Source organism: Petromyzon marinus, chromosome 5, assembly GCF_048934315.1.
Source record: "Petromyzon marinus isolate PM22_M1 ecotype Great Lakes invasive population chromosome 5, UKy_Petmar_22M1.pri1.0, whole genome shotgun sequence".
Lineage (NCBI taxonomy): Eukaryota > Metazoa > Chordata > Hyperoartia > Petromyzontiformes > Petromyzontidae > Petromyzon > Petromyzon marinus.
This window is the reverse complement of record NC_133671.1, coordinates 6727051-6853571: the sequence shown is the minus strand read 5'-3', so window position 1 is coordinate 6853571 and position 126521 is coordinate 6727051. Positions and strand designations below refer to the sequence as shown.

The 126521-nt window shown below is 50.6% G+C and overlaps 2 protein-coding genes across 5 annotated transcripts; both read right to left on the bottom strand.

Annotated features, from left to right (window-relative positions):
• Window positions 1-14454: 14454 nt before the first annotated feature.
• On the bottom strand, window positions 14455-67797 carry LOC116938964 (DENN domain-containing protein 1A-like). 2 transcript variants are annotated; one of them, XM_032946746.2, is made up of 22 exons: window positions 67167-67797; window positions 58092-58156; window positions 55187-55230; window positions 52255-52304; window positions 48839-48958; window positions 43859-43928; window positions 42681-42761; window positions 42116-42169; window positions 40289-40399; window positions 37464-37564; window positions 36133-36178; window positions 33661-33762; window positions 31903-32025; window positions 31604-31705; window positions 28063-28153; window positions 27846-27886; window positions 26150-26221; window positions 25778-25855; window positions 23566-23747; window positions 22329-22430; window positions 19139-19274; window positions 14455-17415 (listed from the first exon to the last, which is right to left on the bottom strand). In XM_032946746.2, exons 1-22 carry the CDS (start codon window positions 67196-67198, stop codon window positions 16474-16476), a joined length of 2745 nt encoding a protein of 914 aa, XP_032802637.2. In that variant the 5' UTR covers window positions 67199-67797; the 3' UTR covers window positions 14455-16473. The 2 variants fall into 2 exon arrangements, with proteins under 2 accessions (XP_032802637.2, XP_032802639.2); XM_032946748.2 differs by having other exon boundaries at window positions 67182-67797.
• A 6635-nt stretch (window positions 67798-74432) lies between these two features.
• Window positions 74433-84298, bottom strand: LOC142914021 (protein Dr1-like). Of its 3 annotated transcripts, none has more exons than XM_076061123.1 (5): window positions 84193-84298; window positions 82933-83072; window positions 80600-80855; window positions 78763-78929; window positions 74433-75961 (listed from the first exon to the last, which is right to left on the bottom strand). In XM_076061123.1, the coding sequence occupies exons 3-5, from the start codon at window positions 80835-80837 to the stop codon at window positions 75800-75802; spliced, it is 567 nt and encodes a 188-aa protein (XP_075917238.1). In that variant the 5' UTR covers window positions 80838-80855; window positions 82933-83072; window positions 84193-84298; the 3' UTR covers window positions 74433-75799. The 3 variants fall into 3 exon arrangements, with proteins under 3 accessions (XP_075917238.1, XP_075917239.1, XP_075917240.1); XM_076061124.1 differs by having other exon boundaries at window positions 82933-83087; window positions 84193-84290; XM_076061125.1 differs by lacking the exon at window positions 84193-84298 and adding an exon at window positions 83801-84186 and having other exon boundaries at window positions 82933-83087.
• Between the last annotated feature and the right edge of the window lie 42223 nt (window positions 84299-126521).

Sequence of the window (126521 nt, the reverse complement as noted above, 5' to 3'; positions counted from 1 at the left end):
ATCGCTACACTGCTGATGGTGAGACACGCAGACGATTACAACCCCGTTTAAGGATAGCCGCGTCTTCGTTTTCACGGGGCGACACGGGGTCGAGGGTGGGGGGTTGGGGAAGCGACACGGGGTCGAGGGTGGGGGGTTGGGGGGGGGTGTAATATCTCAGCCCCTCGTGCTGTGGCCCATAATACCCAGACCGCAGAAATTACCTCGATTGTCGCTCGCGGATTCCGGCCGCTCGTCGCGACACTGCGAGTGGCCCAACATAGCCCCCCCCCCCCCCCACGTGCCGCTGCAGCTGTTGCTGGATTGGGGCAAGGGGTGGTGGGGGGGTAAGTGGGAGGGGGGGCAGAGGGTGGGGGGGAGGGGGTGGGGGGGTAAGTGGGAGGGGGGGTGCGCTACACAGCACGTGGCGCGCCAGACACTTCACAGGCAGATCCGCTTCCTCCTTTTTACACGCCCCAAAGACAAAGGTTCCCCTCCTCGTGTGTAGCTCACGCCGGCTGTCGGGGCAAGTGCTGTTAACGTACCGGGTACTCCTTTAAGGCTGAGTCGACCTAGGGGTTGCCCAGGACCGGTTGGAATATTCCCCGCCACTGTTGTTGGTCGAAAGCGGGAATTAAGCTCGGGTGGCAGGGTTCGTAGCGCGGTGCAGTGCTAACCACTGCGCCACCGCTCCCCACACACAACAGCAACCGCCATTCGCCACTAAGTGGCGGTGACGTCACCACGACGCTTGTGCCAGGCTATGTGCACCCTGAGGCCACGTGAAGTGTCGAACGCCCGCTGGCAGGAGGTCACGAGGCAGACCCAAGTGCCACGGGTCGACTGACTGAGATGACTGGCTGATGCACCACCTGTGCCCCCTACTGTGCCAACCTGCTGTGCTTTAGCTACCCGGCGCTCCGCTCGTTGTTGTGAGCGTCGCTCCTCCGCCCTCCGTTGTTGTTGGAGGGCGACTGCCTCCAACTGCCCAGTAGCATCCTTCACGAGCCTCCTCCACAGAGGCCGATCTTGACACCGCTGGTACCGGTCATCGGCAAGTCCACTCAGCTCCACGTCCTCCTGTACCACATCACTCCATCTCTTCTCTAGCCCGTGCCGCGCCCGTTTAGCCCCCTCGATCCGGCCGAACAAAAGCTGTTTCGGCATGCGGTGGCTGGGCGTGTGGGCTACATGACCGACACGTACACTCAGACTCACGTAAATATACAAAGTCATATTGACACACATACAAATTACTCATTGGTTTTTTTCGTTAATGTCACGTATGTAGAAATACAATAAAATAAAATTAAAATAAATCACGACGTTTCGACATACAAATACTTACCCATAGAAGCAAAGGAACACTTACAGACGCACACATAGTGTACACTCACGCACATTCGCATACATGAGAATACGACAAAGACCACCCGTCTAGCCTTAATAGGATGTTGGGGCAAGTGCTGTTAGCGAGCACCTATGAAGGCCGGCACGGCGCACGAGGGGGTGGGTGGCCAGCACCACGCCCGGCCGCCTTTGTCTCCCCGATGTTTACACACCGCACCAGGTACTCATTTGAGGCTGAGTCGACCTAGGGGAGGCCCATGACTATTGCAGATAATTATTACACGCGAGCTCTGTCCGTTTACTGTGGCCTCGACGTGCACCTAGCGTGGCACAAGCGCCGTGATGACGTCACCGCTACTTAGTGGCGAACGGCGGTTGTTGTATCTTTGTACGCGTGAGTACACACACACGTGTGAGTACACACACACACACACGCGTGTGTGTACTCACGTGTACAAAGACACTGTTTTTTTAGTTTATTTATTTTTGGTATAGCCCTGTGAGCCATTCGGCTCTTGAATCGGGTGCAACCGCAACAAACAAAAAAAACAAAAACACGAACAAGAAAAACATCTTAAGGTGACTATGTGGCTGTGTGTGTGTCTGTGTGTCCGCATGAGTGGGGAGCGGTGGTGTAGCGGTTAGCGCGCTACGCTACGAACCCGGCGACCCGAGTTCAATTCACGCTCGCGGCCAACACCGGTGACGATTATATAATCAATGGGGCCATTGATTGTCTGGCAACGCCGCCGCTGCTGCTGTCACACGGATGTTGCGGGTTGCCCGCTGCGTTTGGCTGCGTGCCGATTCCAGCCTGCGGAATTTCGCTTGAACCCTCACTCGAAAGTACCGTGGCCGTGGTGAACGTGCAACCAACGTTGGGGCCCAGAACGTCGTGGGCAGCAGAACGTTGTCGGGGCCCAACTTGTTCCACGTCTCCTGGGGGGTGGGGGGGGGGTCTCAACTCGTGCTCGTCTCGCAGCGAGAGGCGAGCGCTGTGACCGCCAGAGCCACGGCGAAGCACGACCAGTTGGGACCCAACCCGGTGTCAGCCAGGCAACCTCGTGCACGCGAGGTTGTTGCAACGCCCGATCTGCGCAAGCTACAATCAGTACACTTTGTAAGACGACTTGTTGTTCCTGGGTAGTAAGTGCTTTTTTGTTTAATTGCTTATGCCTAGAAAGTAGAGAAATGGGTATTATTATTATTCCCCACGAACTTTGCTTTCGTGAAGGAATGACACAAATGCACACCACGTGTTCTCATTGAAAATAGGTACATTTCAAAATATCACTGGTCCTGGTCACAAAAGCAAAGTTTGTGGGAAACAACAACCATTTTCTGTACTTTTGAGGCATAACCAATTAATAAATAACACTACAATGTTTATTATTATTACGATATATTTTACGAATGATTCCGTTTAACCCGAGTTTCTCGCAAGTTCTTCGCAGTCAGGGGAACGACGTCGCCGCGTCCCATCGCAACTCGAGCAACCCCTTGGGTGTTGCCGCGAGCTACACATTCTGTTGTGTTGTTGCCTGTGGGAGGCAACTGGGAGATCTCGTTGACGAGGCCGTGCAAGCACAGGGGGCAGGAGAAAGCCAATGCAGGTGCTAGAGCCAGGAAATCGAAGTCCGGGCCCTTCTTGCTGCGACGCACGCGTGTTACCACTGCACCATGGCGTGCTCTTACGTTGTGAATTGGCCGTTCGTTTGTATTTCTCTAAACTAGAACTAAACTATGGTTATTTTACCAGGTAAAGCCCATTGAGCTATGCGGCTCTTTTTTCAGAAGCGAACTGCCTATCACAAATGATAGCTCAACGAAGTGGCTCATCGCCATGTGGAACTATGTAGCAGCCAGATACTCTAAACGCGCCATGTTGACTCTGAATGTGGAGGGGAAAACCGGAGGACCCGGTGAAAAATCCACGCGACCGTAGAGAGAGGGAGAGTGACACGCAAACTCCAAATATACAGCAGCAGGCGTCAGGGTCTGGATCGAACCCACGACTTCCTGCACACCAGGCGAGGTAGTTAACATCTCCTAGCCACCGTGATGATAAGAGAGAGACACGCAAACTCCAAATATACAGCAGCAGGCATTGTTAGGGTCTGGATCGAACCCACGACCCCTGCATACCAGGCGAGAGAGTTAACATCTCCTAGCCACCGTGATGATGACGAGAGACACGCAAACTCCAAATATACAGCAAGTGTTTAGGGTCGGGATCGAACCCACGACCTCCTGTATACCGAGCGAGGTAGTTAACATCTAGCCACCGTGATGATGATGATGAGAGAGAGACACGCAAACTCCAAATATACAGCAGAGGCGTCAGAGTCTGGATCGAACCCACGACTTCCTGCATACCAGGCGAGAGAATTAACATCTCATAGCCACCGTGATGATGATGAGAGACACGCAAACTCCAAATATACAGCAGCAGAGGCGTCAGTGTCTGGATCGAACCCACGACCTCCTGCACACCAGGCGAGAGAGTTAACATCTCCTAGCCACCGTGGCGATGATGAGTGGTGGACATGAGCCGGCGTCGTTTGACGGTGCGTCTCGCCGCCACTGCTTGCCGAGCGGAGGACACCAGCGGCTGTCTTCTCAGCACGGCTCCCGTCCGACAGGCCACGAGGAGGTCTCCTCCCGCACGGGGGGCAGCGGCAGGGTCCGCCCGTGTGTCCGCACGTGTGTCCGCCCGTGTGTCCGCCCCAGTGCTCGCTGAGCTGCATTGGCTTCCGGTGTGCCGAACGAATACATCGATTGCTGCGAGGCCGCACTCGTCGCTCAACGAAAGTGCTTGCCACACGAATGAACCACCACCCAAATAAAAATAAAATAATACCTCGCTGACCTCGTCAAGGAGCAGAAACCATCATCACGCAAACTCCGGTCATCCTCGCAGCAGCGGATTTTGGCTGTCCGTCGAACAAAAACGGAGCTTTCGGATGCGCTTCTGCGGCCGTCTGGAACGCTCTTCCTTCCGATATTAGGGGAGCCACTTGAGCCGTGGACTTTTAAATCTCGAGTGAGAACTCATTTCTTTAGAGCTGCCTTTTTGTGTTTAGTTTGTTGTCCCTTACGTACGGCGCGAAAGAAGTTCAACATACAACGTACGTGCGGCAGTGAGTGCGTTCGGGATGCCACAGGACAAATAGCTGGTGTCACTCCGTCACTTCCACATTGGCATTTCGACCGCTGTTTCACTGCTGGTGAAAATTTCCCAATTTAAATTATTCGGAGAGGTTTTTAGAGTGTACATTTGAATTTAAGCGGGTTGCATTTACATCCTGCGGAAATGCATTATGGGTCAGCCCGCAGCGTTCATGGATGCAGTTTTTGCCCTTACGGGGGCCTCATCAGTGAGCCCTGGCCGGCCACAAGCCGGGATTGAATGCCTGCAGCGCTCCGGAAGGTATCACTTGTGCCTCATCTCTCTCTGCCGAAATCAGCTCCAGCCTCCCGTAAACCATGTGGCTACTTCTGTGAGTGCCCTCCTCCCGCCACCACTCGCTGTGAAAACAGACGACGCCGCTGTTCCTCCGTGCAGCAGCAGCAGCAGCATCGAGACCCTGACGCAGCCTCTATCTCCGTCATCTCTCCTGACCCTCCTGCTGCCGTTCTCTGTTGCGTTTCCATCACTGTCTTCTCAATTCCCACTCTTTCCCTTCTCCCATTCACGTTTCTTGTTCCCCATTCACTGCATCCTTGACCTCCCCTCTCATAGGTCAGTGTGCCGACCCTCTGTGCAGGCCGGGTCATAAGTCAGTGTGCTGACCTCTGTGTAGGCAGGCTAATAGGTCAGTGTGCTGACCTCTGTGTGGGCAGGCTAATAGGTCAGTGTGCTGACCTCTGTGTAGGCAGGCTAATAGGTCAGTGTGCTGACCTCTGTGTAGGCAGGCTAATAGGTCAGTGTGCCGACCCTCTGTGCAGGCCGGGTCATAGGTCAGTGTGCCGACCTCTGTGCGGGCCGGGTCATAGGTCAGTGTGGCCCTCCGCGTCCCGAGGAATCCATTCGAAAACCCCGCAGAGCGGTCCTTCTCCCCCATCCCCCTCCCCGTGTGTCAGACAACAGCTGCAGGAGAGGAGGAGAAGGGGGGGGGATTCCCCTCCCCTCCCCCAGGATTTCTCACGAACAAAAAAAATGGTTCCAAGTGCCCTCTTTGATGGCTCAGAGCATGGCGCCGCGTAGCCGGAGCTGCGCTGCTCACGAGGCGGCGGAGACCGCTCCACCCCCGACGCACACAAAGGGACTCGCGAGAGCTTTTGTCACAAAGGCGATGTGAGGAGGGATTTTGACGTCGCCGGCAGATGGCCGTCTGCAGGATGCAGGCCGGGGACAGCTGTCTCGCGGCCGTCAGTGTCACTCAGCCCACCACCCGCCCCACTTCTGTCGTACTAACAAGAGCGTGGGCACTCAAAAGTCTGGTGCGTGGCGTGGCGTGTGGTGGGGGGGCTTATAGAGGGCAGAGTTGGCACAGCTGATGGCTCAATTCTCACAGCCGCCCATGCGCGTTCTCCTGTGCCAAGTACCGGGGCGTCCACCGCTCCTCTGCTTGTGAACGTTCGAGAGAGACGCACCCACTGCGCGCCACCGCCGTCCTCGTGTGAAGATTTACGCGGTGTGGATCAACTTCGGTCCGGGGCTCAACCCGGCTCATCACCCTTCCGGGAAGGATAAAGCAAGTGCCCACCAAGTGGGAAAGTCCGCGGGGTACAATCTCGCCCCCTTGCCATAGCAATGTGGAATTCCCACAACTGGCTCAAGAGCGCTAGCAAGGCACTTGAGCGCCGCCGAACAAGCGGTTGGTGCGCGCATCATGTCAGAAACCGCGTTTTTATTGACTTCGGACCGCCTTGGAATCCGTGCTATTCAAAGTGGCACAGAAACGCGGTCAGCACCGAGTTGGCGGTCGAGAGGCGAGGGCGGCGGTTGTCGCGATGGGCGGCCGGTCACAGCCGCTCCACCGCGTGGCTCAAAAGCTGAGCCGAGCCATCACCGAGATGACTGCGCACAGTGCGTCTGCTGTGCTCCCAGCTTTGAGTGAGATGGCGAGATGTTAGCAACCTCGCCTGCTCTACAGGAGGTTCATGAGTTCGATCCCAACCCTGACGCCTGCTGCTGTACATTTGGAGTCTGCGTGTCTCTCAATCTCCCCGTGGTCGTGTGGATTTTCCTCCGGGTCCTCCTGGTTTGCCCTCCACATTCAGAAACATGCGTTTAGAGTACTGCAGTCTGTCCTCCTCGAACGCGGTAGTTGCGTTCCTGGAGAACACCACGTTCCGGAAATATCACATAATACATAATATATAACAGGGTAAAGCGCAGTGAAGTGCGTACAGCGGTGCGTGGGTAGCATCCAGCAGCATCCCGCCTTGCGTAATGATGCTACGCCGAGGCAGCCGTACGACCGCTTATTCCGACTCGCGCTCGATGTAGTTCCGTTCACTCGATCGCGTCATATCCAATTCGCGTTGTGAAAACTACACGCAGCGTTATAAAAGAACAGACTCTGTCTGGCTGCCCTAAATGTCCACGTGCAATGAACCGCTCCTTGACAATAACGTTGCGACGACAACTGCCAGCCAGAACTGCATTAAGGACTGTAATGTATTTGCACGGGCTCGCGTTAAACACGTGTTTATTTGAAAGATAATACAGTTAGACGAACTGCATTGTTGAATTACGCTCGATCGATCGGCCCGCAAGAAGGCAGTACACCACGTGGGCAAGTCGCCGTCTGTTTCCATCTGCACGGCGTTGTGGTGTTTCTCCGGGTTGCTCACCATTGTTCATTGGCTGCAAACATCGACACCGTGAACACCAAAGTGTAGCGAGGACCCTCCTGTGAACAAGTCCGACTCGTGGCACTTCTGGAAAAATTCAGTAAATTATTCAATTATTAGAAGTTGACCTGATTGCAGTCGACCCCGCGCGTGAACCGTGGCTGCCACCGCCACTCCCCTTGGGCGAGAGCGGTCCGAGCCGCCGCCGCCGCCGCCACGCTGACGGGACAGGGCGTCAAACGGGGGCGGCAATGGCTGCGAGCACGAGGGGGTAGATGTTGGGGTGGGTAGGGGGCACCTGCCTCCCAGTGTTGGACATTGGGGGTAAGGCACGTGCTGTCCCACCCCCCGCTGGTGGCGAGATGTTAACTACATCGCCTGGTGTACTGGGAGGCCATGGGTTTGATCCATGACCCTGACGCCTGCTGTATATTTGGAGTTTGCGTGTCTCTCTCCCAGTGGTCGCGTGGATCTTGACTCCGGGTCCTTCAGTTTCGTTCGTTCCACATTTAGAACCATGCGTTTCGACTATTTGAGCTACTATACATTTCCACACGAGCCAGGTCGCTTCTGCAACAAGGAGCTCTGTAGCTCAGTGGGCCTTGCCTGGTAAAATAAATACAAAGTTTGTGTCAATTCTAGATTTGAAGCTTTCGTGACTGCAAGGATCCATACTCTTTGGTTCTATTCGGTAAAGTCACGTAGGTAAAAAAATAAAACAAAAATCACGTTTCGGCCGCTTGTGTTGTGGCTGAAACGTCGTGATTTTTGTTTTATTTTTTAAGTGTATTGCTTACTTGGGCCTACCTGGGCTCTGACACGGCCCCTCGTGACTACTTGCTCACAATCGCACTCCAAATCGTTCCCATGCCCCCCCCCCCCCCCCCCCCGTCAGAGGTCGGCAGGTCCATCCCCTCGCCCGGGTATCGCCGAAATGTTTCACGGACGTGCGGCTCGGGGACTGGTCTTTACGTCTTGGAGAGTGGAACTTGTCTGGTTTTGCTTACGACTGTAACTTATAGCGAATTAAACTAGAAATTAAATCGCGCGCGCGTGTGTGTGTGTGCGTTCTGTGTTGCTTCTGCGGTGTGGGTTGTATTTGTTCTTTGGGGTTTCCGGCAAGGTCCTAGGGAAACATTTCAAAGCGGGGCTCTTGAACTCGCGTCTTCAGGCTGGGTAAGGATTTCCTGAGCAAACAAACGGCGACATTACAATTTAAATTAAGTCTTTCCCCAATGTTTTTTTTAATCGCGATTGCATCATCAGCTAGATTCGGAACTCTCACAAAGCAGTGGAATGCACCATACTCGAGAACGGCACAGGGAAGTGGCTATCTCAGACCTACCTCCGAGATCCCTCCAGTTGACAACTGGCCGACACACAGGTTCCCCCATCCGCTCCACCACGGAGAGTAATGGATTTGAACCCAGGATTTCAGCGATGCCGGCTCGGTGCACTGAGCCACCCTGGGCCACTTCCAAAGCTGCAATAATGCGATCGACAAACACGTGTGCACGGTACATTCCTTTTTGTAATCACAAGCCCTTGTAGTTCTGGCCAGGTGCTGCTGTGGACACAGCGCCTGATTTAACAATTATTGCAAAAGTTGCAAGTTGAAATCGATCTCTCATCAATTCCATCGAACCCCATCAGAGGACTGTAGAACTTCCACAACTCGCTCAAGGAGGCCGACGAGACGAGAACTGCCTTCCCGCTCGTTGGAGACGGAAGGCCCGTTTGGGCCACTGTGTGGCCATCATTGTAGACGCGGTGGCTGGGAGATGTTAACTCCCTCGCCTTGTATGCCGGAGGGCGTGGGTTCGTTCCCGATCCTGACGCCTGCTGCTGCTGCTGTATATTTGGAGTTTGCTTCTCTCTCCCCGTGGTCGCGTGGATTTTTCTCCGGGTTCTCCCCTCCACATTGAGAATCAACATCACACGTTAAGAGTATTTGGTTGCTGTACATTTCCACACGATAAGCCACTTCGTTGTGCCATAATTTGTAACCATATCGCTTCTGAAAGAGCTGTATAGCTCAGTGGGCCTTACCTGGTAAAATTAAAAAAAAGTTTTTTTTTATCATTGATGAGACGTTCTGACCTGGCCCTTACTGGACATGTGAAAACTAGCTGAATAGCGCAGCGGATTCCTCCAGTATAAATAAATATTCTGATTCTGAATCTTGTTCGGGGCTAAACAAGGCCAGGGCCAAGGCGAATTGTTGCGGGCATTGCACGTGACATCGGCACTGCATGTGATAGTGCGAGCGTTAGTGTCACGCTACAAACCCGGCGGCCCGAGTTCCCGGCCACCCAACACCGGTGACGATTATCTGAACCGGTCCTTGGCCCTCCTACAGGTCGACTCGGCCTGAAAATGAGCACCTGGTGCGGTGCGTGAACATTCCCACGGGGGAGCCAAAGGAGGCCGGGCGTGGTTGCTGGCTTCACATCGCCTCCTCGTGTGCCGTGCCGGCCTTCATAGGTGCCATTCGCCAACAGCACTCGCCCCTACAGTCTGTTGAGGCGACTCGGGGAGGAGGAGGAGGGGGAAGCTGGTCTCTGTCTTGCACGCGATGTCAGTTTTTACACAACTCCACCACCGCGTCAGTGCCGTCGTCACCTACGCGCACCTCGACCCGTGCGTCGCGCGCGACATCAGCGGCTCGCCTTGCGTGGCGGTGGAAGGAGGGAGGGGAAAAAATAAGCGTACACGAAGGCCGAGGCTGGTGGCACCGTCACGACCCCGGCCGCGACTGGCTCTCGGCCTCGTTGGCCGCGACGCGGGTGGAGGGTGGGCGCGATGCCCCCCCCCTCCCCCCCCCTCCCCCCCCCACCCCCCCAGTGTGCACGGCGAGCCACAGAGCACCGCGGCCGCTTCCACGTTCAGGCATATATTTCGCACGGATCGGTTATTACAGCGACAAAATCATCACAGTTTTCGTCCATTTCTTTCTTTTCACCGGCGCGCAAATACAGTACACGACTACATGCACCGTGAGACGAACACGAGCCCCCGCTGCCAACAGCCCCACGGAAAGACGCGAACACCACATGCACGTACGGATACTCGGATAACACAGGCAGCAGCAGCAGCAGCAGCACAGGCGACACAAGCGCCAGCAGCAGCAGCAACCCCCCCCCACTCCGCCACCGGCCCCAAGAACCCAACGCAGTCCAACGTCCCCGGGCAGCCAGCACGTGAGCGGCACGCCCCGTGGCGAAGGGCCTTGGGGGTGAGAGAGGAGTCCTCGGGAGTCGATCCTCAGCAGCGCGAGGCAGCCGGGACCAGAGGCAGCGGGGGGGGGGGGGGGGGGGGGGCTCCGTCAGATACAAGGGACTCGCGGCCATGCGCAGACGGAAGGCCGAGTTCAAATCCTGGTCGGGGGGGTCGACTCGCCACCCCACCCGCCTCCACATCGTCCTGAAGGCGTCGGTCAAACGAGCGAGCAAACGGTGCGAGTTGGAAACACGCGCCCTCTTCTCTCGGGAAAGACCGGCTCCCGCCACGGGAATGTGGAATTTGCACGACTGGCTCGGCGTCTGCCAACGGCGCTGCGCGCGTCACCCCACGGCGGTGGCGGCGGTGGCAGCGGCGGCGGGGGCAGTGGCGGCAGCGGCGGCAGCGGCGGCGGCCGCGGCGGTAGCGGCAGCGGCGGCCGCAGCGGCGGCAGCGGTGGTAGCAGCAGCGGCAGCGGCGGCAGCAGCTCGTGCGAGCAGAGGGATTATGGAAGTCCGACTTTGGGGACCGACTCGTCTTCTTCTTCCCGCAGCCCACGGGAGACTGGGCAGAGACCACACTCTCGAGAGAGAGACACCCTCAGACGCTGCTCAGAATGGACTCCACGCGAGCGACATCTCAAACAGCCGGTGGCCGCGCTTCTGACACCGCCGTTGGCGAGTGAGGAGCCTGCCGTGACGGCAGGCTCCTCACTCACTTGCCACAACAAGGTTTGGGTACAGAAACGAAATCGGGCGCGCGAGACGGCAAGCTGGAACCTCCGGACAATGATTCGAACGCCAACTTACTCAAAGCGCCCCCTCTCACTCAACCCAGCAGCAGCAGCAGCATGGGGGGCGGGCCCCTTTCTCCATTGGTGGTGCCGAGTCGACGATGGAAGGGGCCAATTTATCCACGAGAACGAACATTGAAAGTTATACTTGAGGTATTGACCCTGGACGGAGGGCCAGGGAGAGGTGGTCCTGGGCCAGGATTTGGACTCAAGCGGACGCAGACAGCGCCTAGCGCACGGAGCACCACTGCAACGATTCACTTCACCCCGCAAAGCACGAAATATTCCCGGGTCAAGGTCACGGTCCAAGCATCGATCCTCTCCGTCCCGTTGCCACCGTCCCATTGGTATTTATTGCCCGTCTCGTATTTTCAGACTTCTCCGCGCTGTCTGGTTTTCTCCATCACAGCCCAAGCGTAACATTGCTTAACCGTCACACGCCCGCGTTATTTGGCTTTCCCCCGCACACTGTAAAGCTGTGTGTGTGTACACACATATATATATACATACAGAGAAAGAGACCACGGGGCTAACGTTACTGCAAACTGAGGAAGTTCTAAACCCCTCGAGAGGGCAGTGAAAAGCCCACAAAGCATCCGAAGCGCCGACACTCTCCTGACAACTCTCTCTTTGGAAGCCGGTGGGGGGGGGAGCCCCCCACCGATGGGGACCCCCCCCCCACCGATACGGAACCGTAACGAGCGTTTCCCCCGCACGAACCCCACGCCAGCGAAGGACTCCCCCCCCCCCACCCGCCAGCGCCCCCCCCCCCCCGCAGTGCGTTGCCGATTACAGCGGAGAGGCATCCGGGCAACCCCGAGGCACTCTCTCCCGCCAGCCTCCTCCTCCTCCTCCGCGGGTTCCAAGCGCCTCCGGTGAGCACGGTTGGCTACGTGCGGTGCGAAAGCGATCAAACGTTGGTGCGTGCGTGCAAGCAACGCGCTGGACTCGCCAACGAGCGCGCAGCCAGCGGCGGAGGCCCAAAAGTGCACAGCCAGGAACACCGAGTAAGAAGTCAAGTTACTCGCAACCCAGCACTGGTGGGGAAAGGGGCGTTGTTTAGAAAGCTCGGGTTCAGGGGTTAACGAGCCGAGGTTTAAGGACGGGGCCGGGGTTAGAATGAAGGGCAGGGGAGCTCAGGGTAGGATGAGGGTGCAGCCTCGAACCACGGTTAGGGATAAGCTATGCACGAGTCTTAGCATGAGGGATTCTAAAGTGGATTCAGGCTGTGTCATGGTTCAGGACAGGGTTAATATCAAGGTGAAAGCAAATATGACATGGTGAAGAACCACGTTAGGGTTTGGACTTTAGATACCCACTACAGGCTGAGCCAAGGTTATGATTAAGTCTTAGCATCAGCGTTAAGGAGCGAGATATAATCGAGTCCGGTAGGAAGAGCGTTCGGGTTGTGGTCATGCATACGGCAAGTGAAGCGTCGAGTCGGGGCTCAAGTTGGAGGCTTTCAGCAGGAGGAATGGCAGTGCCCCCACCCCTCCTCCTCCTGCGCCCGTCTCACGACGTAACATCAGCACAGCCAGACGTGGGCAGACAGCAGCCAGACGTGGGCAGATAGCGACAGACAGCGACAGACGCAGGCAGACAGCAGCCAGACAGCAGTCAGACAGCGACAGACAGCAGTCAGACAGCGACAGACAGCAGGCAGACAGCGACAGACAGCAGTCAGACAGCGACAGACAGCAGGCAGACAGCGACAGACAGCAGGCAGACAGCGCTGGACACGGGCAGACAGCAGACACAGGCAGACAGCAACAGACAGCAGGCAGACAGCAGTCAGACGCGGGCAGACAGCAGTCAGACGCGGGCAGACAGCAGCCAGACATGGACAGACAGCGCCAGACGCGGGAGCGAGGGGGAGCAAGGGGGGGGTTGGGGGAGTTGGGGGAGGGAGGGGGAGCAGGGGGGAGGGAGCTGAGGGGAGGGAGTTGGAGGGAGGGGCAGCTGGGAGGAGGCTGGGGAGGGGGGCGAAGGGGACCAGCGACGATTCCTCCTCTCCAGCGGAAGCGTCTCCATGCTCAATGGAGCGGTGCTGCACTGCTCACCACGCTCGAGTTGCCGTGGAAGTTCTGATTTGGGATATTGGGCCGTTATTATTGATACTCGTTACAGGTAATAACCACTCGTACACAAGTAAATTCATTACTTGTGACGATACTCGAAAAGTCTGTGGTCTCGTCACAGTGGCATTGTGAAAAAGAGCTTCACAGCTCATCAGATTCCTTCAGTCTGAATAAAGATTTGGCCTCAACCACCCCCAGCAAGTACCTCTACTCCTGTAGAGGTGCTTGCTGGGTTGGTTCACGACTCAGGGCTAAATGAGTCACATGGGTGCCTTCATCGGGTGGGTGAGTGAGTGGGAGCGTGAGGGGGTGAGTGGGAGCGTGAGTGGCTGAGTGGGTGAGTGGGTGAATGGGTGAGAAAGCGGGTGGGCGGGTGAGTGAGTAGGAGCGTGAGGGGGTGAGTGAGAGCGTGAGCGGCTGAGTGGGTGGGTGAATGAGTGAGAAAGCGGGTGGGTGAGTGAGTTAGTGGGAGCATGAGCGGCTGAGTGGGTGGGTGGGTGAGTGAATGGGTGAGAAAGCGGCTGGGTGGGTGTGTGGGTGGTCGAGTGAGTGGGTTGGGCGAGCGGGTGAGTAATTGACCAACCTCTCAGACAAAGCAACAAAACGGCCAAATCGCTCACAAACCGAATCTCGCGTAGTGGCTCCTCTCTGAACGGCCACGGGGCAGAAGCGGCAGGGGAAATAACAATTTAAAAAAAAAAACTGGGCCGGTAGAAAGAGGGAAGGCCCGTGAGGTTGAGCACGGTCCTGTATGACGCTAGGTCTAACGGAGGTGGGCTCTGCGTGGCGTTCTGGTTCACTGGGCAGCAGGGAGCCCTTGTGAGGCACGGCACGACGCTTGCAGGAGGCACTGCGGTGGCGAGCCGCGGGCGTCCCCGCGCCGGTAGAAGCAGCCCCCCACTGCTGAATAACTCAACGAGGGCCGTGGCGCAACGCGCTCCCCGCGCGGGCACGGCGGCAGCGGTCACCGGCGAGCGCCCAAAAAGCATCGCAAGTTCGAACCCCGGCGAGGTGGGGGTGGTCAACTCAGCATTTCGTCTCTCTGGGGGGGGGGGGGGGGGCGATTTGCAACGAGGACGACTCACTCCTGTGCCCTCTGTGGGGAAGTCAACAAATATCCTTTTGTGGAGACACCGATCCCCCTGCTATGGGAATGTGGAATCGGGGAGGCCGATAGGGCAGGGATGCGCACTGCTCGGACTCCGCTTGGAGAGACAGTTTGAAAAAAAAAAATTAGATCACTTTGGGTGGCAGATTTGTGCTGGAGAGGCGCCACATGTCAGTGAAGCAAAAGCACCAAGGTGGCGAGATGTTATCTCCCTCGCCTGGTATGTAGGAGGTGCTGTGTTCGATCCCAACCCTGACACGTGCTGTATATTTGGAATTTGAATTTGGATTTTTCCCTGGGTCCCCCGGTTTTTCCCTTCACGTGTAGAATCAACGCCACGCGTTTAGAGTATTTGGCTGCAACACATTTCCACGCGATGAGCCAACTAAGCTGAGCAATAATTTGTGGTGGCCAGGTCGCTTCAGGCAAAAGAGCCACAGGGCTCAGTGGGCCTTACCTGGTAAACTGAAACATTTTCAGTTTCGGAAAGCTGACTTAATGCAGCGGACACGGCCGCCAGTCCACGGGGCACAATGGCAGTGACCGGCCAACGGTGCCGTCCACGTCGCCTCGAGTCGCCGGACGCGAATTAATTTTCTCACGGCCGCCCACCGTCTCTCCGCGCAAGGACAGGCTGGCTCCCTCGCTAAGAACGGGGAATTTCCACCAACAGGCTCAGGGATGGGGTGCCGCTCTCACTGCTCCGTCGACCATGGCCGTCTTTGCCTTTCGCTGAAATCCGGGCAACTAAAACGTCGTGGCTTCCAGTCCGGTCAGTCCATGGTAGTTCTTGGTAAAGGTCTCGTGGTGCAGGACTTAACGGAGATGGAAGTAGAACGAATAGAGCAATTGGGTTTATTTGTTGACTTGTTTACACTGTGCATTAATTTTCATCGGAGAGCGAGCGTTTTCCCCGGTTGTCCACCGTTATGCCCACAACACCTCCTCGTCACTCGAGGGAGGGCTCAGCTGCGGCAACTCGCTCGAGCGCTCGCGTAAAACGAACCAATCGCAACGGGGAATCGGCTCTCTGAAATGCCTAACCGGGATATTTCGATCTCGGCGGTTCCCCCAAATGCCGAGTCTCCTACCGGCTTGTGATTCACGAGAGGTGACCGGAAGGCCGATGACCCGACACGGGAAGCGGCGAGTAACCGTGATGAAGCCACGGAACTTCTCTATGGGGGTTTTCTGGAAGTGCAAGTGAGCTTTTTTCATTATAATCATCATTTAACACATAGTAGGCTTTCATGGCCGATATTATCCATAATCGATTTTTTTTGGGTTAGATCACGTAAATATAAATGTGTCATTTAAACCCGCCGCCACCCGACACAGCCAATTAGTATGGCTTGCCACGGAAACAAAACAAAATTATGGCTGTCACCTGGTGAGGATGGTTGTTATCACCGGCTAAATGTGACGGTACTCGAATTGTAAATGTTGTGGTGGGTTTATCCTCCAACACACAACCGGTTAAGTGTTGAACTCGTAAGGAATGTCACATTCACCATTTGTTTCAAGCAATACGATTGCAAACGCCTTGTCAACAAAGATCAGAGTTAACTATCAATTCGTAATCTGGTGATCCTTCCTTGATAACAAGCGATGTTCACCTGAATAGCCCATCCAATCTTGCAGCTCCACTTCTATTTTCAGGCCATGGATTTTGCGTTCATCCCCCCCCCCCCACCCTTTCAAGCCCAACTCAAAAAATAAAAATCACAATAATACAAATAATAAAACAGCAGTGGCATTAGTCCATAATTCAGGCAAATTAACACTGGAAGGCACTCACGTCTACTAGCGTCGTCCCCGACACGCGGACGCTCCCGACATGCTCACCCCGCCTCCGCCGCTTTCTCCTTTCTTCCGGGCAGAGCGGGTAGAAGCCGCGCGGGGGGCTGTGGGGGGAAGCGGCTTCTGGGAGGAGCGCCACCACTTTCCCAATCGTTTGCGCCGAGCCGGTCGGGGCGGGCGAGTTGCTCCGCTGCGACCGCGCGTCTCGCCCGTCCTCGTCGAGCGGTTGAACCTTGGCGGCAAACTCGAGCGTTCGATCGTGGCCGTGTTTGCACCCCCCGCGCTCCCCCCCCCCCCTTTCTCTCTCTCTCTCTCTCTGCAGACACGTGTCCGTTCCGCGATCATCAATCGAACGTTTCCCACTGCTGCCTGCGCTGCGTGACGTCACCGTCGCGTAACCCGGGATCCGGGAGCGGGAGAGACGTGGGAGGATTCGGCCTCCTCGCCCGCACAGCCATCTGGTTGGCCGGCGTGGTCACGTGATGGTTTGCCGCTGCTGCCACGCTATTTGCCGGTGGGAAGGTTTGATTAAACGGAGACGTCTGATTGGCCACGAGTAGAGGCAACCGGTTGGCTGGCTGCATGGGCAGCGTCCTGTTGGCTGCGCACGGGTGCAGCGGCGCCGGAGCTTGCATCCGATTGGCCACTTGATAGTTGAAGGGGAACGTCCGATTGGCCGGCGGGACGGCCGGACCGCCCATCCCGAACACAATGGGCGTGGCCTGAAGACAATTGGCCAGCGCGGGCGGCGGCTGCGGAGGCGGCACGACCGCATACCGATTTGCTGGCAAGGAAGCGATCCGATTGGCCGGCGGGAACGGGGCGAAGCGATTCGCCGACACCATCGCGGGACGGGGAGCGTCGAAGAGGCTCACGGCGGGCGAGGGGTGGAAGCGCCGCGGGGCGGGGGGAGACGCCTCCAGCAGGTCGCGGGCGCTCGGCCGCTGCTTCAGGGGGTCGAGCAGATCCAGGAGGTCCGGCTCCCCGACCCCCCCGGCGCTCCCCGCGTCGCCGCCGTCACCACTTTCCCGGTCTCCCGGCTCGTCGAGGATGACGAGGTCGTCGGAGCCGCCGGGGTGGCGCGCCGCGGGCCTCTCGGCGCGCCGGCGCGGCTTGGCGCCGTGGTTGTTGTTGGAGTCCCCCAGGTCCACCCTGAGGGGGTGGGCGGTCGGGGGCGGGGCCAGCAGCCGGGGAGCGCTCTGGTTGGTCGGGAAGCGGGGCAGGGGTGGAGTCAGCGATGGCAGGGAAGCGCCAACGTCGGCCAATGAGAGGCCTGGAGCAGGCGGCTGAGGACACGCACGCCCAGACACACGCACGTCACATGTGGCGTACGTCCTTTACGTAGCCTGAATCCACCAAGAGGTATCTTGTTAATTAATCACCAATTGTGATTTTCAGCCAAAGCCTTCCAATTGTGGGTGAGCATTATGCACCCTAGCGTGGCACCCGAGAACCTGGCTGAAGCTTGAATATCGATCGATTCCCAGGGAAGTGTGATTTGAAGTCAAGGTCTGACGCGAGCCAAACCAGCAGCCCTTGTCCACCCTTTTCATGAACGTTTCCATGAACGTGTGTGTGAAAGTGTGAAAGTGTCAAAGTGTGAAAGTGTCAAAGTGTGAAAGTGTGTGCGAGTCTGACAAAAACAACCCCCTACCTCCTCGTGGTGCCGGATCGCAACGCTGTGGTGGAGCTTGCCACTAAGAGGTGGGGCCTTACCATCAGCCCCACCAAAACTAAGCACCTGCCTGGGTATTTTGTACCATCGGACACTCCACCCACACAACTCCCAATTGGTGATAGGGCAGTTGTGGAGAGAGTGGAGAGTTTCCCATACCTGGGCAGTGTGCTTATGACCGGCTCCGGTTTAACAGCAGAGGTCTCACTCCGAATCAGTCCAGCAGGATTATCTTTTCATCGGTGGCGTAACGCTGTGTGGAAGCTACCTGGTCTGTCGCTCCGCACGAAGCTTCAGGTCTTCTCGGCCACAGTCATTCCCTCCCTTCTCTACGCTTGCGAAACATGGACCCCCTCTTAGTGGAACATCTTTGCTGGTTAGAAACATTTAGGCTGGCCTGCCGACGATCCATCCTGGGTTTAACCAGGCTGGATTGTTTGAGGAGCTCACAAATCATTGAAAGATCTGGACAAAATCCCACCGGTGAGCTCCTCCAGCAGGCAAGGCTGCGTTGGCTGGGTCATGTAGCCCGCATGCCCAGCCACCGCATGCCGAAACAGCTTTTGTTCGGCCGGATCGAGGGGGCTAGAGAAGAGATGGAGTGACGTGGTACAGGAGGATGTGGAGCTGAGTGGACTTGCCGATGACTGGTACCAGCGGTGTCAAGATCGGCCTCTGTGGAGGAGGCTCGTGAAGGACGCTACTGGGCAGTTGGAGGCAGTCGCCCTCCTACAACAACGCAGGGGGGAGGAGCGACGCTTAAAACAACGAGCGGAGCGCCGGGTGGCTAAAGCACAGCAGGTTGGCACAGTAGGGGGCACAGGTGGTGCATCAGCCACTCATCTCAGTCAGTCGACCCGTGGCACCTGGGTCTGCCCCGTGACCTCCTGCCAGCGGGCATTCGACACTTCACGTGGCCTCAATGTGCACATGGCCTGGCACAAGCGTCGTGGTGACGTCACCGCCACTTAGTGGCGAATGGCGGCTGCTGTTGTTGTTGTGTGGGGAGTGGCGGGGTTGCGGTTAGCGTGCTGCCGCTACGAACCCGGCAACCCGGGTTTGATTCCCATTCACAGTCGACACCAGTGACGAATATCTGAACCGGTACTGGGATGCCCTTAGGTCGACTCAGCCTCAAATGAGTACCAAATGCAGTGTGTAAACATTTCCATTGGAGAGTAAAAGGCGGCTGGGCGCGGTGCAGGCCACCGACCCCCTCGTGTGCCTTCTCGGCCAACATGGGTGGTACTCGCAAACAGCACTTGCTCCAACAGCCTGTTAAGGCTATACGGAGGATCTTTGTCTTTGTGTGTGTGTGTGTGTGCGTGAGTCACCCTGCTCATGAGTCGGTCTCCTCGCAGGTCGTCCAATGACTTCGCCGCGAGCTGATGCCGCACGGCCTCCGCCGGCCAATCGGATCGCTCCGCACGGTTGGGATGACGATTATCCAGCGAACGGTAGGGCTGCGACCTGGGAACAGCCACGCAGCAATCCCCGGTCACTCTCGACATCCGCCACAGCATTGACATCAACCCACGTGAACACTGGCCCCAAGTGAACACTGGCCCCAAGGTGAACACTGCCCAAGGTGAACACTGTCCACGGTGGACACTCCCCAAGTGAACACTGCCCCAAGTGAACACTGCCCCAGGTGAACACTGTCCCAGGTAAACACTGCCCCAGGTGAACACTGTCCCAAGTGAACACTGCCCCAAGTGAACACTGCCCCAGGTAAACACTGCCCCAGGTGAACACTGTCCCAGGTGAACACTGTCCCAAGTGAACACTGCCTCAGGTGGACACTGCCCCAGGTGAACACTGTTCCAGGTGATCACTGCCTCAAGTGAACACTGCCCACGGTGAACACTGTCCCAGGTGAACACTGCCCAGGGTGAACACTGTCCCAGGTGAACACTGCCCAGGGTGAACACTGCCCACGGTGGACAATGCCCCAGGTGAACACTGTCCCAGGTGAACACTGCCCCAAGTGAACACTGCCCACGGTGAACACTGTCCCAGGTGAACACTGCCCAGGGTGAACACTGTTCCAGGTGAACACTGCCCCAGGTGAACACTGTCCCAGGTGAACACTGTCCCAAGTGAATACTGCCCCAGGTGAACACTGCCCACAGTGAACACTGCCCACGGTGAACACTGCCCCAGGTCAATATTGCCCACAGTGAACATTACCCCAGGTGAACATGACCCAAGGTGAACACCGCCCCACGCCTCCATCTCATACGGCAATGTCACGGAGTCGACTATGCGGGCACACGGCAAGACCCCCGACGGCCGACTCTCTCCCTGCCATGACACGCTCGGCACGCCCCGTCACCGATTGGCTGCGGTGGACTCGAGTGTCCGCGCCGATGCGCCTGAGCCGTGACCTAGCCCCTCGGGGAGGGCCACTCGGAGCAGATCCAGCACGGAGCAGATCCAGCACGGAGCAGATCCAGTACGGAGCAGATCCAGTACGGAGCAGATCCAGCACGGAGCGGATCCAGTACGGAGCGGATCCAGTACGGAGCGGATCCAGTACGGAGCGGATCCAGCACGGAGCGGATCCAGTACGGAGCAGATCCAGTACGGAGCGGATCCAGCACGGAGCGGATCCAGTACGGAGCAGATCCAGTACGGAGCGGATCCAGCACGGAGCGGATCCAGCACGGAGCGGATCCAGCACGGAGCGGATCCAGTACGGAGCGGATCCAGTACGGAGCGGATCCAGTACGGAGCAGATCCAGTACGGAGCGGATCCAGTACGGAGCGGATCCAGTACGGAGCGGATCCAGCACGGAGCGGATCCAGTACGGAGCGGATCCAGTACGGAGCGGATCCAGTACGGAGCGGATCCAGCACGGAGCAGATCCAGCACGGAGCAGATCCAGCACGGAGCGGATCCAGCACGGAGCGGATCCAGTACGGAGCGGATCCAGCATGGAGCGGATCCAGCACGGAGCGGATCCAGCACGGAGCGGATCCAGCACGGAGCGGCTCCGAGCCCTCGTAGGCTTGCAGCAGCGGCAGACACGGCCCCAAAATGAATTTCACACGGCCCACGGGCGGCATGGGAATCCGGAGCAGGCCGCAAACATCCCTCATTGCAAGCGTTTCAGCAGCACTGATCGGGTACTAAAGGGAATATTTTCCACCCGGGCACCACGGTGCCGAGATGTTAACTACCCCGCCTGGTATACAGGAGGTCGTGGTTTCGATCCCGACCATGATGCCTGCTGTATATTTGGAGTTTGCATGTTCTCCCCGTGGTCGTGTGGATTTTTTATCCAGGCCCTCAGGTTTTTCCTTCCACTTTGAGTGCATTTGGATGCTGCTATAAATCTCCACGTGATGTAAGCCACTTCGTTGTGCTATCATTTGTGGCCAGGTCGCTTCTGAAAAAGAGCTACGTAGCTCAGTGGGCCTTACCTGGTAAAAAAAAAAAAAATTGGTTTAGTTTCACAATTGTTTATAGTTTCACTGTTTCAAATCACAGAAGCGACCTCCTGTATACAAGGCGAGGCAGTTAACATCTCCTCGCCACCGTGGCTCCCCAGCGCGACCGGACGGCCCACCACTGCGCCCTTCGTGGAATTTCCAAGCCCGGCGCATTTCTCACAACCGCCGGCATCTCCAGCCGGTCGCGCACAACGCGGGGTACGAGTCCAGCCGCTGGTGACGAGGACGCGGTGTCAAGTGACGCGAGCAGCGGTCTCAGCCCGGGCCACCGACCACTTGCATCGGCCCACAGACTTACACCGAGAGCCATACCCTCACAGGGACCTACACACCGACTGACAATAGCCCGAGCTGTTATTAAACTGGCTTTGCAGGTCTTGCTCCGGTCACTAATATTAGCTCTTACTGTAATTATATTTGGGTTGCCACTCGACGTATGCCAGCTCTTGAGGACTAAACGTGTCCGTTCAGAATGCAAACAGCTGGATAGCATCAGCAGGGCATGTGTGCCGCCCAGTGGCGGTGAAGAGGGTGGTGAAGAGACGTCACGGGTTGCTCCGTGTTGCCGTGCCCTGGGTTTGCTCCGGCGCTAAAACCGAGTGATGGATGAACACGGCCCACAACAATCCACAAAGGGCCTTTTTCTTCTACCCTTCTCTCGATTCTGTATTTTTATTTTGCCAGGTGAAACCCACATAGGGCTCTTTATCAGAAGCGACCTGGCCACAAACCAAGCGGCTTGTCATCGCGTGGAAATGTACCGCAGCCAACACGTGCTTCTAAATCTGGAGGGAAAAAGCCGAGGGCCCGGAGAAAAATCCACATGACCACGTGGAGGACATGCAAAGTCGAAATATGCAGGTGTCAGGGTAGGGATCAAACCCACAACCTCCTGCATTCCAGGCGAGGGAGATAATATCTCCCCCACAGTGGCACTCTTCTACGCCCTGCCCACACGAATCACTACCGCCCACAAATTTTCTGTGTTCCGTCAATCGTGCCCGTACACGCGACACGCTGTCTCTCTCTCTCGATCACTCCCTCTCTCCGTACGCGCGCATCACGTACATGCAGACACACCAGCGTAGGTGACAGCCCAGTAGCCGAGTGTCCGGAAAACCAGGAGCGGAATCCTCGGGGTCAGAGCCGGAATCCTCCAGAAAATAAGGGCTAGAGAGACAGGGCAGGAGGGATGGGAGAGAGAGAGAGAGAAAGGGAGGGAGCCAGACGATAGGAAGCAGCAAAAGAGCCCAGAAGGAACGGAACATTTAGAGGCAGCGTTTGGAAATGCATGCGTTTACATTTGCGCGAGTGCTGAGCGAAGGGATTCCAGTTTTTTTTAGGACATCAGGACAGAGGAAAGATAGCAACAGATTTGAATGTGGCGGCAGCGATATTTATAACCTTCAACCTTACTCACAAAAGTAAAAGCGCTCACTCACGTGCCATATTCTCCATAATGAATACGGGAGCGTTGGGGATGCAGGAAAAGTCAAGTAATGCGTTCCAGGAACGAGCCCCGGTAAAAAAAAAAAAAATGGGCAGGTACTGGGTAAACCCCCCCCCCCCCGCCCCCCAACATTACGCAAATTGCCCCGTGCGCAATCACCGCTGTTAATTTAGCAGCACGTGCCGACCGCTTTGCTTTTCAGGACGGCGCCTCAAACGCGGCGGACGCGCCGACATCCCTGGCGAGCGGGGCCCCAGGTCAAGGTTCACGGCGGCCGTGGGGCCACACGCAGCTGCTGCTGCTGCCCAGATCAATTCGACACGACGAGCGGTGCTCCACTTAGAGAAAGTCGAGGGGCATCACATCGCCCCCTTTCCGTGGTCTTGTCGGATTTCTTTGCGAGCCGGGCAGAAGACGAGCCTGGATTTTCCTCGGTGGCGGCCGACAACCGCTATGCATTATCGGTGCTACAGGCTGCGAGGTGGACACAGGGGCGGGGGCAGGAAGAGGGCTCTGCGGCGCAACCCACCGGGGTCCTTCACACCCTGGGCTCGCCAGGAGTTGGCGGCGGCGGCAGTGCGGCAAGCGGACGAGTCCCCATCTGCGCGCGGATGCGGAGCGTTTCCTGCCCACGGGCGCCCCGGTTTCCTCCCACAGATAACGATCGCTCGTCGACGGGACCGCAGAGTTCGGGGCTAGATCGTTTGGTAGCGCCGCCTCACGGTCCCCCCCCCTTCCTGCCTCTCGTCTGCGCGACTTCTATCCCCATCCTCGCCCCCCCCCCCTTCACCGGCGCCCCCCGAGCGCGAGGGGAACCGTCGCTGGGCGCGACTCCCGACGACCGAGCGTGCGTACACGTCCGGGCTGGGCAGCGACGTGCGCTTCGGGTCAGCGACGTCCCCGTTGGAGCCCGGCGGCGCCCCGGCGGCGGCCCCGGTGGGCGAGGGGTCGTGGTCCGGCGAGGCCCACGGCTCTCCCAGGCGGCTGAACGTCGCGGGGCCCTCTTGCGGGGAGAAGTCGTCCACGGAGGATCCCTCCTGTGGGCACCCCCACCCCGCAGGGGCAGGGTGAACGACCGACCAGGGGGAGTGCGGTGGCGGGGGGGGGGGCAGCCGTGGCAGCGGATTGGCCTTCGGGCCAGCGGTGTCGCTGCACGTGGTTGTGTTTAGGTGTTGTTATTTGTGAGTAGTTGTTGTGCGTGTGGTTGTTTAGCTGTTGTTATTTGTGAGTAGTTGTTGTGCGTGTGGTTGTTTAGCTGTTGTTATTTGTGAGTAGTTGTTGTGCGTGTGGTTGTTTAGCTGTTGTTATTTGTGAGTAGTTGTTGTGCGTGTGGTTGTTTAGGTGTTGTTATTTGTGAGTAGTTGTTGTGCGTGTGGTTGTTTAGCTGTTGTTATTTGTGAGTAGTTGTTGTGCGTGTGGTTGTTTAGGTGTTGTTATTTGTGAGTAGTTGTTGTGCGTGTGGTTGTTTAGCTGTTGTTATTTGTGAGTAGTTGTTGTGTGTGTGGTTGTTTAGGTGTTGTTATTTGTGAGTAGTTGTTGTGCGTGTGGTTGTTTAGGTGTTGTTATTTGTGAGTAGTTGTTGTGCGTGTGGTTGTTTAGGTGTTGTTATTTGTGAGTAGTTGTTGTGCGTGTGGTTGTTTAGGTGTTGTTATTTGTGAGTAGTTGTTGTGCGTGTGGTTGTTTAGGTGTTGTTATTTGTGAGTAGTTGTTGTGCGTGTGGTTGTTTAGGTGTTGTTATTTGTGAGTAGTTGTTGTGCGTGTGGTTGTTTAGCTGTTGTTATTTGTGAGTAGTTGTTGTGCGTGTGGTTGTTTAGGTGTTGTTATTTGTGAGTAGTTGTTGTGCGTGTGGTTGTTTAGGTGTTGTTATTTGTGAGTAGTTGTTGTGCGTGTGGTTGTTTAGGTGTTGTTATTTGTGAGTAGTTGTTGTGCGTGTGGTTGTTTAGGTGTTGTTATTTGTGAGTAGTTGTTGTGCGTGTGGTTGTTTAGGTGTTGTTATTTGTGAGTAGTTGTTGTGCCTGTGGTTGTTTAGCTGTTGTTATTTGTGAGTAGTTGTTGTGCGTGTGGTTGTTTAGGTGTTGTTATTTGTGAGTAGGTGTTGTGCGTGTGGTTGTTTAGGTGTTGTTATTTGTGAGTAGTTGTTGTGCGTGTGGTTGTTTAGGTGTTGTTATTTGTGAGTAGTTGTTGTGCGTGTGGTTGTTTAGCTGTTGTTATTTGTGAGTAGTTGTTGTGCGTGTGGTTGTTTAGGTGTTGTTATTTGTGAGTAGTTGTTGTGCATGTGGTTGTTTAGGTGTTGTTATTTGTGAGTAGTTGTTGTGCGTGTGGTTGTTTAGGTGTTGTTATTTGTGAGTAGTTGTTGTGCGTGTGGTTGTTTAGGTGTTGTTATTTGTGAGTAGTTGTTGTGCGTGTGGTTGTTTAGGTGTTGTTATTTGTGAGTAGTTGTTGTGCGTGTGGTTGTTTAGCTGTTGTTATTTGTGAGTAGTTGTTGTGCGTGTGGTTGTTTAGGTGTTGTTATTTGTGAGTAGGTGTTGTGCGTGTGGTTGTTTAGGTGTTGTTATTTGTGAGTAGTTGTTGTGCGTGTGGTTGTTTAGGTGTTGTTATTTGTGAGTAGTTGTTGTGCGTGTGGTTGTTTAGGTGTTGTTATTTGTGAGTAGCTGTTGTGCGTGTGGTTGTTTAGGTGTTGTTATTTGTGAGTAGTTGTTGTGCGTGTGGTTGTTTAGGTGTTGTTATTTGTGAGTAGTTGTTGTGCGTGTGGTTGTTTAGCTGTTGTTATTTGTGAGTAGTTGTTGTGCGTGTGGTTGTGTTTAGCTGTTGTTATTTGTGAGTAGTTGTTGTGCGTGTGGTTGTTTAGCTGTTGTTAGTTGTGAGTAGTTGTTGTGCGTGTGGTTGTTGGTACGCGTGTGTAGTTGTGCGTGTGTAATTCTTGTTGTGCGTGTGGTTGTTTAGGTGTTGTTATTTGTGAGTAGTTGTTGTGCGTGTGGTTGTTGGTACGCGTGTGTAGGTGTGCGTGTGTAGGTGTGCGTGTGTAGTTGTGCGTGTGTAATTCTTGTTGTGCGTGTCGGGGCCGTACCTTCTGCTTGAGGCGGCTCTTCACCTCCTGGATCCCCATGCGTGCCTGGTCTTTCGCGAGTTTCGCTTGCTCCCTCGCCTGCTCACGCACGCGCACATCAACGCACATCAACGCGCGCACGCGTACACACGAGTCGGCAACGATCCCCCCCCGCCCCCGGCCCCCCGCCCCCCGCCTCGTGTAATCTTTAACAGAGAGTCAAGGCCGATCGCTTGCCGAGTCCTCGCAGGAAAACAGCAGCGGCTGCGGTGAACGGGGCAAGCGGTGCCGCGGAGACGCGGGGGGGGGGGGTGCTCGCGAATGGTTGTGTGCGTGTGTCTGGTTGTCTGCGTGCGTCTGGTTGTCTGCATGCGTCCGAGTGCGTCCGCTCACAAACTTGTACACGGACTTCACGGCGGGATTGGCCTTGGACTTCACCGTCTGGAAGATGGCCCCGCCTCCTTTCTGCAACAGACAATCGGGGCGCGTGCGGCAGGCACGTGATTATTTACTCATCCGCCGAGTTTGCGAGCCAGGCACGGCTGCCCACCCAGGCCTGTGCCAGACGGCCTCCTTTACGGCCTTGTCTCGCCGATCTTAGACCAATCAGACAACGCATACGTTGTCAAAGCAGGTTTGCCAGCGTGTTTCTACCACAGAGCACGCGTTGTTAATGCAGACTTGATGCCTTACAAATAGGTGTCTTGTTCGGTGTTTGAGCATCTCGACACACGTGTGCTATTTCCAAAGAGGGTAAAGCCTATTATTTTTTTCTTCAACACTTTGGTACCGGAAAAAGAATGGTGCCGTAGATGCAACTGCTGAAGCCGGGGCTGTTAATGCTGTGACGGTTGCACTGCCTTTGTGCCGTTCGCCTTTTTCTGTTCTCTGGCCTAATACTGGTGAGGCTAGGCCACAAAGAAGGCTGTCTCTGGTGTAGGCCAATCAATGTCAAAGACAATGCCCATATATTTATGGGAGCATGCTTGTTTGCATGTTTTACAACGCGTGGTTAATGCAGACTTAATGCCTTGCAATATCGGCGTCACAAAAAGTCAGACCCCCACCCTTAAAAATATGACGTCACAAAGCTCTGCCCCCTCCCCCCCCCCAAAAAAAAATAAAACATGCTTCAAATCTCTTTAAACTATTGCCATTGTAGTGCGTATTTAATGTGGCGCTGCACTCTGATGTAGTAAGAGAAAACATTTGTTAAAACGTATATTTAATAAAGTAGAACGTGTTATCTATATTTATTTAAAGTTGAGCATTTTGATGTGACGTCACATTTCTCAACCCCCCCCCTTCCCCACCTCGTCACGCATCGTCACAAATGTCTGACCCCGCCCCCCCTAGGTGTGTGATGTCATTCATGGACGGCCCCTAGCGCAACCGAGTTTAAATTTATAGCAACCAAAGACTCTGAACGCGTCGTGATGCTAAATGTGGAGGGAAAAACTAGAAGACCCGGATAGAAATCCACGCGACCACGGGGAGAGGGACGCAGATTCCAAATATACAGCAGCAGGCGTCAACCACCTCCTGCATACCAGGCGAGGTAGTTAACATCTCCTAGCCACCCCAGCGCCCACACGCCACGGATCTTCCTACGTAAAATAGTCGGGAGACAGGCGAAACGGGACCATCCGTGTAACAATTTAAATAGAAACTTCAACTATAATTGAACGAGACAGACAAAGACTGCACGTACACCACCGACGTTACGCCGTTTCTAAAAAACCGGAGGACCCGGGGAAAAATCCACATGACCACGGACAGAGAGACAAACGCAAACTCCAAATATACAGCAGCAGGCGTCAAAGGGTTGGGATCAAACCCACAACCTTCTGCATACCAGGCGAGGTAGTTAACATCTCCCAGCCACCACGGCGTCCCTGATGATCAACTGCCTGAGATGCCCAGATAACACAAGAGGATGAGGATGTTTACAATTCACAGGCAGCAGTGAGGAACGCTCTCTCCTTTAATCGTTAATCCAATCGATATCAACGTGTCTGTCCCATGCGCCCACTGGCAGCCACGATGCACTCGGCATGAATGCTCTCGTGATGTGAACCAAAGCGCTCACCTTCACTGTTGTGAGCCACTGATTGTAGGACTTTGTTGCTCCTGTAAAACAGAATATCGAATTCTAGAAAGTGAACACACGTGCGTGGACATCGCGTGCACGCGCACGCACGCACGCACGCACGCGAGCGCAGGGACGTGTGCACGCAACCCAAGTGGACTTGTTTTTGGTTGTGTTTGCGGCGAACGGCGCTTGTGGTTGCGTGCGTGTTGCTGACCTCCTTCGGTTTCACTGCGGTTGATCTCCTCCTCAAACACGTCGTTAAACCCCGAGCCCGCATTCAGCCGCTCCAGACGCTCCTCTATGAACTGCGCTCATCGCACAGCGCCGCACAGCATCACGGCATCGCGTAGGATCACACGGGATCACACGGCATCACGCAGGATCACACGGCATCACACAGCATCACACAGGATCATATGGCATCACACGGCATCGCACAGGATCACACTGCATCACACGGCATCACACAGGATCACATGGCATCACACGGCATCGCACAGGATCACACGGCATCGCGCAGGATCACACGGCATCACACAGGATCACACGGCATCACACAGGATCACACGGCATCACACGGCATCGCACAGGATCACACGGCATCACACGGCATCACACGGCATCACACGGCATCACGCAGCATCACACAGGATCACACGGCATCACACAGCATCACACAGGATCACACGGCATCACACGGCATCGCACAGGATCACATGGCATCACGCAGGATCACGGTATCACACAGGATCATACGGCATCACACAGGATCACATGGCATCGTGCAGGATCACGGTATCACACAGGATCACACGGCATCACACAGGATCACACGGCATCGCGCAGGATCACACGGCATCACACAGGATCACACGGCATCACACAGGATCACACGGCATCACGCAGGATCACACGGCATCACACAGGATCACACGGCATCAAACAGGATCACACGGCATCACACAGGATCACACGGCATCACACAGGATCACACGGCATCACACAGGATCACACGGCATCACACAGGATCACACGGCATCACACAGGATCACACAGCATCACGCAGGATCACACGGCATCACACAGGATCACACGGCATCACACGGCATCACACAGGATCACACAGGATCACACGGCATCACACAGCATCACGGCATCACGCAGGATCACACGGCATCACACAGGATCACACGGCATCACACAGCATCACGGCATCGTGCAGGATCACGGTATCACACAGGATCACACGGCATCACACAGCATCACGACATCACACAGGATCACACGGCATCACACAGGATCACACGGCATCGCACAGGATCACACGGCATCACACAGGATCACACGGCATCGCACAGGATCACACGGCATGGCACTGCAATATAGCCCCGCCGCCGCCGCCGCGCGCACAACAAGCACATTGTGCGTTGCGCGCGTGCATCACCTGCTTGAATGTCGTGATGTAATTGGTGCCGAGCGTTTAAGAAAGAAATTGCGTATATATCTCTGTGCATGCGGTTGTAGGCTAGTTCATGTACCTGCGTGTGTATGTGCATGAACGCATGTGGCTGCGTTGTTTCATACCTATATTTGTACATCTGCTTGTATTCGTGTGTCGGGGCAGCAGTATGCACCTCCGATTAGCACGGTTGGCTACGAACTTCAACATACATAGGAAATGCAGTGGCTAGCGCGCTGCGCTATGAACCCGGCGACCTGGTTTGGATTACCGTTCACGGTCGACACCAGTGACCTTTATCTGAACCGGTCCTCGGCCTCCCCTGGGTCGAATCCGCTTAAAACGAGTACCTGGTGCGGTGTGTAAACATCGCCACTGGGGAGACAAAGGCGGCCGGACGTAGTGCTGGCCAACCACCTCTTCTTGTGCCGTTCTGGCCTTCATAAGTTCGCTAACAGCACTTTCCCTACCTGTCTGTAATGGCTATACGAGGATCATTGTCTTTTTAGTGTGTGGTTACACTCCACTTTAACTACATTATGAAATAACCAAGGACAAAACGGCAAACGAAGTTTGTGCCGGAGCCCCTGGGGGTACGGGATCCTCTGACGTCTTCCTGGCCAAACCCCATTTGGAGGAGCCAGAAACAGCATTATAAAAAACCCCACTGCGGTTGGCCCGGTGTAATGTTCGAACCGCTCGCTGCAGAGGAGCGAATGTCGGGAGATCGACCGATACCGCCTGGGCCTCTGTGGAATCCTCGAGATTCCGGTGGACTGGTTCTAGCTCCAGTCACCATGAGGCGAGGACAATACTCCACTCGGGGCAGGAAATTACCAAGAAACAGGGAGTGTGCATCACCTGTTTGAAGATCTGTATGTGTGTGCGTGTCGGGTGTGTGTGTGAGGTCACCTGTTTGAAGATCTTCATGTGTGTGCGTGTCGTGTGTGTGTGTGTCACCTGTTTGAAGATCTGTATGTGTGTGCGTGTCGTGTGTGTGTGTGTGCGTCACCTGTTTGAAGATCTGTATGTGTGTGCGTGTCCTGTGTGTGTGTCTGTGTGTCACCTGTTTGAAGATCTGTATGTGTGTGCGTGTCGTGTGTGTTTGTGAGGTCATCTGTTTGAAGATCTGTATGTGTGTGTGCGTGTCCTGTGTGTGTGTGTGTGCGCGCGTCACCTGTTTGAAGATCTGTATGTGTGTGCGTGTCGTGTGTGTGTGTGTGTCACCTGTTTGAACATCTGTATGTGTGTGTGTGCGTGTCGTGTGTGTGTGCATCACCTGTTTGAAGATCTGTATGTGTATGCGTGTCGTGTGTGTTTGTGAGGTCACCTGTTTGAAGATATGTATGTGTGTGTGCGTGTCCTGTGTGTGTGTGTGTGTGCGTCATCTGTTTGAAGATCTGTATGTGTGTGCGTGTCGTGTGTGTGTGTGTGCATCACCTGTTTGAACATCTGTATGTGTATGTGTGTGTGCGTGTCGTGCGTGTGTCACCTGTTTGAAAATCTGTATGTATGTATGTGTGTGCGTGTCGTGTGTGTGTGTGTGTCACCTGTTTGAAGATCTGTATGTGTGTGCGTGTCGTGTGCGTGTGTGTGTGTGTCACCTGTTTGAAGATATGTATGTGTGTGCGTGTCGTGTGTGTGTGGGTCACCTGTTTGAAGATCTGCATGTGTGTGCGTGTCGTGTGTGTGTGCGTCACCTGTTTGAAGATCTGTATGTGTGTGCGTGTGTGTGTGTCTGTGCGTCACCAGTTTGAAGATCTGTATGTGTGTGCGTGTGTGTGTGTGTGTCACCTGTTTGAAGATCTGTATGTGTGTATGTGTGTGCGTGTCGTGTGTGTGTGTCACCTGTTTGAAGATCTGCATGTGTGTGTGTGCGTCACCTGTTTGAAGATCTGTATGTGTGTATGTGTGTGTGCGTGTCGTGTGTGTGTGGGTCACCTGTTTGAAGATCTGCATGTGTGTGCGTGTCGTGTGTGTGTGCGTCACCTGTTTGAAGATCTGTATGTGTGTGCGTGTGTGTGTGTGTGTCTGTGCGTCACCAGTTTGAAGATCTGTATGTGTGTGCGTGTGTGTGTGTGTCACCTGTTTGAAGATCTGTATGTGTGTATGTGTGTGCGTGTCGTGTGTGTGTGTGTGTCACCTGTTTGAAGATCTGCATGTGTGTGTGTGCGTCACCTGTTTGAAGATCTGTATGTGTGTATGTGTGTGTGCGTGTCGTGTGTGCGTGTGGGTCACCTGTTTGAAGATCTGTATGTGTGTATGTGTGTGTGCGCGTGTCGTGTGTGTGTGTCACCTGTTTGAAGATCTGCATGTGTGTGGCGTTGGTGAGGAACGATCGCATGCTCGTCGAGCGGTGGCACGCGAACGCGTCCTCGCTGAAGGTGATCGGCTCCCCCTGCAGGCGGACACAACAAAGGCAAAGGTTCCCCGCGTGGTGGACTCTTCGCGGACCGTTGCGTCAAGGGCCACCCTGCGAGCAACTCTTTTCAGGCCGACGAGCGGAGACACGCGGGGACACGCGCGGAGACACGCGGGGACACGCGCGGAGACCCAGAGGCACGCAAAGGCACGCGAAGACGCGGCGCAACGCACGGGCTGGAAGCGCAGCGCCTCGCGGTAGCTCCCGTACAGCGCCGCCTGCGACTTGAGGAAGGCGCGTGCCACGCCGTCTCCCACGGTCGCCGGGCGCTTCAGGCGGGAGCGAAGCGCGGCCACCTGCAGCCGGACACAAGCGGCGAAAAACACCAAATGCCTTTTTTTTTTTCCCCCCACCGCGCAACCATCGAGCCGCACCGGGGCCGTGCGGAGCCGGCACGGCGCAGCTTTGGAGGGAACCGTGCTGTTTTTCCACTGCGTAAGCCGAGCCGTGCTGCTGTGACGTATAAGGTGCCACGGTGGCGAGATGTCGTGGGTTCGATCCCGACCCTGACGCCTATATATTTGAAGTTCGCGGTGTCTCTCTGCCAAGTGGTTGCATGGATTTTTATAGTTCTTCCCTCCACATTTAGAATCATACATGCGTTTGGAGTATTTGGCTGCTATAAATGTCCACGTGATGGTGAGCCCACTTTCGTTGAGCTCTCATTTGTGATAGCCAGGTCGCATCTGAAAAAAAAACGACATAGCTCAGTGGGAAAAATGAAAATAATTTAGTTTTATGTATGTTAAACTTCTGTCGCACTATACGTAGCAGCCAATCGTGCTAATCAGAGGTACAAGGGGGGGGGGGGGGGGGGGGAAGGACGTCGCTGGCGACAAACGTTTCAAAGCGCGTTTAGATAATTCGGCGCCGGAGTGCGCATCTCTCAAAAGACCTGACACGTTTGCTTTAGGAAGCAGTCTTCCTCCGATTCCAGAGCGTATGTATGATTATAATAATACATTTTTATAGTGTCATTTATATGCAAAACTGCATCTCACGACGCTGTACAACGCAACAGCAAAAACTAAAAAAAATGCCACTTGCAAGACGTACAGCATAACCAAACCAAGGTCAAGTCGGTTAAAGGCCACGGTAAACTAAAGGGTTTTTAAATGGGACTTGAATAGTGAAAAGGAACCTAAGTTGACAAAGTACGTTTCACACCATGGGACATGCAGATCTCAACTTGTCTTATATAGTTATAAAATTGTATATTAGATTGTATATTAGATGACAGTGGTTTTCACACCTGATGATGATTGCTTGTGTTGCAGTCGAAACGTCGTGATAATTTTATTGTTTTATATTTTTTATTATTTTGTTGTTTCCCTTCTACGTGATGACTTTACCGAAAGAACCAAGAATATGAATCCCTGCAGTCACGAAAGCTTTAAATCAAAAGTGTTGCTGTAGTTATGGTGACAGTAAGGAGGACAGCTGGGGGTGGTGGTTAAGGAGGGGTTGCGGTCGTGAAATGCCCACCCCAATAATCGTGCGTTTAATTGTACGCTGAATGAGCAGCTCCATACAGGACAAGATGATTGAATAAGTATGACGAGCACACCTGTCAGCGTCTCCGTGGCATTGTGCACGTTCCATTGGCGAGGGACCTCACTCGTTTGAAGGAGTAAGAGCGGCCGTCTGGAACGCTCTCCCTTCCAATATTTGGAAGCCACTGGAGCTATAAACTAATTTCCTTAAAACTGCTTTTTGTGTTTAGCTTGTTGTCCTTCCCCTGCACCTATGATTAGCACGGTTGGCTACGTACGTGCATACATTGATGAGCTTATGGACACACGTCAGGCATTACCTACGCATAAATCTCTGCTAACTGGGCTCGGTCGATCAAGTCGATTTACTTAGCATTTGGTGACTGTGCGAGCATGCGCGTATGGTGCGCGCATTGTGCGTGCGCGTGTTGGACCCACCACGTCGCTGGGCAGGCCCTGCAAGTCGTTGAACGGCGTCTCCATGGTGTTGGTGTCGATGGTGAACACGATGGCATCGTCCAGCGGCATGGTCCGCACACGCTACGCAACAAAGACAACATGGAGATAAAGACAAAGATCCCCACGCGCAGCCTTTCAGCATGCGTGGCTCGTTTCAGAATGTTGGGTTAACCGTTGTTAGCGAGCACACGGGGGTGGTTTGGCTCGCACCATGCCCTTCTGCCTGTGTCTCCCCAGTGATGATATTGCACACCGCACTGGGTACTAATTTAAGGCTGAGTCGACCTAGGGGAGGCCCAGGACTAGTTTAGATATTCTCCACTGATATCGGCTCAAACACGGGTCACCGGGTTCATTGCGCAGTGAGCTAACCACTACACTGCCACTCTCCCACATGCACATCCTGCACACACGATGTGAAGTACACATCCCTGTAAAGCCCCTAGCCGCTCCCTTGATGTAGTAATTCGCTTTATTTACCAGGTAAAGCCCATTTAGCTATTGCCTCTTTTTCAGAGGTGACCTGGCTACACACGCAAGCTCATCGCAGTGGCTTATATCAGCCAAATGATCTGAATGTACCTTTCGAAAAATTTGGTGGATAAACTGGGGAAAAATCCACACGACCGTCGAGAGAAAGAACTCGCAAACTCCAAATACGCAGGTCAAGGGTCTGTGGTTGAACCCATTAACCTCCTGCGTACGAGGCGAGGGAGATAACATCGACGTTATGCATTGTTGGAACGCGAGTGTCCCTGACTTTTTTTAATTAATTCATATTTGGTTGTCTGCTTCCGTTGCACCAAACATTGCAAAACGTCTTAACATATTCTAAAAGTAAGTAAGTATCTGTGTAGAGACTCGATAGCACAATGCAAAACAATTTGAGCGATACGATTTCTTACGATTCAATAGCTACTCCCCAATAACCACGTGGCATCTATTGAAGAAGGCCAGGTCAGGTGACAGAGTGACTCTGCCTTTGCTGGGTTGTTCATCCGACTTGATTGATCCTGCCCCTCATTATTTTTTGACGTAGTTTCAAATGAAACGTCGTCGCATTTGATTGGTGGCGAGGATTGTTCCTAAAGTCACCGTGCGAGCTGAAACATTCACATTTGCCGCGTCCGTTGCGCAAACGCGGAGGCTATTGAATCACACCGGCCAGATTGCATCATTGCGCGGCCGAACCGGAAAAAAACCCAACGCAAGTCCCGACATCGGTTACAGAAACCCAATTGATCAATACGCACGAGGTTGGATGCAGGAATCTGAGGCTTCGCCGGAAAGAGTTCAAGACAGTGAGCCGGCAAGGTGACGAACTGGGGACAGCCCGAGTACGGCAAGAGAAACGTCGGCGTGTCCCAATCGCAAGCGCACCTGCGTCTGTCGCCGACACTACGAGCACAAGCGAGGCGTGGGCGCGCAGATTTTCAACTTTCCTTCTACACATTCCTTGGTGGCGGCACAGATTGTCTCTCCCCCCCCCCCCGTGCCACCTCCTCGCCCCGTCCGTTTCTCGCTGCCACCGCGGCTGCTTGTCGCTGTGCTTGTAGCGCGGTCAGCTGTGTGCCGGGCGTGCAAAATGAGTCGAGGTGGGTGCCGTTCGTTACCCCCGATTAAAAACCATAGTGAGTTGTAAGTAAGGCTCAGCTGGACAAGAGATGCGCTTTCGTTCTCAATCAGCCTCGAGTGCGGCGCGACACCGGCGGCATCACGCGGCCGTTGCTCCATTGCGACGTGTGCACGCTCAACTTCTTTCGCACCGTACGTAGCCAACCGTGCAAACCGGAGGTGCTAATCGTGCGAAAACAAGCAGTCTGGTTAAGCGAATGCTTGTACACACGATCGCGAATCGATATTTAAAATAATACTTCACGTGTCCAAGGAGCACACATTGAATAAGCAGTCATTCTTTCTACGAAGGTTTACTTAATGAACAGGGGAATACAAGCGCACCGTATGTAGCTTGAACAGACTGTTTGGGGTAATTGCTGTTAGCGAGCACCTATGAAGACCGGCACGAGACTCGAAGGGGTGGTATGGCCAGTGCTGATGTTTACACACCACACCAGGTACACATTTAAGGCCTAGTCGACCTAGGGTAGGTCCAAATCCGGTTCAGATATTCATCACTAATTTTGGCTGTGAGCGTGCATCGAACCAGGGGCACTGGGTACGTAGCAGTGTGCTAACTACTACACACTACTGCTCCCCACATCCACTAACACAACAACAACAACCGCCGCAATTCGCCACCAAGTGGCGATGACATCACCACGGCAGCTTGTGCCAGGCTAGGTGCGCTTTAAGGACAGCAGGTGAAGTGTCGAACGCCCGCTGGCAGGTCGGTACGGGACAGACTCGGGTGCCACAGGTTGACTGACCGACTGACACACACAAACACACACACACAGACCGTGGGTAGACGTTGATGTAAAGTATACGTACGTCCATCAGAGAGGAGTGCACTCCGATGAGAAAGGGCATCGGAGCACTGCACACAGGGAAAAGACAACAACGCTCCGTGTGACTCGCCCGCTCTTGAGGCGGCATGACGCACACTCCCGACGCTGCACTCCTCCACTCCTCCACTCCGCCTTGGCTCTGAGCTCAGCCTGAGCTCAGCCTGAGCTCAGCCTGAGCTCAGCCTGAGCTCAGCCTGAGCTCAGCCTGAGCTCAGCCTGAGCTGAGCCACGGCTGAGCCACGGCTGAGCCACCAATGCGTCTTTGAGAGCAACGGAGTGGCTCGAGTTTGAGCCGGGGCGTGACCAGGAGCACGGCGCTGGGACGCAAGCACCCCCTCCCACCCCCCCCCCCCCCCCTCTGCACGTGAGCGTCACTCAACCCACTGCCATTTCAAGAAGAAACTGAAGCTATGCACTTTCAAATCAACTAGATTGAAAGCTCACCTCTTTAGAACGGATTTTTGTGTTTAGTTTTGTTGTCCTTCCCCCGCAACGCGGTTGGCTACGTACGGCGCGAAAGAGGTTCAACACACATACGATCAGCATTTAACAGCTGCCCTAGGTTCGCACATTCGGCAGTTTTCCAGGTGTAACCCTCCAATGGGCATCTGTGATCGTTGAGTGAACCCGTGCGACCTTTGTTGAGCCCATATTTATCACGAGTCCATCACTGCAGCCTTCTTCAGCAAGCCCGTGCCAAATTTTCCGTAGTTCATTCCCCATTGACGCTCCAGCGGCTAAGCTTTCGCCAAAGTTAAGGCGCGCTCTCGCCAAGCGTCATTTGGAGCGACACTCAAAAGATGTTTAACCAACGAGAGGCTGCCCCCCCCCCCCCCTCCATGGGTCAAGTTGGAACTTTCCAACGGCTCCTTCGCCCGTCGCTCGACTCGCTACGTCGCCACCAATCGGCGGCGACAGCGCCGTGGTTTTTGGCCTCCTGCGGCAGAGGATGGCGGCCACGAGCGCCGGGCGGGCGGCGACGGTGGTGGGGACGGCGACGGTGGCAATGGCGGTGGCGGTGGTGGGGGCGGTGACGGTGGTGGGGGCGGTGACGGTGGTGGGGACGGCGACGGTGGTGGGGACGGCGACGGTGGTGGGGACGGCGACGGTGGCAATGGCGGGGACGGTGGTGGGGACGGCGACGGTGGTGGGGACGGTGACGGTGGTGGGGACGGTGACGGTGGTGGGGACGGCGACGGTGGTGGGGGCGGCGACGGTGGTGGGGGCGGTGACGGTGGTGGGGGCGGCGACGGTGGTGGGGACGGCGACGGTGGTGGGGACGGCGACGGTGGCAATGGCGGCGGCGGTGCTTGCCTGCAGTACTCGAGCAGGTGCGGAGGCAGCAGGGGGATGTACACGTGCTGCCAGCTCATGGGGTAGAGCAGCAACGCCAGCGCGTGGATGCATGACGACAGCTGCACGCCTCGCACACAGACACAAAGGTTCATCACCCCCACCCACGTGTAGTCTACACAGACTGTTGGGGCAAGTGCTGTTTGGTGAGCTTATATTTTTTGTCATTTTATTATTGATCAATAGCCACGATGAAGCACAAGCGATCGGGGATAGGAGGGCACAGTTATTCCGCGGGCGAAAAGCCCAAGGCCAGGTGCCCGCGAGGTAGGGGGAGGGGGAAAGGCAGATTGAGCTCAATGGCTCCCTACTCACATCGGGGGTAACATTGAGGAACGTTGTCGCTTCTTGTCGTATGGCTGCCGATGTTCGATGCAGAGCAACAACTACAACTTGAAAATTCAGCTGGTCAAGCCAGCAGACAACCGCGTCAGGAGCAGCGGAGTGTACCATCGCTGTGACGTCTCCTTGGTGTTTGTGGATCGGGGCACTGCGTCGTTATACGTTGTACGGTCTGCTCTGGATGACCACAGTCGCACACTGCTGGAGAGTTTTTAAGTTTACATTCGTGCGTCAGGCATCCGCATCTGCTGCCATGGTGCAGATGCGTGGCGATTTTAGAGGAGGGTAAGGGCAGGAAAGGGAAGGGGGGGGGGCAGGGGGGTGGGGGGGTGAGAATCTGATCAAGGCGGGCACGGCCCAAGAGGGGTTGGTGTGGCCTTCACCGTGTCCGGCCGCCGTTTGTCTACACAGTCCTGAACGCTTAAACGGTGCACCAGGCCGGGCCGACCTACAGGAGGCCCAGAACTGCTTCAGGTATTTTTGCCACTGATGTCGGCCTTGGCCAGGAACCCAGGTCAAGTCCCTGAGTTCCTTGGCAATCGACGCCAGGTCGCCGTTAGACTCCCTAGTCTCACAAAGAGGAGGGCCACGTTTGCGAAATTTGGCCCAACTCCTGAGAGCGGTGGTGATCAACTTTCATGGACCAGCCGAGCAATATTAAAATCATCATTAGACCTCCTTTGCCAGTACCAAAATGCAATAATAGGGTTTTTCCCCTTTTTTCGGGCAACAAAACTAAAACCTTTTCACAAGGGTTCATGTCTGCATTAACCACAATACCTGCAGTCAAAATGCAAACAAAAACCATACTATGATTATGTATACATTGTCCTTGAAACTGATTGGTCCACACCAAGGGACGGCTTTCTTTTGAGCCTGGACCCAATTGGTGCTTGACCAGATGCCTTTTGCTCATGAGCCCTAATTAGAGAGCAATGTGCTGTGTGGCCATGCTGTGAACTTGCCCGTAAGGTTTCGAATCATATGCAGTGGTACCTCGGTATACGTCGTTAATTCGTTCCAGAAGGTAGGAGGACTTATACCGAAAGTGACGTCTACCAAACGAATTTTTCCCATAAGAAATAACGGGAAAGGAAATAATCCGTTCCAGAGTATAATAAATGATATTTTATATGGCATATTATACATTAATGTGGTTGTATAACATAATGTAGACACTACTTATTACTAAAATGCATACATACATTAAAATAAATGCATAAATAAATTGAAATAAAAAGGAAATTTAACATCACTTTACCTTGCTGAGAGGAGTTGACAGCCTACGAGGATGGTGGTGAGGAAGGGGAGGAGTCGTGAACGGGGTCCACGCGGGTACGCGGCGACTCATCCCGACCCATACAAGTTCTAGCAAGCGAGGCGTCGTACCCCAAGCAAGACGTCGTACCCCAAGACATTTTTTTTCTCGTCAAAACACGACGTGCACCAAATTGGACGTATTCCAAAGCGGTCGTACACCGAGGTGTGACTGTACTTCATTTGTACGCCTTTCCCGCGAAGCAGCGTTAACGTAAATATCCACCTGCATGAGCAGCGGCGCACAGGCACGAGCCACAGGGAACGACGACACCGTCGCCATTGACGTGAGAATTAAATAATAAGCTAATAAAGCCAGGTGAACGTTTCGGGCGATGGGCCTATTTCAGCGTTTCAGGCAAGGGCCATCTCCAGTAGCGTACGCCAAGCCCAGCGGTCGGCAACCTGCGGGTCTTTTAGGACCGCTGCTTCGTGACGTCATTTAATCAGGACTCACCGTCTCGCATTCACCACACAGCGCATCGCTGTTTAACCAAATTCGAAAACAAATGGCTCTTCTGGCCTAGCCCATGCCGCATTCCTCTGTCGCAGAACGAGAACGGTAGAGGCGCAGCCCCATACAATCGCTCGCTCATGCCACTGCTGGCGGACAGGCTTCCGCTACGGCAAACTCTTAGGGGGTACTGTGCTCGGCTCTTCTGCACTGCCCAGAAGCGTCGGAAGATGTTGAACTTCTTTTGCGCCGTACGTCGCCAGCCGTGCCAATCAGAGGTGCGGGGGAAGGACGACCAACTAAACACAAAGGTCAATGAGTGGGCGTACCCACGCTTTACCCCACCACACACAGCCTGCCGATCGACTGCTGCGGTGGGTGAATGGAGGCGGTGGCAGGGGGAGCGAGCGGGGGGGGGAAGAGGGGAGGATGTGAGACACTTGCACCGCTGTTTCAATTGCCACGCCGTGGGATGCGGTTGCACCGGCGACCTCTGGATTTCGCTTCCGAAGCGCTGGCCACCACACCGCTGCGGCAATGGGCCTCTCATTCCGCTCCGTACGTATGTTGAACTTCTTTCGCAACGTACGTAGCCAACCGTGCAGATCGGAGGTGCTCCAGGGCAGCGTTAAGACCGCGCTCGTGCGTACCGCGGGGCGGCAGTGCGCGTTACCGTGCTGATCTTGGAGGAGGTGACGATGATCCGCCGCTCGTTGAGGAGGCTGGCGTACAGCTGCAGCGTGCTGGGCACGTCCACGGCCACCGTGAACTCCGTCAAGTTGCGCTGCCGGGCGATGCCGCACGCGGACACCGCACGCGGACACCGCACGCGGACACCGCACAAAGACACATTCTGCTCAGTCCCGACACCTCGGCGGTAGGTGCACACATTCATAAGCATGAGCGCAAATTAATGGCGCCCGTTAGTTGTGCCTGGGGCACAGGCACGGAGCTGCACGCGCGTTACGGCAAGCCAGATGCCCGAAGGATGTCAGGTGACGACCACGATGACACTGAGTGGAATCAACTGAGCCGCAGACGTACTCTTTGGAGGCAACACATTCATTGATACCAACACAATGGGGTAACTGCCCCTTCACCAGATAACAACCTACGGTGGTGGACCACCAGGCTAACTACACTAATTACACCGTAACTAGCCACGTAACCACCAGGCTAACTACACTAATTACACCGTAACTAGCTACGTAACCACCAGGCTAACTGCACTAATTACACCGTAACTAGCTAAGTAACCACCAGGCTAACTACACTAATTACACCGTAACTAGCTAAGTAACCACTAGGCTAACTACACTAATTACACCGTAACTAGCTAAGTAACCACCAGGCTAACTACACTAATTACACCATAACTAGCTACGTAACCACCAGGCTAACTACACTAATTACACTGGGAGTAACCACAATGGACAGGACCCCGGCTTGGGTCCAGGTCCACGTGTTGGTGACTTCTTCTCGGACGTAGAACGTCGAACTTCAGGATAACAACAGCAACGCTGAACCCAGGTCCCTTCTGAGGACCCGGCTTATATCCTCACTGGCCGTGGCTGGCTCCGCCCTTGGCCACGACCACCTTCTCGAACCCTCTAGCAGGATCTCGCCCGACACGTGACCACCCCTAGCCCCCCAACTTGGGGGCCCCCCCCTGTGTCGATCTTACTCGTCACGTGCCTTCCAGGGTCAACCAGAGTGCCATGGGGCCTGTAGCAACCCAATTCCATGGCTGACACTCTCACACGCCATCCTGTAGGGGTCGGCATTGCACGCCACACGTGGTGCCACTCAGCGCCATAACTCAGCGCTCACCGAGCCCCTCTAGGGCTGGTACTACACCTCCATCCATCGCACGCCGTGCCTCGCTAGGGCCGGCATTACCCAGTGACATCCGCGATGCCGCCACACATTTAAAGGACCGCGTTGGCATGGGTGTAGAAGTCCGAGCCAAAACTACTTGCCAACTACGCTTTGTACACCGTCTTCACAACAAACAAACCTGGAGTAGGCCGAGGCTGCACAATAAAGGCAAGTGCCCGCAACGTTGCGTCTGCCCCATTTCTCTCTATCTGAATCAGCTCAAGCCTCCCGTAAACCAGATGGCTTCTGCGTGGCCACCAGCACTCTGAACCCCTCCCCGCCACCACCTCCGAAAACAGACGCCACTGCTGCTCTGTACAACTCACTACTGCTCTCTCCTTCCTTCTCTCTTCTCACTCTCTTCCCTGCCCTCCCCTCTCATCGTCATCACCGCCACCCTCCCATCCCCGACGTCTTGGAATGATTGTTCCTTCTCCCCCGCCCCCCTCTCCCCTTTCCTACACAGCGCTCCTTCTCTCTACCTGCTGCTTAATAGAGAATGCGCTGCTGTCCATTGGAGTGACATCATCCCCAGTATCACGAAAGTAATCTTTGTTACGTTAACAAACTCGTGAAACCATTACACTCCGTTCATCCCACGCCATACTTGCCCACTTCTCACATTTTCTGGAATCGTTGGCAGCTCTCTGAGATCCGGAGAGATGAAGTAAGTGAGCTGCAAAACACGACACCGTTTGCAACATTAATCATGGTCATCATCACCACCACCATCACCAACACAGGCACGCTTGGCTTCATCACCAAAGACAAAGATAGCCTTAAGACTGTTGGACAAGTGCTGTCAGCGAGCAGCACCTATTAAGGCCACCACAGCACACGAGGGCATGGGTGGCCAGCACCACGTCAATTGATCCGATTTGAGTAATTTGCTGGTAATGTTTCCGCAATGGCGACGTTTGCCCAATAGCGCTTACATTGTGTGTTTTCTTTAGGCGTGGGAGGCAACCGGAGAATCCGGGGTAGACCCACGCTTAGCAACAGGGAGGGAAACAACACCAAACTGCACCGCGGGAAGGCGCCCGAGTTGGGATCGAGCATTCCCCCCCACGCCACCACCCTGCACGCCCCGGCACGACTTGCAGAGAGCACGGACGTGGGGAGAACGCCGGAGCGGCGGGGGGGCCGGGGGCGGGGGGGGGGGGGCGGGGGTGGTGCACGGAGCTCACCTGGGTGAGCTGCAGGGGCATGCCGGGCTCCGGGACCTCGCGCTCGTGCAGCGAGAGAAGCAGCTGCTGCACACAGCCCTCCTGCACACAAGCCAAAGATTACCCCTGTAGCCAAACAGACTATTGGGGCAAGTGCTGCTAGCAAGCACCTACGAAGGCCAGGATGGCGCATGAGGGGGTGGGTGGGTGGCCGGCACCACGCCCGGCCGCCTTTGTCTCCCCAGCAGTGAATGATTACACATCGCACCAGGTACTTATTTGAGGCCGACTCGACCTAGGAGAGGTCCAGGACCGCTTCAGATAACCGTCACTGGTGTTGGCCGTGAGCGGGAATCGAACTCACGTCACAGGGTTCGTAGCGTAGCGCGCTAACCGCTACACTACCGCTCCCCACACCTCCTACACAGGGACACGCGCTCAGTAATCAACGCCCACGATAGCGGCGTGACAACGGCTCGCGATGAGTCCACGTTATGTCACGTAGAAAGCGGCACCCTACAGAGGTGCGGCACTCTAAACTAAAACTATTTATAATTTTTTTACCAGGTAAGGCCCACCGATCTATGTGGCTCTTTTTCATAAGCAACCTGGCTATCACAAATTATAGCTCAGCAAAGTGTCTTATCACATTGACATTAATAGCAGCGGAATACTCGAAATGCATATTTCTAAATGTGGAGGGAAAAACTGGAGGACCCGGAGACAAATCCGCACTATCACAGGGAGAATATGCAAACTCCCAAACATACAGGCATCAGGGTCTGGATAAAACCAACGACCTTCCGTATAGCAGGCGAGGTAGTTAACATCTCGCCACTGTGCCGCCCCTGTCGAGCAGCTGATAGAACGTAGCTGACGACGATGATAATGGTGGCCAGCCTTTCCAGCGAAGCACCAATGCGGACTTCCCAGAAAGCGGTACTCATTTGAACGAGTCCAGAGAGATGATAGAGTGATCCACGACCGGGATTTTAACTGCCATTTCCAAGACTTCCCGGGGGCAGCAGAGGGGGGATGAGCTACCTCCCACAGCGCAAGGGTTGACCCGGGGCTTCGTAAGAAGGCCGTGGTCGCTGGAGCAGCAGCCGGCGCAAGTGAGAGGAAATTTTGCGTAGGTGGAGGTAAGGACTTCGACCGAGGACGCGTGCGTGGGTACGTGCGAGCGTGCGTGGGCGTGCCTCTGCCTTGTTGATGTGCTCAGCCAGGGTGTTTAGAAGACGGTGGAAAACGTCGAACCATGGCAGATAACTAGAGAAGAAAGCGCAACACACACACACACACAGACACACACATATTTACAACATGCACTTAGGAGACCCGGACTCTGCAGCCTCACACTGCACTGATGTCCCACTTGTGGCATTAAAGCGAGTCTACTGAGTGAGAATCTCAATTCACGTAATTCCCGGTGATCGCCAATTAAAGGTAAACGCAACTGCCACTAGTTTTTTTTTCTGAAGGAATGCATTGCTGGGTGGCTGATACCTTTATTCTTGCAAGAATACATCTTCCCACAATGCAGCGTGCCAGGAACATATAATCATTTACTGAACAGAAGAAGAGTTTTGCTGGCTGACTGGCACACGGGCGGCCAAGTGCCCGGTGGTGACGTCACCGCGCGCATCTGGGTGATGACGTCAACCGCATCCCACTGCGTCGTGCTGACGTCGCGTCTCCCCTACACCAACTCTCCACCACGGGCGTGTATCCCACGCAAATGAATGGGCGGGCAGTGATGGATGATTATGAATGGGTTGACTGTTACATAATGGATACTATTACTGTATTTTCCCGCATATAACCCGCGGGGTATACCACTTTTTACAAACAAAACAAGACCCTGCGGGGTATATGGAGGTGCGGGCTATCCCAAAAATATTTTACACGTGTGACATGTCATAACTCGTTTAACGTTTTCATGGTAGGAATATCCACTATGCAACACTTACATTTGACTAAAGCACTGCTGAATAAACCACTCACACTAAAATTGCACGTGTTATCACGTTTTTAATTATTCGAATTGTTTGTACAAAGAAACGACAATGTTTGAAGTGGGCGCACTTTGTTTTCCGTAATACTTTCAGTGTCTGTAGGGGGGTGCGAAAGTTTCAGCTGAGGCTACGGATTGCACAATGGGAAGGGCCTTAACGCAGAATCATAATTGCTGAGTCCCTTAGGCCACTGCTATTAACTGAGCACTATACAGTCGCGACCGTGAGCTTTGTTTCAAACTTCCAATGCCTTTGTTGCCAGGAGGCAATGAAGCAACCTTGCCACAAATGATAGCTCAACGAAGTGGCGTATCACCTGGAAATGTATAGCAGTCAAATGCTCGAAGCACATGTTAATAATAAATATGGAGGGAAAAAAACGGAGGACCCGAAGAAAAAATCCACGGCAACCACGGGGAAAGACACGCAAACTCTAAATATACAGCAGCAGCAGGCGTGAGGGTCGTGATCGAACCCACGACCTCCTGTATATCAGGCGAGGTAGTAAACATCTCCTAGCCACCGTGATGATGATGAGAGAGAGAGACACGCAAACTCCAAATATACAGCAGCAGGCGTGAGGGTCGTGATCGAACCCACGACCTCCTGCGTACCAGGCGAGGTAGTTAACATCTCCTAGCCACCTTGATGATGATGAGAGAGAGAGACACGCAAACTCCAAATATACAGCAGCAGCAGGCGTGAGGGTCGTGATCGAACCCACGACCTCCTGCGTACCAGGCGAGGCAGTTAACATCTCCTAGCCACCGTGATGATGATGATGAGAGACATGCAAACTCCAAATATACAGCAGCAGCAGCAGGCGTGAGGGTCGTGATCGAACCCACGACCTCCTGCGTACCAGGCGAAGGAGTTGACATCTCCTAGCCACCACGACACCCCAGACCAGAAGCCAGACAAGAATCGCCGCCATGTCACTCGCTCTCGTGCTGTCACGACATGGAACGTGATCATGTCACGACGCATGGTGCGTGGGGGCGAGTCTCCGATGTTGGAGCAACGGAGTTGTCGGCGGTACTGGGGAACTTATAGAACCGGCTGCACTTGTTCCAGGAAGTGACTAAACCACGGCCGTAATCTCCATACATATAAAAGGCAAAGTTGTGATTATGTGTGTCTGTTCAAAATGTTTAGTGTACTTCCCGACATGCAACAAACTTGAAATTTGCCACGTGGGTAATTTCCAGACTGTACACCATGCAAACATTATAAAAATACACTTTATAATGTTTGCATGGTGTACAGTCTGGGAGGGGGGGAAGCTTAATAATGCATATAATATTTTTGCACGGCAAGTGAGCTGTGAGGTCAAATCTGTCATGTGACCCTCGCATGTGGAAGCGTAACGCATTGTAGTGTAGCAGTTAGCGCTACGCCGCGCTACGAACCCGGCGACCCGAGTTCGATTCCCGCTCACGGCCACCACCGGTGACGATTATTTGAACCGGTCCTGGGCCTCCCCTAGGTCGACTCAGCCTCAAACGAGTAATTGTTGTGGTGTGTGAACATCGCCACTGGGGAGACAAAGGCGGCCGGGCGTGGTGAATCCAAGTCCCGGGCAAAGCCGGGTAGTACAGCTAGTTTTAATATATATTGGGGGGGGGGGGGGGGGAGACACATCCCCCCCCCCCTCCCAATATTCAAATATGCTCAAAATGTCCCCCCCCAATATATTGCTATACAATAGATTTCTGTTTATATGATTGTGGTTATGGTTGTACTTTATTAATCCCTAATCTCTGCTATCACAAACAATGAAACAAGAAAAGGTAAAAAAGAAAAAACAGAGCAATGTAAATACAACAATACACTATTAGACATTATTGTAAAAAAATCAATAAAAAGGCCATCTTATGTTAGTGAATTTTTTATATTTTAGGCAGGAAATTCGTTTTCAAATTTAGATATTTTTTCTGGGGGGGGGGGACCCCCAGACCCCCTGGAAAATTTGGCCCCCCAATGTTGACTCCATGGCTACGGACTTGGACTAAACGCATGGGTTTCAGAAGTAAACAAAGAGGTAACAAGGCGCAGAACCCTGCGATTCCTTGCTCACGTCACTGCCGGCGTAAGGGGGCCTTCCACGAGAGACGGAACGCTACAGAGCTCCCTTTTAGTGAGAACCTCGGCCCAGTCTTCCATGCTGGCAAGATATCTTGGAAGAGGTAAGAACCCCCAGCAACACTCGACCACGACCGCGTGCAATCTCCCCAAACGATTCACTGCGGTGCACCCGGGCGGGGACGGACTCAGGGCAAACCGCTCCACAGATAGATAGGCCATGAGGTAGCCGCAGCCCCGGGGGGATTCACGATAACGAGAGGCTCGCTCGGTGCGTTTACATATATTTTATATTGGCGTTCTGTTTCGGTACATTCTCTAACCCCCCCCCATATCCCACCTTCCCTCGGCTCCCCTTCCTCTATAAATAGCACGCTCCTGAACGTCGCCCCTGCTACGTGAATAGTGTGGCAGTGAAGGCCAGCCCCAACCACCTTCCCTTTCCCCTTGCCTCGTGGGCATCGGGCCTCAGGGCTTGACGTACGTGGAATATCTCTACTCCCCCCTCTCTCCCCATCGCTCGTCCTTTGTCCAGGGATGCTGTTTAATAAAAAAAAACGGCGGTACACCCGTTACACTGCTGGTTGAACAGAGAGGGGTGGGGGGGGAGGAGGAGGGTGGTGGTGGATTGAGTAAACTCGTCCCATCGTCTCAAGTGCCGCAACCGGAGAGACCGAATCGAACGGGCGACCTCCTGCACTGCGAGTCCAGTGTGCTGACCGTTACACCATGCCAGCCATCTCCGTGCAATGCAGCAGATGTTCGCAGCAAACATTGTCGTGGGTCAGCTGCTGCTTTCCTTGGGTGCTTTCTTCCTTTCAGATAATTCTGCTCACAACGGAGGCCTAGGCAATCATTGTTCGCTGTGGGTAATTATTAGTGCTCATAAAGCATTCTGTTGCAACGTACCAAGTCCTTTTAAAAAATCGAACTTGAACATTGGCACAGGAACGAAGCTGCCGACTCTTACTCTTTGTTTTTTTTCGGTAAAGTCACGTAGGTAAAATAAAAATAAAATAAAATAAAACAACTAAATTGAATCGCAAGGTTTCGGAGGCAACCCAAGCTTCCGTCTTCAGGTGGAAGTCACAGCAGAATAGCTGTATCAAGTGGAGAGCTCTGAGACAACCGACATTATATACAGGTTAAGGGGGGGGGGGGGAGGGAAACGTCGTGATTTAATTTAGTTGTTTTAATTTATTTTATTTTAATTTTACCTACGTGACTTTACCGAAAAAACCCAAGAGTATGAATCCTTGCAGTCACGAAAGCTTCAAATCTAGAATCTGCCGACTCTTCTTGAATGTCTACTTCGACGCGGTGGGCAGGCCTTGGCAATTCCTCACAAAATGATGGGTGACTTGGGGAACTGAACCATCGATGTGAACACTGGTTAAGAGTTATGAATGCTGCTGAGCTATTTTGCCACATAGACAGACACTACAAGCGCATCAGCCGCACAGCCTTCTCAGAGTGCATCATTTCAGAAGCATTGGTTCAACACAGGCAAACTCTGCACCCAGTTTCGATGGTCAGTGTCTCATCAGCAGTCAGGCTTGATTAAACCAAATGTTGGTAAACTGCAAGGACTCTCTCTCTCTCTTAGACATGGGTCCCAGGTCGACGCAGAAGTAAACAACATATCACACGAAATAATGATCCTCCGATGTAGACTTACAGACGGTAGGGAGTAAGTGCTGCTCGAGATAAATTGTTAATGCCAGCACAGGGCACGAGTAAGTTGTGTGGCCAGAATCACACCTGGCTGCTTTGTAACCCCCAGTGCTGTTGTTTCCACAATAGCACTGGGTATTCATTTAAAGCGAGGCCCAGGACACCTGCCATCGACGTTGTGAATGGTCATGAATCCTGCTGGGAAAGGTCGCGATACGCCACTTCTCTCCCACCACAGGAACATTCATTAGCTGGGACCCTTCTCCGCTAGCTCGAGTGATTCACACACACAGAGAGAGAGAGGGGGCGGTTTCAGCACGCTTCTCTGTCCACATGCGCCCAGCTGATGAGGAGGCGCCCTGCGACCCACCCCAGCCCGCTCCCCGCTCCGCCCCCCACGTGGCTCACCTGAGCAGAGCCAGGCAGGTGTGCGACGCCGGGCACATGCGGCATATCCCGAAGCTCTGCGTGCCGCTCACGTCCGTGAGCACAAACGTGAAGCTCTGGCCCACGTCCCGCAGGCTCACCCTGCGAAGAAAAAACCCGGCTTCAATCAGTGCAGGAGGAATCCGATGAGCTGTGAAGCTCGTTTTCACAGATGTCCAGTAGGGGCGAGTAAGAACGTGACAGCAACAATCGGAAAGCACAATGGCAGTGCAAAGCACAAGATAAACAAATCACCCAAACACATTAAAACTAAACCATCCCCATTGCAACAAGGCAAAGTGCACCGCGGTATTAATTTATTTTTCAGAAGTGACCTGTCCAGGCGGCCTCCGGTTCACGATGGTCTGATTTGCGACGAACCACATTCCCGACGTTCACAACACATTCTCCTGCGGAGGGAGCTGGTAGGAACGTTGGGTTGCTCAGTCAATGGCAAGGATCAACGGCGGCGGCACCACGTGGTGTATTCCGCTTTGAAAGGGCAGGGCCCACTGAGCTGTATACGATTCCGAATTGACCTTGCCTCGAATGATGGCTCAACGAATTGGCGGCTTACAAAGTAGAGATTGAGAGCAGCCGCATACTCCAAACGCATGTTGTTGATTCTCCACGTGGAGGGAAAAATGTCGTGAAGATGGCCGGACGTGGTCGGTGGCCACCGACCCCCTCGTGTGTGCCGTGGCAGCCTTCCCCACCCAGCCCCTCCCTCCCCACCCAGCCCCTCCCTCCCCACCCAGCCCCTCCCTCCCCACCCAGCCCCTCCCTCCCCACCCAGTCCCTCCCTCCCCACCCAGCCCCTCCCTCCCCACCCAGCCCCTCCCCACCCTCCCCTCCCTCCCCACCCAACCCCTTCCCACCCAGCCCCTCCCACCCCACCCCTCCCATTTTTGGATGCACGACGGACGGACACAATAATCCCCTGTGGGTTGTTGGAACCAGCAGGTTCCTACCAGTATAATCCCCTGTGGGCTGAAGGAACCAGGAAGTTCCTACCAGTATAATCCCCTGTGGGCTGGTGGAACCAGGAAGTTCCTACCAGTATAATCCACGTGTGTAGGTACGCTGAACTTCTTTGGCATCGTACTCCGCCAGCCGTGCTAATCGGAAGGATTCATTTGCGACGCAGAAACTTGATTTAAGACGCATCTTTCCGATACGACTCCGAACGCATCTGAACAGAGTTGGTCTGGTTTCCGATGTGACTTGGCATGGAGCTTTTACCATTCGAGTGTTTTTATGGATGTTTGCCGATTAAACCCTGTTCGATACGGATGATAAGTGGAAATACGCATTGCCAGGTGATGTTTCTGCCGTTTCTACCGTCTACGGCAGGGGTAGGCAATCGTAATGACAAGATAATGTTTTTCGATAAAGTCACGTAGAATGAGAATAAAATAATAAATTGATAAAATAAAATAACACAATAAAATTCTCACGACGTTTCGGCCACAACACAAGCGGCCTTCATCATGTGAAGGGACGAGACTGTCTGGAGGACAGTGAGAATTTTATTGTGTTATTTTATTTCATCAATTTATTATTTTATTCTCATTCTACGTGACTTTACCGAAAGAACCAAAGAAGATGAATCCTTGCAGTCACGAAAGCTTTAAATCGAAATGTTTTTCGAATTCAGTAACAAAGTCAATATTTCAAGAGCCCCGATGCACGTGAACACAAGACAGTGGGTCCTTAATAAATGACGTCATCACGAAGCGGTGTCCTTAAAGAGCCGCAGGTTGGCAACCCGTGGTCTATGGGAAAATAAGTTCAGATTGACAACGGTCCCATTTACAACTTCGGGGTTCCAGGAATGCTACGTGACATCGTAGAAGTGGAGACCGCCCGTACGGCCTTTAACAGACCATTCGGGAAAGTTCTGTTAGCGAGCTCCTTTTAAGGCCTGCACGGCACACGAGGGGTGGATGGCCAGCACCACGCCCAGAGGTTCGTCCCTCCAATGAGGATGTTTATACATCGCACCATGTAAGGCTGAAGGGAGGCCAAGCGGCGGTTTCAGATATTTTATCAGCGGTGTTGGCCCCTAAGCGGGAATCGACCTCGGGTCACCAGGTTTGTAGAGCGGTGCGCTAACCACTGCTCCCCATGTACAGACTCACCCCACGCGCACACACACAAATTCATCTTAGCCAAGTACAGTATTTCAAGTACTTGGCTAAGAGCCCATAGATTTCTATTTGCACCTTCTCAGGGGAGACCGATTGCAATTGGGCAGGGCACATTATTCAGGGACAATGTTGAAGTTTTGCAATTTCAATAGTGATAACTCGTACATATTGAGCCGGAGGACATTCCACTTTACTATGGGAGGAGCTAATCGCTCCACAGCACGACCACCCGTTTAACTACCCAAGAACGGGCCGAGTCTAACCACGACCAGGATCCACTCCCAAGACGAGGGGCCAGTCTCTCCGTAGGATGTCAACAGCTGACTTCCCCGACATGGGGGTCAATCGCGAGAGGCTCTAAACGGCAAAGAACTGAAGGAACATCAACGTGACGGCACTCTCACTCAACAATGATAAACTTACATAAACCTGCACTTACACAGGCTGTGACCCCCTCACCCCCACCTTGTGTGCTGGCGCTGACAGCAATATTAATGGATAGCCAAGAGAGGTGAATGCTGCTTAGCATTGCCACCACCGCCAGTGCTCAGGCTATGACAAAGGGCACTGGGGGGGAGGGGGAGCAAGGCAAGTCCAGGGGGAAAGTGAAATTGTGCAATGACACGCCTGGCATTGACTACTGCGGTGCTTCGACTCAATGTTATAGCAAGCCGAGCTCCAGGGTTTCACACAGTTGGTTTAAGTGTCAAGTTGATTTTGTGCAGCCAGGTACGAACTCCAGAAAACCAGGTTGAGTCTCATTCGCAACAGTGACCTGGGACACCGATAGAACGGAAGCAAAACCAATCAAGTAAAGGTACAGCGGTGATGGCAATAGAAATCGAAACAAAAATATAAAAACCGAAAAACACGATGTATTAACATTGATTGAATTGATATAGAAGTGGTATAGAGTTTCTCTAGATTTTGCATGCAATCTGTTATCATTTTAAGCAAAAGTCTGTGAGGCGGCTTGAGTTGTGGCAGCATTTAGACGGAGCTACTACACAAGGTGAAAATGCATTTAATTGTGTGAACAGGAAGCACCGATCAATGACTGTGATCTCATCGCACACACGTGCAGTGTCTCGAGTCTCACCATTACACGCGCGAACACACACACCCACACACCACGACAGTCAACCAAACCCATCGCTACAAACAAAAGTGAACATATTCGGCCGGTCGCTTTACAAAGGTACAACCAGAACAGATGACAGCAGCTCCCCAAACAAACCAAACACTCACCTGGTCATATCGAAAGGAAAGCAGAACTTGGGGATAGTGCCGAGCACATCCTGTGGGAAATAGGAAGCGGCAGTGTCAATAACACGTGAACACATAGACAAAGCTCCCCCCCGTATAGCTGTTAGAGAGCACCTATGAAGAACAGCACGGCACACGAGGGGGTGGGTGGCCAGCACCACGCCCAATCGCCTTTGTCTCACCAGTGGCAACAATTTTACACACCGCACCAGGTACTCATTTGAGGCTGAGTCGACCTAGGGGAGGCCCAGGACCAGTTCAGATAATCGTCACTTGGTGTTGGCTGTGAGCGGGAATCAAACTCGGTCAGCTGGATTCGTAGCACAACACGTCAACCGCTACACTACAGCTCCTCACGCACACACGTACGAGACGTGCCTACTCAATCAATCGTGCGCGCATACACACACTCATAACAGAAAAGTACGACCCGTGCCTACTCACTCACATGCACCCTCACAACACATGCGTGCGCGCACACACACACACACACACGTGCCTACTCACTCATACGTGTTCGCGCGCGCACACACAAACGCATACACACATACACGACCCGTGCCTTACATACACTCACGTGACATACACATACAGCGATTCAAACACAATGTGCGTGCACACACGGCACACACTCACACGACACAAGCACACGCTCGTGCATGACGACGCACGCAACAAATTACACAAATCCAATTCGTAATCTTAGGAAGAATTCCGTCCTTTATCTGATAGCCGGAATTCTTTCCCGTTATCCGATGTTTTAGCAAACAGGTGTAATCTCCGCTTCTCTGTTGGATCACAACAGAGGGGGCTCCAGATTGCGGGTTTGTCAACACGCCCCTCCAGGGACGCTCATCTCATCCACACACTGGCTTTTATGGAATTGCCACGAGTATTCCCATGGTGGATATGAAAATATACAATTTAAAACCCCGCTGTCAATCCACTGCTGGACGGAGGCTTCGCCACGCTGTATTGTAAATGGGGGGCGTGTTACAGAATACAGTCACACCTCGGTATACGACCGCTTTGGAATACGTCGAATTGGGTATACGTCGTGTTTTGACGAGAAAAAAATGTCTTGGGATACGACGCCTCGCTTGCTAGAACTTGTATGGGTCGGGATGAGTCACCGCGTACCCGCGTAGACCCCGTTCACGGCTGAAACAAAGCGCCGCTCCTCAGTCTGCCTGTAGATCTCGTTCAGTGCACAACCCTTGCTAGAACTGTGAATTTTCACGTGTTTTTTGTGTCATTTTCACGTGAATTTTTTTGCGAACTCATTCAAGATGGGCCCTATGAAGGTTAGTGAGAAAAGACAAGCTACAAAGAAAATGGTTAGGATGACTATTGACGTGAAAAAAGAGATCAATTTATTTTAATTTATTTATGCATTTATTTTAATGTATGTATGCATTTTAGTAATAAGTAGTGTCTACATTATGTTATACAACCACATTAATGTATAATATGCCACATAAAATATCATTTATTATACTCTGGAACGGATTATTTCCGTTCCCGTTATTTCTTATGGGAAAAATTAGTTTGGTAGACGTCACTTTCTGGAACGAATGAACGACGTATACCGAGGTACCACTGCAACTTTATCGGTGCAGGTCAAGCGAAGGCAGCACCAGACCTGGTTCAGACATCACTCGCCACTGATGACAGCCATCGCCGGGGAGGAATTAAAAGGGCGACTTGATCCAAGTGCGGCCCAGGACCGATTTAGATATTCGTCACCGGTCGCTGGCGAGCGGGAATCGAACTCGGGTCGCCGGGTTCATAGCACAGTGCAATGACCAGGGTGCTACCGCTCCCTCCCCCTTCTATTGTCCAGCATGTGCATATAACAACAAAAGTCCTTCAATTACTCAAGTTTCCTTCCTTTAACTAGGCGAGAACTCAAAGGCCAGGATGAGGCTCATTTGCAAGAGTGACCTGGGGCGTGAGTCTGCCAGTAGGAGGGGGGGTCAATGAATGCTGCTGCCCGTGTGCGTAATCCCAGCTGAGTGATTCGTGGAAGATTTTAGAGCCCCCAACTCCGGCACATGGTGGCCCACCCTTGCGGATGACGTTATGGGGTCTTGAACGTCCACTGTGCACCGGCAGTAATAATCGGGGCGCATCGCTGGATTCGAACCGTGCTCCTCTGTAGGAATCGGCGAGGCCATGTCACCATCTCAAAAACCTCTCTGAACTTAGCGTTTTGAAGACTTTTTTTTTTCCCAGGGGAAAGGGAGTGGGGGAGGGGGGGGTCTATATTGGCCAGTTTGTTAATGTTTTGTATGTGGGAGGAATTTACTAATTAAGTTGCTTTCCCTCCAAAACCCCCGAGCGACCACTCGCACCGCTCCTGCCCTCAAAATCGACACGGGCAGCATTCGCTGTTGCTGCCATCACCTAAGCCACTTAAAAGCAGCAAAGTAGGCACGGAGGAGCCTCTCAACACTCGGTGATTTCGGCGTAATCCACCAACCTCAGCTCACAAGCGCCGGACGACGGGCGAGGCACCTCCTCCCACTCACCAGCCCTTCCGCCATCGTCGAATTTTCACCGTCATCATCATCATCATCGTTAATGTGAAAATGTACGTAAAGTTAATGTTTGTTTCATTACGTTATTGTGTAATGCACTGTATTTTCCACAGGCCCCTGCACTTCAGCAACCGCAGATTTGTCTACCGCAGCATTTTCCAGGAACCTAGCCCCCACGGTGGGCGAGGGATTGCTGCACAATGCACTTCTTTCGCACCGTACGTAGCCAACCATGCTAATCGGAAGTGTGGGGGAAGGACAACAAAAACTAAGGTGAAGAGGGTTTTATAATCGGCTGGTGGCGTGGTACCCTGGCTCTGTGTGGCACGATGTGAGATTCACCCCCCCCCCCCCGCCCCCCCGAGTGCATTCACCTGCTTGTAATAATCCTCCGGGTACTTCCATAGCACTTCGGCACCTGCGTGGGGAAGGGACAGGAAGGCACGTCGCATTAGTGAGCCGCTGCCGCCACTGCCGCTGCCGCCGCTGCCGCCGCCGCCAAATGAGCTCGATTGCGCTCCACGGAGCGAGCGTCACAGGGCGAGCAGCATGGAGCGAGGAGCGACACGCAGGCTCAATCAGGTGGCCAGGTCACCTTGGCGTGCCGAGCAGCGCCACCCTGCGCCGCACGCTTTAATGAGGCGGCGTCACAGCAGCGAAGCATTAGCGGCCGCTATTCCTGGCCACGCCGGGGTTACGGTGTCCTGGAACACGCTTTTTTGTGTAATGTCACATGATCAATCAGTGCTCTTGAAGCTGGCAGACCTCACTCAGGATCAAATCGAGGAGTCATCACGGTCAATAGCTTTGATGCCATTACACTGTCACCGCTTGCTCTTGCCAGGGTCATAACTGTTGCACAGTCGGCACCCGATCCTCTCACCAAGGGGTTCGCCACTTCACTGCCGAGCGCTGAGAGCCACTCCCAACACCAGTGTCCCCAACCCGACCGCGCTCCCTCCCTCCGTCCTGCACACACGTCCCCGTACACTGCACCGCAACACTTCCCGATTGCACCTGCAACGCTACCTGCCGCTGTTTATTGACAAGAAAGAACGCTGCTCAACCCGCGCTATCACGAAACTCTCAAGCATCCGACACGCGCGCGTGCCTCTATCCAAAGGACAGATGCTCATTTTTTGAGTTTTGTGTTGTTCACGTATTGCTCCCCGACCCGTCAATCAAACGTCCATCTTTATAACACGAACAACGTCCTCTCAATTCCTATAAAGTGATTCATGCGGTCCATCAAAAAAACTGCATTGCTAAAGCAAAAACGCCCCTTGATCCCCTCTTCGCATCCTGCGTTATTATTATGATGCACATTGCTACCTAAACATGCTGAGTGCTCTCTTCCCCCCACGCACTCACTCGCTTCTCACTGCGATTGCTGTGCAAAAATAGTCACAGTCTCACCCACAAGCAACTGCCTTAAATCTCATTTCTTAAAATAAATAAAAAATCCTAAATTATTCGCTTATGCTGCATTGGCAGTGATGCTCAAGCACACACAACAATAAGATGGCAACAGTAACATGCGCAACAGTAACACGCGCAACAATAACACACACAACAACAATAACACACACAACAACAATAACACACAACAACAACAATAACACACAACAACAATAACACACACAACAATAGCACACACACAACAATAACACACAATAACAATAACATAAACAACAATAACACACACACAACAATAACACACACAACAACAATAACACACACAACAACAATAACACACACAATAGCACACACACAACAATAACACACACAACAACAACAACAATAGCACATACAACAATAACACCCACAACAACAATAGCACACACACAACAATAACACACACAACAACAACAATAGCACACACAACAACAATAACAAACACAACAACAATAACACACACACAACAATAACACAACTCAGCACACTCGTCTAATGCGCTTATAGAGAGTTTGGCTGCTCCTATAAATTCCCACACGCGATAAGGTGCTTCATTGAGCTATCATTTGTGGCCAGGTCGCCTCTGAAAAAGAGTTCATAGCTCAGTGGGCATTACCTGGTAACATTAAAACTTATTCTTGGTTCTTTCAGTAAAGTCACGTAGAAGGGAAACAATAAAATAATTTTAAAATAATAAAAATATAAAACAATATATTTATTGTTTTATATTTTTTTTCCCTTCTACGTGACTTTACCGAAAGAACCAAGAATATGAATCCCTGCAGTCACGAAAGCTTTAAATCAAAATATTAAAACAGTTTATTTGTGTTTGAATATCATTGTGGCACTATAACAAAAAAGTATATGATAATAAATTATAGTATAACAGGTGACGTTTTGGGCAATGGCCCGTCTGCACCGAACAGTGAGGCCTCTCTGGCATAACAGCTGCGAGGAAGGGCCATTTTGCCCTTCTTTGTTTTTGAAAGCCACAGTGTTGCTGACGAACGCGGTTTTACTTTGTTGTTGTTGCAATTTCTGAAAATATCAAATCAAGGCCAAAAAAAAGTGCTCATTTGGCACCTCACCTGCCGGAAACCTGACGCGCCCCCCCAAGCAAAGGTCACGGTGCAAGGCAACCGCCTTACCACACGCACACGCGTCCAGCACATCCTCTAAGTACAAGGCACCAACCGTGCACGCACGGGGGCACGCACGGTGGCACGCACGGGGGCACGCGGGCGCAGACTCACCGACAAATGCATCACATTTTCCCGCTGCGTGCATCCTTTGCAAATTCACGTCGCGATAAAAAAAAATTACGTTAAATCTCACCTCGACTTGTGCGACCACGTTTGCCCCCTTACTTCAGCGCGCGCGAGAGACCTGTCCCGGTAGGCTCCCACTCGGTTACGCGAATATTATACGCGTACACTGTGCAATAAACATTCAATTCACAGCTCTTCCTGAATGCTCCCTCACGGTCATTGTTGGACCATACTTCACCACGCTGGCCAGTGCGGGGTGACGATGGGGGTTGCGCGCAAGCATCGCTCATCGCTGGTTATTAATCGTGGGCCGCGAATGGAACTCGGATCATCGGGTTCACGGCGCAGCGCGCTTACCACCGCTCCCCTTCCCCAGTGGTGCATGTCATAATTAGAATCATTATTTAGATTGCAGCAGGAACCCGATGAGCCATGAAGCTCTTTTTCGCAGATGTCCCGTATGGGCGGGTCGGCAAGTTACAGCAGTAAACAATGTGATGCGTGCGACTGTGGGCTTTCTGCAAAGGGGTGTAGCGCCGAGCGAGAGCACAGTTACCATCTCCTGTCGACACCGGGCAGGACACCTCGACGAAGACTTCAAAAATGCGCTCCGGGTTCTCCCTGCAAAAACAACGCCGACAACAAATGTCATGAGCATCGTTCCAAGTGTCAAAAAATGCATTCGCTGCTTTAACTTTGTGATTTTTGGATTCAATAAAAAGGCCTCACCCGTGGGATACGTTCCGGGGATACTCGTGAAAAGCACGTTTCGCGGATAATGATATCGGCCTACGATAAATTACCTTAAAGAAATACTTAAATCAGCTATTACATAAACATTATCACTTTGTCTCATCGCTTAATTTCATCACTTCATCATGTCACATTTCCTCTCATCGCTTTCTCTCTCTCTCTCTCGATGCGGTCGTGTAGAGTGCCAGATGAGATTCGCGGACAGCCAACATCACATGTGGCAAGTTTGTGAATTACGAGGGAATACCATGCTCATTCATCATTCATTTACCCTGGAGGGTCAATGGGCCGAGTTGAGGAAGCCTGACATGAACAAGAGGATTGGAAAGCGCATGCAAGGAGTCATAAAGCTCAGAAAGAGAGCTGAACGGAGACACGAGGCGATGAGGAGAGGGACACGGCGAGAGATAAGGCAGCGATGAGGGGATGGCAGATGCGGCTACAGGCCGGGCAGACACGAAGGCGCAGGAACTATAAGTCCGTGCACACAGAGACGGTGAGAGGCAGAAGGGTATGCACAGACGCTGAAATGTAGCGACAGAGAAGATTGGGTAGCACACAGACAGACACGGACAGGGACAAGCATTGCAACAGACGGAACGAGACGGAGAAACACTCCCGAGGTAGACGAGTCCAGCCAGATTTAGATCGAGACAACAAGATCAGGGTGAAACATAACGAGTGACTGACATGAATAATACATGAACAGAGAATGAAGATAAAACAACAAAAATACAAAGATAGAACGAGAGGGAGAAACACTGAAGCGCTGTCTTCCGGACAGTCCTGTTTCTTCACCCGAGGAAGGCTACTTGTGTTGTGGCCCGAAACGTCGTGAGAATTTTACTGTTGTTATTTTTATTATTCTATCCCCATTCTACGTGACTTTACCGAAAGAACCCAGAAGATGAATACAAAGATCCCCTGTGCAGCCTACAGAAGCTGTTGGGGCAAGCACTGCTAAGCGAGCACCTATGACAGCCCGCACGGCGCATAAAAGGGCGCTGTGCCCAGCACCACGCCCTGGCCACCGATGAAAAGAAACGGAGACACCGGGGGACCCGAACATAGAGACAAAGTAACGAGAAGCAGAGAGGTCAACAGTCTCACAGACACAAGCGAACCCTCACACACACAACGTGGTGGTCGAGGACCACAGCAGTCCTGCTGCAATGCGCGACCGGAAACCACTCGAACAGTTCAACTTTGTACCGTCTGTTCTCCTATAACGCGTGGTTTTCAGAACGCGAATTGGATATAACCCAATGAATGAATGTGTTAGGGAAGACTTTTTTTTTAATATATATAGACGCGGATGCGAATTGGATATAACGCGATCGAGTGAACAGAACTACGTCACGCGCGTGGGAATAAGCGGTCGTACTGCTGCCTCGGCGTAGCATCACACAAGACGGGATGCTGCTGGATGCTTCTAGACGCTACCCACGTATCTCAGTCTTTGTTCAGCCTGCGTATGCATTTCACGTGTCATCACCGATTGCACTTTACCCAATATTATATTTTTTTCATTATAACGCGATTTTTCCATAACGCGGTGTTCTTCAGGGACGCAATTACCACATTCAACTGAAAACAGGTACCATGTACCCGTTGGCCGAGTGAATGCAATGTGTGCCAGGTGGTGCTGTGAGCAGAGCACTCCACTAACCATCAGCAGGGTTGCCAGTTCAGATCCCGGTTATGCATCATCATCATCATCATCCCTTCAAGGTCAATAAAATGAGTGCGAAGCCACCAGCGGCTGTCCCATAGCGACTCAAGCATTTCCAACACCAGCAGAGCGCCGCTAACGGAGATGGCTGGAGCTCAACTCCGTTGTTGCCGGGGCGACACTTGGGCGTCTAAATTAAAAGTGAAATTAATAACCATTGATGACAATGCACGTGCTGCAACACGTTCAAGTGAACCCTTGGGATGTCAAAGTACAAGGCAGTCCTCGAGATACGAAGGTCCGACTTGCGAACATCCACACTGAGGAACGAACCGCCACAAGGCGTTATCATTTTTAAGCACCTAACTTGCGAACGTTCGGTCGTACATACGAACTGAACCGCAAAACTATTTCTTTCGACTGGAAGAATCCTCCGTGAGATGTAATGGGCCCCAGCTTCCCGCGTGAAGCTCGCCCCGTTCGGAAAAGCAGCCAGCATCAGGACTCAAGGTAAGTAAAAAAAAATAAACTTAAAAAAAACTTTTAAAAACTTAAAAATAAATAAATAAACCTTCCTTTTTTACGTACTTTATTTTATGTTCTATTTACTATACAGTATTTATCACAGAAATACATGCGAAAGTACAATATTTATTCTTATTTATGAGTTGAACAATGCTTCCCTATTTTGTTGAACCACAACACTTTGTGTACACTATGTACAGAATGTAAATAAGAGTATAGTAAAACCTTGGATTGCGAGCAGAATTCGTTCCGGAAACGTGTTTGTAATCCAAAGCACTCGTATATCAAAGCACTCGTACATCAGTTGTGATCACGTGACGCTCGGCAGTACAAAGCGTACACGTGCACTACTCGTATTGCAAGACCTCGCTTGTTAAATCAAATTAAAATGTATTCAAAATTTTTGCTCGTCTTGCAAAACACTTGCAGACCAAGTTACTCGCAATCCAAGGTTTTACTGTATCGAGTTCAGAGATACAAACAAAATGGACATCCGAACGGGTCTCAGGAACTTAATATCAAATCATGCAGAGATTACTCTCGAGAGCAGTGCTCCTCAACCTTCGTTTAAGAGCACTTTTGATTTCGCTCAATCTTCGTGGCACACCGAGCCAAAACCTCACTGTAGGCACAGGTGGGTGGGTGGCAATGTGCTGTAGTTGAGAGAGAGATAATTCACGATCCTGGGCTAATACTGATCTCACCGAGAACAACTAAATCAAGTGTCAGCGACATCCGTGACAACAATCTGCCAAACTGCATGAGTGTATTCGTGTCTGAGTGCCTGTTTCCCCACGTATGTGTGTCTCTTCGTCTGTGTGTGTCTCCGCGTCCGTGCGTGTCTATGTCTCCGTGACTGCTTGCCCAACTGTGCATGCGCGACTCGGAGAGAGTTGAGGGCCGGCGGTGGTGACTGACAGTTGTCTGCCATACTGCACCGTGACCAATGGAGAGGGGACGGTGGGGGGGGGTCTTGAGGTTCGTTCCTTTCCAAATTCCAAAAATACCGCAGCACACCTGGGACTTTCGCTGCAGCACAACAGTTGCGAAGCACTCGCATGTCGTGTGTAGACCGTCTAATTATAGAGAATACATGTCAAAATAAGGTGACACCTTGCGGAATAAACACGCACAAAATTGTCACCGACATTGGTTCACAATTGCATGTTTCACTTACCTATCGAAACATTCCGATTGCACGTAGGGCATTCCGCGAGCACGTGAGCGTGCATATTTACTTCCTGGAACCTCTGTGGGGGTTACAATCTACCACACTGTGGAACCATAACCCACACATTATCATTAACCGATGCCTGCAATTCGAACCATGAGCACTCGGATAACCCAATCAAAACTCTCAGCAGAATATATTGTTCTTCGAATATTCCCCAAGAAGTTGCTTTGCCAATTTTACAATCAGGGTCATGTCACGTTTGCATTCGGAAACTCTCACAAGCTGATATTTCGGAACTACGTAGATATCAAGTTCTTTCAATGGACCCTAATCCACACGAGGTGGCACACGGGCGTTTGGCCTTGAAACCAAGAGCAGAGGTTGTTTTAATTGTCCTCTGAGCATTTTTGGGGAAAGAAAAAGTTTCAATGCGATGGGGTTTTTATTAACGTGCAGCCTTGGTGTCCACCTCAACTCTTCACATCCACTCCGTCTCTGTGGCTATCTACTTACGTGCTATTAACAAGGGCCATTGCCCTACGGTGGGCTATTATGTTTCCTTTGAAGGATACACACACGGTGTTATTGACGAGTGCGTCGAGTTCCTCGTTGTATTTTTGTGCGTGCGCACAACCGCCAATGCAGCAGCAGCGGCACCGAATAGTTTTAACCAGGATGAAACCTGTGGTATGATGGTTGTTGATATGTTCATTTGATATATACAGGATAAAAAATGTTTACTTAAAACTTTCGTGACTGCAGGAATTCATATTCTTTGTTCTTTCGGTAAAATCACGTAGATAGAAAATAAAAAATAAGTAAAACATTTTTAATAAAATTTGAAGAAATTGAAAATGTCGTGGGCGGTTTATTTATGTATTTAATTGTTCTTTGTTTCATTTTCTATCTCCGTGACTTTACCGAAAGAACCAAGAATACAGTATATACGTATTTGTTTAGACAATATATGTAAACAAACGTATTTACTGTTTCCTCAAAGAATCGACATTATATAAAATCAAATCACGAGGTATTAAACACGTTCAATGATCAAACGTGTATACAAAAAATATGCTGTATGTGAATGTTGTCGATATACCACGGCTTGCTTGTGCCGAATTTAAAACGGGGAAGGAAGGGGGTATTGCATAAACTGTGGTGTAAATTTAATTCTGATTGGATAGCGAGAAGATGTGTGATAGATGAGATCATTCTGATCTAACAGGCATGGAACACCTTGAAGCTAAATATCACACGATATTCGTTGCTGTGTTTGTATACGTTTGATATCCGCCAGTATATTTAACAATTATTAATTCAACATACATCCTCAACGTTACTGCCGCTATTGTGTTTTATTTCGTGTCGCCGATAGTTGACGGTGATACCAATCACGTTCGTGAAAGATACAGCCGGAGAAAAAAATCAAACGTGTCCAAGAACATCAAAAGCAGCAATAAATGTCATGCCATGGAGACCATGGAATTGCTAGATCGTGACAACCTGTGTGAAACCAGGATGTGAACCCACGATCTCAGCAGGGCTGGCTCCGAGTCCCTGTGGACGTGAATGCACGTACGCCGAACTTCCTTCGCACCGTGCGTAGCCAAATGCACTCACTGGAGGACGGCAGGAGCATGCGAGCCCCAAAGCCACCTCCGAATGAGATGTTCAATGACTCCTTCAGCCCGAGGTCCTCAACGAGGCAACAACGGGGACCTGGCACGTGCAGCACTGCCCAGCGGCAACCACGCATCAGCTGCGCTGGGAACAGCAGCGCCGCATCGTCATCGTCATCATTTTCAGGGGCGGCACAGCCCGACCTCTTGCGCACAACCAATACCACGCCATTCGCCAACTAAGTAACGGTGACGTCACCACGGTGCCTGTGCCAGGCCAGGTGCACTTCGAGGCCACGTGAAGTTGTCGAAGGTTCGCGTGCTGACAGGGTGGTGACGGGACAGACCCAGGTGCCCAGACCATCGCAAACATCCACACAACCGCTACGACCACATCGCACGATCACATTGACATCACTGTCAATATCAACAATGGTAACCTATATCACAAACAAAGATACAAAGATCCCCCATATAGCCGTAACAGACTGTCAGGGCAAGTGCTGTTAGCGAGCACCTATGAAGGCCGGAACGGTACATGAGGGGGTGGGTGGCCAGCACCACGTCCGACCGCCTTTGTCTCCCTAGTGGCGATGTCTACACACCGCACCAGGTACTCATTTGAGGCTGAGTCGTCCTAGGGGAGGCCCGGGACCAGTTCAGACAATCGTCACTGGTGTTGGCCGTGAGCGGGAATCGCACTCAGGTCGCCGGTTTCGTAGCGCAGCGCGCTAACCGCTACACTACGGCTCCCCACTATATCAACAACCGCCATTCGCCACTAAGTGGCGGTGACGTCACCACGACGCTTGTGCCAGGCTATGTGCACCCTGAGGTCACGTGAAGTGTCGAACGCCCGCTGGCAGGAGGTCACGGGGCAGACCCAGGTGCCACGGGTCGACTGACTGAGATGACTGGCTGATGCACCACCTGTGCCCCCTACTGTGCCAACCTGCTGTGCTTTAGCCACCCGGCGCTCCGCTCGTTGTTGTGAGCGTCGCTCCTCCGCCCTCCGTTGTTGTTGGAGGTCGACTACCTCCAACTGCCCAGTAGCGTCCTTCACGAGCCTCCTCCACAGGGGCTGATCTTGACACCGCTGGTACCAGTCATCGGCAAGTCCACTCAGCTCCACGTCCTCCTGTACCACATCACTCCATCTCTTCTCTAGCCCATGCCGCGCCCGCCTAGCCCCCTCAATCCGGCCGAATAAAAGCTGTTTCGGCATGCGGTGGCTGAGCATGCGGGCTACATGACCCAGCCATCGCAGCCTTCCCCGCCGGAGGAGCTCACCGATGGGACCTTGCCCAGATCTTTCAAGGATTTGTGAGCTCCTCACACAATCCAGTCTGGTTAAACCCAGGATGGATCGTAGGCAGGCCAGCCTAAATGTTTCTAACCGGCGAAGATGTTCCATTAGGGGGGTCCACGTTTCGCAAGCGTAGAGAAGGGAGGGAATGACCGTGGCCGAGAAAACCTGAAGCTTAGTGCGGAGCGACAGACCAGGTAGCTTCCACACAGCGTTACGCAACCGATAAAAAGATATTGCCGCTCGACTGATTCGGAGTGAGACCTCTGCTGTTAAACTGGAGCCGGTCATAAGCACACTGCCCAGGTATGGGAAACTCTCCACTCTCTCCACAACTGCCCCATCACCGATTGGGAGTTGTGGGGGTGGAGTGTCCGATGGTACAAAATACCCAGGCAGGTGCTTAGTTTTGGTGGGGCTGATGGTAAGGCCCCACCTCTTAGTGGCACGCTCCAGTCTCAGCAGCAGCGTCTCCAACTCCTCTTCTGAATGAGCAGCTATTACCAAATCATCAGCATACATAACGTGGTTGAGCAATAGGGAGCCATCCCTTGACCACACCCGGGCATCGATCAGCCTCCCATTATATCTGTACCATATGGAGATTCCCCCGGCACAGCTATTGAAGGCTTCACGAACTACGTGGTCAAAATAGATGTTAAATACTGTGGGAGCCAGAGGACATCCCTGTCGCAACCCAAGGTGTACAGGGAATGGCTCTGACTCCCGGCCACGTAGTTTTACCCGGGCCCGCTCACCATCATGAAGGTCCTTAATGATCGTGAGCAGAGGGTCAGGTACTCCAAAAGCACGAAGAACAACCCAGAGCCCAGGCCTACTGATGGTATCATAGGCCTTGACCAGGTCAATATGGCAGAGATGTAGGTCTTGTTGGAATTCCCTACACCTCTGCTGTAGCAGACGGACTGAAAATATGGCATCTGTGCAGGACCGCCCTTTCCCACTATATCACACACACGTACACACACACACACAAAAAGAACAGTTTTATTTTTCTATAATATTATTTTCATTATATTTAGAACTTGTCTACCCAGGATCCTGCTAAGTCTTCCCAGTAGGGAGGGGGGGGGGTGATTGCGACGTAAATTTCTATTTAGTAATTTGTGGCGTTGAAATTGTATTTGTTCACTGTTGACAATGACGCCGGGCCTACTCTCGCAAGTGACAGCACGGGATCATAATCAAAATATCTCCCAAAACCGCAAGTCACAAGCACCGTGCCCCACAACCACAACCCAGCAATTCACAGTTGGCAACGCCCTCTCAACCTGTCCCTGAGCCTGGAGTCTCTGTACCTGAGCCTGGAGTTCCTGTCCCTGAATCTGGAGTCTCTGTACCTGTGCCTGGAGTCTCTGTACCTGAATCTTAAGTCTCTGTACCTGAGTCTGGAGTCTCTGTACCTGAGTCTGGAGTCTCTGTACCTGAGTCTTGAGTCTCTGTACCTGAGTCTGGAGTCTCTGTACCTGAGTCTTGAGTCTCTGTACCTGAGTCTTGAGTCTCTGTACCTGAGTCTGGAGTCTCTGTACCTGAGTCTTGAGTCTCTGTACCTGAATCTGGAGTCTCTGTACCTGAGTCTGGAGTCTCTGTACCTGAGGGTGGAGTCTCTGTACCTGTACCTGGAGCCCTGTACCTGTACCTGGCGCCCTGTACCTGGAGCCCTGTACCTGGAGTCTCTGTACCTGAATCTGGAGCCCTGTACCTGATCCTGGAGCCCTGTACCTGTACCTGGAGCCCTGTACCTGGAGCCCTGTACCTGAGGGTGGAGTCTCTGTACCTGTACCTGGAGCCCTGTACCTGGAGTCTCTGTACCTGAATCTGGAGCCCTGTACCTGATCCTGGAGCCCTGTACCTGTACCTGGAGCCCTGTACCTGGAGCCCTGTACCTGAGGGTGGAGTCTCTGTACCTGTACCTGGAGCCCTGTACCTGGAGTCTCTGTACCTGAATCTGGAGCCCTGTACCTGATCCTGGAGCCCTGTACCTGTACCTGGAGCCCTGTACCTGGAGCCCTGTACCTGGAGCCCTGTACCTGATCCTGGAGCCCTGTACCTGATCCTGGAGCCCTGTACCTGATCCTGGAGCCCTGTACCTGGAGTCTCTGTACCTGGAGCCCTGTACCTGATCCTGGAGCCCTGTACCTGATCCTGGAGCCCTGTACCTGGAGCCCTGTACCTGATCCTGGAGCCCTGTACCTGCAGCCCTGTACCTGGAGCCCTGATCCTGGAGCCCTGTAGTCTCTGTACCTGAATCTGGAGCCCTGTACCTGTACCTGGAGCCCTGTACCTGCAGCCCTGTACCTGGAGCCCTGTACCTGGAGCCCTGTACCTGATCCTGGAGCCCTGTACCTGGAGTCTCTGTACCTGATCCTGGAACCCTGTACCTGGAGTCTCTGTACCTGATCCTGGAGCCCTGTACCTGATCCTGGAGCCCTGTACCTGGAGTCTCTGTACCTGATCCTGGAGCCCTGTACCTGGAGTCTCTGTACCTGATCCTGGAGCCCTGTACCTGATCCTGGAGCCCTGTACCTGGAGTCTCTGTACCTGATCCTGGAACCCTGTACCTGGAGTCTCTGTACCTGATCCTGGAGCCCATGTCTCTGGCCGGGGTCTCCCCTCACGTCTCCAGCCCCATGCCGCCGCTGCTGCCGGCGGCGCCGCCGCCTCCGCCGCAGCTTCCGCGACGCGTCCAGAGACGAGGGGGGGCGAGGACGCGCTCAGAGCCCGTCCAGAGCGGGCGACACGGAGCAGCAGGAGGAGGTGGTGGTGGTGGTGGAGCAGGAGGAGGTGGAGGACGAGGTGGTGGTGGTGGTAGTGGAGACGGTGGTGGAGCAGGATGAGGTGGAGGACGAGGTGGTGGTGGTGGAGACGGTGGTGGTGGAGACGGTGGTGGTGGAGACGGTGGTGGTGGAAGAGGACGAGGTGGAGGAGGACGAGGTGGAGGAGGACGAGGTGGAGGAGGACGAGGTGGAGGAGGACGAGGTGGTGGAGGACGAGGTTGGTGGTGGTGGAGGACGAGGTGGAGGAGGACGAGGTGGTGGAGGACGAGGTGGAGGAGGACGAGGTTGGTGGTGGTGGAGGCGGCCGCCTCTCAACTTGTCCCTCTGCCGGCCGCGTCACTCGCCGCGACTCATCGCGCGTGACGTAGCCGCGCGCAGTCACGTGGCCGTCTCCGCGCGACCCTCGTCGACGTCACTCGTCCGCATGGGGGGGGGGGGTAGTTGCGTGACGTCATCACAGCAGAGCCAACCGCTGTCGTGACAGATGACAACCGCTGTCGTGACGTCATCGCAATGAAGCCAACCATTGTCGTGACGTCATCGTGGCAGATGACAAACGCTAGCGTGACGTCATCGAAACAGAGCCAACAACTGTCGTGACGCCATCGTGACAGAGACCAAACCGCTGTCGTGACTTCCTCACAACAGAGCCAACCGCTGTCGTGACGTCATCGTGACAGATTCCAACCGCTTTCGTGACGTAATCACAAGAGCAAACCGCTGTCGTGACGTCATCACCACAGCGCCAACCGCTGTCGTGACGTCATCGCAACAGAGTCAACCACTTCTACGTGACTTTACCGAAAAAAACAAAATATAAAAACCAACCACTGTCAAGACGCCATCGCAACAAAACCAACCACTGTCGTGACGTCATCGCATCAGAGTCCTCAACTGTCATGACGTCATCGCAACAAAGCCAACCGCTTCCTGACGTCATCGCAAAGAGCCAAACAGTATCATGACGTCATCGCGGATGCAGCCCCCCTCTTATAATTGAAACACGACCCTCTGATGGTCACTCCTCTCGAAGCGGCACCGCCGCAGTGACGCAATCGCGCCAAAACATGACGTCATCAAAACACAGTCGTGACGTCAGCCCTGATTGAGTGAGACGTGGGGAGCGAGGTAGTGGTGAGTGGTGTGGGCTGTGAACCCAGTGACATCAACCACCAAACACCACGCCCGGCCGCCTTTGTCTCCCTCATGGTGATGTTTGCACACCAGGTACTGATTTGAGGCTGAGTCGACCTAGGCGAGCCCGAGGACCGGTTCAGATGACCGTCACCGGTGTCAGCCGTGAGTGGGAATCGAACCCGGGTCGCCAGATTCTTCCACTCTCCACGAGCAACAACAAAAACAACCACCACCACCAACAACAATCAGAATCAGGGCACCGCGGTTGCTAGGAGATGTTGATTCCCTCGCCTGGTATTCAGGAGGTCGTGGGTTCGATCCCGACCTTGACGCCTGCAGCTGCTGCTGCTGTATATTTGGAGTCTGCATTGGCCCTCTGTCTCTCGCCGTGGTAGCCCGGATTTTTCTCCGGGTCCTCCGGGTTTTCCCCTCCACGTTTAGAATCAACATCGCCACGCGTTTAGCGTTTTTGGCTCCTGCTGTAAATTTCCATAGTGATAAGCCACTTCGTTGAGCTCATATTTGTGGCCATGTCGCTTCTGAAACATGAGCGAAATAGCTCAGTCAGTGGGCCTTACCTGGTAAAATAAAACATGGTTTTATCCGACAACAGCAACAGGGCTTGTGCCAGGCCAGGTGCACTCCCGAGCCGCGTGATGTGTCAAATACCAAGGTGCCCATGGGCTGTAGCACTGCCGGATGAAGCGAGTGTTATAAAAGGGCCCTAAATAAAAAAAAACATAGATATACATTTTTTTTACAGAGAGTAATTTTATTTTTTCAATTGCTATACAGCCAGATAATAGACAAATCGCTAACCTTAAAAACCCATATTCTTGGTTCTTTCGGTAAAGTCACGTAGAAGGGAAACACGCTTACGGTGGCTTTCAGACCGCATCTGTTATTTTCGTCTCCCCCCTCCTCTTTTCCGAACATAGATGGACTCGTCCATCTGAACAAACTGCCAAATCGCTATCCGTGGTGCTAACGTAAAAAAAACGCCACTTTTTTAAAATTTTCTTGCTGTGGTTTTCACACCTGATGATGATTGCTTGTGTTGCAGTCGAAACGTCGTGAGAATTTTCTTGTTTTATATTTTTATTATTTTATTGTTTCCCTTCTACGTGACTTTACCGAAAGAACCAATAATATGAATCCCTGCAGTCACGAAAGCTTTAAATCAAAACTTAAACACCCAGTTCATAAAAGTTGAAGGCAGTCTAGTACTATAGTAATAGAGCAGAATCACTGAACCGGAATTGATAGCTCGAAAGCATTTAGCGCGGGGCCCTTGAAAGTGCGGAGCCCTTAGCTACTACTACATATGTAGCTACTTTTGCTACGAGGATAATCCGGCACTGTGTCCAGATTGTTCAATGATCTGTGAGCTCCTCACACAATCCAAGTCTGGTTAAACCCAGGATGGATCGTTGGCAGGACAGCCTGAATGTTTTCAAACCAGCAACAGACGTTTCTTTTCAAGTGCCCCACGTTTCGCAAGCATCAAGCCGTTTTCCCACGGCTTGGTTTGAGCGACACTCCGATGTGTTACAACTTCAGCACGCCGGTGACTCGAACCAGTGAAACGCCGTAAAACTTAAACTGTAAACGGCGTGGGTTTTGCTCTCCACCACACCGGTGGTGCTGAAGTAGTACGTTAAACTATAATTAGCACTGTTGATGGGGGAGATTAGGCAGGGAGATATTAGGGGGATTAGCAAGTTAATGTCATGTCTATGTGTAACACAAGCTGCTGCGGCGCTGCCAACTGCGCTGTGAGAAGCAAGAGCGTCCACGCAAGTTACGAATTTGCTTGGTTAATAACGTCCATCCAATTATTGCTCAGCTTAGGGGCCATCCATAAATGACGTCACGCACCTGGGGGGGGGGGGGGTCAGACATTTGTGACGATATGTGACGAAGGGGGGGGGGGTTCAGAAATGTGACGTCACATCAAAATGCACAACTTGAAATAAATATAGACAACACGTTCTGCTTAATTAAATAGACTTTTATTAAAAATTTTCATCCTACAACATCAGAGTGCAGCGCCACATTAAATACACACTACAATGACAATAGTTTAAAGTGATTTGAAGCATGTTTTATTTTTGTGGGGGGGGGGGGGGGGGCAGAGCTTTGTGACGTCATATTTGAGGGGGGTCTGACTTTGTGACGCCGTGTGACGAGGGGGGGGGGGGGGTCAAAATTCGTCCAAAATCGCGTGTCGTAATTTATGAACGGACCCTTATACCCATCTGCTCGGTTGAAATTGTCTGTGTTTATACATCTGGATGGCTTCGTGAACAAATCTTTGATGGTAGCCCAAAGGTTTGCAGAGTACCTTGGTCTCGGAAAAAACAATATCGTGCGAGCCCACAGCGTTATAACAATGATCAGCCACTGCAGAGGTATTGGTTCTGCCGTGTTTTAAAACTGCCTTGTGTTCGCGAAAATGGTCCGAGACATGTCGTTTCGTTTCCCCAATGTAACTCTTGCCGCAGACACAACTTAGCTTGTAGACACCAGGGTATTGCATGTCTGGATGACATCCTTTACAGATGGGATAAAATCACGGATTTTGTGTACTGCATTGAATCGGACCTGGATCTTGCGTTTAAGGTTTTGGAAATCTTTTTGGTAACACATGCTATGTATGGCAAGACGATGGCAAGGCGATGGCAAGGCGATGGTTTTGATGGGGTCCTCAGATGGTTATCTCCCCGTGGTTGGGACTACAGCTTTGCGGATTGTGCGGTCTGAGTATCCATTCATCTTGAGGGCTTGGTGTACGTGCTCCAGTTCACTGGCAAGGTGGCACTGGTCGGAGATGCAGCAGGCCTTATGGTGTGGTTTTGATGAGGGAGTTCTTCTGGGCCGGATGGTGGTGGGAGTCAGGCTTTCAATATGATTCCGTGTGGGTGGCTTTCCTGTAGACGGAATGTCCCAGAGAGCCATCAAGCCTCTTCTCGATAAAAACATCCAGGAATGGTAGCTTGCCATCATTTTCCACTTCCATGGTGAATTTGATAGATGGGTGTATGGAATTGATGTGGTTGAAAAACTGGTTCAGTGCTGACTGGCCATGTGGCCAGATGGCGAAAGTGTCATCTACGTATATCTTCCACAGGGAAGGACGTAGGGTGGATGTCAGGATGGCATCTGTTTCAAATTTCTCCATGAAGACATTCGCTACCACTGGTGATAAGGGAGAACCCATAAGGGTGCCTTCATTTTGTTTGTAGAATGTACCATTCCAGATTAAGTAAGTGTTGGTAAGACAGCGCCTCACCAAAGTTGGTACATCAGGATTCAGTCCCTGTTGGACCAAGTCTTCAATGATTGCTATCGTGTCAGGTACAGGTACCTTGGTGAACAGAGACTACATCGAAGCTGACAAGCAAATCATCTCAACAACTCCACAACCAACAATCACCTCAACAACTCCACAACCAACAACAATCACCTCAACAACTACACAACCAACAACAATTACCTCAAAAACAACTCCACAACCAACAGCAACCACCATTTACAACCACCACCACACGAACGAAGCCACCAACAATCAACAGAAATACACCACCGCTACTACAACACCAACAGACACCAGTAAAACAACCAACAATACCCCCGACAACAAACTAGCACCACCAGCACACGACTAGCACAAAACACCACAACAACAACAAACCCAATTCCAGAACGAACAATAATCACCACCAGCCACCAGCTAAACCCAAGGCACTTACAATAACGACTAACAACCACTATTTCCATCAACAACAACAACAACCATCACCACCAACAACTAACACCACGACCTATAACGTCAACCAAAGGGAAAGATACCCCGTATGGCCTTTACAGACTGTTTGGGCAAGTGCTGTTAGCGAGCATCAATGAAGGCCGGCACGGTACACGAGGGGGTCGGTGGCCAACAACCACGCCCGATCGCCTTTGTCTTAATTTGAGGCTGAGTCGACCTAGGGGAGGCCGGTCTAGATTATCATCACCGGTGTTGGCCGTGAACGGGAATAGAACTCGGGTCGCCGGGTTTGTAGCGCGGCACACTAACTGCTACACTACCGCTGCCCACTAACGTCAACCACCACCATGATCAATATTAAAGTATTACCACCAACAGCCACCACTAACATCAACCACAATTACCACCAACAAACCGACACCACTACAATAACAACACGAGCCACAACCAACAGCAAGCGTACACAATACAGGTTTTTGTTTGGGTTAGATCATATAATTCTGTCGTTAAACCCACCCGACACAACCAATTAGTAAGGTTAGTCACGTAAACAAAACATGTCAATTCGTTACTAATTCAGCACACCGGTTGTGTGTTGGAGAGTAATCCCACATTTACAATTATAGTACAAGGCACAGGCCTTGCTATGGCTCGCTCACGACACTGCCGACTTCTGGCGCATGGCGGGGTAAACCGTGGATACTTCCAACTCATTCTGGCTTTATTGACCTGGTCAAGGCCTATGATACCATCAAGAGGCCTCTCGGCTCTGGGTTGTTCTTCATGCTTTCGGAGTCCCTGACACTCGGCTCACAATCATTAAGGACCTTCATGATGGTGAGCGGGCCCGGGTAAAGCGACGAGGCCTGAAGTCAGAGCCATTCCCTGTTCACCTTGGGGTGCGACAATATTATCCTCTGGCCCCTACATTATTTAAAACACGTTTTTCGACCACGTGGTTTGAGCTTTCCATGGCTGTACCGGAGTAATTTCCATCTGGTACAGATACAATGGGAGGCCGATCGATGCTCCGGTGCGGTCGAGAGATGGCTCCCTATTGGTCAACCATGTAATGTATGCTGATGATCTAGTCATTGCTTTTCACCGAGGAGTTGGAGACGCTGCCGCTGAACCTGGAACGTGCTATCCAGAGGCGAGGCCTTACCATCAGCCGCTCCAAAACTAAGCACCTGACTGGGTATTGTGTCATCAAACACTCCACCATACCTGGGCAGTGTGCAAAAACCAGCTCCAGTTTAACAGCAGAGGTGTCGCTCCAAATCAGTCGAGCAGCATTACCTTTTCATCGGCGATGTAACGCTGTATGAAAGCTACCCGGTCATGCAAAGCTTCAGGTTCTGTCGGCCACAGTCATGTCCTCCCTTCTCTATGCTTGCGAAATGTGGACCCCCTAATCTTTGCCAGTTAGAAACATTCAGGCTGCCATGCTTACGATCAATCCTGGGTTTAACCATGCTGGATTTGTGAGTTCACAAATCTTCTAAAGATCTGGACAGTCCCATCGGTGAGCTCTTCCAGGAGCCAAGGCTGCGTTGGCTGGGTCATGGAGCACACATGCCCATACAGCTTTTGTTTGGTTGGATAAAGGGGGCTAAACAGTCACAGCACGGGCTAGAAAAGAGATGGAATTATGTGGTGCAAGAGGATATGGACTTTCCAATAACTGGTACCAGCGGTGTCAAGATTGGCCTCTGTGGAGGAGAGTCGTGAAGGATGCTACAGGGCAGTTGGAGGCAACCGCCCTCCGGAAACAAAGGAGGGCAGAGGAGTGACGCTCACATCAATGAGTGGAGCGCCGGGCGGCTAAAACACAGCAAGTTGGCATTGTAGGGGGCACAGATTGTGCATCGGCCAGTCAACCCATGGCACCTGGGTCTGTCCATGACCTGCCAGCGGGCGTTCGACACTTCACGTAGCCTTAAAGTGCATATAGGCTGGCACAGGTGCTGTGGTGAGGTCACCGTCACTTCGTAGCAAATGGCGGTTGTTCTTGTTGGCTGTGTGTTATAAAGTAAAAAGGTCCTAGCAATGTTCCGATTCAATAAGAAATGGTAGCAATCCCGAGCTACTGGTCGGCTTCATCATCACGGTCGTTCAAAGACGTAAATGACAGTGTCAGTATGTGCTTGATAATAGCGCTTGTCCAACACTAACATTTTAATGACAAATGTTTGCCTTTGAATGCAAAACTTTCCCCCGTCTCTTTTGCTGGAACACCTGCAGTAGTCTAGTGATGGAAACACGGCAATGTATCGAGCAGTCAATTTGGGTTGAGCTCGGAGTGTTCTCAACGCGCATGCATGCACATTCTCCAAGTGCTCTGGTTTCCTGCCAAACGGCCTTGCATGGAATTGGCCAAACATCCCAACATAGGACCCTGCTCAACAATAGTCTTGTTTTTAAGTCTCATCTTGAACGTAACGAACGTCAGAGAGTTTCTCAACACGCGCGATCCACCAACCGTCGCTGCCTCCGCACTGCCGGACTAAAAACGCACGCCCCACGACCGTTCTCGGCTTTAATTTACACAAGCGGCCTAGGCAGAAGACGCATTGAGCAACACGCTCTCCCCGAACAAGCGACGGTGAAGACAGAAGGCGTGAAAGTAAAGGCAACAATGCAGTAGGAACGCTGCTGCTGAAAACTTCCAGGATCGCTGCCAGAAGCTGCGTGGATGCTCCGATTGATGTATCGGAGAGGAAACTCACTGAACGGGGGACTGCCATTGCAATCTCAACTTGGCCTTTGTGGATATTTCACAAACGTTGACTTGCGCGTCACTTAGATGTAATCCAGAAGGAAGCCAACGCATTTGGGGTGGCGCCACTCCATCGGGTCACTAAAGCGAGACGTCTGCACAAGAAACACGTGGGGTTTTTTTCCCCATAGATTTCTATTTATTTGTGGGTTTTCATTTATTACTTTTTTTACATACATACGTACACACCCCCATGTGTCTACAGACATGCGTGCGCCGGTCTCTTAGTGCTTGTTCAGCGAACGGTTCGTGACTAATCACCTAGTAAACGGTAAGCATGTGACAATTTACCCTCCCCCTACGTGCGATTTCATTGATCATCACGAATGAGTGTTATGCTTTTACTGTTTGTCATGTTTAGACCATCCTACCGGTGCTCAATATCTAGGCACCCGTGTCGTTTGTACTTGCTCAACTGCACGCTATTGTTTCGCCGAGTCTTGCTTCACGAGAGACACTTGCGTGTATTGAGTGAACGTCACACACTTGCCTCACACCGATGGGCTGCTTTGCAATTATCCGACGGTTAAATTCCCTACGGGTAATTTGCAAACGATCGCGTCGAGCTGCGCTGCACGAGAAAACCACCACCGTGCGGACCGTCACGTCCTGGTCAGACGTTCGAAAGCTATCACTAACCAAATTAACAACAACAACAAAAACGACTCGGCATCACGCAGCCGCTGCGCGTCTTCCGCCCAGTTCCCTCGCTCACAATGATGGCATCGCAGTCTAGTCGTCTGTGATGTCATCATCGTCGTCCTCGTCGATGACGTATTCGGTCCCCGAGGACTCGCCGGGGCTGTCCGCGGTGGAGCTGCGCTGGGCCTGCTCGGCGGCGCGCTGGATCTGCAGCCAGTCGCGCTGAGCCACCTCTGTCTGCTCTTGCCGGGCCTGCACGCACACACACACAGACAGACACACGACAAAGACACTCGCACACACGCAGACACTCAGACACGCACACACGCAGACACAATGTACATATGCACACACGCAAACACACACATACGAACACGCACACACAGAGACAAAGACACACACACACACATGGAGACACGTACAAACGCAGACACTCAGACACGCAAACACACGCATGAACACGCACACACGCAAACACACAAAGACACTCACACATGCAGACAGGCAGGAGTAAGTAGCTTGCACACACGCAGGCACGCACGTGTCCGTGGTTTGCGCGCACACACACAGGCACACACACAAGTTCCCTGCACCTCCAATTAGCACGGTTGGCTATGTACGGTGCGAAAGAAGTTCAACATACATACACACGAGTCCATGGCATGAGCACACTCAGGCACGCACAAGTCCATGGCCTGCATTGGATTAACTGACCTTGCTCAAACAATTGTCATTATGCATGGTCAACTTGAAGGTCAATGCACTTGTTGCATCAATATTCTAGGGATTATAAATCAATGTTCCAAGGATTATTTTTATTTAAAAAACCTTCAAAACACGTCTGTACACAGCTCATCCAACTCATTGGCGGTCCTGAGCTGGCAGGGAAAATGTCATTCACCCAGTAAATATTAACGTTGGGCAAACATTGGCATGTGGTTGGAACTGTTGGACAAAGGATCGCCAAACGTCAGCCCAATGTTCCATGTTTACCAGGTATATGGTATGGACCAGCCCGCTGGATAACAACCACCTTGAATTCTCACGAAAAAACACGAAGAATCACTGAATGTATTAACTCCCAGAGGGATGATTGGCTGAATTTACCCTCAGCTGAGATTTAAACTCATGCCGTTCTAATTGTGAATAGGGTGCTAAGACGCAACGCCACCCAGCCAGAATCGCCCAGTACCCGAGTGCAGGCTTCCCTCGCTTCATCCGGTAAATGCGTTCCAATAAAAAGGCGCACAAAGCGAAACCGCACGATGACCGCTGCGTGCAGAGTAGTAGAATATGGTACACACAGTACATAGAGCACAAGATGTTGTCCCACATCTAACTGCATAGCCTGCTGAGTAGCGCACAGTCAACACAATGTTGTCCAAGTCCGACCGCATAGTCTGCTGGGTAGCACATTCAGTCCACACAATGTTGTCCCACGTCCAACCGCAAAGCCTGCTGGGTAGCACATTCAGTCCACACAATGTTGTACCACGTCCAACCGCAAAGCCTGCTGGGTAGCACATTCAGTCCAGACAATGTTGTCCCGCGTCTGACCGCATAGCCCGCTTGGGTAGCACATTCAGTCCACACAATGTTGTCCCACGTCTGACCGCATAGCCTGCTGGGTAGCACATTACAGTCCACACAATGTTGTACCACGTCACACCGCATAGCCTGCTGGGTAGCACATTCAGTCCAGACAATGTTGTACCACATCCAACCGCATAGCCTGCTAAGTAGCATAATCAGTCCACACAATGATGTCCCACGTCCAACCGCATAGCCTGCTGGGTAGCACATTACAGTCCACACAATGTTGTACCACGTCCGACCGCATAGCCGCATGAGTAAATTCAAACCGCATACGGCGAATTTTGAGTAGACAAATGTGAGCTGCATATAAATCGCTCACACAAACCTTACCCAATTGATCAATAATGAGAACACTCCAGCCCACGACAGGTTAACGACTAATCATTTGAATGTGGAGCATTTTCCCCATCGCCCGCTGTCACGGACAGGGGCTTGCGAAGCGCCAGGTTTACACGAGCTTGCAACGAGCGTTTGCCCCGATTTGCGTAGTGCGAGGCCGCTCACCTTTTGATTTGCCAGGGAAGGTGAAGAGTACAAAACCCTGGGGAAATTAAATTGGTAAAACTGGGGTCCGCTAAAAGAAAACCCCTTGGGGAGATTCAAGTGGCATTGGTCAGGAGAGAGGAATGGGTTGGGAACTCTTAGGTCCGAGGACTAAATGTGCCTTTGCGATTCTGCTTGCTCGAAGCGTCGTGGTCTGGGTTGGCTTCATAAAGAGCACGGTTCCACTTTGCCGTGTACTCCTTTACACCGTTAACGTTTGCTGTTTTGATCACAACATTCTGAAACATGAGCGTTTGTGGCTAAAGGAGAGTTCTGTGCTCCTGGTGCTGTGATAACGGCGCCAGCCGCTTGCCCATTCCGATGGCGTACAAGTACGTCATCATGTACGTAACCAGAAGAAAAACGAAGATGAATTAACTTTTATCGGTATCGAAGCTTCCACAAGGCCATGCGGGAGGGCGTGTGGCACAGTTTGGCGCCAGCGATCGTAGAGTGCGGTCGTGTCGCTACAGTTCTCTACGGTGAGTACAATGTCTTGAAAAACAACGGCGCTACGCCGCCTCTCCAAATAAAATTAAAGCTAACCGCTTACGCGTTCCGAGATTTACCAGTGAACGGGACATCCCAGCCTGCAACCTGCAGTCGCCTCGGAACGGGAAAGGGTTAGCACACACACTCGTGTTGCACATGCAGCTCCATGCTAACACGACCGCATTCACGCCAACGTGAGCGCCATGACGCTGCTAATAAAACAGAGGGGGTTGCTTCTCGTTTGCTTTATTAGTGTACCTCCTCGCACAGTAGCATCACGCGCATTGTGCACGCGACCGAGTGCCACTCGGCACAACGTGCTAAATACTCGAGCGTAAACGACGGTGATGGGACTGCACGCGCGTTGCGGGGGAAAGGGTCCGGGGGGGAGGGGGTGTGGGGGGTAACAGCTCGCGCCTCGCCTGCTCAATGAGCGCCTGCTGCTGGCGCAGCAGCTCCGGCTCCGGCACACCAAGCGCCTCGAGGCGACGGGTGGCGCGGCGGCGGCGAGACAGCGCCAGCGCACGGAACTCGGCGTGACACGCGCGCAGCTCGCCCATGCTGCCCGCCAGACCCAGGCGCTCCAGTGCTAGACGGACGCACGCGCACACGCCGCTCTCGCGTCAAGACAGAGACTCGACCCCGTGCAGCCTCAACAGACTGGTCGGGGCAAGCGCTGCTTGCGAGCAGCTATTGAGACCGGCGTGGCACCCGAGAGGGCGAGTGGACAACATTTCCGCCGTTTTTTTCCTCCCCAATGCCGATTTAAGGCCGAGTTGACCTAGGGAAGGATGAGGACCGGTTCAGATATCCGGGTCGGGGGATTCGTACCGGAGTGCGCTAACCACTGCACTGCCGCTCCCCAGTGTTACACGCACACACAGTGCTCCAGTGTTAAACACACACACACAGTGCTCCAGTGTTACACACACACACAGTGCTCCAGTGTTACACACACACACAGTGCTCCAGTGTTACACACACACACAGTCCTCCAGTGTTACACACACACACAGTGCTCCAGTGTTACACACACACACACAGTGCTCCAGTGTTTTACACACACACAGTGCTCCAGTGTTACACACACACACAGTGCTCCAGTGTTACACACACACACACAGTGCCCAGTCAGTGTTACACACACACACAGTGCTCCAGTGTTTTACACACACACAGTGCTCCAGTGTTACACTCACACACACACAGTGCTCCAGTGTTACATACACACACACACAGTGCTCCAGTGTTACACACACACACAGTGCTCCAGTGTTACACACACACACAGTGCTCCAGTGTTACACACACACACAGTGCTCCAGTGTTACACACACACACAGTGCTCCAGTGTTACACACACACACACAGTGCTCCAGTGTTACACACACACACACACAGTGCTCCAGTGTTACACACACACACACAGTGCTCCAGTGTTACACACACACACAGTGTTCCAGTGTTACACACACACAGTGCTCCAGTGTTACACACACACAGTGCTCCAGTGTTACACACACACACAGTGCTCCAGTGTTACACACACACACAGTGCTCCAGTGTTACACACACACACAGTGCTCCAGTGTTACACACACACACAGTGCTCCAGTGTTACACACACACACACAGTGCTCCAGTGTTACACACACACACACAGTGCCCCAGTGTTACACTCACACACACAGTGCTCCAGTGTTACACACACACACAGTGCTCCAGTGTTACACACACACAGTGCCCCAGTGTTACACTCACACACACAGTGCTCCAGTGTTACACACACACACACACAGTGCTCCAGTGTTACACACACACACACACAGTGCTCCAGTGTTACACACACACACACACAGTGCTCCAGTGTTATACACACACACAGTGCTCCAGTGTTATACACACACACAGTGCTCCAGTGTTACACACACACACACAGTGCTCCAGTGTTACACACACACACAGTGCTCCAGTGTTACACACACACACAGTGCTCCAGTGTTACACACACACACACAGTGCTCCAGTGTTACACACACACACACAGTGCTCCAGTGTTACACACACACACTGTGCTCCAGTGTTACACACACACAGTGCTCCAGTGTTACACACACACACAGTGCTCCAGTGTTACACTCACACACACACAGTGCTCCAGTGTCACACACACACACAGTGCTCCAGTGTTACACACACACACAGTGCTCCAGTGTTACAATCACACACACAGTGCTCCAGTGCTGGAGACGTGTGTACCCTGGATGACGTGCTCAGGGGAGATGGTCTTGCGCTGCGCATGCGCGCACGCCGTGTTCGCCTCGCTGGACACGTGGCGCACGAAGCGCGTGCACGCCACGCGCAGCAGGTCTCGTGCGCCCGCCGTCAGGCGCAGGCACGGCACCAGCTCGCCCACGAGGCGCTGCACGGATGCGTAGGGCAGCGTCACCTGGTCGGCTTCGTGCGCCGGACCCCCGACCCCCAGCGGAGACGCCATTGCCTCCTTCTCACCGATCTTACAAAAGTGCCGCAACGACGCACAGATCAGAACGCTGGGCTACGTACGGTGCGAAAGAAGTTCAACAGGCAACAACGTTCATCGCTGCCTCTCCTCCACCCCGTAGGGCCTCTTGACTAGACTGTTGGGGGCCCAGTGCTGTGCGCGGGTACCAATGAAGGCTGGCACGGCGCCCGAGGCGGGTGGGTGGGTGATTAACACCACGCCCGGTCGGCTTTGCCTCCCTAGTGCTGATGCTTACTAGCCGCACCAGGTACTCATTTAAGGTCGAGATGACCTAAGGCCCTGGGACCGGTGCAGACATTCGTCACCGGTGTTGGGCAGTAGTGGCAATCGAACTCGGGTTGCCGGGTTCGTAACGCAGCGAGCGCCAACCACTACACCACTGAGGATGCGCATCGAATTCATCGACTGAACGTATTCAACCTGCACTGGCCAGCCTGGTGAAGTATGGTCAAACTGCCTTCATCCAGCAACAATTGACAAAAGCGCCTAAAGGAAAAAAGATATACTTTATAGCATTCCTTCTCTCTCGCCTCCTCAATTAGCTCGAGTGTAAGAACTCCGCACAACTTTCACCGATTTCAAAGTCTACTGTTGAAAACCTTGAGTTCGACGCGTAATGGAAAATATAAATCCATAGATCAACGATGCATTGACAGGAGGCTAATAGCGAGCCATTAGTCAGCATTCTTCAAAAGGCCATGCAGCAAACAGCTGACGCCTTACTCATTGTTTTTTTCGGTAAAGTCTCGTATGTAGAAATACAATAAAATTATATTAAAACAAAACAATTACGACGTTTCGATCACAACACAAGCGATCTTCATCAGGTGTCAAGAACAAATCATGGAAGTAAATACAACAAGAAGATGAGAGACGAGAATTCAACAAACCAAAGAAACATTATGTGAAGCACAACCAGTCAGGCCAACAACACAGTTAGACACTTCCTGGCGGACAACGAATTTCAGAAGAGTGTTAAATTTCGTGTTCAACCTCTGGATTGCACCTACCAGCATAGAGTGAACAAATACGAGGTACAAAGTCAGCAGAAATACATATACAGGCCCACCAAGAGGCAAGGAGGGAGGAAAGACGCCTTCCCTTCCTCCGGGCACGGAGAGCGAAGCAGAGCTTTACAGAGAATCCAAACTTTTTTTTTACCAGGTAAGGCCCACTGAACTATATGGCTCTTTTTCAGAAGCACCCTGGCCACAAATCATAGCTCAACGAAGTGGCTTATCATGTAGAAATGTATAGCAGCCAAATACTCGAAACGTGTGTTGATTCTAAACGTTTAGGGGGAAAACCAGAAGACCCGGGAGAAAACTCCACACGACCAGGGGGAGAGACGCGCACGTTCCAAATATACAACAGGCGTCAGGGTCGGCGTCTAACCCACGACCTTCTTGCATACGAGGCGAGGGAGTTCATACAAATAAAACACGTGTGGTTAATACAGACTTGATTCTTTGCAAAAGAAATGTATTTGTCGTCAACATCTTAAAACCTCCTGGTTTTTTTGCCAGAAAGGGTAAAACCCATCAATATTTTTTATAATCTATTTGTGAGGCATTTGGATGACGTGTACATCGGAAATGTTTTTGCATATTTGTTGCATACGCAATTTTTTTTTATATCTCATCTTGCCCGATTTTGTGATCGCTTTGTAATCACGAAGATGTGAAATGTCAGTGCTGCCGCCGCACAGTAGGGAATAGGTTCTACCTTATAAAACTGTAAATGTGGCCGAAATGTACCCCCACTAGTAAACAAGTAACGTTGGGAAAACGTTTGGCACGCGGTTTGAACTGTTGGACCAACGATGGCCGAACGTTCCACGTTTACCGGGCAGTCCCTTAGTAAAATGTCCTTTCAATTGTGATGGAGATGGCAGATTGGCTCAGCCGGCTCGTTCAAATGAATCTCTTTAGGGGGGACTTTTGTCGACACTGGAGCACGTGCTCAAATCGATGAACAAACAATATCGGCAACAATTACAGTGCAGGCTACACGGCGAGTGGACACAAGTCCCCTCCTGCCACGAGCAAGGCTCATTGCCGTACAGTACCGGTGTCAGAAGGTCACGGACGGGAAGGTCACGGACGGGAAGGCCCTGCCGATATCTCTTTCGTTGTTACAATTCTGTGATGACAACCACGGGCGGTGGTGGTGGCCGCTTGTGGGTTAAGTGAGCCCGATGGTCTTGGCCTGCTCACGCGATGGCTTACACACACACACAAAGCCGTCGAGCATCGTCATTATCACCACCACCAACCACCACGTGCTAGTTCATGCCATGGCGGTCACCGTTCACTCGTACCGTGCGTATGGTGGGTGGGTGGGGGGTCACAGATGGTTGACAAACACCACAAAAAAATATTCCACCGCGGGATGTGTGCAGCGAGTGCAGCAGCGTGGAGACTGCTGGGACCGGAAGGGCGAGAGGTTCTCATCTCAGTCTCTTTTGAACAGTGCCACATCCCACCCCACTCGTTCAACACCCGAGAACACGGATGTAATTCTCACGGTCCTTAGTGCCCCAATGATTGAGGCACATTGCTGGGCATCCGTGATAAAGAGCTTCACAGCACTTGGTCGGATTTCCCGCAATCTATCCGATTCTGACATTGCAATTCATAACCCTTGCAACATTAATGATCATTATCAGAATGCTAAACTTTCGAAACCACAATGAAAACCACCATTATCATCAAGCACAGTGTAAGCTGCCAATATACCGGATTCATATAGCGTGCATCACAATACAAATTCGCGTCATTGTAGATTACATGACGGTAACACAAAAATACACACAGTACGAGTCCCTCGCATATCTGTACACCCTCCACGTAAAAAAAAGTCCTACAACATCCCATCGGTCACACGGCCTTCCTCCTGGGAGTGGGGAACTTCAGCAGGCACGAGTTCCAACCCACAAAGCAGAAGTGGGCTGACTTGTTCGAGATATCCACTGCTGGTGGAGTGCCCAACGTGAACGCACAAACACCGTGACGGGCGTGGTGCAGGAGTGTCGTGAGTTGGAGCAGTGTAGTGTGTAGTGTGTAGGAGCAGTGTAGTGTGTAGGAGCAGTGTAGGGTGTAGGAGCAGTGTAGTGTGTAGGAGCAGTGTAGTGTGTAGGAGCAGTGTAGTGTGTAGGAGCAGTGTAGTGTGTAGGAGCAGTGTAGTGTGTAGGAGTGTCGCGTGTAGTGTGTAGGAGCAGTGTCGTGTGTAGGAGCAGTGTAGTGTGTAGGAGGAGTGTTGTGTGTAGGAGTGTCGTGTGCAGGAGGAGTGTTGTGTGTAGTAAGTGCACTTCACTATCGTAACGCACGGTATGCGAGTGCAGCTGTTGGACGCCGGCACGTGGCTTCACACGTGGCGTCGTATCGCCCTTTAAATACAGTAGCGTCACGTGACGTCTGAGGTTGTCAGAGTTGCGGGGGAGGGATGGGGGTTGGGGGGGTGAGGGGTTGGGGGGGTGAAGGGTTGGGGGGGGTGAGGGGTGGGGGGGGTGGAGGGTTGTTGGAGACTCTCACTTCTCCTTGTCGTATGGCTGCTGATGTTCGATGCAGGGCAACAACTACAATTTCACATTCAGGTGGTGGTCAAGCCAGCAGACAACCGCGTCAGGAGCCAGCTGAGTGGAGTATCGCGGTGATGTATCTTTGTGGATCGGGCCATTACGTCGTTACAGGTTGTACTACGGTGTGTTCAGGATGACAGCCGAATTTCCATTTGTGCATCAGGGCATCCGCATCTACTGCCGTGGTTTGTTAAGTGGATGCGGTTTAGGGTGGACCGTGAGCAGTTTCGTGGAAGATGAAACCCAGCGACCTTCTTCATTGGGCTCTTTCACAAGCTGTGGCTTCTTTTGAACTCCCATTCCGCTCTCAAAGACTCTTCACTCAAGAGGCGGAGCAGATGCTCTGTCGTTCAAGCGCGCACCCACACGGATGGTTTGCGTTGTCCTCGGATCACAATACCTCTGGGTGAGGGCCACCCCACAGTCGTCACCATGCACCACGGTCCCCCGTGATGGCAACAATCCCTCTAAGCGGCTGACCTCACCGCTCCATCTCCACTAAGGTCGCCTGCTCCGTGCGTCTTCTCTCCCTTGGGCTGCCATTCTTGTCACTCGTCTCGTCCATCGACAAAATAAATATAATCGGCGACATTTCGAGGAATGGCCCTTCAGAGCACATGGTAATACCACGGGGCTTGATGTGAAAGGTTTTTATATTTGTTAAATAGGTATATGAAGTTATCTAATAGTATGTAGTAAGTACTTTCATTTTAACACGTAGGCTTTCGCGACCAATATTCATAAGTTTTTTTGGGTTAGATCGCGTAAATATCGTTAAAACCCGCCACCACTCGACACAGCTAACTAGTAAGGGTTGTCACGTAAACAGGACATGCCAATTCGTCACCAGTACAGCACACCGGTGTGTTGGAGAGCCAAGCCACATTTAAAATCTGAGTATCATGTTTCGTCAGTAATTACAACTAGCTCCATCAGGCGACAGCAAAACGTCGTAGTCAGGTTGTAAATGTCGTGGCTTTACTCTCCAACACACAAACGGTGTGCTGTACTAGTGACGAATTGGCCACGTTCTGTTTACGTGACAACCCTTACTCGTTGGTTGTGTCGGGTGGTGGCGGGTTTAACGACACATTTATATATTTACGCAATCTAACCCAAAAAAACTCTATTATGGAAGGACCTTCATATAAACAAAAGGATGAATGAATAAACGCATTTATGTTAAAAGTACAATTATTAAAATGTTGCCGGCACAATGCATTATGGGAAGGTTTGTGCTTGCAGGGCAGTGTTCTTCACTGCAAGGCCCGCGGGCCACTGGCGGCCCCTAGTAGCCTTTCGTCCTGCCCCTGCCGTGCGGCCCTCCGACAATACACAAAGGGCGAAAACACCCCCCAGCATCATCATCGCGCTGCTGTCAAACCCCTAATGGTTTCAAATGTGGCGAAAATGTTTTTTTTGGTTTTGGCCATGTTTTTGTTTATTGTAGTACGGAGTTAGATGGCCTTAATCTTAGTTGTCTTGTGGTTGTTGTTGTTGTTTGACTTGCATCCCACTGGGATTTTTGCACACAGCGTTGGTGTACGGTGCTATTTCAGGAATATTTTGATGTTTTTTCCTAGATTATCTGTTTGCACAGTCACCTAGTCACTTTAAGATGTTTTCTTGTTCATGTTTTTGTTTGTTGCAGTTGCACCCGATTCAAGAGCCGAATGGCTCACAGGGCTATACCAAATAAATGAACTATGAACTGCTGATGTCTCCTTCGGTGAAAGTGGCCTCTGAAAATTAGTGAAGGACCCACCGGTGGAGGGCAAGGCGCGGCCCCACTGGCAGGACATTCCTCATCAGCGTTGTTGAGTGCACTACTGGACAGCAGGGGAGGTCCAAACCCCACCTCGACATGGTACTTGAGATGAAGGCCCACACAGCATCACACAAACCACGTTGGTTTCCATCAGAGCCGTTTTGACATTTTTCTTGATTATCTAAATCACAAAAACGCACGAATAGTTTAGCAATGTTTAATCACCAAAGCAGTACACGTACGTACTCAATACACACATTTTTCGATTTTATAATAATAGGCTCACACCGTCGTAATAATTCTGTTCTATATAGGATCTACATAGCACACTTTCCACGAGGTAGGGAATCACACAACTCGCACTCCTCACCACTGTGTGTGGACCTCCCACCAGCAGCCAGAGGAGAGACATCACCAACGCAAGCTTTCTTACGCACCGCTCTCAATCGCTTCTGTTACGCAGTTATCTTGGCCGTAGTTATTTACTCTAATTCATATTTGCTTGATCTTCGCCGACTTCTATTTGCTTGAGTTCGCCATGACATCGATTGGTTTCACTGTTGTCCTCTGCTCTTTAATTTGTTCTGCTTTTGCCACTTTGGCCATCCAGCTGACTCTTGCAAAATGAAAGTCGCTCCAGGCCTCGAGTTCTCACCCTGGTTAAACAAAACCATCTTGAACCTGAGTCACTCCCTTAGGACAACTTACGCAATACCAGATGGTACAGTGAAGGAAAAAAGTATTTGATCCCCTGCTGATTTTGTACGTTTGCCCACTGACAAAGAAATGATCAGTTTATAATTTTAATGGTAGGTTTATTTTAACAGTGAGAGACAGAATAACAACAAAATCCAGAAAAACGCATGTCAAAAATGTTATAAATTGATTTGCATTTTAATGAGGGAAATAAGTATTTGACCCCCTCTCAATCAGAAAGATTTCTGGCTCCCAGGTGTCTTTTATAAAGGTAACGAGCTGAGATTAGGAGCACACTCTTAAAGGGAGTGCTCCTAATCCCAGCTTGTTACCTGTTTAAAAGGAACCTGTCCACAGAAGCAATCAATCAATCAGATTCCAAACTCTCCACCATGGTCAAGACCAAAGACCTCTCCAAGGATGTCAGGGACAAGATTGTAGACCTACACAAGGCTGGAATGGGCTACTCAACCATTGCAAAGCAGCTTGATGAGGTGACAACAGTTGGTGTGATTATTCGCAAATGGAAGAAACACAAAAGAACTGTCAATCTCCCTCGGCCTGGGGCTCCATGCAAGATCTCACCTCGTGGAGTTGCAATGATCATGAGAACGGTGAGGAATCAGCCCAGAACCACACGGGAGGATCTTGTCAATGATCTCAAGGCAGCTGGGACCAAAGTCACCATGAAAACAATTGGTAACACACTACGCCGTGAAGGACTGAAATCCTGCAGCGCCCGCAAGGTCCCCCTGCTCAAGAAAGCACATATATATGCCCGTCTGAAGTTTGCCAATGAACATCTTAATGATTCAGAGGACAACTGGGTGAAAGTGTTGTGGTCAGATGAGACCAAAATGGAGGTGGAAACATGCTTTGGGGGTGTTTTTCTGCTAAGGGGACAGGACAACTTCACCGCATCAAAGGGACGATGGACGGGGCCATGTACCTTCAAATCTTTGGTAAGAACATCATTCCCTCAGCCAGGGCATTGAAAATGGGTCGTGGATGGGTATTCCAGCATGACAATGACCCAAAACACACGGCCAAGGCAACAAAGGAGTGGCTCAAGAAGAAGCACATTAAGGTCCTGGAGTGGCCTAGCCAGTCTCCAGACCTTAATCCCATAGAAAATCTGTGGAGGGAGCTGAAGGTTCGAGTTGCCAAACGTCAGCCTCGAAACCTTAATGACTTGGAGAAGATCTGCAAAGAGAAGTGGGACAAAATCCCTCCTGAGATGTGTGCAAACCTGGTGGCCAACTACAAGAAACGTCTGACCTCTGTGATTGCCAACAAGGGTTTTGCCACCAAGTACTAAGTCATGTTTTGCAGAGGGGTCAAATACTTATTTCCCTCATTAAAATGCAAATCAATTTATAACATTTTTGACATGCGTTTTTCTGGATTTTTTTGTTGTTATTCTGTCTCACTGTTCAAATAAACCTACCATTAAAATTATAGACTGATCGTTTCTTTGTCAGTGGGCAAACGTACAAAATCAGCAGGGGATCAAATACTTTTTTCCCTCACTGTACATCCTACATGCGCCTAATTAGGCCACGACAACTTCGACATCACCCCTGTGGACACTTCTATCACCGTGTGCCCCTGGACACCGCAGCACCACAGAGCAGCCGCCACACACCAGACCATCCGCCTGCCAGTAGCCCTGGTGAAGATGACTGCAATCCGCAATCTTCCAGTCGTCATGTGTAGAAGTAGCCGTTGTAGGTGCTCTTCTTGTGCCGGTCCTTGACATTCACCTGCTCAAAGGGGCACTGGGACGGCAGGGGAGACGCCGCTTCAGCGTGTGCGGCCGTGTGCCAGTGTCAACGTGAGGGTAACCACATCCCTGTGTCCGCGTACATCGTACACGTACACTTAGACACGGTTGGTACTCAAACACCAGCATACATCGGCTCGGGAAATAAGAGGGAATAAGAGGGAACGGAGGGAAAAAGGAGTGGAGAAATGGGAGAGACGAGGGAGACAGATGCTGCATCAGGCCATTTATGGACTCAGTCTATTGTCCTATCATCTCATAGCGTCCCTGGCACGTAGTCATATGTTACACAGTGGCAGTGGGGGTCGCAAAATGCCGATTTATTACTAATAAACCCCAAGGATCAGATCGAAATCTCTAATTTCGATCGGATCATTGGGGAGGGGGGGGCACGTGCCACCCCCCCCGCCCCCCCCACTGGCTCCGCCAGTGCATACAGTGGTTCGTCAACTGGGGTGCGCGCACCCCCTGGGGGTGCGAGACACGGCCAGATGTGTTTAGAAGGTAAATCATCGAAAACACAAATAAAGCATGGCCACGTAAGTACAACTACTTTGTTTCATCAAGCCCCATGCATTTATTAACATTACAAAAGTTTTAACCATCGAGAACCAAAGAAGTAGAAGACTGCAGTAATGGTGAAGAACCCATGAATAAATAAAGATTCTGATTCTGTGCCCAACCGGGGGTATGTGAGAGTCGCCTCTGGCCCTCGGAGAGGAGACGCATGTTGAACGTCATTCACGCACCGTACGTAGCCAACCGTGCTCATCGGAGGTGCGGGGGAAGGACAACAAACTAAACACAACAAGCAGTTTTAAAGAGCCATTAAGAGGTTTTTTTTGGGTTAGATCGTGTAAATATAAACGTGTCCTTGAACCCGCCGCCACCTGACACAGCCATTTAGTAAAGGTTTGTCACGTAAACAAAACGTGCCAATTAGTTACTAGTTCAGCACACCGGTGTGTTGGAGTATAGCCACAACATCTACAATTCGAGTACTGTGACGTTTCACCGGTAATTACAACCAGCCTCACCAGGCGACAGCCAGAATTGTGGAGAAATCCTCCTGTTTCGCGGTCTTAAATAGAGGGATCAGTTTTAAAGACATGCATTTTCAATCTAGATTTGAAAGTGCATAGCTCCAGTGCCTTCCTCATATTGGAAGAGCGTTCCAGACGGTTCCCCACCCACGCCGTGGGACCGTGTGCGTGTGCTGTGCGACTGCCCGCTGCGTGCGTGCGTACGTACGTGCCTGCAGGCCGAGCCGCAGCACTTCCCGCGCAGCAAGTGAGAGCGGCTCGTGAACACGGAGTAGCCGGACACGGGGTCCACGTACGTGTCCTTGCCTGCCTGCACGCACGCACGCAGCGTTTCCATTCCACAAGGTCCCGCGCGTGTCAGTTACTGCGCTGCGATGGTATATCACAGTTCATTGAGTCATCGATGGTGGACGGCAGGATGGGGGTGGTGCAGTGGTGACACTTGTACATCACAGCAAGAAAAGGGCTGACTTCGATTCCAATTTCGGGTGCCTTTGTGTGGAGTTTGTACGCTCTCCCCCTGTTCTGAAGTTTGTGCGTATGTGGAGTTTGTATGTTCCCCCCCCCCCCTGTTAATTCTCCCCGCTCTGAAGAGTGTGAGTGTGAGTTTGTATGTTCTCCCTCTGTTCCACACAGGTTTCCTCTGGGCTCTCTGGTTTCCTCTTAAATCAACAAAACAAAAGGCACACGATAAAACAGGTGTCGGCCAAGACATCCCCAATGCTGAAAAATTATCTGAAAAATTACTCAACTGCGATCACATACAGCAACATCACCCCCTTACGTCGTCCCAACATCACAATCTTGAGGCCAGATGGATGGCGAAGCCTTACTGGCAAGACCTTACTGACAGAGCGCCACAGGACACATAGCTCTTGTGGGTTAGGGGTCGTCCATAAATGACGTCACGCGATTTTGGACGATTTTTGACCCCCCCCCCCCGCTTCGTCAGACGGCATAACAATAAGTCAGACCCCCCCCTCAAATATGACGTCACAAAGCTCTGCCCCCCCCCCCCCCAAATAAAACATGCTTCAAATCGCTTTAAACTATTGTCATTGTAGTGCGTATTTAATGTGGCGCTGCACCCTGATGTTGTAGGAGAAAACATTTATTAATAAATTTTGATTTAAAGCTTTCGTGACTGCAGTAATTCATATTCTTAGCTCTTTCGGTAAAGTCACGTTGAAGGCAAACAATAAAATAATAAAATATATATAAAACAATAAAAATTCTCACGACGTTTCGACCATAACGCAAACGGTCATCATGGCAGCATCAGGTGATGACCGTTTGCGTTATGGTCGAAACGTCGTGAGAATTTTTATTGTTTTATATATATTTTATTATTTTATTGTTTCCCTTCAACGTGACTTTACCGAAAGAGCTAAGATTATTTATTAATAAGTCTATTTAATTAAGTAGAACGTGTTGTCTATATTTATTTAAAGTTGCGCAATTTGATGTGACGTCACATTTCTTAACCCCCCCCCCCCGGTGCGTGACGTCATTTATGGACAGGCCCCTTAGCAGGGTCGAGTGACTGCTGGCTGTGGGTGTTACCCGTGTTAAAACTACTCAAATCTACTCAGCGCTCTGCTCACTTCTCAAGGAGAAATTTCCATGCACAATACTCCCGGCACCTCTGCTCATAACGCACGTTTATGGATAAACATCTCTTAATGTTCGACGGCTTGTGCACCAGATCTTATTTATTCACGATGTACTTACAAAAAATTCCGCAGACTACCTACTGGATCTCCTCTGTTTCAAAGAACAAATTTGACCTCAGGTCTTCGCTCATTTACCAGCTTCACATTCCCTATTGTCGTACAAAAACTGGAGGAAGAGCTTTTGCTATTGATGCCCCCAGGGTCTGGAATGCTATTGCCAATAAACTGCAACTTAAATCACTACCTATGAGATCTTCACTCAAAACTGCTCTAGAGGAGTTGTACAACCCTAGCTGCCACTGCTATTCAGTGGCCTAAATTATGGCCCTAGATTTTGGTGTTATAATTTCTTTATGTAGTTTATTGTTAAAAATTCGGTCACAGTCCCTATGATCACTGTTACATTGCATTTATGCCTTTTATTTTGGTGATTTCGAAAAGTTTTTTTTTGTTTTGGCCATGTTTTTGTTTGTTGTAGTACGGAGTTAGACTGATGGCCTTAATGTTAGTTGTCTTGTGGTTGTTGTTGTTGTTTGACTTGCATCCCACTGGGATTTTTGCACACAGCGTTGGTGTACGGTGCTATTTCAGGAATATTTTGATGTTTTTTCCTGGATTATCTGTTTGCACAGTCACCTAGTCACTTTAAGATGTTTTCTTGTTCATGTTTTTTGTTGTTGCGGTTGCACCCGATTCAAGAGCCGAATGGCTCACAGGGCTATACCAAATAAATGAACTATGAACTATGAACTAACTAAAGATGCAGCCCCTGCAATTGCACTCACACACCAATGCTGCCAGGACTTCCACTACGTATGTCGAACTTCTTTCGCACCGTACGTAGCCAACTGTGCTCATCGATAGCTCGAGAGAACCCCTTCACAGGGTGTTTGGCCTACTCTTCCACGCTGGCCAGACATCTTAGAAGAGGTGGAAGTGCCCACACTATACCCCCGCCATATCAGACGTGTTGATCGACAAACTATCGTCTACCCATTCACACTGCTGGGTGGACAGACGCAGAGCATTTAACACAAAAAAAACTTGCACAATGGTTTCAAATGACGCGCCAGGAGTTCGAACTGACGACATCTGGATTGCAAGTGCAGCGTGCTGCTATTACACCACAGTGGCAGCATTCAATTTCGGTTCGTCTAGGAATAAAGTGTGGAGGAACGCTTCCTTAAGAGTTCCAAGGAAACGTGTAGGACCCTATTATGCCTGCAACTGCTGGGTCACAAGTCGGTGTGCAGGGCTGTGTTTTCACCAACGCAACAGGGGCGGCTGTATCATTGTGATATTATTATGCTTGTTTACCCAAGGTAAGCCTCAAGGAGTCTCTTTTTAGAAGGTTCATGCTAAGTATAATTCCAATTGAGTGATTTCTGGTGCCATTTTTAGAACTTGGCAAATTTGGACTGTGATGGCGGCATAACGCTTGACCTGCTCTTGCAAATCGTGTCACAGGGTCTTTTAACACCCACTGTGAAGCAGACGCCAGGTATTTTTGGTGGTTAAACACCGGCAGTAATAACCAGGGCGGCCGATTGGAATCAGACCGTGAACATCTGCAACAAGCGGCGAACGCGCTACCACGTCACAGGGTAATGGATGGTGGGGGGGAGGCGCTTAGGGTGATATGCGAGGGATCATCGAACATCTAGGGCAGTGTTCTTCATTGCGAGGCCATTGCGGGCCATTGACAGCCCTGGAGTGCGGCCCATGACATGCGGCCACCCGACAATCCTAATATATAAACACCTAGGTCTGTGATTTTGTCATTGTGACTAACGCGGCACGGATTGGTTTAAGTGCCTCACGTGACCGAGACCAAGCAGCCAACCAACGCTTGGCGGGGCTATAGAGGGGCGGGTGAAAGTCCGCATCGAACCAAACCCCCAGCAAGGCCATCTACTTAACGACGAGAGGAAATTCACACGAAATTTCGTTTTCAATTAAGTATTCCAGATGTAAAATGATATAAGCTTTTAATGAAGAAATAAAATTATCTAATTCAAAACATAATACAATTCAAAGATGTTTCATTTTAAAGCTTCAAAACGGAGCATCGGGTGCTTGCGCAAATCTGTCGTTCGTGTGCAATTTTTTTCGTGACATTCCTGGCCGAAGGCCGTAAATGGTTGTGAGGGGTGCCACAGGCGCCCCCGAACAACCCCTAGGTACACAAATGTGAAAACACCCCCCTTGCAGGCAGTGCGGCGGCCCGCACACTTGTCGGCGAAAGTGCATCCCCTGACTCTGCAAATGAGTCAACACTGATCTAGGGCCTCATGACCATGGAACTGTAGCACCACTCCTGACAAACGGGCGACACCGACCGTGTCATCACCCCCCCCGTGTTTCGTGCTGAATTAGCAAAGCCAAGCACCTGCTCCAGGCCAGCGTTAAAAGCCACCCGACTGCAGCGTTCTGGCCGGATGTGAATAAACCAGGCGGCCCATTCTCACAGACTGTGGCATCATCCCACTGCCTGCGCACGAGAAGGATTCTCAGACACTTGACAACGAGGTGGGGGGGGGGGCAGCTTAGCAACACTATTGAGGAAGTGCGTCGGCTTTGCTTCTCCACTCCACTACCGACAGTGACACGTTGTACACGTACAGTCCTTTTGTCAACACACTGCTGGACGAGGGCCCGTGTCCACCCCTGTGTGGTTCAGTGGAGTTGTTTCACCGTGCTTCACCACGCTGCACAGTGCGGGTCGGTGACGTTGGGGAGCGCAGGCAGCGGAGTGTAGCACGGTACAATGAACTTTGTTGCACTGCCCTTTGCCAAAAATGTCAGAATCAATGGATGTATTTATACTGGAGGAATCTGATGACTTATTGAAGCTATTTTTGACAGATGTTCAGTCGGGGTGGGTCAAAACATTACAAAAAAATTACGAAAACACGATGAGAGTGAAAATGAGTGTATAGGAAAGGTAAAGAAATTACTTTTAAAAAAATATGCAGTCCTCAGCAGCCTGTAGCACCTATTGTATGCACGGTGGTCACCCATCCAAGCAATATCCATGCCCAGCCCAGCTCAGCGCCTCGCAATATTGGGGCGAATTCCTCGGTGGTTTGGTCGTACGAGTTGACGCGATGCATCGTGCTTAACCAACTGGGACTGGGAGAGGCCCAAGCCAGGTCCAGATGCCAAATGATCAGAAGTGGTAATGTGTGTAAGGAGAATAAGTAACAAGACATTAGGATATTGTAGTGCAGCAGTGCCTAAATACCTATGCCAAAGATGCCCCGTATAGTCTGAACACACTGTAGGGGCAAGTGCTGTTAGTGAGCACCTATGAAGGCCCGGAACGGTACACGAGGGCGTGGGTGGTCAGCACCACGCCCGGCCACCTTTGTCTCCCCCAGTGGCGGTGTTTACACACAGCCCATCAGGTCCTCATTTGAGGCTGAGTCGACCGAGGGGAGGCCCAGGACCAATTCAGATAATCATCACTGGTGTTGGCCATGAGCGCGGATCGAACTCGGGTCGCCGGATTCGTAGTGCAGCACGCAAACTACTACACTACCATTCCCCATGCGGAGGAGACGCGCACACAGGATGAGACACATACACAGGGATTCCATAATAAAGGTTTTTGGGTTAGATCGCGTTATTTATAAATGTGTCGTAACCCTCCACCACCCGACACGGCCAATCAGTAAAAAAGTGTCACGTTTACAAAGGACAAATAATTCACTACTTTAGCCCACCGGTCTTAAATAGAGCAGCAGCAGGGTGACGTCATCATTTCATTCATTCAGGTGCAGTGATTTGAGGCGGAGAGGGGTATTGTAATTATATAATCGATTGGTAATCATTCAATTGTTATTCATTGGTATTTGTTTCCCTTATAAAGAATTGTGATTGTATTACATGAATATTTTTCTTTATTTAATAATACGCTTCCAGGCCGCACTAAGCCTGTAGCTGTCAAACTGACAGTGATTCCACTCTGTTCCTGCACATAAACAGAATCACACACGAGCACAACGGAGACGCACCAGACAGGCCTCTGTGTGGTTTCTCAGAATTTTCTTCTCCTCCACTGTCAGATTGTTGCCTTCCATTGCAGCCGCAATGTTTTTATCTTTGGATTTCACTTCCGTCACCTGCACACTCCACACACACGCGCGCACACGCACGCACGCAACTTTCGTTCGAATGCAATTTGAACGAATTCGGGTGAGAGCCTGCGGAGATTCACAATGCATTTTACAAGGTCATAAGCATGTTTGTCATGACGACAAAAGTGGTAAGGCCATTTATGCTTCCCCTCCAATGAATGCTGCTCGCGACGAGCGGTTGATTGTGAGCGACTGGCAAGGAGGAATCGAGCACACATCAGCAGCAATGTGGACAGTTGAAAAATGAATTTCCGAAAACCATATCCCACATTGAATGCCAAAAATAATAACGAGATGCCATACATCAAACAGGCTGTGTGTATGTCATGTCTTATCAGCCACATTCCCATATCAGGGCAATGTATTGTTGTTTCGATGTAGCCGTTTCCACCCAATTGTAAACGTCGCAAAAATTCAAACGTAACTTGTTTTTCCTCCCCCCAAAAAATAACGAACAAAAACTAGTAGCAGTTTCGCTGCTCTTCTAATGTGCAGTTGCACAAGGGTGCCACCACCTTTGATCGCGGTACGTTTCATCTCGTCGCAACATCTGGGAAAAAAAAAATCTGCACCAGCGCCAGGCTCACGCCCCATTCATTGTGCAATTTTTTTCCGACTGAAATCCGACTGGGGCCTCATTATTTTAGCTGTGAAGGCCGACTGAGCAGAGCAGCTCACTTTACAAGGACAACCACAGCTGAAGACCCTCGGCAGTGGCGCCAGTTAGAGGACATTCGACAAACTAACACGGGCAACATTTTTATTTTATGTTACACGAAACCCACAACAGAACTTTCTGCAAACAGGGCAAACAATAAACAGTGCTTACGTACAAATCAAAAACAGTGTCAACAAATCCTGTCACAGATATATGAAAAATAAGTGAATACCTCAGTGGGCTTTGCCTGGTAGGATGGGGATGGTTTAGTTTTATTTGTTTGTGTTTTGGTTATTTATTTACCTTTCTTGTACTATGAACTACTATCACGTGTCTTTGTACTGTTTGTTGCTGTAACGTCTTTACCCGCCCCTACTGGACATCTGTAAAAAAAGAGCTTCATAGCTCATCGGATTTCTCCATTATAAATGAATATTTTCATTTTTTAGTAAACAGACTCAGATATAATGCAGCTGAGTGACAGCAATCAGCAATTGCCGAAGACATCCTGCAGCATGGCCAGAAAATGTTACGAAATGATCACAAGTCTCTCTACTCTTTGGTCAGAGTGCACCAAGTAATAATCCGAGTGACGTTGAGCAGCTTGAGCTGGATCGAGGAGGAAGGCAGGTTACTGTAACAGACACTGACGTTGTCACCCAGAGGTGAGCGATGAAGGGGGAGACCCACGCCCAGTTGGTGGGATAATATTGTAAATAAGACTTGGAGGGTCAGGCATTGACTGTGCTGCAGGATCTGGCAGAATGAAGAATGGTGAGATACAGAATCAACAGCATTGACCGTGACAGTGGGTTTGTGAGATGTGGTGGTAGCAACGGCATTGACTGTTTGTAAAAGGTTTATGGAGTTATTTCTTCTAATTATTTAAAAATACAGTAAAACCTTGGATTGCGAGCATAATTCGTTCTGGAAACGTGTTTGTAATCCAAAGCACTCGTATATCAGTTGTGATCACGTAACGCTCGGCAGTACAAAGCGTACACGTGCAGTACTCGCATTGCAAGACCTCGCTCATTTATCAAATTAATATTTATTTAAAAATTTTGCTCGTCTTGCAAAACGCTCGCAGACCAATTTACTCGCAATCCAAGGTTTTCACTGTATTGCATTTTACCTATGACATTACGCACACAGCCGTATGATGACTGGGCTTCATCAGTGAGATGCGGGAGATGAGGGGACCCCAAGTTTTTCTAATAGAGTACCCAAAAGGAAATGTCTCATGACTTGGTGCCGGTTGCAGAGAGATTAAGAAAAAAATGTTCAGACATTGAAACAACACCAAATGTTATATTTTAAATGATGTCACCTTTTCTGCTGGCTCCACCGCTTTGGCTGCATGCTCAATACCTATTGGGCGGCCACAGCACCTCACCCGTGACATCACCACAGCCAGGAGTCTCATGCGCCAGTCACTTGAGGGCCAGGGGCTGCAGAATAAAATATTGTTCCTCTGCGTCGCCTCCACCCCCAAAGGAAGGCAAACGACACGGTCTGCGAAGACAAAAATAAAGCCAAATTAAACTCGCACGCACGGCAACGGTAGACTTCAACTGAAGAGACGGGATATTACCAAAACAAATAGGTCGCTTTTGTAAGTTAAGATTCATCCTGGTATCTTGTTTGAGTTCTAAACCTGGTGAAAGAAAATAACACTTGAAACTGGTGACACGGCTCCTTGAAACGGCACAAAGGAGGGTGAGAGGTGGCTTCGGGTCTAAAGCAATGCCCTGTGTATGAGAGATAAGCGAGCGATGGTGAGGTCCCGAATTAAAATCACAGTTCCCAGCTGGAGACCAAAAAAACCCGTGTTCTCAAGCACAGCGTTTGATAGTCACAAACTGCACACACCAAAGCATGCGTACAGTCCAACCCATTTCCTTCGGCACTCACTGCTGTCACGACAAATTCTGAGGGCCCATTTGACTTTGCACAACTTTAAACTGATACGAGTTGCTTCAAGGAAGAAGCGTGACAGGCTTTATACTTGAAGACACAAACCTGCACTCTGTGTTCTGGGCTTTCTGACCTTTGCCACGCTTGAACCTTTGCTAATGAGGAACACAACCAAATTATCCGTGCCATGATAGCACTATAGTTACGTTTAACACGAAGGCTTTCGTGACCAATATTATCCACATATTTAAGAACGAAACAGGATTTCTCCACGTATCTGGCTGTCGCCTGATGAGGCTGGTGGAAATTACTGGCGAAACGTCGTACTGCAATTGCAAATGTTGTGGGTTTACTCAGCAACGAGTCACCCGCGAGGTGAGGGTGAGTCGCCCGCGAGGTGAGTGAGGGGTGAGTCGCCCGCGAGGTGAGTGAGGGGTGAGTCGCCCGCGAGGTGAGTGAGTGGTGAGTCGCCCGCGAGATGAGGGTGAGGGGTGAGTCGCCCGCGAGGTGAGGGTGAGGGGTGAGTCGCCCGCGAGGTGAGTGTGAGGGGTGAGTCGCTCGCGAGGTGAGGGTGAGTCGCCCGCGAGGTGAGTGAGGGGTGAGTCGCCCGCGAGGTGAGTGAGTGGTGAGTCGCCCACGAGGTGAGTGTGAGGGGTGAGTCGCCCGCGAGGTGAGTGTGAGGGGTGAGTCGCTCGCGAGGTGAGGGTGAGTCGCCCGCGAGGTGAGTGAGGGGTGAGTCGCCCGCGAGGTGAGTGAGTGGTGAGTCGCCCGCGAGGTGAGTGAGTGGTGAGTCGCCCGCGAGATGAGGGTGAGGGGTGAGTCGCCCGCGAGGTGAGGGTGAGGGGTGAGTCGCCCGCGAGGTGAGGGGTGAGTCGCTCGCGAGGTGAGTGAGGGGTGAGTCGCTCGCGAGGTGAGGGTGAGGGGTGAGTCGCTCGCGAGGTGAGTGAGTGGTGAGTCGCCCGCGAGATGAGGGTGAGGGGTGAGTCGCCCGCGAGGTGAGGGTGAGGGGTGAGTCGCCCGCGAGATGAGGGTGAGGGGTGAGTCGCCCGCGAGGTGAGGGTGAGGGGTGAGTCGCTCGCGAGGTGAGTGAGGGGTGAGTCGCCCGCGAGGTGAGGGTGAGTGGTGAGTCGCTCGCGAGGTGAGTGAGGGGTGAGTCACTCGCGTTTCACTCACCCCGCGCCGGCCCCACTTAATGGATAACATCTGCGCGATGACGTCATCGTTGCAGCATAACATGATGTCATTTGCCGACAGTTAACCGCAGGCGTGACGTCAGCGGGGGTACGTGCCGTCTCTCCCATCTCGTTCGTTATAGTTTAAGTTTCTATTTAAATTGTTACACGGATGGTCCCGTTTAGCCTATCGCCCGACTATTTTACGTAGGAAGATCCGTGGTGTGTGGGCGCTGGGGTGGCTAGGAGATGTTAACTACCTCGCCTGGTATGGGGCCGTCCATAAATGACGTCACGCACCTGGGGGGGGGGTCAGACATTTGTGACGATTGGGACGAGGGGGGGGGTGAGAAATGTGACGTCACATAAAAATGCGCAACTTTAAATACATATAGACTACACGTTCTACTTTATTACATATAATTTTTTATACATTTTTTCTCCTACAACATCAGAGTGCAGCGCCACATTAAATACGCACTACAATGACAATAGTTTAAAGCGATTTGAAGCATGTTTTAGTTGTTGGGGGGGGGAGGGCAGAGCTTTGTGACGTCATATTTGAGGGGGGGGGTCTGACTTTTTGTAACACCGTGGTGCTAGGGGGGGTCAAAAATCACCCAAAATCGTGTGACGTCATTCATGGACGGCCCCTAAGATCACTGCTACATTGTTTTTATAACTTTATTTGGAAACCTGCCTCCGAGTCGTCATTCACCACACAACATATTCATAATGGGCCCCAAGCGTGGTGATAGTGTTTATTTATTTAAGTTTTGTTAACTTATTCTTACGTTTATTTTTGTTTCTTTTATTTCTGTTTAGTTAGGTTTCGCACGTACGTGTTATATATTTACTGTCGTTATTTGCACGTGCGTTTCTCGCCGGCCAAAATTAAATGTGCAAGCTAGATATAAAGGCTCTCTATTTTTACAGTCGTCCATGGTTCTGGTCTCTCACCAGACGAAAGTGCAAGGTGTTCCTGTACCTGGTGGGCTGTGTAAACACCGCCACTAGGGGGAGACAAAGGCGGCCGGGCGTGGTGCTGACCACCCACTCCCTTTGTGTGCCGTGCCGGCCTTCATCGGCGGTGCTTGCGAGCAGCACTTGCCACAACAGCCTGTTTTGGGGATACGTGGGATCGTCGTTGTGTGCGTGTCTGTGTCTGTGTGCGTGTCTGTGTGCGTGTCTGTGTCTGTGTGCAATTGGGAGGTGGTCCCCCTTCCGACAAGCAAGTCAACGTCAGGACTTAATGTTTCATTTACTTTTCAGTATTATTATTGAGTTTCACAATGCTTACCTTTTGGTGAACTTTAACATATTTTGTAAAACTGTCCTATATGTACTTTCAATATTGTAGGTACCTGATTACAACTTACGAACAGTTCCGGATGCGAACGGGTCTGAGGAACGGAACCAGTACATAAGTCGATAACCGTCCCGTGCAGTAATTTAGCACTTAATTAGCTAGTAGTCACATCACAAATTCAATGTCAAATTCAAACTAAGACTGAGGGAAGAAATGTCAAAAATATCAACGTAAAAATGTTATGAGTTAACATAGCAGAATCACAAAAATAAACAATGCCAATAATTTACTATCAGATGCCTATACAGAGTGCTTCGCTACGTGAACAAAAATGGCACCGTACCATCTAAATCACATAAAGCAAGACAGCGGGCAAGCAGGGTCACAGGTAGCGATTGTGGGGCGCGACGTCCACCCTGACGTCCACCCTGCCACCCTCGCTGGGCAGGTGGGGCACGACATCCACCCTGACGTCCACCCTGACGTCCACCCTGCCACCCTCGCCGGGCAGGTGGGGCGCGAAGTCCGCCCGTGCGCTCCTTCCTCCACTGCGTCGGTCAACTCCCGCCAGGCCCCCGCTGAGCGAGTGACGGGGGCCCCCGATGCTCACGCTGCTGGCGTCAGAGCCACACGGGGTTAAAATACACGCCCATGCACACCACAGCTGCCACTATTAGAGGGGCCGTGGAGCGCGCTATTACCTGCGAGCGCGCTCACACCTGAGCGATTACCTCACTCGTGCAAGACATGGTGACGATCCCGCCGTCACCACCCCGCGTTCACTCTCGCCGCATGTTCCCCCACCGCCACCGAGGACTCGGCTTGCACACGCAGTCGCTCCACACAGAAATTGCAGACACCACACCATCGACGGTCTGTGCTAATTTTTTATTCTCGGCGCAAACCACAATCCCTTAAAGCTGCCCAGTCGGCACTACCGGGGGGAGTATCTTGCGAGAAAAGCCTAGGCCTACTGCCATCTGCGCTCCTGCTCACCCAAGCGTCCTACCATGTACCTCGTAGCCGTACTCGCGGCATCACACGGACGCTGTGAGAGGCGGAGGGAAGAGGACGAGAAAGCCTTGCCTAACACGGCCTCGTAGTGGCGAATGAGTGGCGAATACACACTGCCTTTCTCGCTTTTTCCACCCCGGCTTCCCAGATGTCGTGTATGACTCATCGCGGCTGGCCCGGTAATCTTTTTGCGCCCATACACTATTAAGCCAACTCAGGGGCACCGCGATGTGACTTGTCCTGCGAGGGTCGGCCAATCCCCTGGCACCGGGAAACCGTGGGACTTTCCTCATAGGAACCCTTCGGATTAAAACCCGTTGTGCCAAGCAATCCCACGCCAGGACACTACGTGTGTGCGCTGTGTATTCAGTGTGTGGCCGCGGAGTTTGCAGAGTGGCTTCGAGGCCATGGCACCACACAATCCCTGCAAACTCCAGCATATGTGTGTGTGTGAAAGTGAGTGTGCGCGCATGTGTGTATCTGTCTTTATTTGTGAACCTGAACAGTTTGACTTTTGAACAGGCCTCAGGAATAAGGAACCCGTTCGTAAGTCGGGGGACTGCCCGCACTTTCATTTGCGTGGCCTTTCTTTCTTTGGTCCATCGCGGGATGCTTTGTGTGCGCCGGCTTTTTTGGTGTGATTTTCCCGGGCAGGCTTCGTTGGATGCCCAGGCATCTTCACATCGGGCTCCTGTCGGTTCTGCTCTTCCGCAGCGTCCAATCCCTTTTCCATGTCGGGGGCAGTCGTTGATTTATTTCGCGTGAAGCACATTACTGAACATAAAAGGGGACAAGGGAGTAAACGGGTTAGTGTGAGCCACTAAATGCACATGCATGTAAGTATCTGTAGTTATCTATTTGTGCATGTGTGGGTTTTTCTCCGGGTCAATCTCTGCCTGCATCTTTCCACGTGTATCTTTGTACGTGTCTGACACTGTCCGTGTCTATAGCTGTCTGTGTCCTTCGTGTCTCTCAAAGTGTTTGTAAACGTGTCTCTGTGTCTCTCTAGATCTTAAGAGATTGAAAACTAATTTCTTTAAGAAACTGCTCGTTGTTGTGTTTAGTTTGGTGTCCTTTACCCCGCCCCTCCGATTAGCACTGTTGGCTACGGAAATGTGTGAAAGAAATTCAACATATACACATCTCCTACGATGATCTGCAGAGGACTCTACTTGTTGTTAAAAACGGCTCTGCTATCTGGAGGAACAAGCTAAAGGCTCACCGATGCAGAAGACGATTAAGCATAGCATGGCTGGCACGATCACGATCAGTGCAATCACGCTGGTCTTCGTGGGCTCAAACTCAGGGTCGTAGTCCGGCTCTGGGATGACGTCGGGATCGACGTCGTCCAGAACCTCCAAAGGTGCTCGCCGTTGCTTTTCCAAAATAGTTCCTGTAACACAAAGACAAAGATAAAGGTCCCCCGTGTAGCCTTAACAGACTGTCGGGGCAAGTGCTGTTAGCGAGCACCTATGAAGGCCGGTAACGGTACACGAGGGGGTGGGTGGCCAGCACCACGCCCGACCGCCTTCGTCTCCCTAGTGGCAATGTTTACACACCGCACCAGGTACTCATTTGAGGCTGAGTCGATCTAGAGGAGGCCCGGGACCGGTTCAGATAATCGTCACAGGTTTTGGCCGTGAGCGGGAATCGAACTCGGGTCGCCGGGTTCATAGCGCAGCACGCTAACCGCTACACTACCGCTCCCCACTTCCTGTAACACATACATGCATACACGCGCAGGTGAGTTAGTGACGTTTAGAGACTTTTAAAACAATCCTGGAACATTTTTACATCATTGCTTTTTGTAAAAACCTATCAGAGTGAATTTAGACGTATCCCTGGCAGCAATGTGCAATGGCTGTATCTACGTTGAACTTCTTTCACACCGTAACGTAGCCACCGTGCTAATCGGAGGTGCGGCGGGCGGGGGGGGAAGGACAACAAACTAAACACAAACATCAGCAATGTTTAAGGCAGAAGCGTCGGGTGATACGAGCCGGCAGCAGCACTCTGGACAGCGCTGCTTGAAGGGCTCCATGCAGAAGTTGTGAGCAAATCTTTTTTGGCCATTCTCACACTCGTGAGGTTGCTCTGCTGTGACATTTTTGAAGGGTTTCTCTGCCTCCTGACAATAATGCCCAGAGTGCACCAGGAAAACAATTCAGAAGACAACGAAGTGCCTGTAAAGTGTATCGTCTTTTTTACTCGGCTTGATATGGAGACTTAGTAATGGCATGGTGACACTTTTACTGCGCTGACGTCACCACAGTGCGAGCGAAATTCATTGTTCCTACAATTTTGATTTGAAGCTTTCGTGACTGCAGGGATTCATATTCTTGGTTCTTTCGGTAAAGTCACGTAGAAGGGAAACAATAAAATAATATATATTTTTTATTATTTTCTTTTTCCCTTCTACGTGACTTTACCGAAAGAACCAAGAATATTTTTTATTTATATATATTTTATTATTTTATTGTTTCCCTTCAACGTGACTTTACCGAAAGAACCAAGAATATTTTTGATTTATATATTTTATTATTTTATTGTTTCCCTTCAACGTGACTTTACCGAAAGAACCAAGAATATGAACCAAGAATATGTTCCTACAATGTTTCTGCTTGTTGCTCTACCCCTGCCTAGTTATGCAAATTGAGCATCTCAAGCCATTGCACATGCATGGAACGATGCATCGATGTTAATGAGTAAAATGAATACTTCGATTCATCATACTTGGATTGCAAGGACAACGCGACAGATTTTACGAGAGTCAAATTTTAGGAGTGATATAAATTGCACGCAGTGAGGCATTCCTGACGTTATAACTCCAGGATGACGTACGTTCGCAATAAGACAGGCAGACTTCCTTATTCTCTTTCTGGCAGGATTCGCAGCGCAGGGCAGATATATACGTGGGTTCTGCGGACAAAAAAAACACATGGACGGAGTTAAAAGGCTGTTGATGTCTGCAGATTGCAGGGAATATTGGGGTCACGAAAGTTCACGTGATGGAACCAGATGTCACGTGCATTTTCAGTAGCGGCAAATGTAAACGCTACGAAGTTCCATTTATCACCTTTTTGATTGACTTTATTCGCTTTTTTTCTCAAATAGAGATAAAAATATGAAACCAATTTGTACGCATGTTGAACTGCTTTCGCACCGTACATAGCCAACCGTGCTAATCGGGAGGTGCTGGAAGGACAACGAACTAGACACGTACATTTCCTGCAGGAATGTCGGTCACGTGGTTTGACCATTTACTCGTCACACCGTTCAATGCGAGTTGGTGACCGTGGGGGGGATTAGGTTTCGGTCGTGGCATCAGGATCGGTTTGGATGTCACCCACCGGTGACGTTACGCATGACCAGCGATCAAACTCAGGCAGTGGGGTTCGTGGCACTGCCCGAACCGCCGCGACACCCACACGATAAGAATGATAAACGTTTACTTGCCCAGTCGAGTGTGTCAAGCAATTGCATTTAGAACACGGTGAGCGAGTTTAAGGTCGAAATAAGCGACATGTGATGACTCCAAGCAGTCTGTTACGTTCAGGATAAGACTAAAAACAAAACTGTTTTTGAGCAGGGCCCTACATTTAGATGTTTGGCCAATTCCACGCAAGACCGTTTGGCAGCAAACAAGCGCACTTGGAGACTGTGCCTGCACGTGTGTTGAGAACACTCAAGAGCTCAACACGAGTTGACTCCTCGATACGTTGCTGTGCTGCCGTCACGCCACGACTTCGTTAAAATTGGGTTTTACTTTCAGGTAATCCTTCATTATATTATTCAGTTAGAATATTACAGTAGATCATCGATTATCCGGTGGCTTCGGGGGGCAGGGGGCGCCGGGTTTTCAAAAACGCCGGATAGTCAAATCACTATTTAAAATTGCTTATTTTTGCACGCTGTGTTTTTCGGTGTTGTGCATGTGCTTTTGCGTTTTAAATTTGTTTACTACATAACATTTGCATAAATATCCTACTCTAAAATAAAAATCCTAATTAAAAAAGTGACTATTTACTGTACCGTACTTACCACTCTAATCTCGAAGACTGGAGTATACACATGAAGCATTTTCATTGTTTAAGTTGTATGTATGTAGTGTATAATGTACCGTATATGATATTTCACAATGAAATCAAGCATAGCTACCTTTTTTGTCACGCCAAACGGTGCCTCTGGAGGGGTTTTGCCAAATCGGCCCGGGACTGCCGGATAATGTGGGAAGCTGCCGGATAATCGAGGATCAACTGTATTTGGTCAATTGTCAGCAGGTTTAGCCTGTACATGTGAAGTTGGTGCAGGTTTTCCGGATAAAAGCCGGGGGGAAAGTGTTGCATTCAAAAGTAAACATTTGTCATGACAATGTTAGAATGTTGGGCAAGCGCCATTATCAAGTGCATGGTGACGTCATCGTTGACGTGCTTGAACGAGCGTGATGCTGAAGCCGACAGTCGGTAGCGCTCGCTCACATTTCCGGAATAACGCTAGGACCTTTTTGGCCTCATAAATTGTCCACTCACACGGGCACATGCACACATGCGCGCACGCACATACACAAATACAAAGTTCGAGCACCTATGAAGGCCGGCACGGCATGGCACACAAAGGGGAGTCGACCTAGAGGAGGCCCAGGACAGGTTCAGATCATCATCACTGGTGTTGGCCGTGAGCAAGAATCGAACTCGGGTCGCCAGGTTCGCAGCGAAGTGCGCTAACCGCTAAGCTACCGCTCCCCTGACGCACACACGCACACATGCGCACACACGTATGCATACTGTCTCATGTGATAAGCTTATGAAGACGCAGTCACGGCACCCATACCGTCTTAAAGAATCGCCAACATATATACAGGTGTACACAATCTTACCACAGACAGGGCATGACGGTTCCTTCGAAGCTGAAAAACAAAAAGGAAAGGACAAAACCTAACGGTTAGTTAAATTATATTCGCGTTAGTTGCTTAACAACACAGTCACAAATCCCATACATCACCACCACACACAGAGAGTGTAACCAGGTAAGGGTGAAAGTGTCCTGCTCATGCCACTGCTGGCTAAAGGGCCTCCACTTGAGGTATAGAGATCCCGTGTACAGAGTATTAGGCCTACTCTTCCAAGGTGGCCAGAGACAGGAATATCCACACTTTGCCACACCGTATTGGACGTGCTGATCGACTGATTATGGTGTGTCCCCATGCCTACCGCTCGGTGGACAGAGGAAGAAAGATTTGACAAACTTGCATTAGGGTCACAAGGAATCGAACATGGATAAATTAAGTTTAATATGTGGGCTTTCGCGACCAATATACATAAGAGGTTTTCTGGGTTAGATCGTGAATATAAATGTGTCGTTACTCCCACCACCAGCATCACCCAACACAGCTAATTAGTAAGGTTTGCCACGTAAACAAACGTGTCAGTTACTAGCTCAGCAATAACCGGTGTGTTGAAGAGTAAACCCACAACATCTACAATTCGAGTACGACGTTTCACCTATACCAAACGAAAACCTCTTATGGATGGACGCATTAAGAGTTAAAGTTACAAATCTGTACCGCACACAAGAGCAAGTGGGAGGGGACAGGTGTTAGCTTGATGCAGGTTCGTGAAGCATCAACAATGCCGTACTATGGTTAGTCTCGTCCCCACCACGGTAACGTGTTAGACACCGGTATTCTCAACATTGCTCATGTGAGCAGGAGGGAGGAGGAGGAAGACAACGATTGATGTTTGCGTCTCGCTGGGTGTGAGGGTGCAATGGGCAGGACTTACTCTTCAAAGCTTCCTGAAAATCCTTCCATAACTTGACGAGTTCTCTCCAGTAGACTGCCATGTGAGAGAGAGAGAAAAAAACGAGTGAACAATTTGTAAATACAGTAAAACCTTGGATTGAGAGTCACTTGGTCTGCGAGTGTTTTGCAAGACGAGCAAAAACTTTAAATAAATATTAATTTGATAAACGAGCGAGGTCTTGCAATACGAGTAGTGTACGTGTACGCTTTGTCTGCCGAGCGTCACGTGATGACAACTGAGCCGATGGTTCTTCTCTGTCTCGCTGCGGGATTGTGGGTAATCATCTCCCATGCTCGGTCTCAAGTCGGCGTGCCTCACTCGTATAGTCAACATGCGTGCGAGCGTATACTGTTTACTATAGTGCTATAGTGTTGTGACCACGTGTATACTGTTTACTATAGTACTATAGTGTTGTGACCACGTGTATAATGTTTACTACAGTACTATAGTGTTGTGACCACGTGTATACTGTTTACTACAGTACTATAGTGTTGTGACCACGTGTATACTGTTTACTACAGTACTATAGTGTTTACTACAGTATAGTGTTGTGACCACGTGTGTGTGCATAAAGCATTTTTGTTATTTTTGTCCAAGTGTAGTGACTGTTCTTTAGTAACTGTACTGCAACAATGCCCCCCATGAAATCCTCAAAAGGAGGCAAAAGCAAGTGTCATTGGATAGGTTCCTTGTTAAAGTCGCACAAAAATAAAAATATTCCAGTGAGCCAACAGATGCCAGTGATTCTGTTAGTGACAGTGAAAGTTGTCCTACACAATAACCCTCCTCCTCCTCTCTCTCGTCTCCCTCACACCAGCCACGATTAAATTAAATTAATACATTTGATTACTTTATATTAAATTTAAATAAGAAAAATATAAAAAGGTATTTTGCATTAATAATTTTTACATGGATATTTTTAGGGTTGTGGAACGAATCATCGGAGTTTCCATTATTTCCTATGGGGAAATTCGCTTTGATATATGAGTGCTTTGGATTACGAGCACGTTTCCGGAACGAATCATGCTCGCAATCCAAGGTATTACTGTATAGTGCAAAGACTTTTAAAATATTGCTTCATGATTGCCCCTGTACATGTCTGTCCATTGTACTTGCATTTATTTTTTTACAGATGACAGCTTTCAGCTCCAGGAACTGGTCACACTTCTGTGAAGGTGGCCCACATTTGCATTCATCACGACAGTTTCCAAAACGTCATAAATATTGCAAGCCATTAAAAGGATGCCAGCAATGTCTTTATAGTTACATGCAACCTGTTACAATTTGCTTATTCGTGTCTCGACGATAAATCATCAGGGCCATATTATCCAATCGGTACAGTGGGTACAGTAGGCACTGTGCCCAGTGCCTACAAATACTTAAGGGCCTACAAAAACTAAAGGGCTTACGAAGACACATTTTTACCACGTTTTTTGTTTGTATGTATGATAAGAAATAAAATGTAACCAGGATATCTTCTTGAATAGATATATTTGTATAGCAAGGATAGGCACAGTGTACAAAGAAGCAAAGTCACGTCAATGTTATCTGTGGCACGCAGCACGCTCCCATCAATTTAGGGCACATCCTACATAATACGTGTATCAGTAATGACGTCTGTACAGCACCTGGACGAAGTACCGTGCGAAACAAGCGGAGTGACAGCGGCGGTAGCAGTAACATGGGGCAGCAGCAGTAGCAACTGTAGAAAGTTGTCACTGAAGGCCTACGAAACAGAAGTGCCCAGGGCCTACAAAAACCTTAATCTGGCCCTGTAAATCATTGATTTTGTTACATCATTCAATCATCCCTTCAAAATATTTTGCAGAACACCTTCCGAACCAGGCAGGTGTGTGTTTCTCGCTCCTGATCACAGGCTGTAGAGTTCCCTGGTGTCCTCTCACATGAATCCCAAACTCTCATTTGTGAAAAAATTAACATCGCCAAAACATCCTCAAGGAGTTTTGAGACTCAGTCAGGATTTCTTAGGTAAATAATGAACATTATTGTACAAGGTGGTCTAAATTAGTTTAGTGAGAAATTAATTCCGTATTTATATTTCGGGAAATTAACTATTGGGCCATCCTGTAGATCTGCCAGCATTATTTGGCTCATCATACAAATCCTGTTGCATTAATGAAAATTATTAATAATAAACGTGTTTTTTAGGGGTTAAATCACGTAAATATTAATCGCCCGATTAAGCTGGTTGTAATTACCTGCGAAACGTCGTACTCAAATTGTAAATGTTGTGCCTTTACTCTCCAACACACCGGTGTGCTGAAGTAGTAACTAATTGGCACGTTTTGTTTACGTGACAAACCTTACTAATTGTCTGTGTCAGATGGTGTTGGCTCAACAACACATGCAATGTACAGATGGAAAAGGTGGAGTCCATGTTTTTCTTGTCGCGCCTTCTTCTGGCAAGCCAGGGTATAGCAGCACCTCGACGCCCACAGTCAGGGAGTTCTGTAACATCTGTGTGCGGTCCACCAACCCTCGCTGCCTCCACAGTGCTGGAATACAGCAATGTATGGCCACCATCGGCAGGCTAATTTCTTGGATTACGAGAATTTCATAACCAATTATACCACTATTGTGCTTTTTGAGGCACACACAATATTTTGGGTAGACATATTTAAATGTCTACCCAAAATATTGTACCTTTATTAAGTAAAAATGTAATATATATTTATTTTCCAGTTTTGCTCCAGAATGATATAATTCTGAGTTTTGGTATTGATAACAGCTGGGTGGTTAGTTTTCTTTTGGGGGTTATCTTTTGAAATAGTTTTTGTGAAAATATTACAAGAGTCTACGGCGCACTGAGAGATGAAATATTCCCAAGCATAGCAAAAAGCAACCAGTCGGATCTCTCAAAACAAATCAAAACTAAATTTCCCACAGTCAGGCACAATGTTTTTCCCCACACTTACTGGCATAGTGTTTTTCACTCAGCTGACCGGAAACTGTGAATGACAAAACCAATACATAGTTAACAAGGCAGGAGTGATCAAGCACGTAAAAAAACGGCAGTGTTTGTGTTTATGCTGATACGGAGTTGTACGAAGCGCACATTACAAACAAACCGAGACAGCATTGAAGGTGCGACCAACAGACATCACGTGTTTAGATACCAGGGGTGGAATGATTAACCGTTGAGTCTTAAGCTCACGATACGTGCAACAAATCACTCGTGTATGAGCCCATGGTGTATCCCTTTTGATTTACATTGAGTCACAGGTTCACGTGACTCTTGAAACCACGAGTTGCCACGAACATTACTGCAATTATCAAATAAATATTTAATAAATATTTGATAATCATTATTCTCGTTGGGCCAGGAAACCCTCAACAATGTCAAGACTTTTCCGGAGATTTATGCCACATGTTTGCGGAAGAGGGTGATCTTGCTTTGAGAAATCCAAATTGTTTATTTTGCAGATAATTGATCAGCATTCGGGTGTTTGGCCAATACCAGTAATACTGTATTGTTTTGTTGTTGCTATGGGAGGACATTAGGGACCTGGGTAGAAACCCATGCAGAACAGGCGTAGAACAAACTGCACGCAGAGAGGTGCACATGTTGGGAATCAAACTCAGGTCTTGCTGTAATGCTAAACTAAACTACTAAAACTATGTTTTATTTCACCAGGTAAAGCCCACCGAGCTATGTCGCTCTTTTTCAGAAGCGACCTGACCACAAGTGATGGCCCAATGAAGTGGCGTCTCACGTGGACATTTATAGCAGCCGAATACTCTAAACGCGTGATGTTGATACTAAATGTGAAGGGGAAAACTGGAGGACCTGGAGAAAATCCGCACGACCGCAGGAAGAGACATGCAAACTCCAAATATAAAAGCATTCGGGTCAGGATAGAACCCTCCACCTCCTGTATACCCGGCGAGGTAGTTAACATCTCGCCACCAATTGTGTCATTGAATCGTTCCACATTGTCATGGAGGGTGGGGAGGTATTCAAATGTATTAATGGGATTACTGTATTTGTATTAAATCAACCGATTTGCTATCCACGATGTTCGGCGTCATTACTTTGAATGCTGTTTTAATTCGTAGCAATCTAGGCCCTGATTACTTTCATGTAGTCAAACTTTTCGTTCAAGTTAACCGTCACAACACCCACTACATGCGTGCAATTTTCAGTCTTTAGCGTGAGTAGCAACACTCACGGCTGACCGTCTCTTCTCTTACACAAATACAGTAAGCCTGTATATTTCAGAGTTCAACGTTGTCGATGTTAGGATTTGTAAAACAAATTGACGATCTTTTTTTTACTTTCAGATCATTGATTTGAGGTAATTACGTAGTACCTTTGTGCTTACAAAAGTGACGTCACACGATGCAGGTTTCCTTTACAGGCCCATAAATGACACAACCATTTCATTTCCACTTCGTATTTATCAACTAAAAGTGTAAAAAAAGAGTAAGATCATCCAAAATATAGCTAGGGCCGTTTTTGGATATTCAAATCAATCTGACAATGGGCAACAAAGACAAAGATCCCCCGCATAGCCTTAACAGACTGTTCCGGCAAGCGCTGTTAGCGAATAGCACCTATGAAGGCCGGCACGGCACATCAGATGGTGTGTCGCCAGCACCACGCCCGACCACCTTTGTCTTCCCAGTGGCGATGTTTACACACCCAAGGTCGACTCATCTGAGGCTGAGTCGACCTAGAGGAGACCCAGGACCAGTTCAGATAACCGCCACTGGTGTTGGCTGTGAGCTAGAATCAAACTCTGGTTGCCGGGTTCGTAGCGCAGTGCGCTATCCGCTACGCTACCGCTCCCCACACAATGGGCAACACCGATAGCAACACCCGCCATTCGTCACTAAGTGACGGTGACGTCACCAGGGCGCCTGTGCCAGGCCAGGTGCACTGAGGCCACGTGAAGTGTCGAAGGCTCGCCGACAAGAGGTCTCGGGACAGACCCAGGTGCCATGGGCTGGCTGACTGAGACGACTGGTAGATGCACCAGTTGTACTCCCTGCTGTGCCAATGGTCAATACACCCACTAGCACACACACATTATACCCCTTTGTTCGGTACACTGTCTTCATATGCTCTTGCATTGCTACACGTAGATCGCTTTTTTGTCTCAATCCACTGATGGATGATGGTTTCCCCATGCCGTACTCGTTATGGCGGTTATTTCACCATGCTGGTCGTTGTGGGTTGGAGTCAGTGGTGGGGGCTGGACATTGGAGCATAGGAGATCAGTACAACGATGGATTTTTGCGGTGCTGCGTTTGGCTAACAACAGCCTGGTTGAATTTAGATGCTCATGAATATGAAATTGCAAATTGCAAGGTATATATTTCAGAAACTTGCACGGATGTTTCAACTGCCATGACGGAGAACTATATTTTTTATTTAACTATTTTTTTTACCAGGTAAGGTCCACTGAGCTAAATAGCTATTTTTCAGAAGCGACCTGGCCACAAATAATAGCTCAACGAAGCAGCTTACCAAGTGGAAATGTATAGCAGCCAAATACTCTCAACGCATGTTTCTAAATATGGAGGGAAAAACCCGAGGACCCGGATAAAAATCCATGCGACTACGGGGAGAGAGAGAAAGAGACATGCGAACTCCAAATATACACGTAGGCTTTCGCGACCATTATATACAGTCGTTAGGGTCAGGATCGAACCCACAACCTCCTTCATACCAGGCAAGGGAGTTAACAGGGGACCACGAGATTGCAAGATATATAGTGTACAAACCATTACACCGTGGCATCACGCTGCTCATTTGTTAGACAACATATTCAGGTGTTGGATTTGTTTTCTCTCCAAAAATCCTGGAAAACTGTGGAGCAAAGTATCGGTTTGTTTGCGTTCTCTTGAGCTAGGCTGCTGAAACGACTTCTGCCGAGAGCGTGCGAGTCAGCCCGCTGACATGCCCCTCGAGTCCGAACGCACGTACCGTCTCCAATTCTGTTGTTCATCTCCACAAACTTGGAGCCCATGGTTTGCTCCACCTGCTCGTACAAATCTACAAGACGGTGAACAACACGCACGCATGGACACAGAGCGTTCCAGTTAACACGGCCAGCCTTTTCCGAATCCACAAGACGGTGAACAACACAGACGCACCGACAAAGAGCGCGCACTCACAGAGAGACAGTTATAGAGAAACAGAATGACGGGCTCATAGAGACACAGAGAGACACGGAGACAGAAAGACAAGAGACTCACAGAGAGACAGTTACAGAGAGACATGGAGAGACAGACACGCACAGCGACTGACAGAGAGACAGTTATAAAGACACACAAACAGATGGGCTCATAGAGACACAGAGAGAGAGAGACATGGAGATACAGACACACACACACTCACAGAGAGACAGTAATAGAGAGACACAAACAGATGGGCTCATAGAGACACAGAGAGAGAGACATGGGGATACAGACACACACACAGAAACAGAGAGACAGTTATAGAGAGACACATACAGATGGGCTCATAGAGACACAGAGAGAGACATGGAGATACAGACACACACACAGACACTCAAGCCGAAACAGTTATAGAGAGACACACAAACAGATGGGCTCATAGAGACAGAGAGAGAGAGACATGGAGATACAGACACATACACAGACACTCAAGCAGAAGCAGTTATAGAGAGACAGACAAACAGATGGACTCATAGAGACACAGAGAGAGAGACAGACACACAGAGACTCACTGAACGACAGTTATAGAGAGACGGGCTCATAGAGACAGAGAGGCATGGAGATACAGACACACAGACACTCAAGCAGAAACAGTTATAGAGAGACACACAAACAGATGGGCTCATAGAGACACAGAGAGAGAGAGACATGGATACACGCAGATAAGTGTACATACATAGAGACAGGCACAGAGATAGAGACGCATGATGTACGCAGGATGAGACAATCAAATGCAAAGAGACAAAGGACGAATGCATGGTAATTATACCTCTGTGCATTTATATTGAATGCCTCTCACCTACGTCTTATATTTCTCTAATTATCGTATTTTCCCGCATATAGCCCGCATACGCATATACCCCGCACAAATAACGTTTTGTGTAAAACAAATTTGAGATAGCCCGCACCTCCATATACCTCGCAGGGTCTTGTTTTGTTTGTAAAAAGTGATATACCCCGCGGGTTATATGCGGGAAAATACAGTACTGCCTCTAATTCCTATCGTTCTTTCATACCTCGCTACAAATGTAAATAATCTTATAACTCTCTTGATGACTGTATCTCTCTTCTCTTCGAAATTAACATCTCTCCTAATTTTCTCATAATATATAAATGTAATCACCCAAGCGAGTCGGCGCATGGAACATCTAAGAGACCGGGGTGTGGAGCCAGCAGAGGGCAGGAGTAGGGGCACGGTGACTGTGCATCTGTGAAAAAGAGCTTCATAGCTCATCGGATTCCTCCAGTATAAATAAATATTCCGATCCTGTATGCAGGAAATAGCAGGGGAGGGACGAGGTCACTCGAGGCCGTGAGCGGTGGAGCCGAGCGAAACGATCTCCGGCGGACAGTCGGTGGATGAGAGGGGAATGGAAAGCCCTGGGGGGGGGTGCGAATGGCCAGAGGGGGCCGGTGGATGTGCAGACGACAGGGGGCAGCGTGATGGGTGTTAGCGCGAGGACACGGCCAGTGTAGGAATACAACAGGGGGAAGGGACGGGGGGAGTGGTGTGGAGGCGAGAGGGCGGTGCGAGGGGAGAGAAGAGGCAGGACCAACGGAGGGGGAAGAGCGAGCGGGGAGAAGGAAAGGGGCCGTTCATAAATGACGTCACGCGATTTTGGACGATTGACCCCCCCCCCACCCCCCCGTCGTCACACGACATCTCAAAAAGTCAGACCCCCCCCTCAAATATGACGTCACAAAGCTCTGCCCCCCCCCCAAAATAAAACATGCTTCAAATCGCTTTAAACTATTGTCATTGTAGTGCGTATTTAATGTGGCGCTGCACTCTGATGTTGCAGGAGAAAACGTTTATTAAAAAGTCTATTTAATTAAGTAGAACGTGTTGTCTATATTTATTTAAAGTTGCGCAATTTGATGTGACGTCACATTTCTCAACCCCCCCCCCTCTTCGTCACAAATGTCTGACCCCCCCCCAGGTGCGTGACGTCATTTATGGACGGCCCCAAATGTAAAACTATTTTTTATTTTGTCAGGCAAGGCCCAATGAGCTACGCAGCTTATCTTCAGAAGCGGACCTGGCCACAAGTGATAGCTCAACGGAGTGTACTTATCGCGTGGACACTTCTCTCAGCCAAATACTCGGAAGCACGTTTCTCAACGTGGAGGTAAAAAGAGAAACATCCACGCGGCCACAGGGAGCGAGAGAGAGAGACGCAAACTCCAAATATACAGCAGACGTTAGAGTCGGGATCGAACCCCCGACCTCCTGCATGAGCCGCCCGGGCAGCGGGCGGCGTTTACAGGGGAGGCCTCCTGGGGCGAAGGGGGAGGGCAGGGGGACAGCCACACGGCCGAGAGGCCACGTGGACGGAGAGGAGAGTTGGTGGCAGTGACTGGGCGGTGTGTGCGGAGTTTAATGTTCAGTGTTAGGCTCCACAGTGATGGTGGTGATGCACGCCACTCATTCACGAATCGTTGTGGAGTTGTCACGAAAGCCGCGCCGAGTTGAAAGATAAGTCTTCGAGTCGTCCCTGATTGTTGCGGTGGGCATTGCATATATTCTGAAACGCATCTTCATCCTCCAATGTCTTCTGAATACCTCTCATCTCTATTCTGTTTCACGTCCAGCTCATCTGAATACATCTTACATTCCTCTTCTGTCTAACACATGCATTGCATAAACAGATCTGGACTAAATTACATTTTTAACACATCCACTATCTCGAGCATACATTTCCATCATCTCTCAGATACGTGTCTTACAGCTCTATTGCAGACACATCTCAGACACGTGTATGTGTATATATATACTCATAATAGAGGTTTTGGGGTATATCGCATGAATATAAATACGTCGTTCAACCCGCCACCACCCGATACAGCCAATTAGTAAGTGGTTGTCACGTAAACAGAACGTGGCCAATTCGTGACTAGTATAGCACACCGGTGTGTTGGAGAGTAAACCCACAACATTGACAAACCTTGATAAATGGCTGTGTCGGGTGGTGGCGGGTTTAACGACACATTTATATTCACACGATCTAACCCAAAAACCTCCACTATGGATGATATTGGTCGCAAAAGCCTCCTACGTGTTAAACTGATGAAATATTTACTCTTTGCACCGCATGCCTCTCGGCCTGTCAGTTGATGTGACGTGCCGAGACACAGGCTGCCCTCGTACTGCACCTCGGTGAGGAAACGAGCGCGTTGCGGTGGCTAGGAGATGTTAACTCCCTCGCCTGGTATGCAGGAGGTTGTCAGTTCAATCCCGAACCCTGACACCTGTATATTTGGAGCATACGTGACGCTCTCCCCGTGGTCGCGTGGATTTTTCTCCGGATCCTCCGGTTTTTCCCTCCACATTTAGAATCAACATCACGCGCTTAGAATATTTGGCTGCTATAAATTTCCCCGTGATAAGGCACTGTGTTGAGCTATCACTTGTGCTAGCCAGGTTGCTTCTGAAAAATAACTATATATCTCAGTCGTCCTCAGTTGGTAAATATAAAGAGTAAAAAAATGAAATGAAAGTAAAAAGGGTGACTCACAGATCAAGCGCTTGGAATGTTCTCCCAGCAGCTTGGAGATAATATTCTGCACGCCCTTGTACGTCTTCGTGCGAATGAAGGGCCTGTCGATCTCCATCCTGTTCAGCAGCGCTTTCAGGGGCACCGCGATGGCTTCCGTGCACTTGAAGCACGGCTCGCACGGGCGGGCGACGAGCAGCAGTAGCAGCAGCGTTGGCAGCACTGAGGTCACGAGGCACGAGGAGCGCTGGGGAGCCATGGCCTGGGGAGCGAGAGAAGGGGTCACGTTTAGCGACTCGACCTTTACTCGTTGTGCCAGTGAAGCAGGCACCCATTAACGTGGGCCATTTTGGAAATACAGGGGCTCCTCTACTTACGAACGAGTCAGAATCCAGAGGTGTGTTCGTAAGTTGATTTGTTCGTAAGTCCAACTTACTCCTGTCGGTTCCGAACATTTTGTACGACATGTACACTAAATAAGAGAATGGCTTTAAAAGTTGTATAATCTCCTATAAACATAGGTGCCACTGGTTCTTCAAGTTCTGCAGATGCCACCAATGCCATCTATTGCGCGGCGGTTTAACTTACGACTTTCGGTCCGAACAGGCAAACTGGACGTACAAACAGGTTTGTTCGTATCTCTAAGTCGAATTTTCCTCAGTAGAGGAGTCCCTGTAGAACTTTATGGCCATAAAAGATGTAAAACGCTTGCGTTACGGTAAACAAGATTGCTAAATTTGGTCATCAAAGCCAAAACATCACCAAATGCAGTTACGTGGCGTGTTTACGTTTTCGCGCCACGATTCGTAGTTCACGTAAAAAGACTAGAACCAATACGACCAGTTATAAATAACAGTGGAGCGTTGGCATTGGGCAAGGGTCCGTGGTGGTGGTGGTGGTATTAAACCAGTATAGGGAAGGAGATGAATCTTAGAAAGCGGGTGGGCACTCAAAACAATAGCAGCGTGCACGCCCCCATCAAACCAAATCCGTCACTGGCAGCAAGGCGAGGAATGGAAATGTACTCTTTGGTTTTATTCGGTAAAGTCACGTAGGTAAAACAAATTAAAATAAAATAAACAATAAATACACGACGTTTCGGAGGCAGCGCAAGCTTAATTTTATTTTAATTTGTTTTACCTACGTGACTTTACCGAATAAAACCAAAGAGTATGAATCCTTGCAGTCACGAAAGCTTCAAATCTAGAATGGAAATGTCTCAGTGAGGAGAACGACTCCCTAATGAGAGGCCTTGCAGCAGCCAAACCGTGCAGCAGGAGCAGCAACAGCAGAAGTAGCAGCAGAAGCAGCATCAGCATGAGCAGCAGCAGGGGCAGCAGCAGCATGAACAGCAGCAGCAGCAGCAGGTGGAGCAGCAGCAAGAGCAGGAGGCGGAGCAGCAGCAGTAACAGCAGCAGGAGCAGATAGAGTGCTTCCATGCTCACGGCCCTGAACTCCTCCTCTGTGCAGGCGCGAGGCGTGCCGCACATTCCACATTCCCCAGCCTCTCTGCCCGTTGCCACCGCTATCGATGTCCAAATGACGATCCACTTTGTTGAGCTATCATTTGTGCTAGCCATGGCGCTTCTGAAAAATAAGTTAATAGCTTCGTGGGCTTTGCCTGGTAGGATGGGGATGGTTTAGTTTCATTTGTATGATTTGGGTGATTGTTTGCTTTACCTTTACTTTGCCCCTGCTGAACATCTGTGGAAAAGAGCTTCATAGCTCATCGGATTCCTCCAGTAAAAAGAAAGATTCTGACTTTAGTTATGAATTATAAGGTTACCAGGATTGCATTTTTCACGATACGATGCGAGACTTTTCACGATCTTATTGACTATCGCAATAATTTTCCCGTAACTTTGCATTTGTATTTCCCACATTCTATCATGATTGTGCTTGGCTGGACTTAACACTCCGAATAAGGTGCTTTGGCAGTTGTTCAAAGGCAGCTCACCCAAGACAAAGCAGTCACGCCTCTTATAATCGTTGCACCTTCAAATTACAGTCTATCGTTGTCACAACGCGCTTGCCTCTCCAATCAGTTCGCATGTCAACCACGAACGGGACCAGAGTGAGCCCTGCCTCGAGATCGTCGTCCTAAGCGCGGGTCACGTGACCCCCGTTCTCTGTGCGCCACCCAACCAGCGATGATTATTCTATGTGCTATGATTATGCTATGTGCTATGAATACTCTACGTGCTATGATTATTCTACGTGTTATGATGTGCTATGATTACTTTGCGCCCTATAATGATTTAATGTGCTATGATTATTGTACGTACTATGATTGCTCTACATGCTATTATTATTTATATACTATGATTATTATACTGTTGTAGATTACTCTACGTGCTATTATTAGCCTATTATGATTATTCTATGTGCTATGATTACTCTAGGTGCTATGATTGTCTGTAATATCAAGGCGGCTCTTTCCCCGAGTCACTCACTACAAGCCCAGTGTAGTAGTAGTAGTACACGTAGGGTCGCTTACCACTTTTTCTTTCCAAAACGGGACTTCTCTCCAACAGTGGTGACGAGGTATTGTTGTTGTATCCCTCCCGTTGTGTTCTAACACCAATTAAGTTTTGCCTCTACAATCAATTCGCGCGTCAACCACGAACGGGACCAGAGTTGAGGCCTGCCTCGAGATCGTCGTCGTAAGCGGGAGGGTGGTGACGTCATGGGGCAGTGACGTAAGAGAGTTAGGCACCTTCTTTGGTTCTTTCGGTAAAGTCACGTAGAATGAGAATAAAATAATAAATTGATAAAATAAAATAACACAATAATATTCTCACGACGTTTCGGCCACAACACAAGCGGCCTTCATCAGGTGAAGGGACGAGACGAAACGTCGTGAGAATATTATTGTGTTATTTTATTTTATCAATTTATTATTTTAATTTTATTCTACGTGACTTTACCGAAAGAACCAAAGAAGATGAATCATTGCAGTCACGAAAGCTTTAAATCGAGAGCTAGGCACGCCCAGTATCGGGTCACGTGACCCCCGTTCTCTGTGCGCCACCCAACCAGCGATGATTATTCTACGTGCTATGATTATGCTATGTGCTATGAATACTCTACGTGCTATGATTATTCTACGTGTTATGATGTGCTATGATTACTTTGCGCCCTATAATGATTTAATGTGCTATGATTATTGTACGTACTATGATTGCTCTACATGCTATTATTATTTATACACTATGATTATTCTACGTGTTGTAGATTACTCTACGTGCTATTATTAGCCTATTATGATTATTATATGTGCTATGATTACTCTACTATGATTATTCTATGTGCTATGATTACTCTACGTGCTATGATTGTCTGTAATATCAAGGAGGCTCTTTCCCCGAGTCACTCACTACAAGCCCAGTGTAGTAGTAGTACAAGTAAGGTCGCTTACCGCTTTTTCTTTCCAAAACGGGACTTCTCTCCAACAGTGGTGACGAGGTAATGTTGTTGTATCCCTCCCGTCGTGTTCTAACACCAATTAAGTTTTGCCTCTCCAATCAATTCGCACGTCAACCACGAACGGGACCAGAGTTGAGGCCTGCCTGGACACAGCCTGGAGATCCGTCGTCGTGAGCGCGCGAGTTGGTTGTCGTGACGACGCGGTGACGTAACAGTCACGTGGCCCGTTCTCCTAGTTCCGGGTCACGTGGCTCGTTCTCCCAGTTCCGGGTCACGTGGCTCGTTCTCCGAGTCCCGGGTCACGTGGCTCGTGTTCCGTGTGCTCGTGCGAGCCATCCAACCAGCGACGCTGCCGCGTGCACCTCGTGCTCGGCTGTGATTTGAATTCCTTAGAGACCCCCACCGGTGCCCTATATAGGCGTGCGATGATGGTGCATGTGTGATGTTGGTCGTATTGGCGGTTGTTGCTGTAGTCGGTGGTAGTTGACGATGAAAGATACTGTTATCGGTTTGTGGTGGTTGTTTTATTGGTAGTGGTTGTTGGTGTTGACTGGTGGTTGTCATTGTGTTGGATGTGGTTGTTTTATTGGTGGTGGCTGAAAGTTTTGGTTGTTTTATTGGTGGTAGATGGTGGTGGTTGTGTTGATGGTGGTTGTTTTATTGGTGGTAGATGGTGGTGGTTGTTGTGTTGATAGTTGTTTTATTGGTGGTTGTTGGTGTTTTGTTATTGTTCGTGGTAGTGGTTGACGTTATAGGTAGCGGTGGTTGCTATCTGTTGGTGGTGATGGTTATAGATGTAATTGTTGGCGACCATTGATGGTTGTTGTGGTTAGTGTTGGTTGTTGACATTGGTAGTGGTTGTTGGTAATAATTACAGTTGTTGGTGATTAAAAGCGGCTTTGGTTTATAGCTGGTGGTTGTTAGTTCTGTTGTGGTAGTTTGTGCTGATGGTGGTTGCTCATCGCGTGCTGCTGGTGGTGGTTGCTGTTGAGGTGATTGTTGTTGATGGTCATTGATAGTTGTGTTTACTGTTGACTCAGTCTGAAACGAGTTCCTGGTGCAGTGTGTAAACATCGTCGCTGGAGAGACAGGCGTCCGGGCGTGGTGCTTGCCACACCCACCCCCTCGCGTGCCGTTCCGGCCTTCATAGGTGCTCGCTTGTAGCACTTGCCTCTAAAGTATGTTAAGGCTACACGGGGGAACTTTGTCTTTGACAGACCAGGTGAGAGCGGCGGAACACACGCAATGCCGCACATGAGGCCACAGGACAACTTCTCATCATCATCATTGTTGTTGTTGTAACAAGGCGAGAGTTTCCCAAACGTTGAACGCAGAATGTCTCATCATTCATTGGTCTTTGTGATCAATCGCACGTGCCACTTTCATGCTGACATGGCCAGCTTGTGTGATGGCTCACCTGAATTATAGGAATATACGTGAACACACACTTGGGGATCGCCTAAGAAATAATTAACTTATTGTTTTTTTTTTAAACCGAAACAAAATCGAGTTGTGTCATTTGAGCAATCCGATAGATTCCCCGGGGTCCTGCCACTGCGCTGTTGTGGCTGTCTGCCGTTAGTGATAAACAGAATACATTAATAACGTCTCCTTTTTACAGCTGCGTACCACACTGTAAAAGTAATGTTAAAATAAAAAACTTTTTTTAAACACGCTTTAATAAAATGTACCGTTCTAGTATTGAAAGAACTCCACGACTCCAGGGAGTGGAATCGAAGCTCGCCACAACGTAAGGGACCGTGGTGCTTTACAGCCAACGTCAGTTGAGCGTGGACAATTAGACCCAAGCAAAAATATAACATTAAAAAAAAATTGTAAAAATATATATCTTATTTAATTATAGAATACAGTATTGTCATCAGTATGACATAAGCATACCAAGTTTGCAGTCGATACCACATTGGGAAGTGGGTAAAAATTGAGTTACAAGATTTGAGGATACAACAATAGACAGAGTTAATAAAAAGCGTGTAATAATAATAACAATAAAAAAAACTTAAGTTATTTATTACACAACGCAACGACCGCCAAAACTGCGGCGGCACTGATTGTGTGCGCGCATTGAATTAACTCTGCTGAAAGTATGCGCTCCCCCAGAAGGTCCGTGTGGCTGATGGGATGTGTCAAACACACTTCAAACCGGTAGATGGAGGGAGCGATGTATGGACAAGGTTGGCGTATTGCCTGCTGAGTTATGTTGTAACGTTACACGCAAAGAAGACGATGCCTCTCTGACTGACAGCGGAATTTGCTTCGAAGCGATCTCTGTGCGCGCGTGAACTCCGCACCGTGTAACCACGACGCGTAAACACGCGCACACAACGTGGAAACAAAGATCAAATATATTTTTTTATTTAAAGCTTTCGTGACTGCAGGGATTCATATTCTTGGTTCTTTCGGTAAAGTCACGTAGAAGGGAAACAATAAAATAAAAATATTTAAAAAAATTCTCACGACGTTTCGACTGCAACACAAGCAATCATCATCAGGTGTGAAAACCTTCACACGTCGTGAGAATGTTTTATTTTTATTATTTTATTGTTTCCCTTCTACGTGACTTTACAGAAAGAACCAAGAATATAAAGATAAAAGATCCCCCGTGTAGCCTTAACAGACTGTAGGGGCAAGTGCTGTTAGCGAGCACCTATGAAGGTCAGCACGGCACACGAGGGGGTGAGTGGCCAGCACCACGCCCGGCCGCCTTTGTCTCCCCAGTGGCGATGTTTACACACCGCACCATGTACTCATTTGAGGCTGCGTCGACCGAGGTGAGTCCCAGGACTGGTTCAAGTAATCGTCACTGGTGTTGGCCGTGAGCGGGAATCAAAGCGCAGCGTGCTAACCGCTACACTTACCCTCCCCCCCACGTGGAAACCCACACACACATGTCAACGCACACACGTGTAAACACGTAAACAGGAAAAACAGCAGCCATTCGCCACTAAGTGCAGGTGAGGTCACCACGGCGCTTGTGCCAGGCTAGCTGCACTTTGAGGCCACGTGAAGTGTCGAAGGCTCACTGACAGGTCACGGGACAGACCCAGGTGCCATGGCTTTGACTGATTGAGATCAGTGGCAGATGAATCGTCACCCGTGCCTCCCCACTGTGCCAACCTAGCCGTTTTCATTTCAACACGTTGGGGCCTCTGTGCAAACACAGCACAGTATACAACGCATCACTCGGTAATGTCGGCATGAACAAACGAATCATGTTGAAGCAAGTCTGAAAGACCCGTTATGCTGTTAATTCAAAGCTATTCTATGGAGTCACAGTTGTGTCCTTCATGAGCATTCTGAAAACAACCTCCTCCCTTCCCCCAGGACAGGTGCCGGCAAACCAAAAAAGTAACAAGCAGAGCCACTTGTTTTAGAATTCGATAACAAAAAACTCAATATTTCAAGAGCCGAAATGCACTGTGTGGTGAATACGAGACGGTGGGTCCTTAATAAACAACGTCACGAAACAGCAGTCCTTAAAGAGCCACATATTTGTCAACCCATGCCCTAGGCCCTGCCCTTTAAAACAACCAGTCGCTCTGCCTCCGCCAGCCCATCGGATTCCTCCAGTCGAAATAAATATTCTGATCAAAGTGGCCTTATATCACGAAAACATTGTTTAAACTGTAATGGTACAATATTCCAAAACAAATGCTACACATTTGACAGAATACGTGATATCAACCAACCTCTAAAAAACTCACATTTGAGATGTCCATACTTTGTTAATTTGTTCAACCTTACTATTTTACAAAGTATATTTTGTAAATAATGTCCATGTATTTTTGTACGTGTGTGCGCGTGAATATATTTGAATTTGTTCACTTGGAAAGCCCAGGAAACTCTGTAGGGAGATGCAGTCTTGAGAGTGACTGATGAGGGTGTTCTGAGGAGGTATCTCTTCCACTCATTTCTTACAAGGTGAACGCAGGGGTACGGAGCTGTATGCTTGTAATTTAAGACTCTACAACCTTCACAGAGCCCTCTACCTATGCCTGGAGTCTCTGTACCTGAGTCTTGAGTCTCTGTACCTGAGTCTGGTGTCTCTGTACCTGAGTCTGGAACCCTGTACCTGAGCCTTGAGCCCTGTACCTGAGCCTTGAGTCCTGTACTGAATCTTGAGTCTCTGTACCTGAATCTTGAGTCTCTGTACCTGAATCTGGAGTCTCTGTACCTGAATCTGGAGTCTCTGTACCTGAGTCTGGAGTCTCTGTACCTGAGTCTGGAGTCTCTGTTCCTGAGCCTTGAGTCTCTGTACCTGAGTCTGGAGTCTCTGTACCTGAATCTTGAGTCTCTGTACCTGAGTCTGGAGTCTCTGTACCTGAGTCTGGAGTCTTTGTACCTGAGCCTTGAGTCTCTGTACCTGAGTCTGGAGTCTCTGTACCTGAATCTTGAGTCTCTGTACCTGAGTCTGGAGTCTCTGTACCTGAGTCTGAAGTCTCTGTACCTGAGCCTGGAGCCCTGTTCCTGAGTCTTGAGTCTCTGTACCTGAGTCTTGAGTCTCTGTACCTGAGCCTGGAGTCTCTGTACCTGAGCCTGGAGTCTCTGTACCTGAGTCTTGAGTCTCTGTACCTGAGCCTGGAGTCTCTGTACCTGAAACTGGAGTCTCTGTACCTGAGCCTGGAGCCCTGTACCTGAGCCTGGGGTCTCTGTACCTGAGCCTGGAGTCTCTGTACCTGAGTCTGGAGTCTCTGTACCTGAGCCTGGAGTCTCTGTACCTGAGTCTTGAGGCTCTGTACCTGAGCCTGGAATCTCTGTACCTGAATGTGGAGTCTCTGTACCTGAGTCTGGAGTCTCTGTACCTGATCCTGGAGCCCTGTACCTGAGCTTGGAGCCCTGTAGCTGATCCTGGAGTCTCTGTACCTGAGATTGGAGCCCAGACGGTACCAGATCACGGATTTTATGTAATGTGTTGAAACGGACCTGGATCTTGTGTTTATTCAAGATTTTGGAGATCTTTTTTGCGATCCCCGCAATGTAGGGTCAAGTGATGGTTTTGAAAGGCTCCTCAAGAACGTCCTTCTTCATGGTTTGAGTGATAGCTTTGCGGATTGTATAGTCGGAGTAACCATTAGCTTTAAGAGCTATTTTACGTGCTTGAGTTCACTGCCTATGTGTTCCTGGTCGGATATACATTGGGCTCTATGATACAGAGTCTTGATGAGAGAATTCTTCTGTGATGGATGGTGGTGGGAATCCGGTTTCAGATAAGCATCCGTACAGGTAGCTTTCCTGTAGACAGAGTGGCTCATTGAACCATCAGGTCTCTTTTTTATTAGGACATCGAAAAAAGGTAGCTTGCCATCTTTTTCGACTTCCATGGTAAATCTGATGGCTGGGTGTATGGAATTGATGTGGTCGAAGAATTGGTCTGGAGCAGGCCGGCCATGTGGCCAGATGACAAAAGTGCCATCCACGTACCTCTTCCATAAGGTTGGGCGCAGAGTGGCAGTCTGAATGGCGTCAGTCTCAAATTTCTCCATGAAAATGTTGGCTATAACCGGAGATAGGGGGGAGCCCATTGGGGTGTGCTCAGTTTGTTTGTAGAAAGTTCCATTCCAAGTGAAGTATGTATTGCTTAAGCAGTGTCTCACCAGGGGGGGTACCTCAGTGTTTAGTCCTTGATGAACCACGTCTTCAATGATTGCGATTGAATAAACACAAGATCCAGGTCCGTTTCAACACATTACATAAAATCCGTGATCTGGTTCCGTCTGTAAAAGATGTGATTCCGGACATACAGTACCCTGGTGTCTACAAACTAAGTTGCCTCTGTGGTAGTAGTTACATTGGAGAAACCAATCGACATGTCTCGGACCGCATTCGTGAACACAAAGCAGACATTAAACACGGTAGGACCAACACCTCGGCCGTGGCAGATCACTGTTATAATTCAGTAGGCTCACATGACATTGACTTCTCCAAGACAGAGGTTCTTTGCAAGCCATCGGGCTACCATGAG

Coding starts and splice junctions, on each gene's coding strand:
- LOC116938964 (XM_032946746.2), bottom strand. CDS start 67,198: ATGGGCTCCAGGATCAGGTACAGAGACTCCAG. Junction 42,762..43,858: donor AGCACATCAACAAGGCAGAG/GCACGCCCACGC, acceptor GCTTGTGTGCAG/GAGGGCTGTGTGCAGCAGCT. Junction 17,416..19,138: donor GAGACCGACTCATGAGCAGG/GTGACTCACGCA, acceptor GCGTGTCCTCAG/CCGCCTGCTCCAGGCCTCTC.
- LOC142914021 (XM_076061123.1), bottom strand. CDS start 80,837: ATGGCGTCTCCGCTGGGGGTCGGGGGTCCGGCGCACGAAGCCGACCAG. Junction 78,930..80,599: donor CCCTGAGCACGTCATCCAGG/GTACACACGTCT, acceptor GCGTCCGTCTAG/CACTGGAGCGCCTGGGTCTG. Junction 75,962..78,762: donor AGCAGGCGCTCATTGAGCAG/GCGAGGCGCGAG, acceptor GTGTGCGTGCAG/GCCCGGCAAGAGCAGACAGA.